This window comes from Atractosteus spatula, chromosome 1 (genome assembly GCF_055471065.1).
Source record: "Atractosteus spatula isolate fAtrSpa1 chromosome 1, fAtrSpa1.hap1, whole genome shotgun sequence".
In the NCBI taxonomy this organism is placed as follows: Eukaryota; Metazoa; Chordata; class Actinopteri; order Semionotiformes; family Lepisosteidae; genus Atractosteus; species Atractosteus spatula.
In genome coordinates, this window is record NC_142706.1 from 55,188,293 (window position 1) to 55,308,956 (window position 120,664).

The window sequence follows — 120,664 nt, forward strand, 5'->3', positions numbered from 1 at the left end:
TTCACTAAGGTGCTATATTACTGAAATTTTAAATGTACAGCAACTGAAGCAATGAAGAACACTTACAATTATAGTACACTTTATAAACTAGAATTGAATTATTTACAGAGGTTGGTCTAGCTTCATACCTGGAAGGTTGTTCTTTTTGAAACTTTGGGACTTTTAGAATATGCTAACGTTGTGCTGAAATGATCTTCAGACATTTCTGTGAGGGGGGAGAAAAAAGTGAAGCGGGCACATAAATACAAAAAAAAATACAAGGACAAAACGCTGTAAAGCCAAGGTACAATTTCTGGATTTATCAGACAGCGTGATACTAACATTACACCTCACGTAGGAAAAGAAGAACGCCAAACACCGATTAATTACAGTACATCTTTAAGATTTTACTTCCTGGAATTGTATAAAAATATATTCTATCTAATCAAAGCGCACTTAATGTGGATACTACTAACCTTACACAAACCACGGAGATACTAATGGCTGTTGTATATTAAAATCTATGAAATATCTATCGGATCAATTTCAAGTACACCATTTAGAAAAGAATCAGAATATATTTAACTACTTATTATTTAGCCTGGTATAATGTAACTTTAAGAACATACATTAACATTATGTATGTGCCTAATGTTTCTTTACTCATACTTACCAGATTTGCGCTCAAGGTATATTATTATTCAAAAATGAAATTTACATTTTTCCGCAAAACGAATAAAAAGTTTAGCAAATTAAAAAAGTTGTAATTCATCTGGTTAGAGATGTAACATTGCACAATATGCAGCAATATGAGACGGTCTGTTTCTAGGAGACAGAAAACAACGGAAATTGTCATGAATCTGAAAGTCATTTCCGGGATCTACAGCGTATTTCTTCCCCGGTTTCCAACAATTCTATTATTTGTTGGTATTGGAAGCAAGAGATATTTTTCAGTATTCTAAATATTTATGACAAAACACAATAAGACATGACAAAGACCTATAGTACTAATTTTTCCGGATTATTTCTGACACATCAGGAAAATAAGTAATTCATTAAAAAACACGATGCCATTAATACTACACTCACATAGATTTACACGTTTTACCTGTAACATCCTTATTATCGCTGTTAACTACACTTATAGCCAAAATGGATTTGAATTTAGTCTTTCATAATATGTAATTTTCCTTCATCAGAATGTACAGCTACGTCTCTGAAAAACATCCTTGCGCGGATCTGATAACAGAACGCGTTTAGTGCAGATGTAAGTACAAAATATCTAATATTTCTGCAGTGGGAATTCATCATTTATAAAACCTAGTATTTTGATCATTTAAAACGCAATATAACTAAAAAGGAAAGGGGTTTATTCCATGCTGACAAGAAAAAAGATAACGTTTCGTCTGTGGAACCTTCTTCAGGTGTCCACAGCCGAAAAGCGGTGTCGCTTTTCTTTTCAGCATGGACCTTTGCCTGTTCCTTTGTAGCCTTCGCATGCATTACTAATTTAAAAAAAAAAGAAAACGTACAGAATGCAAAAAAAGTCACATGGTAAACTACTGTGCACAGGGCAGAACGTCATGTGCATTATGTCAAGTGAGTACATTTGGAATCATGTTTTTTATTAGCTATAAAACTAAATATATTGTAACGAATTCGGGTTCGGCGAGGAATGGAGCAGGCATGGGACTCAGGGAATGGTTTTATTAACATTTATTAACTCGAACCGGGGAAAGGTACACACACACAGGGACAGGGGTTACAGCGCTGCACCTACACTAACACACACACACGAAGAGAAGAGGCTGTCTCTCAGCTTCTGCCTCACTATATACAGTCCCGTAGTCCCGTCCTGCGTGGCGCTAAAATATTAACAGTCATGAAAGAATCCCTTCTAACGGATGTTTTAGAGTAACTTGATGCAGGCTTAATAAAATGGTGAAATCCTTTATCCCATACTAAAATTATTCCATAAGTGAGTTCACAATAAAGGAGTAATGTTTTATGAGCAAGTACAATCAGTTAGATTATGTGCTAAAATAAAGGGGTAATGTGTAATTATAGAGGGTTAGTGTAATTGTCTGGGAAGTAAATTTGAAGTTTCTGGTGTAGTTGTGTGGATTCCTGTAGGAGTGGTGTGAAATGATTTGTACTTTGCATTTTTTGTAAGTTTCTCTGTGTGTATAACATACAGTAACTGCTTTGATACTAGATACATTTCTGAGAAATCAGAAATAAAATATTATTGTATCATCATCATATTTTAAATACAAAGTACTTCAATACCTGAGCATTTCTGTTTTGTCCACAGTTCCATATTTTGGATGTACAGTATTTGGCAGATAATATCACAGATAGTGACCCATCAGTGAGGGATAATGTTAGCTTTTGTAGCCACCTAGCAATTTTAGGGTAGGGACCCTTTTCTCCCACAACAGATTCTTTTTATCTCCCAGAACCAACAGTGCACCCAGAGACCTGACAAGACAGTCAGGTTTTCATTTCATTTTATTAAAGTCTCTCAATATACACTTCACACAAAAGTGTCCTAATATCACAACAATTTCTATAACTGTCCACTGGACACACAGAATTGCATGAGAAAAATTATTCACAAGGACACACACTCACAAACCAGCACAAGAACCCCATGGATCCCAGTTACCAAAACCAATGTCCGAAAGGAAAAAGTGCAGCATCTCTGTTCTGTAAAACCAGCTTCACTCAGTGACCTGGTGTGCCCCCTTCGACTACAGTGAAGAAGCTCTGTGCGTTTTAAGGTATCCTCCTCGGTCTCAGCCCTCCTGTGGGCCTTTTATGTGCTGCATTCTTTTGGTGCTTCCCTACCACCCTAACACACTTCCTGTCCCCAGGACCATTAACGACAACTTTTCCATCTTACAGGATGATACCTCAATCGGTACCCTCTTTTCTGACGGCCCTATCATCTCATATCGCTGACCACCTAATCTGTGTAATCTTCTTGTTCACAGCTCCCTTGACCGCCCTCAGCAATCATCAACACCAGGCACTTTTTCCTGCAACAAAACTTGCTGCATTATCTGCCAATATATATCTAACACCACGCTCATTCAAGGCCCTCAGGACAATTCTGGAGTACTCAGATGATATCTTGTACCTCCAGCAACCTTATGTATTGCACCTTTTGCAGAAAATGTCCAGATATCTACATTGGGGAAACAGAAAGGAGACTCGGGGACCGCTTCAGAGAACATGTTAGGGCTGTGAGGATCAAAGATTTCTCCAAGCCCATAGTTTCTCATTTCACCTCAAACGGCCATGATCACACTAGTCTCTCCGTCTGTGTTCTCAAAGAAGGGTTTCTTAACTCCTATTGCAGAAAGACATCCGAAACTAAAATTATCCTGAAACTTGGTTCACACCTTACCCCTTCTCTCAACAACAGACTTGTTTCCTTCTAATCCTCTCTATTCAATTGCAGGTTTCAACTTCACACCTCTCTTCACCTCTCTCGACTTCGCACCACCTGTGTCCTCCCTGCTCCCGCCTCCTTCACACTCCCGGCTTTTGTTCTCCTATGCTATATCAGCTGCTAACTTCCCTGTCTTTCTCACACCCGAACAAGGCTCCACAGCCGAAACGTTGTTTCCTCTGTTTTCAGCATGGAATAAACCTTTACTTGTTCCTTTGCAGCCTACGCATGCTGATGCAGATACCTACTTGAAATAATATTCTAAAGTGTCAGAAATTGCTTTAGAGTACAAAGCATTAATGTAAAAAAATCATTTTCCAAAATTAATTAAATTACACAGTAAAAACATAATATTGTATGAGGCTAACACGTGTACTGATGCTCTCATGCATCTTTAAATTGTATTTGACAATTACCATTGATAATGTAGATGTATCTACTTTGTCTCAATTTGTTATTGTTGTTTCAGTAGTCCACTGTAAGCAACTCATCCAAATTGTCAGTGGATACCCTGGTTTCTTAGCTGAATTCACTGGATGAAATCATTTAGTTACTTTGTACCTTCAAGACAAATTGAGAGCTTATCCTCAGTCCAGTTTGTTTTACCCAGTTGAGACTAACGTACAGTAGGACCAGCTTTTAATTTTGGCTGACTGCTCAGTAAATTTATAGAAAATCAGAGCTTAAAATTAGCCTTGGAATAATGCCTAACATGAAACGAAAGAACTTAAGGGTTGGATCTGTACATCCATGAATATGTACCCAAACACGTTCAAATTTCATAGAACAATAGTTTTTTTCTACTAGTAAGATTGTAACATGGCATGCTAACATTAATACAGCTGCAATACTGAGAACAGCCACACAGATGGCAATGTTGTGCTTCTTGTGATGAGACTATAATGTATAATTATTTTAATACAGAAGAAATGCTGTTGATTCTAAATGTCATTTGTTATTAAGTCTCAGTATATATTTTTGTCCCCAGTAATATGAAAATATTATTACTATTTGCAAACGGTGAATAGTATTCAAATTATTACTGTTAATGATCATATAGTAACTGCAAGATGAAAAATCAGCTTTTCAACATTTTTCATTCTGCACATCTACAGAAAATTGGATTTTAAATAATACTTAACAAGACCTGTTAGTAACAATAATGTATGTGCAAGTACAACATCAGATCTCAGAAGTTAAGCTAGTTTGGGCCTTGTCAGTATTGGGATGGGAGACCCTTAAGGAAAACCAGGTTTCTATTATTAGTGGTATTGGTGGACCAGTAAGTGATGGTTTTCCCACTAGGCCAGATTTTCCAATCCCAATATGCAGACCGGAGACAGTGGACTGTCTTTCAGATGGGAAGTTAAAACTGAGGTGCTGATTATTTCTGAGTTCTGATGAGGTCATTAAATATCATAAGAGGAGGGGTATTAACACTTCTGTCCTCGCTAAATTCCATCTGGCTTTGTAGAGCCTGTCCTCTCTAAAGTTATGCTCAGTACAAATGTAAGCAATTAACATCATTTTAAATAATACACAGAACTCTACACCATGCTGTATATTAAGTTACAAAATTATATTGTGCCAAAGAAAAACATAAGAAAATAATTATCAGTTTACAGTATACCTTTTATGTATGAAAGTGTACAAATAATCTTCTACCTGTAACATTATGACTCTCATTTGGGTCTGCATTGCATATTTTTCAAGTATTTATTATTTTTTCAAATTTTTGATCAAATTTATTGATCAAATTAATTATCAACAAAGCTATACATTATATATAACGCAAACACAATGAGGAGATCAACATGACGATACTGTTGAAATTGAGCTAAATTAGTGTTTGTCTCAAAAGAAAATATGAAGTTTTCTATTATGAAGTTTCCCCCCATTGGCTATCACAAACTCACATTTGAAGTTCATTTCGTTCTATATCCATTCTAACCAATTAGTCATCAGTCATGAATTTATCTTCAGCCTTATATTAGACCACTTCTGCCACCTCCCTGTCCAGCTACACAATATCTTAAGCAAACTATCTTTTTATTTTTCTGTGAATTGGTCAAATCAACATCTACTTCATTGTGCTCTTTGTGTTTGTTTATTATTGATAGGTAATATGTAATGCATGCATTCTTACATGTATTTTGTATTTAATTGTTATAATAAAAAGAGAAAGGGTTTGTGTGGCAAAAACTACACACTGCCTTCCAACAGAAGAATTTCATCCTGGCTATCAAGCAGGATGGTGGGAACATCATGGTTTGGGGTTTCTTTGCTGTCTTAGGACCTGGATTCCTTACCATCATTGACTGAACCATGAATATGGCATTGTAATCATTGTACATTTTGGATAAAAATGTCATGACAGCTGAGCCAAAAGTGGGTCATGCAGTAACACAATCCTAAACATATAAGCAGATCTACAACCGAATGGCCAAATAAGAACCTTTCACATTTTGGACTGTCCAAGTCAAAGCCTGGGCCTAAACCCCTCAGATGTCTCCGACTAGAAGCAATTTTGAAAGGAAGATTGGGCCCAAATTCTTAGAAGCTAAGACGAGAGACTGATATACAGTTATAGGAAACCTCTAGCTGAAGGCATTTCTGTTAAAAAAAGTGCCTCCATTTACTGAATCTAAGGTTTCACAAATGTATTCTAATGTGTTGGTATATTTAGTGTTGGATCATTTTTTTTAATTGAATAATCCAAAAAATATCTTATGACTTTGTATTATAAATGTAATATGTTTATTTTCGCCTTTTGTTGAAACTTTCATTTGATCACGCTATGTTTTATGTCTCAAATATATGATAATACGGACCAATCTGGGAAGTTTACAAATGCTTCTCTTGAACGTATTTCAGTGAGTGTAGTGTGTTGGGATAACATCACTTCCAAGCTGTTCTGTGCACTTGGCTCACAACCTTTAGATCAGTCATCCTGGACATGACAGGATCCCAGTACAACAATCCCCCTCTCAAGCATTATTCCTCTGTTTACCATTCTGTGATAATGGGATGCTTCTAAAGGCATGCTTTTATTTGGACTCTAAGCACCTGAGCCCCAACTGTTTATGAGATAAGCATAACAAATGTGATTTTTTTAGCCATTCTTATAATACTGAGTGAGTGCAAATTGAGTGTCATTTCATTCTACTATGTAATAAATTAAGAGTTTTATTAAAGGTTTGGCATACACATGTTCCTGTGACCTTTCATTCAAAGTTCATGTTTAGTGTCCAAAAGTTTCTAAAAGCAATGGTTTGTGAGATACACCTAAAAATGAAAATGTGTCCACTTCAGAGAAAAAAAACATTTCCATTTGTTGCTTTATTTTGCAACGGATTATTTTCAAAGATAGCTTTCTAAAAAACTGTGATGGTGGTGATTCAGTTTTATTTTTAGTATGGAGCTGGGATTAGTTATGATGCATAAGTAAAAAAAGACAAACCAAATCAGTCACAGTAGTCATTTCCCCTGACTACATGCAAAGTCATTTCAGGAAAGATTCATTATCTTTAACTTTTATACAGCTTAAAAACTTTCAGTGGAAATACATGTTTTTTTATGTCTAACACTATTATTGTTTTAACAATAGCTCCGAATGTACAATGTAAACTAACAAATTAACAACTTTTACTGTTTTGGAATTTCGAGATTAGAATATTTACAATATTCTTGATGTCTATGGGAAATTTCCATCTTCAGGACTTTATTTCTAAAAAAGAAAATTTAATTAGTCATTATAAATATTCAGTGGTGGTGTAAAAGGACTTTCCAGAACATGGAAGACCACAGCCAGTAATCATGGAATAATAATCCTGGAATCTAGGATTATTTGTTGATTTTAGGAATTATAAGAGATTTATTTTAAGATTCTGAAGTTTTTTAGAAGCACAAATAATTGTTAAAATACTGTATGTGACAAAAACACCCCAAGAGAAATATATGTACAACACAATAGAAATGAACCATGCCAACCTAATGTTTCTCCCTTGAGAAACGGTTTGTGACTGTGATGTGAAACAGTGTAACTGGAAACTTCAGAAACTTTTTGTTATGAAAAAATAAAGATAATTTTTCTTTTATAGTGTCTGGTGGTTAAGGCAGCAACATTTTAGAACTGGCTAATGAATTGGCAAAAATATTGTTTCTATTGATGAACTGAAAGCCTAATTTTCTTTGCTTTACCATTGCTAATCCACATTCAATGTGAAAGCACTGTGCTAGATAAAAAGCTAAATAAAAAGCTAAAAAAGAACTTAAAGTACATAGATCATACCCTCAAAGACATTACAACAAATATATCCTTTTGTGGCTGCATGGTGGTGCACTAGTTAGCATTGATTTACATTTAATCAAACTATTGATTTATTACAATATTACAATGAAAACAAGAGGGGATTTCCTTGAAGAACTAATTCTGGGAAGAACTCATCTGGAAAGTTCATGAAGGAAATGTGGAAGCTATCAATGTACCCAGCAATAAACCAGCAATTGTACTTCTGGTAAAAGTGTGATTTGCCTGGGTGTCAGTTTTATAATAAGACTGGCTCAATAACTACATTATGTGGGAGTTAAATAAATAATAAACTCCTACTACCAATCTTTCATGGGATTTGTGAGACAAATTAATTATAAAAATATTTTATGTGCATTTTGCTGCCTTGCAGCCTATGCTTCTGAGTTGGATCCAGTCTATCAGGATTCAGTGGATTAATCTATTATCAGATCTTTCTAATAATAGATGAATTGATGTGTATTTTGTCAAACGTATGTAGATTATCTACTGTACATATTGGGTTTTGCATATATCCAACATGGAAAATCATTATACTGTGTTTTTCAAAAAGAAAAAATCAGTCCAATCCATCCTTTTCCCTCTCCAAAATATACGTGCTGCAGGGAAATCCTCATCACAACATTCAGCTTTAATTCATGTTCTATTGTTTTTATACTGTGTGTGGTCTTTAACTAAGTAAGTTTAATGTTTTTTGGGATCCAGCTCAGTATTTCCTTGGTTTAAGAATAATCCATTCTTGTTGCTGTGTGTCTGGCTTAACCTGTTCACTCTTGCTTTGATAATACGATGATATGATCATCTGTTAAACAGATATTACAAAGGGCATTCTACATCAAAATAATAAAAAGAGCATTCTAACCTATTTTATCCATTCATCCAGTTGCTGTGAATGTAGCAACTCAGTGTAGTATAGGGTGTAGAGTGGGACTGATTGCTGGTGCCCTTGAAAGGATGCCAGTCAATTGCAGAGCCATGGAGAAACGGACAATTTAGATAAGTTTATCAAATCTAGCCAGCCTGTCTTTGGGAGGAGTTTGAAAGAAACCAGAATCTCCAGATTCAATACACTTGAATATGGGAGAAAATGAGTACTACATACAGATAGTACCCCAATCTGGAACTGATCCCAGGATACAAAAATAGCAAGGCACAGACTTCTGCTGCCCTTATAATGAAACATGTATGCATATATGTTTTTGGAATCAAATAATTGCCAAACTGACAACATACAACAAACATCATCAACAAACATAAAGACTGAAACAGTCAGTACCTTATTTTCATGTCACTTCTTGTTTTGCAATGTATTAGGAGCTACAGTATGTGAAGCAACATGCCAGGTTATTCCTGGCTACAAATGAACTCAGGACCCAAGATCTGTGAGGCAGCAGTATTACCTACCATTCTACCATGCCACACGATTTTGTTTTCAATTGATATTAATTAACCCAAATACATGTAAATGTTGACCTCTTTTAGCTCACTGCCGTGCCCTTTGATTCCCTCAGGAAGTAAGTGTTAAGCATCGCTTCAGTTTTCTTTTAATTATATTTTCAGACCTGCTGTGACACTAGCATCATGTAGGTTTTTAACCTCTAATTCATTCCTTGATTGTTAGCAGAAAAATGATGATATAACTATCAGTGTTTTTCTTTTTTTTATTTCAATGCCTGGGAAAGTTTTTTTTTAATCTGATTTTCTTATGTCCTTGTGCAGTGCAACTGACAACGTTGCGGTCTTGTGAATTATCAAGGTCAAAGTAAATATTTTAATGCCCTGGTTCTTTAGAGAACATTCTAAAAATGTTTTTTCACATATTTTCAAAATGTTTATCATAACTAATAAAAATGGCATCGGGAAAGAGCAACCCAAAAGTAGTCAAAGAATCTGGCTGTTCTTAGTTGAAAGGTGAGGTATACATCAAAACAATTTCAAAATATCTAAATACAGAATCCCAACAAGTTAATAATTTTCATTAAATCGCCAATGTATTTTGTAACATGTCAGAACAACTGCCAGTGTTTGCAGCTAAAATATATTGCCCAGCTTGAATTGAATAGAAAAAACAGTACATATTGTATAAAAATTCATAAAATCGTCCTCTTCTGTAAAAAATGTGCTTTGCATTGTATGTGTGTATTGCACATATGTTTACATTTGTCCGCCTTGACATAAATGCTACAAATTGTAATAATTTCGGGGTAAATAGTGAACATAAGCAGCAAAATCTTTTGTATAAATCATCAGTTGGTCCTTTTTCTAACCACTTTATCCAATACAGGCGAGCATGGGCATGGAGTAGGATACATCCTGGGAAGGACACCTGTCCATCGCAGGGCACACACGGGCACAAACATGCACACACTCACACCTTTTCCTGGAAGCCATTCAGTATATCTTTGGACTTTGATAGGAAACCCACCCCAAAAACGACGGAGAACACAGATTGCACCCCAGGTACAGAATTAAACTCATGGATCCAGTGCTGTGAGGCAGCAGTGCTAATCACTGCACCACAGTGTTGCCCTGCAGTAAATCAGATCAACCTAAACGTGACCTACAAGCAAAAGGTTCTGAAGGTTTACATTGGTATGGAGTGACTCTGCAAAAGCAAAATTTATATTCCCCGAAAGGATAATAATAATGTTTGAATTTGAATTTAATATCAAAATTTAACAGGCAGAATTTCACGTATTATTAAACCTTGTTTCTTTCTTTCATAGAATTCGATGACGCCATTGTTTTACATAGTGTATTTTGATCATATGTGTCATGAAATTCTGCTGTTTATATTTCTCTTCTGATTGAAGATCCACTTGGATCAAAACAAGCTTTAGTAATTACCCACTATATTAATTAATGAGATGATTAAATACTTTGAGCAATTCTCTGCTTTTGTTTTCTCTTTTTACATAATAGCCTATTAAGCAGCCCTTTTTTATCACAAGAACATAATAATGTTTGCAAATGAGACCAGGGCATTCTGCCCATCTAGATCATTTGGTGGTTAGTAGCTAATTGATCCAAGGATCTCATCCAGCCATTTCCTTTTTCTTTTGTGGACCATTTTTCTTGGTTTATTTTTTTAAACCACAACAACACCTACCAAACATGCCAATTCCCAGCCCCCATCAACAACCATGGATCTGAGTGACAGAAAGCTCCATACAAATTAACAAATGATATGAAGATGGGAAAGGATCCACTGATGCCTGGGGAAGAAATGACATTTTTTAGATGTCAACCTTGAGTGTTGAGTGAGATAGAACAGAATTACATAGGACGAATATAGGATCTTTAGAGCTTCTGCTTGAGGCACAGAATAGACACATCCAAAGAGCAAGTAAATCACAGGCTAGACATCAGGGACCCAAATGCTTTAATAAATCAATTAGGAAAATGTAATGAGAAAGAAAGCACTTTATAAAATGATTAAAAATGAACAGGATCCAATTAAAGAAAAGGAGTTTAATGAGCTCCAAAGATGGGTAAAAGGGATATTAGAAGGGCCAGCAGACAAATAGAAAAAAATATTTCACTGAAGCTTAAAATTAATGAGGTTTACTGTAATATAGCTGTAAACAAAAAAACAGTAGAGGGTGTAGCAACGTGTCTCAAAAATAGAAAGCAAACATTTTGATCATGAAAGGGAATGGTTGATTGATTGTATTTAATAAATATTTCATTCAAGTATTCACCAAGGAAGAAAACAACAATACAGTACGTTTCAGGCTGAGGAATGAAAGCTCTAAATCAAAAACATTTCTGAAGAGCTACTAGAAGTGTTTAAAATAAAATCTCTCAATATCACTCAAGATTAATAACTGAAAAATGTTTAATTTCACAACCATCTGTAAAACCTGTATATGGTTATGGAAACAGTAATTAAATCTAGACAATTAACTTTAGGATTCTAGGATAGGATTCTAGGAGACAGGCCATGTGCATTTGGAAAAGGATATTCTTTACTTTCTTATACGAAGTAATGTAAGTTGCAGCAACATAAGATATCTTCATTCTATTATTTCATGATTATATACAGGTACCTAGGTTTAAAAATGTACACTAAATGTCTTTTTGTGTCTAGACTTCATTTCCTTTTCAATGATTAATGTCAGAAATTCAGGGTGGTAAGTGATAGATATGCATACCACAACCAAATGATTTAAATAAACATCAGTTGGAGGTACTGTATAGACCTACACACATTAAGCTTTGTCTTAGTTCTGATAACTGCCAAAGACATTGTAAAATACTGGAATCAGGCATGACCCCACTGTAGGTAACCACAGAACGTGGAGTTAACTATTCAACAGTTTGTTGACTGACCTAATGTTTTTATCGATGTTCATCCAGAAGTAAAATTTCAGTAACAAATGTAGTTTACATTTAACTAGAAAAGTGTACAATCACATACCCAGTCACCGGCTGGCACGGTGTTATAGTGGTTAGAATTGCTGCCTCACTGTGCTGGAGCTCTGGGTTGAATTCAGGGGAAATTATGTGTGTTTTTCTGTGTGTGTGTGTGCTCTGCGATGGACTGGCAGCGTGTATCCTCCTTGCGCCTGTTGCTTGCCAGGTTTGGCTTTGGCACCCCCCCCCACCACAACCCTGAATTGGAAGAAGCAGTTAGTAGATGGATGCCCAAGCACCAACTAACACTGTGGAAGCCTTTTATTTCCCACTCTGCTACAGTATGTCTGTCTGTTGATCTAACAGCATCAGCATGTCTGTCTGGATGAGAATTTCATATAACAACTTACTAAAACAAGTGTGATATTTCTGCAGATTGGTTTTGATACGTAGAAAATCATTCTCCATATCAATTATTTTCAGAAACATGGCGCAAATATGATACTCAGAAACTGTGGGTATAATTAAAACACAATACTCCATTCTCTTTGAAAAGGACTTGCCACAAATATTTCGTATCTCTCAACATTTCACATCACTCATTTAGTACCCAGGTTACATGTAATGTATTGTTATTTTTCACAAATGCTTCTGATATGTGTTTTATAGGTGTGACAGTTTTCTTTAAAATACCCCAATAACAATATAGGGTTACTATTGATAATACGCCCTGTTCAGTATGATATTTATTTCTTACAGTAGGAATTTTGAATTGTGTCATACACTATTTAAAATAAATTTGGAAATAAGTGAAAACCTGTAAAGCAAGAGTTAATTAATGGAAATTTGGGTCAGACATGACTAAAGGGATAATCTTGTTTGCCATTGATTAATGGGGATGACATTTCCTTGCCACTAGCTCACTTAGGCACTGCAAATTTTTGTGCCAGTAGCCAAAAACTCTTAAAGATTGATTGAGACAAACACCATCTAATTAATGTGGCATCAGCTCACCAAGCTTTGTCACCAGATTTAACGCTTCACTCTATAAAATAGCTGCAAAAATAAAATTACTGTATCTATTTTTCTGCTTGCTATTCAAGATAACTTACTGTAGCACAACAACGCAGCACTGTGTCATAATGGCTATTTCAGTGTCCTTTTGGAAAAGATTTACTCTTTGCTAGTGTAGCGGCAATGCTTGTTAATAAGACAGAATTAAGTGTTGCTGTGCTTTCCTAAATGAGGCCCCATCTCTCTCTTCATCTCTGTGGTGCAGCCACAGAGAAACTATTCATGCAGGCTGATTTAAGGTTTCCTTTGATAAGGGACAGCTCCCAAATGGGGATGCACTTAGCTAAGCCTGGCTATCATGATCAATGGTCATCCATTGGCGCCTATCTGTCTAGGGAGTGCCCGATGGACATCTGGACTGCATTCCTAAGTGTCAGGAGTAAGTGACTCATATCTCACCTTGATCAACCAATCAGGGACTGGTAGGGCCGAGTAACCCACGTGGGACTCTGATGCCCATGGAACTTTCAGCCAATGAATGAGCTGAAGTTCCTCCAGGCAAAAACAGGCAACACAGAGCTCCGAGACTATTTGAAATACTATTCTAAAGGGGAAGAAGAATTCCAGGGCAGGACGGCCCAGGAGCAGAAAGGCTCCCAAGGGCAGGACATTCTCGCAGCGCGCCTCCTGACCATCCTGAGACTCAGCCCGGACAACCACGGAACGGCCAGTGTGTCCGAGTGCCAGAACTTTCCTCTGTTCTAAGAGTCTAGAGTGGAGGTTGCCAGAGAGTAACCCGAGGATCCACCCGAGGTTAGCATCAGCAGCAAGCCTCGTGAACAGGTCGGAACTGTGGACAACTGAATCACTATTCAGAACAAGCGCTTCATCAGGAACGAACCGGTCCTCTTCCTGACCTGCTGGGACCCACAGTTATCTTTTCTCCTGTGCACAAACTTTGCTAGTTAAAGCCAACACTAACTAGCCAGTCAGTGAGCATCAGCAGCGCACCGTCGCAAGCCGCAGAGCACAGCCTGGCACCGAGCCAGAGAGCGCGGATTGGACAGCAACAGCCTGCAACTGTTTCTTTGTGCCCGCAGGAGATCTGAATCCCCAGAGATTGGATGAGTATTCAACTTCAATGCATTACAGCTCGAGAATTCAATTGTTATCCCAACCAGTTGATATCAATTTAATTCCTAAGAGTTATGTACTTGTTTTGAGTATCTAATGTAGAAGTCGTAACCAAGTTCAATTACGAAACGGTCTAAATGAATGATATACTGAACGTATGTTCTCTTGATATATGTAACTCTTCGTAACTGATTGAATATATACCTTTTGTATTCTGATAACCCTCTCGATAAGATCTGTTAGGTTTACATGCATATTCTATGTATTAATAAATGTATTCTCGTGTATTAGTACCTGTGTGTGTGTGTTGTTTGAGTTATATCGCATGGTTGGATTCTAAAGCCATTAAAAGAATCATTTTGTGATTTACGGCTACAATTAATAATTGTCCCCGTAAATGCCCAAACCCTACTGAACTGGTGCCTTGTGAGAGCACACTAGACTAGTTTCATGAGAAAGGAATATTTGTGCACAGGTAATGTCAGTAATCTGCAAAGCTCTGATTTAATGTATATGAGCACTGACACATCTATTAACTATTATATACTATTACTATATACTCCCTAACATACGTATCTATTGATTAGTCTATACTTGTGTTCGGCTGGTCAACAGCTCACTAAAAAGGGAATGGACCCTATGCGGGTTCCAAGGTCACAAAGATCAGAAACAGTGAATGAGGGGAATTCAAGGCTAGATTCAAAAGCCAAGCTGCAGTTCAAAGCCAGAAGAAGTCTAGAATCAAGGTCCAGAAACACGATCCAAAAGAGTCCTAATCCCAGTCCTAAATAGTTGGATTTAAGAGAGCTGTAGATGAGGCTTGCAAGTGTTTGTTTGTTTAGGGGTGGATTTAACTAGTGTTTGACACAAACAGAGGACATTTAGATTTTTTTTAGTATCTGCTAGTCGAGTAACAGGCCAAATTCCAACAACCAGGTTAGGAGTGCAGGAGGGAAACAAACGATCAAGGGCTGAGAACACCAAAACTGAAGGAAACCAATCGAGGAAGCTACAAGCAGAAGAACTCAAGAATAATGACAAGGTGAACGATGAACAGGGGAGAAAACAGGAGAAGGAGACAAAAGCAGGAATATACCAAAGGCAAGAACTAGAGGTAATGGCAACAATACTGAGCACTGTTTGAACCATGAGTAGGGTTAAAGTAGGTTGAAGGAGGGAAGGGGTTGTGAGCTAGGGACAATAGGCGAACATGGATTGGCTACTCACGTCTGTTTGGTCTGCGCCTGGGCTGCGCAGTCGGAGCAGGTGATAGAAGTTGGGGTGCCCTCTGGTGGCAAGACGGTGGAACCGTAACAACTTGTTGATCACAATATCAGTAACACCCACTGGGTCTCAGCAAACAGTGAGAAGAGCCTCAGCAGGATGTAATGTGTTTCACAAGGTCTTAAAATAGTTTTTGCCCGACCCTTTCCCATTCTTTTTTTAGGATCGCCTGTTGATCCAACCTGTTGAGGTTGTAGTGAGAGCATCTGAGCATTGAAGGGAACTATACATCCCACTGGCTACACCAGTAGTCTGGTGATCTGAGGATTGTTCTGGCCAAGGGGGTGTTAGAAGTTTGACTTCAAGATATTTTCAGCTAAAACAATGAAAAAAATAATCTGATAAAAACTTCCAGCTAGTGGAACAGAGATGAATCGTTTGAGTGCATGTTCCTGAAGTTGATAGAGCCTGAGGAGATGTTAATAATACATGAACTATTGTCATGGGGGCAACAGGTGAGGGATTCTATTGCATAGGAAACAAAGATGGCATTTTTACAGCAAATGTATTGAATTTACAATTTGTAGTGTGCAAAAATATCTCCTAAGTGTATGTGTGTATATGACATGCGAAATAAAACATTTTACTTAGGTTACGTTCTGTAGCTACTGCTAACTGCTACTACTGCTGTTGAAAAAAATAAATACAAGATTTTAATATTAATTTAAATTTTAACAAAACATTCCTTAAATTAAATTAAATTCTACCTCAAATTTTAAATATACATTTCAATAATAAAAATAAAAATGCACACATTAAATATCAATGTTTCCAATACCATCTTCTTGCTATAGTGTATTAACCCACTTGCATGTATTAGGAATATAAAACAGAGGGATCTAATTAGACTCTACAGGCAGAGAATGTCTCTTACTCTTTGGTAATCTTCACAGATTTTAAAGAAATCTTAAATAATATTTCTAACACATCAGACTTCAGCATAGATTTTATGTTCATGCATACTTTTTAAAATTCTAAAGTTTTGTTTTAGTTAAGTTGCAGAACTGAAAATACAAGACTGTAGGATTGAAGACAATGGCTTTGTGCATAAGGCAGATTATGTTTCTGACTCTTGTTCCCTAGTTTGTGACACTTTCATGGCTTTAAATGTGGACACCGTGACAAAATACCAGTCACCTGTAGGTTTTAGGAAACTTGACTAGAGTTAGAGATGTAAGTTGAATCCTGATGCTAGCAACACTTTGGGACTCCTGCATAGACATGTTATATGCATATTGTAGAAAACATTGGCTTTCTCTGTGGATCTTGGTTGTCTGAAACAAAAGGTTCCAGTCCGTTCCTTAGTCCTCCAATGCAAAGCATTTATAATAATGCCCCTAACAGGGTGCACTTTGCACCATGTGTTCCTGTCTACAATGTCTATATCAGTGTCCTGTCTGTCCTGTCGGTATTTGCACTGTGGACCAGGAGGAATGATATTTGGTTCCACTGTATACTTGTATATGGCTGGAATGACAAATAAACATGAACTTGAACTTGAACAGGCCAGTCAGTCCTAGCTCTGCCTCATCCCACAGAGGATAAAGGGCTGACAATGATGGACTGAAAAGTTTAATTTTAGAGTATCATACTAATTTACTGAATAGAAATTAAAATTGTGCTTACATTAATCAACTAAGAATTGTCTCTCTGTTTTTTCATTCTGATTTAAACGTGCTGTATTTTTCTTTGAGAACCATCCTTGGGCATTCTACTGCACTGGTTTATGAGATCTGTTGACTACAGTAGGTGTGTGATGTTCCACTGAATTAGTATTCTAGACTAAGGTAAGATTGAGTTGCTGTTTCCTAGACAGATACAGTTACTGACTGACTTCTGCTTCATGATCAGTGGTTTGAGTTCAGTGCCTTTATTCTGTTTCGGTTTTGAACAAAACTTACAAGCTAAAACCCAGCAAGGGATTCTGAATCAAATTATTATAACCACTGTAAACCAAGTGATCTGTGCACACAACAAACCAGCCTTATCCAGGCAATAGAATCTGGAAAAGGTGTGCATAGCAACCAAGCTGGCCACAGTAGACAGACACCCTGAAATAGGTAGAAGTGATTTACTGCTGCTTTTATATCACTTATATCTAGCAAATATTGTTGTGTATCAAGGTTTACTGGTAAAAAGATATTAATTAAAATACATAATTGCATCAAAAAATTGTATAAATGAAGCAGAAATATCTTTACAGCTATACATGACTACAGAGGTGTCTCTAAGAATCCAGATAAAGTGTGTAACATCTGACAGTGTAAACATTTCTGGCTTCAAAGCAAAGTGGATGCTTGCTGAGATGTGGGGAAAAGATTCAGTGATCAAAGGAATTGTAAAGTTTACCTAGATAATTAAGTTCTTGTAAATGATTGTGTCAGCAGTCCAAAAAGACGCCATTGAAGAAGATGAAGGATAAGACAGGTAGAACAGACAGTTGATGTAAGAGACTTTCCAAACAATTTTCTTTTCTACAGAACACAGATTTATGTAGAGTACAATAAACACAGCTATGATATTTTGAATAATTACTTTTAAAAACATCTGATAATAAGATGGGACTGAGTAGGTGTTCTTAAATTGGCATCTAGTGAAGGTGACAATAATGGTAATGACTGCTAATTTCAAAAGGGAGTTATGTCATTGTAAAATAAACCTAGCCCACCACAGCAATTGAGTTTTACACTCCTGTGCTACAATAGGGGAGCACAAAGTAAATAGATGTGAGGAGCCTGGTGGTCCAATTATATAAGGAAGATGTACAACTAAGTGCACAGAGAATATGGAAGGTACACAGAATATAGAAAAGTGCACTGAGGCACATAGCAGTAGCCTTTCTACAAGTAATGTAATAATTTTATTTAAATTGCAGTCTCAGTTCCATGTATTTTGAAAGCACTCTGTATTTATTTTGTTGGTGGATTTGAAGTGTTAAGTGCTCTTCCACTGGCTGATTGATAGATTGTGCTAAAAAATATATAAAGATTTTTTTCAAGATCATTCTTAACTGGCTTGTACAGAGAGTGTCATTGCCTATCAGTTATGATAACAAAATTCATTTGAATTATAATATTATGATGCATGATGCACACAATAATTTAAAGAACTGAAAAATGAAATTAAGCAAAAATAATATAATATAATAACTGCACAATGTGCACTATGCTGATGTTTCATACTGTTAGAGGATTAACACAAAAATCAGCTATTCATAAAACCATCGCAAACTATAATAGCAAAGTACACCTACTTACTGTAAAGTTTCAACAGGACTGCTTATGTATAAAAGATTATATTTTATGAGGCCCTTGATATTTGCACATGATAATACCCTTCAAACAAAGCTGTAGAGTTATCCAATGTGCCTTCCTGTGAGAAGCAGATGGAGGTAGAGAGGAGAAGGTGGACTAGAATACAAATTTCCCTCTCAGTATCCCAGATGTCTGTTTTAATAACTTCATTTCCCAAATGGTCCTAGCTGATTGCCACATTACTGGCATCCACAGTATGATAAGGCTACTGAACATAATTCCTGGGCTGAACTGCAGTTAGTCTTTATTAAAAAACCAAATAATTTTCATGGCCTATTCAAAGCATGTATAAAATGGAAACTGAAGACCAGTTTATTTACATGCCTTTTCAAATCCCTTAAAAGTACAACACTTACTCTGTAAATATACTGGAAAAAAATTCATATTTTCAGATGGTAATGCCCTATTTTCTTTAGCAGCTTTAATTTTTAAACTACAGTACTTTGTCATGCTTAGACTACCACGGGGAAACACTTAAGGCAGTTTACTTTTAACATAATATTCTCTATGTTTTACTAAATAAATAAGCATGCAGCATGTCTTTCAATTAAAAGGTTACCTTGAAAATGTTAGTCATTTATTCATTTTCCAGCCGATCACTCCTGATTTAGGGTGATGGTGGTAACAGGCTGAGCAGGGTAGACCAGACTTCCATTCCCCAGCTACAGTCTGCAGCTCCTCCTGGGGATTCCCAGGTCCTTCTCAGCCAACTGAGATATAACCCCTGCAGCTTGTCCTGAGTTTGCCCTGGTGTCCCTAGTACACCTCCAGTGGGAGGCACGCAGGTGGCTCCTCTAGACACAGAGAAACAGCGACTCTTCTCCAAGGCTCTCCCAGATTGCCAAGCTCCTCACCCTGTCACGGAGAGTTAATCCAGCAGCCCTGCAAAAAGGTATGAGTGGGACGTATCTGGACAGATTAGACCTTGTCAGCAGAAAGATGAAAAAGTTACATATTTTTGACTGCCATATTTAGGGGCAGAGTTTGACTGAGTCAAAAGATTCTAAGTATTTGTAACTCTCATTTAGAGTACATCTAAAGTGCAGCTCAAATTATGAACCACGTAATTGGATGAGATCAGGATTGCTTCAGAAGGACTGCAGATGACAAAGCTCTTGGTACTGTACCTAGTCATTGCAGAAGCTTTCTGCTTTAAGATACAGAAGATACATGGGCATGAAATGAAGAATTTATTTTAGTTCAGACCTGATTAATTCCTGGAAGATCTGTTATTACAGATTTTGTACATCTCTTTCAATATAGACAGAGCAACTTCAGAAAATGCTGACCTTTTTATTTACTTTTTCTTTGAGAACATATTAATGAGAAAAAAGATCTCTGGGTGCCGGATTCTTGGAAAGGTTTCTGTTTATGAAGAGCATACTTCCCAAACATTGTCATCAGCAGCCCAGGGTTCAGGAAATCATCAATCTATTAAACTGTCTAAATAATGCAAGTTCTCTGATTGGTTCTGTTACCTCTTTGTACAAAGACTGTGACAGTTCTAGTTTTTATATGCACACCATACATACTGTCCAGTAAACAATGTGGAGGGATAGTGAAGTTTGACTCTACTTTTGTTATATGGATTTTTTACTGGAAGAGTGGAAAATGTAGACTTCAACACTAAACTAAGAAGTAATAACTTTGCATCCAAAAATACTGCTATATGCCACTGAATGATTAATTCTCTCAAATGTGCTACTTCCTCATTTGGATGGTTTCAATAGCAAAAACTAAAGCATCCTCCTACATCCCATATGGTAAGCCAACATCTTGATGAGACACAACAGCAAGAAACCAGCAAAACAGTTCTTAATCAACACATGCAGTGATTCAACAACCTTGCAAACTTTGTTTCCATGACAGACCAATGAAATGAGCTTCCATATTGAGCTTTAACATATGAATTATTTATACTTTATAAATCTATGTACATGTTCCTTTTAGTTTACAGAAGAAAGCGTTAATACAGTACTTGTCAGTACTGAGTATAAATCTCGTCCCTTGTCCTGAAATGACATGGTCAATCAATATACTTTGATTATAACGATAATGAAACATTCACTGTAAGGAGCAATGGGAAATTAAGTGGTGGGCATCTAAAAACACACAAAGGACAGTGGTAATCTGGAGCAAGCCACCCAGCAAAATTGTTTAAGTGAATTCTTTGGGATTCTGCAAGAAGAGACCAGATGAAATGCTTTAATCAACTAACCACTTGAATCCAAACATACCAGATGGGTTTAATGGCCTTCTGTCATCTGTAATTCTTCCTGTGTTCATATACAGTATGTGCATTTACTGCAGCACTGCTCTGAGTACATCTGAATCACAAGAGGTTATAAATTTCTTGACATTAGTGTCTTTTCAAATAATATATACTTAATCATTCAATTTGCAAAGTTATATATATCTTTCTCTTTGAAATGTGCCTGAAATAATTTGAATTATTTATTAATATTGAAATACAATTATTTAAAAAACAATTGTTTTTCTCATATATTTTTATTTTTGTATTTTTTAAAAATCATTTACTGTTATTTACAGCATCTGTTTCTGATATTCACAGTATGGCTAGATAGTTTATTCAAGAAACAGAACTTAAACTTAATATTGCTCCAAAGAACTCTACCAGACTTGAAAAATAGATTTGTGGTTTCTCATAAAATGCAAAATCTAAGGTGTTGCAGCATTTGTTAATGCTATATTTAGTGTATTTCATAGAGAACATTCATTCTTATGTATGTTTTACACAACCTGATTTAAAACTGCAGAACAGGACAAAACTGGGAGGAAGCATGGTTCCTCTCTATTGGCTTTGGATGGTGCTCCGTTCAAGAAGCACTTAATTCTCTTTACTCTGGTATAGTCAAATGTACTTCTTTTCAAATCAACCAACAAATCTGCCATCTTTCTACAACTCGAAAGACAGCTGTGCAAATAAAGGAACTTAAACTTACCACAGCCTTTTTATGTTTGCAGGCATTAAGTTCCTACTGCCATTTACGGTAGGTACTTGGTCTTCAATGTTTCCACATTCTGCTGTAAACTTCTGTGTAAATAAATCATATCACACTTGGACTGAAGCACTTTTGCTGAAAGAAACCCACTGTGGGAATTTCTGTATTTATTTAATCCTTTCTACTTACCTGCTTAACAATGACATTTCAAAGATAAGCAAGGAAGCAAAGTGGTATGATTAAGTACTTTACTAAGTTCAATAGCATGGGAACGTATTGGATTATTATTTAAATATTGCAAAACAAATACCAATGAGGAAGAGACAATATCTGTTTTTTAAAAAAGACAATTCTTTTCTGCAATTGAACAATCCAGTCTTGGATAGGCTGCTACTCCCTTAGCTATGATAGCCTAGCAAAATGTTATATACATATTCTTTCTCACGCATTCATTATGATCTAACCACTAAAACAGCATTTTTAAATTGACCAGAGAGAGTTGATGTTCAGGACACTTTGCTCCAGAGAACAGTGTTTGAACAAGAATGAAGAATATGAACAAATGAGAATCCTATAACACTGAAGCAGGTTCCTTTATCATGGAACGTGGTGAACATGCTTAATATAGACTGGGTCTGATATGATATAAACTTTGTAACTTCAGAGAAGCAGCACTCCGAAGGACATGTAAAAGATGTAAAGATGCATGTAAAAGATGCAAGACTGAAGGCTGATTCAGTTTCTGGAAATGCTGAGAACAAATTGTTAAGGCTGGATAGGGCTAGCAAGAGCCTAGTGTGGTGACACAACTACTGAGTAACCTGCACGAAAGTAGTAGTTTCAGGTTGGGTTTGGTCTTACTTTGAAATCAATGGGTGATCCATTGCTTACTGAGTTGATGCAAATGCAAGAGTTTTATGGTTTCCTAAGAGCAAATATAAGAAAATGCCATGGAGCCATGGTGGGTAGCACAATACAGTCTATCGCTGGAGAAAGCAAATCCCAAATGTGAAAATGTAACATAAGAGTGAAAAGAAAAAAAGTGTGACATTTATGCACACTTAGGCTGACATGGGTGAGAACTTTTGCTTTAAATTCCATATGCAGATTCGGTATCTAGTGGTTACCTTCTCCACTGCCATTGATTTGTCCCGGCATTATCACAGAAAATCTTTAAAACTGGAAATAAAAGAAAATGCTAATAAAATACTAATTTTCAAAAGTCTACATGCATGCACAGATAACAAGCAAAGAAGGAAAGAGCAATAGTTTGCATTGTGAAATGAAGAGGGGGAAACTGCAACCATGATGAAAAGAAAAGACTTTTGGTTGCACAACCTTCTTTGGCAGTGTGAAGTAGAGATGGATAACACAAGAGGGAAACTGGTGGGACATGAAAAGCAAAAAAACCCAAATAGTGTGAATGGCTGGAGGCTAACGTAAAGTAAGAAACAATTCGTAATTACAATTGAACAATTGTAGTCATGATTACAGTGTCAGGTAAAATATTGATTTTAGACTTTGGTGTCTTTGCTTAGAATCCTGATGTCAAGGAGCCTTTGAATCTCTGTGTAAGGACGAAACCAGTGCAGTGTAGTCATGATTAGGGTAAGTTAAATGGTGGATGATGAATGACAAATCCTAAAAAGTTCCAATTATTTTGCTCACAATTGTATGCACATAGCAGGTTTTAAGCCGAAAAAAGAGAAAAATGATTGTAGATCACAGTTAAAAATGACATTCCTACAAGTGTGTAATGCTACTTTTTTATCAGATTTAAAGTGCTACCATAATCTTACTTTCTCTTCATATAAACAACATCTATATGTAAAAATATGCAGAGATTTCATTGATATGGTAGATGATATATTTTAAGTCCAGCAAGAAAGGCAAAAGGTCTGAGAGAAGGCACGCTGATGAATGGGAGTCTTAAATGCAGTTACTTTTGTACAGTCACATGTTAAGTGTAAGCAAGTATGAATCAGTCAATCTCACATGGGAATGAATGTAAACTGTCAGACTGGCAGGTATAGGCTTTTAAACTAATGGGCTTTTAAATAAGACAGATAAATGACCATTCTAAAAATGCAGATGAAATTGAAAATTCTGTACAGAATGGAAGAGCTTTCAAATTTTAGTCTCAGAGGTAGCTGATGATATAGATTTACAGATGACAAGAAACTTGTAAAACACGTTTTAAAAAACGTGTAATATGCTAGCAGTTGTCACATGACTTTCAAAACAAGAAAATGTGGGTCTAAACAACTGACAACAATTTCAAACTTTTCACAACATTTTCAAAACTTTGTTCTGACTAGAATAGATGTGTTAGTAAGCGCTCCTTGATAAGCTTGCAGCAACCACAGCTGCAAGGTACTACTACAATCATCACAATTTTTATTTAGTTCTACCAATCTACATAAAGAATATTTTTTAAAGATGAAGTGTAGTCACTTAGATTTTAAAGGCTTTTTTAAATTGAAGTCTGTCTTGATTTGTTAATCCCTTTAAAGGAAGATTTTAGATTTTGCTTAGACTTATGTCTGCATACACTATATTTATTTAATATTCTTTGAGACCTAAATGTCAAGGGATATTTAAGATTGAAAAGGCTTAGTCCCAACATGTCTATTATTTAAGGACCCAGAGATAAATCTGTTGTTTTTGCTTATGTATTACATCCTCAAATATTTATGACTAAGACTGACTTATCCTTCCAGAACATTACAAAATTATGCTTACTGTAAATGCAGACAACACACAAGTATTTGTGTCTTTAGTTAAAAGCTGTCATTACTTCACTCATTTAATTTTTCAGTCTACCTTGTTTACTTAATCCAATCAACAGACTAAAAGCAGAAAACTATTTGCATCCCCTCACCTGCATTCAACATTTGTCATCCTTGAGAATATTCAGGACATGCTTTACTTAATGAATTAAACACAATGTTTTTGTGTTTGAATATTTGTCATGGAAAATTACAGATTAGCGTTTCATAATTTAACCTTTCATTTGATGTACAGTATTATGGGTATTTGACCACTGGAGCTTCTGCTGTCCTAGAATCCATGATGAAATTAAAGTTTCCATCTCACCAGGGTATCATGGTGAAGAGGGTTTAAATAAATAAAGCTTAATAGAGTGCTGCAGTAAAGAATTTATTGTTTACAAAGTTGGATCTGTACCGAGATCTGAACATATTTCATTATTATCTCTGTTAACAAAGTATTCAACTTAACCAACTCAACAAAAAATAACACAATTTTCATCTATTCTCTTATTAGTGTTCAATTTTTTTTGGACTATGGAGTTAGTGTTTAATCACACACAGCTAATATCGTGACCCCCAGGAGTGGTGTGCCCGAGCAGTGATCTTTGAATAGACAAATTGCAGAAAGAGACACAAACAGAACCCATCATCCACATCTCAACATGGTCTTGATTTTATATTCTAATGAAAGTTCCAGGTTCTGTGTTGGCAGCGAGGGGAGTGACAGGCTGGAGATGACTTTATAGTCTCTCTGTTTTATTGCCTGTTTCAACTACAGTGCATTGTGCACTAAAGTGCTCTTTATTTTACAGTGCAGGAAAAATAATAATAATATACAAACCAAAACCCTAAGCTTGACACTGAGTTACTAACTTGGCTTCTTGAAGTGCCCTTCTCTATAAACAAATGGGTGGCTGAGCTTATCACTAGCTTTATAAACAATCTCTCTCTGAGACTCTTCTAAAAGTGCTCTGCTCAATAGCAAAGTCACTCTCCAAGTCTCACACTTCTCACAACCCATGGCTCATTGGTCAGTGAATTCATTGCTGTCTTTTTCCCTGCTCCACAATGTAACAGAGATTCTGTTGCCATCAAGTGTGAGTTCTTTTGAAAGAGACTTACAAAGAGACTTCCATTTTCAGAAAAGCACTTTTGGGAGAAGAGTTTCGGAGAGCCATCCAGTTATTTTTGGAGAGAGACACTTCATGAAGACAAGCTAGTAATTCAGTGTCAACTAACATAAATAAATTCCCACCTGGAAGCCTCAGCTTTCTGGTTTTAAATGTCACCTGACCAATTGTCTTCCTCCTTTTTGTCAGTCAATTGTGGGAAGCAGGTCATCCCCCATTGTATCCTGGAGAATGTTTTTCAGACAAGAACCTCCAGCTTTTCTTCTCCTACCACCCTCGCACATTATGCAATTAGCAGAATGAGAAACAGAAAAAGTAAACTAACCATCTATACTTTGTGGAGCTTTTTTTCTTAATACAGTCTTGACATTTGTGAATTTAACTTTCATTAATTCACTGAGTCTTGGCTAGAAGAAGAGCATAGTAGGATAGAACTCAGTTGAAGGTTGTTAGCAACAGCTTTCAAATTAGAGGCACAACAGACTAGGATTGTGAGATGAATCTAGCTCATGAGTGAGCCTCTCCCTGCGGCCTGCACAAGTACCCACTACCCAGCATCCTCATCTCAATGTGGTCTTGATTTTATATTGTAATGAAAGCTCCAGTTTTTCCGGCTCTGACTTCCTGACTTGGATTTCTGGACAATGCCTCCTGGCTCATAATTGCTGTTTTGGGTAATATACACTGGCTTTTGGATACCCCTTTCTGGTTTTGTTTGCAAATCTTCATTACCTCCTTAAACTCTGCACAGGGTCCATTAAACTAAAATTTGCACCGAATACGCACCAGTGTAACACTCACAACCAGTTCCAGTATAACAATCATTGTCAAGTCCTCTCCACAGCATGATATCAAGCATAGACTTTGTATCTGAGTTATCTATGCCTCTTCTGTTGTTCTCTGATATTATGTTTTTTTTTATCTTGTAACATTTGTTTTTTTAATTTTAGCATTAGCTGGATGGGATAAATTCTTAAGATTTCAACTCCTCTAAAATTTCTTTTAATTGAAAGTGGAGATGCATTTTCAAAGAAATGGCTGGGGTATAAAATAAAATGGGGATGATGGTAATAGAAACAGTTATGATTAACATTTCATTATTTTGTCAACAAGAGCTGAGTCTGGAGGAAAGTGGAAATGGAAATACCTTCCCCTAGGGACTATCTTTTTTCAATTGTGTTGCTATGGTGTTCATACAATCACATACTTACAGGAGTACATCACTGGATGTCTGAAGCATTGCTATATTAATAAAGTGCCTTGCATATGAAATGGTAAATCTGTGTCTAATTTAATGTACATATGCTCATTACTTTACTTATGCAATACATTAACCTCATTTTATGTCTTCCTTTAATAATAAACAATAAATAATCTTATTTTTTCGGAATTCTTATTCTAATATCTTATTCCTTCAATTTCGTATTTAAAATATTTTATATCACAAATTTAAATATTACTGTAAATATACCAAAACATATTTAAAGAAAGAGATGTTTAACTTGATTGTTGTTTAGCTATTATCTATCTGAGAGAGGCACAGGGGCACAGTAGTTAGCATTGCTGCCACACATCGCTCGGGCCCTGGGTTCAATTACTGAGGTGCTCTCTGTGAGGAGTATGTATGTTCCCATGGATGGATTTCCTCCTTGTTCCCAGGTTTCCTCCCACAGTCCAAAGACATACTGGTAGATTAATTGGTTTATGGGAAAATTGGTCCCTTTTGTGAGATTGTGTGTGTTTGTGTCTGTGTGTTTTCCCTGTGATAGACTGGTGTCTTGTCAAGGGTTTATCCTGCATTGTGCTCCTTGCTTGCTGGGATAGGCTCCGGCACCCCCCGCTACCCTGCACTGGAAGAAGAGTTTAGAAAATGGATGGATTATTTAATCGAGGGGTGTCCACTCCTGGCCCTAGAGGGCCACTGTGTCTATGGATAATCATTTCAATTTATCTGTCAATGAGCAAAACAAGCTATTTACTGGCTTAATTGGACAAATTTAACATCCTCTCACAGTTCTGTAGGGATTGTTACTTTTAAGAGACCTTGCAATCCTGCAGACACACTGGCTGTCCAGGATCAGGTTTTGATGTCTCTGATTTAACTCATTCATATGTCACCAAATAACATTTAAATAGAATGACTAGGGGACGTAGGTGTTTACTCCATGAATTGTTCTGAATAATTATATTTATATAATCATATATAACATTTCCTATGTCTTAGGTTCTGTGAGACAAATGACAATGTTTCTAATCACTAAGAATATTAAAGGTAAAGCCAAAAGCAGCATCTTCTATATTGTGAGTCTGTGATCCTTCTAATGCTTGATCTGTGCCATTAAAGTATCATGATGTTTAAATGCTCTCCCAGCTCAAAAAGTATTAGCAAGAATGGCTTTGACTATTGATGATTTTTTTCTCATTTTTAAAATGCCAACAACTGCATATACTGTAGATTATAGAAAATATTCTAACTGAAGAAAACATATTCTTTTCTTTGCCTAAAGTGCACTTTCTTTCTCTTAGATTCTAAATGTTGAAAAAAGTGTAAAGCATTTTTGTCAAACCCATTGGAGAGAAGTCAGTAATAATCTTGTAAGTGAAGCTCAGTGAGCACACCTCAATTTGTGGGCTGTCTATTTAATGAATGAAGAAATGAATGATAATTAAATGTCCTGGTATAGATTTCTTGTTAAATATGTAGATGGCTGATTATTATATACTGTAATTTGTTTGTTATGGTAGAATGCTTACAGTATGTGTAGACTAAAAATCTAGCACCCTTCAGGGAATCTTCAAATAAGGAAATAAAAAACACGTGGCTATTGGATTTCCCACCACATTACAAAGTCTATGTCTAAACTTCCTTATCTGAAATCATTTATTTTCTTCACTAAATAGGCCTTCAGATCAATCAGACCAATAATTTGGCATTCTTTGTACGAAGTTTACCATCTGTCAAAAAGAAAACATGTATTACAAACAAATAATAAAGATCTAAAACATGCATCTTGTTTGAAAAAAAGTTTTTACTGTAATTTATATACTGCTAACACTCACTGCTGTTATTCTGCCAGCTTTAACCCATTGAGTCATCATCTACATATTATGTATCCAGGTCAGACACACATTCCACACTGTCTAACTTCACACAATCTTTCAGGAAAGGAGGATATCTGGAACAGACAAATTAAAATTCAATTCCAAATCATTTAAATTATGCACTGTTTATGTAAAGTGCAATTTTATAATAGATATTCTGGCGTGCTAAAGGCTCACTTCTGTAGTCAACATTAATTATAGATTTCATCAGTTTTCTGAAATTTTGCCAGTGTTTGTCCCTGCCTTTTTATTTCTTGAGAAAGTCAGCCATTGCTCTATCTATATTGGTACCAAATACAGTTATTCTCACAAATGTAGATTTTCTGGTACTGTTGTTTTAAAAGTGATGTATGCAAAGGCATAGAACAAACTACCCAATTCTTAGAGTTTTTTTAAGTATAAGTATTTACTGTAAGTATTATTTAAGTTAGTATTCTAAATCCTTGTGCACACTTAGCTGGCTAGGCTAACTGGTGTATCTACAGTAAGTTCTCCATGTAAGTGTGTGTGCCCTGTGACTAACAGGTACTTTATCCAGGTTGTAGCCCCACCTTGCCCCTGTACTTCTGGTACTATATGTGTTCCAAGTTGCAACAACCTTGACCACAATTAAGCAGCTTTCTCATAATGCATGGATGGATAGAATGTCACAGGAAATTTACACTTGAACTAGGGATACACAGTACATCACAAACCAGTTAGATGGACCAAATGGCCTTCATTTGTGTGTTACCTTTCTGGTGTTCTATAGCTAGATTTTCTAGGAAAACATCTGAACTCCTTAGCCTCCAGATTTTAAACAATTCTGATTTGGGTGCAAATTCAGTGTGCCTTTTGGTAATACTGGAAGAGAAAGATAGAAATAAATATTTAGCTAGATGTTTTTCCTAGTAGTGTTTTGTGTTGTGTATTGTAGTTCCATAGGGGAAATGACTACATCAATAAAAAGCTCGATCAATGATTAATATCAGAGGCAGTTCTAGTCACATCAGTTCACAGCAAATAGTTATGATTTTGGAGACTCTGCAAAGTTTTTCTTCACCACATGGGTAAACAAATGTTGTCTATTGTCCTACTGTATATGCACTGCCAAGGCTATTATTATCATTATTATTTTCATGCTGTTGCTTAACCAGCATCTGCTGATATACCCTGGACTAGCTGGCCAAAATCCATCATGATGTTTTGTACTATAAATATGCCTGGGAATTAGCTGAGTGATGTCCAATCTTTTGCAGCAATTGTTTTTGGAATATAATGATTCGGAAACATGTTTTAAATTTCAACTGAAATGATAGAGAAAGTTGTCAGAATTTATAAATACACCCTCATTAATTGCTGTTAAACTAAGTTTGAATGTCATCTGTTAGCTCAGAATTCACTGAAATAAAGGATTTATTAAATAATGAAAAAAATTATGTATCCTTATACCATCTAAAACAATAAAAACATAAATGATATTTAATAGATTATTAGTGACTTTTGTGTCTTAATAACTAGTTTATCATTTTGACTGTTGAATATGGAATACATTTCTGTAACTGGACATTTAAGAGTTCTCTTATCAAAGTCAAATCTGTCAATATATTTATTTTACAGTATTGTATTTGGCAAAAGTGCTCCATTATTTTACGCAACATGTTTGATTTAGGGTGGCACAGTGGTTATCATTGCTGCCTCATGGCACAGGGTCCTTTGATTCAATTCCTCAGATGGTATCTGCATGTTTGTATGTTCTCCCCATGTTCGTGTGGGTTTCCTCTGGGTACTCTGGTTTCCTCCCGCAGTCCAAAGTCATGCTGATAGGTTAATTGGTGCTGGGAAAAAGTGGCGCTAGTGTGAGTATGTGTGTGTTTGTGTCTGTGTGTGCCCCACATAGACTGGCATCTTGTCTAGGGCTCCCCTGTGACCTTGAACTGGATGAAGCAGTTAAAGTTTATTTATTTCATTTCTAGCTCTCTAGTTTCCTGAAACCCCCCAATTTGTAACAAATATGACATTTTAAGGCTAAATTTATTTTACATTTCTTCTTTATTATACCACAATTTAAACAAATTTATTAAATCAAGCATAAACAGTAAGTCATTGTGTAATGCAATCTTTCTTTTTGTTTAAACCAGTAGCCTCATCTAGCATTAGCCAGTTTTTGGAACATGCTATTCTGTCTTTTCAAACAATTTTCTCCTCATTTCTAAGGAAATGTGTTGTTGAACATCCCATATCCTGATAATTTTGAGCTCCTGGATTTGATTGATAAGCATATTGATGATCTGCACATACTCCAATCATATTTCAATCCTGCTAATTGGTGCATAAGTGCTAAGAATGTTCAGGTTGGGCAAATCTAGATTATTTTTTAAATCAGTGGTATTTTTAAAGGACTGTTTCGAATCAAACTGCCTTTATCTTTCCAGCGTTTTTCTATTAATGTTTTTTGACTCAGGAGATATGGTGTTGTGGACTGTGCAATTCCGTTGGCAGCAAGTGAATATTCTCTACTTCCCATGACATTGAAGAGAGCGTGACCAGGGTCTCAATCCCATGGAGAAGAGAAGTAGCACAAAGGACACCAAAGTGTTGACCTCAAGCTCTGAGATACGAGGAGCATGTCCAATTGTTTTTAAATTATTCCAGTCAGTCTGCTTTAACAACAAGGCTCAGCAGTTTGTTCCGGATCCCTACAAACATTGTAATTTAACTCATTTATTTCTGGAATATGTAGGTCCAGAAAACTACCATCCAGAAAGTCAGTTAATTTACGGTTTTACTTTAGGTTATAGTATACAGCTGTGATCTCAGTACCAATAAGAAAAATATACAGAAACGTGGTGCCTCAAAAAGCATTTTGTTAACTTGCACTGCAGATGTAAACCAGTATCTTGTTCTGCTGTTAAAGTAGTTTCAATAATGTTTTAGAATACATCTAACTAACATCAGGAACTAACACACTGTCTGGCTTACCATACTTTGAACATTCTGTTTGCATTTTCTTGTGTTTCACTTTATATATTTGTGCCACAAAATCAGCAGTACAGTACATTGCAGTGAATATTTATTGATATGGATGACAAGATGAACATAACTGTCCTGCCTAGTTTTCTTACTGTACTTTGTACATGTTTTCAAATGTGTAGAGAAATGTTCATGCTTGTTATGCTTGTATAAAAATGTAATTTGGTAAGGAATAATTCATTGACTGAAAAGTGTTCTCAATTCTTTGTAAGGCATGAAATCTGGGATCTCTTCATACAATACTAATACTGGGTTAAGCAGTAAAAGTAACATAAATTTAGAAAAGCTATTCTTTTATAAACACTTTTGTGGAGGACTTAACCCAAGATGGATTAACAGTTTTGTGACTTGCACTCTCCCAATCAAAATTAACATTTTCTTTCAACAGATATATTTTCATTCTGTGGAATTAGGAAGAGGACCGGATGTGTAATACACTCTAACACCCCCACTCCCTCTGCTAAAATGAAATTTAAAAACAATGTCTAGCCAAACACAGTCCAAATCATAAATTTTGGCACAAAAGCTCCAAGGAAATTATGCCTTATGGCTGTCTTAATTTCATTTAAAAATTAACATTCTAGATATTGATATTATACTGTATATAAGAACATTATAAATATCAAGGCTTGCCACTCATTTATGGTTGTTTGTGGATACAGATGTTAAAACTGACTAAAATGTGTATTTCACTACAGATCAATTTTTTTCACAAATATTAATAATAATTACTTACAGTATAATGCACTTTTCTGGACACTCCACTGAAAGCACTTCACAGGTAATGGGGACTCCCCTCCACCACCACCAATGTGCAGTATCCTGTACCTGGATGATACAACGGCAGCCATAGTGCACCAGAATGCCCACTACACATCAGCTATCAGTGGGGAGGAGAACAGAGTAATGAAGTAATGGATTATTATGAGGCCATGATTGGTAACAGTCAATGGGAAATTTGGCTGGGACACTAGGGGTTACCCTGAGATTTTTAATTACCACAGAGAGAATTACCTCCATTTTGTGTTTCATCCAAAGGACGGTGCCTTTTTACAGTATAGTGTCCCCATCACTATAGTGGTGCATTAGGACCCACATAGACTGCAGGGTGAGCACCCCCTGCTGGCCCCATTAACATTTCTTCCAGCAGCAACCTTAGATTTTCCCAAGAGGTCTCCCATCCAGGTAATGACCAGGCTCACACCTACTTAGCTTCAGTGGGTTGCCAGTTGTGAGTTGTGAGTTGCAGGATGATACGGCTGCTGTTAATTGAAGCAAGTCACATTAGATATTAGTTTCATTCCTTACTTAAATCTTTACTGACAATCATGCATATTGACAAACTTTCTTTAAAATAAAATCCTTCTATCGACTGTAGTTGAATATTAAAATTCTGGGTTTATAAACTTAAAATAATTTGGATTGTTGAGACATGACATTCTCACAAATGCATGCAGTTTTGCACAAGAGAACAGGAGAAAAATAGGATTTGTACTACCTAGGTGGTATGCAAATAATAGCAGACATTTTTTTCAAATAGCACTAGGGGAATTAGATTTTTTCCTATGTTAAAATGACTAAGATAGGTTTGCAGCAATAATGGTAACAGTAAAACTCCTACACAAAGCCATAAAAATTTAGAAATGGCGAAAAAAGCACAGAGATCATACAAAACAGATGAGCTGAATATTCTCCTCTCATTTGTAACCTTTCTTATAATCCTGTTGAACCTTTTTCTTGTAACTAATCCACTTCTTTCCTGTCTGCAATCAATGGGGATTTTAAGCTCCTTTAAACAAGCACGGCTATTTTTTAGGTGAATTTTAGTATTTTCCCATTTCTGTCAAGGTTAAGTATCATATGAATACAAAATCACAGATTTATCCTTTTTGCTATATGTTTCATTTTTAGAAAATAATTATAATGCTGATTAATGTGTATAATGAGCACTATACATGATTTACAGTACATGGGTAAGGTTTGGTAATAAACTTTTTACTTTTTATTACTTTTAAAGAGCTTTTCCACATTATTTAAATCACTTTAGATTGTGTCTTTTCAGTTCAACTTTGCTTTGATTAATAATTGTGCATTTGATGATTATGCAAACTTTGTTTATTTAAGCACTTATTAAAGTAGTAAGATTGCTTGGATAACTCAAATACTGTATGTTAACTTAATTTCTTGTATTATTAATGCTACCAAACTAACTAAACTCTGTATACAGGGTGTTTATAGTATATTGTAACAACCGCGGGGTTCGGTACTGAATGGAGCAGATGTAGGACTCAGCAAAAGGGGTTGAACAACACATTTATTAGCCAGAACCAGGGAAAGGTACACACAGGGACAGGGGTTACAGCGCTGCACCTAGACTAATACATGCACGGAAGGGAAGAGGCCGCCTCACAGTCCCCGCCCCCTTATATACAGTCCGGTTCCCCCAAGTCCTGCCCCTCAGGCGCTGTTCCCAGACTGCCTTGCATGCGCATGGCCAAAGGGGATGGAGCAGCTGTTAAGCTCCCCACGTGGGCACTACAATATATTACTAATTGCTGTATTCAGTGATGAGATAACCACGCATTGTAGAAAATGAAATATTACACAGATGCATTCAAACACAAAGAAACATGACACAAATACAAATAGAATCATGTTCCTATGAACTGTGACAGTATAGCTACATGTGATTAGCATATGTGCTGGCTTGCATCCAAAGGACATGGTGAACAAATATATATGTTTAGTTTTCAAGCAGGCAATATGCTGACATAAAGCAGTTTTTAGAGCAATCAGCTTAGAAGGTATTTGTTGATGGTATGTTATCTGGAAATTATGATGGTCTGGCATAGATTTACTGTCAGAAAATGATGCACAATAAAATGCATGAAACGGCAGAGTTTTTTCAACTGCATCATGTGTAATCTTAGCCATCCTTCACAAAGTTGCATGCTGTAATCCACTGTGCTGTTGAAATGCCGTAATGACCAGTTTCCAACATGCACCAACAGCTGTCCCTGTTTGCTGTTAGAGAAGATCAGTAACCTTGGACTCCACAAAAATGTGTGCTATTCAACAGCTCTTTCATAATGCACACCACAATGTTTTTGTTGCATCATTCAGTGGTTGTCCAACCCAACCATATGGATTTGGGTAACACACTTGTGATTGCTGACGTGGACATGAGGTGGACCTTATTCACTCACAAAATTTTGTACAACAAAGTGTCATAAACCTTCACCCTCCTGTTTTAAATGTTACTTCAGCTGTAATGTCAAGTCTTAATGTGACAGTCAGTACTGCAGCTACTGCACCATCCTCTTCAGGTGGAGGTGCAGTTCCAGGAGCAAAATATTTGTAATAATCTCCAGCACTATGGATGCTGGGTGTTCTTTTTGTTTCATACTTCTTGCATTTCAGTACAAATGCCACTTTAGCATGTCTGACTTTAGTGCCAATATTCACAGGTAGCACTGCTGTTTTGTCTTCACCAGTACACATCTCATGTCAAACAGTAAGAAATACATCTGCAATTTTGATCTTGTTACTCTGATGTGTACTGCTACCGCCCTTGGGAACATGTTCCTTGTTAATCTGCTTGTTCATGTTTCACAGTGCAGTTTTCATGATAGAGGTAGGTAGGTCCCTTTTCAGGCCATAAAGGCCCATGGAGAATGGGGAGCAAGGGCCACCTTTTTTCTTGACCGTCCAACATCTGGTCAGCATCACGCTCCGGCCGGCCTATTACCCCTGGAAGGATTAACCCCCAGTACTCATGTGGAAAGCAGGCTGAGTGGACCTGGGAGCCATTTGGAAGGAATCAGAGTTTTCATGATATAGCTGATTAAAAACCTGTTACAGTCACCATCCTCTCCTACAGAGGGCGCTCAACCTTCTCATGTTAGTCTTTTTAGTTATTACCTGCATTATGTTTTGGTGTGACTTGCTTTAGCTTCCCTATTTAAGTTTACTTCTTCCTGCCATCGAGGCTCAGCTTTGGAAACATGGTAGCCCAATGGCCCACCTACCACCAGGCTTCGGGAGGAAGCCTAAGGACACAGGCCTGTTTACACTCCCCGACCCACTGAGCCCGGGGCTTGGAAGAGAGCCCTGTATTTCCTCGATTCTTGTCTCGTCATGTGTTCCTGTTTGTCTGCGTCTCCTGGTGGATCTTCTGGCAATAGACTTATGGACTGCTTCCTGACTTTAAACCTGCTTGGATATGTTTGCTTCTGCACAAACGTCCCTACTTCACTGTGAGCACCAATAAATCCTGTGTGTCTCTCTTGAACCCTGTCTATGGTCCTTTTTCCGGATTCGCCGCCTCGCATAGGGTCTAAACACCATCAGACAAAACCATCTGACTTTCTGTACTGTGTATATTCATGTTATTCTGAGTATAAGTCTCCCCATGTTTTTAGGTCATTTTTCCACCCATGTTTTAATAAAGGCAACACACATTGTTTAAAAAGTGTCGTAACAGGAAATTGCACCAAGCTTCTGTGTTATTTCTTATGATGCCTGGCTGGTAGCAAAAAGTATTGCTGTTTTGGATTATTTGACTTGCAGGCACAAGTAATCTACATCGACATGTTTCCAAATCATGCACTTCTATTATGGTTTGCCTTCTTGTTTTCTTGCGTGTAGGAATGATTTCAAGTACTTTATCTGCAAAACATGAGGGCTGAAAGTGCACCTTGATTGGTGGATGAAATGGATCTGATTAATTATTTATCATGCTTGTCTTTGAAGGTTCTTCGTGTGTGCATACCCTCAAAGGTGCCTTCAAGACACTCTTGAAATATGCCAGGATCTTCACTGAGGACTCAAGTTTCATTTCTCTTTGTTCTGAGCTGAAAAGTGTTTGTGTATGCTCCTTTCAGGATCTTAACACCATTCCTTACTAATGCAGATTAAACAATATTTGATACCTAAACAAAGTGGTCAATAGGGCATATGTGCATGCGTGCTTTAATAAAAGGTTTACCGTCCATTGACTCCAATAACAAATGCTAAACATTTTATTTAAAAAGAGTTGCCAGCATCTGATTTTTTCTCTATTCTGTGATGTTACTTCCTTTGATTGCACTAGAACTAGAGGGTTCTGGCAGGCATGACTTATTTCAGACCTACTGTAACCTCATTCAATGAATGTTAAGACCTGCTAAGTAAGTGCAATTGGTCAAAGAAGCACTTGTCTTTTCTCTTCTTTAGAAATTTGTTTGTTGAGTTGGCTGTGTTTTATGTCTAATTTTCTTTATGAAATATGACAGTATATCATATTTGTCATTCAATGTGCAATTAATTTTTCTTTCACCTTTAGGTTCCTGAATTTCAGAGGCTGAAGAGAGAAGAATAAGATAACAGACATCAAGTCAAAACAAACAGAGCAAAATGAAATACACGATGCCCTCCAAAAGTACTAGATTATTGAAAAACTGCAAATTAATGAAGAACTGCGAAAAACTGAGATTTTCACCACGAACCCTAAAATAACCATTTCTCTTAAAATACATAACATAACAGTACAATTCAGAACTGTTTTATTTTTTATTAAGTCAATTCACTTCTTCTGTTGTCTTGGGTCTGTTATAACAAATTGATAATTGAAATTGAAAATTATTGTGTCAATTTAACTGACAAGTGACAAGGTTATCAGGCAATTAGGCACTCATAAAAGAGCTGAACATCCTATCAAATCATCCTATGTTTTTGTCTGACTAAGTGTTTGAAGTCCAAAGATGAAAGTTAAAATACACATACACTTTATGTTAAGGAAAGCCAGCCAATTTTGAAACTAACAGAAATTCAACCAGAACAATGGTACCAACATTTGGAATATCAAAACTGACACTTTGGAGTATAAAGAAACAAGATAGAAGCCAGGTGTACAAATTATTACCTATGAGCTAAGACCAGATTGTCAAAAAAATGGAAAAGTAAGATTAGAAAGTGCTTGGAAGCACAAACATGAGCCAGGAGAGTTTTGGAACAAAGTTTTATTGACTTATGACAACCAAGATTACTTTACCAAAGTGAAGGAAAAGTTAAATGTGTGGAGTAAGAAAGAAAGAAAGGATGCTCAAAAGAGCACCATCTCTTCTGTGATGTGTCATTTACAGCAGGTTCTAGAAAAACAGGTTCAACAGAAGATGTGTTACTGTAGCTCTGTGTAATAAAAAAATATCTTCTGGCACAGGAATGTAAACTAGAAGCATCAAATGTCTCAGAACGTATACTGTATGTGTCACACTCATAAAGAAGAACTTAAAAGGTCTAGTAGCAGGAATATAGTATAGACCACCAAAGTCAAATACCAGAACATTAAATTATGCAATTAAATCAAGAATGTGTGTAATAAGGCAGATATTATTATCATTGAAGACTTACACATCAGAAAGTATACAGAAAGCCTAAGGGAAGATGAAAACTGAAATTGAACTCTATTGTGTTATGCTTTATATAGTGTAACGCATACAGCCGACATTAGAGGTTGTGAGAACCAGCTTGCCAGCGCAGTGCCGTCACCGCCCTTCACTGTGAATAGCAGGGACCTCAGCCAGCAGGCTGAGGGGAGATCTGCCTTTAGCTCAGCTGGCAGGTTCCTTGTAGAGTGACACCACAGGCCTGGGTTTGACCCCCAGTGATGGAGGACCATCCTAAGGCAGGAGCGGCGAGGGCACATACCCACACGAAACTGAAAGTGCTACACTATTTTTATATTTTCATTTTTTTTCCTTAAAAATAATGGAGATGCAATTCTAAAGTTAGTTTAAGAAGAATAAGGAAAACAGAAAGAGGTAACACTTTTTAATATTCACAAAGTGAAAATGGTCTGTTTGGAATGTAAAGTTTTCACCCTCTTCCATCCTAACAACTTCAACACACTAAGTTTCTACTATGTCTAGAAGGAAGTGAGCCAGACGATTTGGTTGAATTCTGGTAGAAAAAAATAACTCCTGTGTGCTTTCCAGATCTGATACTGACAGACTTGGCAGTGGAATGGGCACACAGAATTTATGGCATCTACTTTTTTGCAGGCTGTGGCAACCTCAAGTGCTGTTTTTTCGACTTCTTTATACACCAACAGACATCTGCTCTGAAGGAAAAGCTTTTTGGACAAAATTTACTATGTGAAAAGATTTTTTCCACAACATTACCTAGATTATAGCTCAGTATTTTATAACAGGTTGTAGCAAGTTTTTTTACTGCTTTTCTTATTATGCTTGACTTCTAGTTGCATGGGGTGATGTCAAATAACAGTTTTTCCAGTAATAATTTTGGAAAAGAGTTCTTATTGTCCTTATTTCTTGTACCTTTAGTTCTTATTGTTTAGTTATTAATTTAGTTTATATCTGTTATAGAGGTGGTTTATATAAGTGTCATGGATTCAATAAGGGGAGAAAATTGGATAAAGAGGGTTCCCTTGGAACCTCTCCTTTGGGAAGAAGGATTCCTGTATTGATACTTAGGATTGGGGGTGAGGAGGTGATGGGGGAATGGAGGAACTCTGTTAAGGGTATGATTCCTTTCTTTGTTACTCTGTCTTATTCTGTATCATTTAGTATCTACTTATATGAGCATATATTCTTAGATGAGGATTGAATTTGCTGATTCCAAGACTTGAATGTCAGTATCAGCTACTGTTACGTCCCAGTGTGTGTTCTGTGTGTGTTTTTTCTGTTATGTCCACACTGCTGACCCTTGATTGTTCTCCCTTCCCCATTGGCCCACCATTACACCACACTTTCAGTATGACATCATCATCAATTAGCTCTCAGCCAATCAGAACACATCTTATTCAGCATATAACATGGAGGTTTTCAGCAAGAAGAGGCCTTTCGTTTGACTTTGGTCCCGTTTGGTTTTGGTTATCGCTTCGCTTCTGGTTATTGCTTCGGCTTCGTTTGTTGGTTTGTTTTGCTTTGTGTGTGTGTATTTTCATATAGCTTTGGCTTTGTTGTTTTGTTGGTTTTCTGTTAGTTTCTTTGTACTTTCATTTGTTTGTGTGTTCATCCTTGTTTTGTCATTACCTTGCCCTAACGTGTTACATGTTCAACCTTTGTGTTCTTTTGTCGCCGAAGACCGTGTGTTTCGGGTTTTCTTTTGTAGTCAGATTAGCTTTCCCTCACTGTCCTAGCCAGCTCCATTTTGTTTGTTATTTTCTTTTCTTTGGCACCACTCTAGTTCATTACCTTTGTTATCACGCTTCCTAGTCCCTCACCAAAACCCACCTGCTTTCAAAAGAATTATCCTAAATGTTACACCCCTTTACCCCTAGACACTTGGGGTCGTAACAGCTACCTTTTTTCAATGCATCTCCATTCAGCAATAAGTGCTCTGGTGGGGGTGAAGCTGTCTGCACACACAGTGAACAATCTGCAATATTTCAGGGGGAAAAAAGGATTTGCTTCCTCTATTTATGTTTTGTTTTTCTTTCAGGACTTATACAAACCCCAGCATTTGCTGATGTTTACAGCAGGGATCTGTGGTGTTATAAATTCCCCAATATAAGAAAATATCCCATAATTCAGTAAATTCAATAAAAACCGAATAGTTTACCTCAGGTTTATGCTACTTGACTTCTTATGGATGTAATCTGTCAAACCTGACCCTAGTATCCTGTGCATACTCTGTCCACAATGTACCTTTTTATAACACACATTTTAACATAGGTATCTTGAAACCAGTTTCTTCTTCCTTGTCCACTATTCTCAACAAGAATAACCCTTGCTTCCACCTGCTGTTCCTGCTCCTTGATGAATCCACTCTTGGTTTCTTATGGCAGCACAATGGATCTGATTGGCTGGCCACAGTGAGACCGAAAAAAAACCCATTAAAACTTTATATGAAACCCCATGTACAGTACCTGCAGCGGCAATGCTTATTAATAAGATGGAATTAGGCATTGCTGTGCTTTCCTAAATGAGGCCCCATCTCTCTTCCTCAGTCATGTATTTTCTGATTTAAAGCATTTTCTCTCCAATAAGGAGCAACTCCCAAATGGGGATGTGCCCAGCCATGCCTGGCTATCACAATCAATGGTTATTCCTGGCACCTATCTGTCTATGAGATTCTTGGGAACATCTGTCTTGCAGTCCTAGGGGTCAGAGGCCATTGTTACTCATCTCTCACCTGGATCAACCAATCAGGAACCTGCAGGGCGTGGTTACCCCGCGTGGGTTCTGAACACCTGCTAAACATTTGACCAATCATCACTTGTCTTGGTTCCGCTGCGACAGAGTCTGTAACAGAGCCTGCCAGCTGGTCTTTTGTGTCTGTGCCCCGGGAAATACGAATCCATATCTAGATAAGTAACCCAATATTCTGCATTGCATCTCGAGAATTCAATTGTTACCTCAACAAAAATTGATATCAATTTAATTCATATGAGTAATGTATTTACTTCTGAGTATCTAATGTAGAAGTTGTATTAATGAGACTGAGTAACTTTATAGTATAGCCGAGAGGAATACTGAAGTATATTCTTTGTTTTGTATCCCTTTGTGTTTTGCATCTCTTCGTGATTATATACCTTGCATTTTGATAACACACACAGTAAGATCTGCCATCTGTATCCAAACAGACTGTTACAGTATGTATTTTATATGCACAATTTATGTATTAATAAATGTATCTTGTGTATTGAATTCGTGAATGTTCCTGACGATTGATTGCCATAAAAGGTAATCACCTCATGGTTTACTGCTACAATTAAAAAATTGTCCCAGTAAATTCACAGAACTCCTACATACCCTTCCATGGCTTCATCTTGAATTTTGTCTCGTCGTGTTTGGTCTCAACTGGATTTTTTCTGCCCTGAACATCTATTCCATTGGCAGGAACCCTGGAAAGGGTAACACTGACAGGGTAGGAGTTGGGGTAAAGATGTGTTAATTTCTTATGTTCAAATAAAAAAAATAATCACTCATCAGAAACAACAATAAATGGATATGCTCTTGAAAAATTCTTATATCATTGTGCTGGTATCCGCAAGAAATTAATATTTTTTCTTTGTAATGTTAAAAGATAATAGCTCCATTATTCAAACATTTTTCTCTTTAATTTAAATTAGAAATGGTTCAGAATAAATAGCTGTGTTTCTGCTCATTATTCTGAGAAGGATGTAATAGCTTTAATATTTCAGTGCATCAATAAGAATGCTGTTAGGTTTTGTCTGAACTCCCATTGTGATAATTTGCAGATATTTATCCATTGATCCAGAACAAAGAAGCTCAAAGCAATATATTTATTAAAAGATGACCTATATTTGCATAGGTAGTTACAACTCTCCAGGAGAAACAGATTTCAGCCTTGGCTTTATAAATGTTTATGATTGAAGCTTAGACTTACACAATATTAGTAATTATATATTAAATACTTGTTATGACAGACACTGGCTGAGTCAGTCTTTTTAACAACATCTCTGACCTGAAATTACAACATTAAATGTTCACAACCTAGATAACACACGTAACAGATGCTTTTGAATTATTATTAGATGTTAAAAGATAATGTTTTCTTTCCTTTTGTACATCTATTGTGACCTATAAGATGAAAATAAATCAACATTTAATGGATTTTTGACATGTATTGTAATTATTTTTTTCCTCCACAATTATTAAATAGCTCAAGAGGGACTAGAAGGGATCTTAAAAAATAAGTAGCCTAAACCATTTTATCTCTCTCATTATGTACAGTACAGGAAATCATATTGATCATCACAATAATTTTCTTCATTCAACCTAAAATGAATTTTTCTCTAGGCAACAACATCCAATAATCAGAAAGAAAATGAAAGGTTCAAACATTTGGAAAAATACTAGTAAGCAGAAAGGGCAGGAATCAATGAAATATGTAGGCAGACTTATTTGATTTGATTTTGAAATGTGTTCTGAGGATGACAAACATATTTTGAAGAACAAGCAGTATACTTTTTTTAATTTGAAGGTTAATGTTAGAATAACCAAACTATGTAACCTCTCTCTTTTACATAACCTGTGAAAATAGGGTAAATATTATTCTTATGAGTTTCTGTGTGGATTAATGTCTACAGTTATACATCATTAAATGTTGTGATAAACTTTAATATAACACACAATTTGTTAAGAGAACTAAAGTAAACATGTTATTTCCCACCAGCCTAAGGTCATCATTAGTCTATGACAGTAATTTCCAAATGGTTTATTTAACCAAGAAGGGCACATTCTGGGGTTATTTTCCTGGAAAAGTGAAAAGGGTGAAACTTTTTGACACAGTATCTTATTTACTGGAGTCTAATGCAAAATATTCTGTGTATCAAATATACCTTTCCACAATACTTTCTCTACAATGGGTTAAAGCATTTTAACTTTCAATTTATATAATTTAAGTTCATGTCCATTATAGTATTGCCAAAGCATAATAACTTTTAAATAAACAAAATAAATGGTGTCATTGCAAATTAAAATGCAATTAAAATTGGTGTTCATAATATTTTTGTATTTTGTTTTGTTATGTTCTGATGTGTAAGATACTGTATATGATTCTGAGTAAGCTCTTTTTTTATCTTCTTGTGTTGTATATTTAAAGTAAAATGTTTGACTAGGTGGTCTTCAAAACTGTGAGAGACTTGTTTAATTTTCTTCACTGACCAAATTCACAGCCTGGGGTCCATTTTGTAAGGACATTGCTGTAGCTAGAAGATTTATTAAACAGACAGGTTCCAAATCCTTATTGTTTAAAGGTTTGGCTTTCAGTCTTGTCCTCTCTTTGTTCACACACCACTCACATACAATACCACTAATCAGAGCTGTTCTGGTTTAATGTGTAAAGGTCAAATACAAATTAAAAAATGAATCTATTTTGTAACATTCTTTGAAAAGACTGTTGAATAATGAACAACAGTAAAATGGCCTGTATCTCTGTGTGACTCAACAACTACTGTAAACATAATCTTTTTGGAATTTCTTCTTAATTCTATACTAATCATGAGATTGTTACTCATCTTAGCAACAAACTCTAAATACACTTCTTTCCAAAGATGAAGTACTTGTAAAACATTGAACTTTGTTTTTCTTGATATTATAAGGTTTTCTATATAAAGAGTGTACAGTACCTCTAATGGAACCATTTTAAGCCCATTATTTGGACAAAACTGGAAAACATTTTAAGCAAATCATCTGGACAGGAAACCACAGATAAATCAGTCTAACTTCTGACCCAGGTAAAGTTATGGAAAAAAAACATTGAGAGCTTAACTAGCAGAATGGTTACAATGTTGTTTTATGAGATAGTCAACATAAATATAGAAATTGAAGAAATGGACCTTAATAGAATTCTATGATAAAAAAAGATAACACTAAAATGCATGACATGACTGATTTATTTTTTGGAAAAGCTTTTGATAACATCTCTTATTGATGGCTAATTCCCAAATTTAAAGGTATAGGAATGTAATGTAATACATACACATGCATGAAGATCTGATACATGAACAAGAGCTGCATGCCACCTTAAGGGACATAACCTTTAATTGAGCAGATGTACAGTGCATAGTGGTATACCACAATAATCAATTTTTTGCCTGTTGTTCCTGAGATATGTCAATGTTTTAGATTCTGGTATAGCTAGTACACTAGTGAAATTTGTATAAAAAAAATAAAAATAGGAGCCAGCAGCCATATCACCCTGCAGCTCTCAACTGGCTACCCACTGAAGCTAAGTAGGGTTGAGCCTGGTCAGTACCTGTATGGCAGACCTCCTGGGAAGCTATGGTTGCTGCTGGAAGTGGTGTTAGTGGGACCAGCGGGGGGCACCCACTCTGCGATCTGTGTGGGTCCTAATGCCCCGGTATAGTGGTGGGGACACTATACTGTGGTGGGCACCATCTTTTGGATGAGACCTTACACCGAGGTCCTGTCTCTCAGTGGTCATTAAAGATCCCCGGGCATTTCTGGATAACAGTTGGGAGTTATCCTGGTGTCTGGGCCAAATTTCCCCCCTCAGCCTTTACTGTGGCCTCCATGATTGGTTTACACTTGCCCTGCGATAGACTGGAGTCCCGTCCAGGGTGTACTCTGCCTTGCGCTCGTTGCTTGCTGGGTAGGCTCCGGCTTCCCGTGACACCATATGGTGTAAAGCTGTTTGGCAAATGTCATGACATAAAAATAGGATGAGCGGAAAACATAGAAGCAGCAGAAAAGTAATTCCAAAGATAATTACATAAAACCATATATATGGAAGGGTCTTGGCAAATACATTTATTGTTGATACCTGTAAGTGTAAAGAAAAGTGTAAAGAGCTGTTGACAGGCGGTAGGAATATTATACTATGGAACTACAGGAAAATGCATGGAAAGGGTTCAGTATTGAAACAGATTCCTCTATGTCCTCACCAAGACACCAAGACATACAGAACTGTACTTGAATATACTGTATAAAAGAAAGTGTGGAATTTAAATTAAATAAAGTCATACTTAAGCTTTATAATAGGCAAGGATTAACTCAGTTAGGATATTGTATTTACTTAAAGGCTGGTGGTGAAAAAAACACTAAGTGTCTGGAAGCACTCCAAGATGCAGGACTTGGAGGGGATGCAGGCCCTCTAAGAACAGAGACAAAAACTCTCCGTTCTGTGGTCAGATGAACACGCAAAAGAGCTGAATGTCAGAGTGCTTCCATAGTGGAGATTTGGGAATAAAGAGGGACCTTGTCAGTGAGATGATTGGATATCTGACTCATAGGAGGTGGGCTGAACTGAGAGGTGTCCAGTTGGCATCCTCATCTCCATGGAAGACCAGCGATCCCTCGTGGGAATGTTATGGTTTCCCAGGGCAATTGAGAGCTGTCAGCCACTTCCCAGGCATAACTGCTGTCCCTCCACTTTATCCAGTACAGGACTTGGGGGCAGAGGCTTTCCAGGCAAGCAAAGAACTCAAGGCAAGATACACCCTAGTTGGGATGCCAGTCCATCACTTGGCACACGAAGACAGAAACACAGACATGCACACACTGCCAGGGCTAGTTTTCCCAGAAGCCAATTAACCTGCCAGCATGTCGTTGGACTGTGAGAGGAAACTGGAGCACCTGGAGGAAACCCACATGAGCAGTAGGAGAACATACAAATTCCACACAGATGGCAACTCAGGTTCGCAATTAAACCCAGGGCCCTGGCGCTGTGATGCAGCAATGCCAACCACTGCACCATCACATCATCCCCGAGATTTTAAATATCATATTTATATGGTAATTGGATAGGAGTGTTTAACATCACTTCTGATAGAACTGACAGGAATGATTACGGTATGGCCTCTTTCTTTTTCTTGGACAGATAGTTTATTGATTCTCTTGCAAAGGATGAAATAACTCCCTGTGTCATATCACTGTCTAGATGAAAAGTGTTCTCACATCACTTTTGTGTAGAAATGGAGGGTTTCTCTTATACAGTATAATTGTTTTCTATACTGTACATGAAAATCACACTTTCAGGTACTTTGCTTTTAAAACAGCACAACTGCTTTTACTTAGCACTGTGCATCAGAGATTTAAAATTTCAACTCTTGCCTTTCACTTCACTTGCCTGAGAAAATGGGAGTGTTCATTTTTACTGAAGAACCAAGATTAGTATGAGAAAAAATGAAACCAGTTTATCTGCATCCATTAAGATGTAAAATGTATATATTTAAAATGCATTGTGTCATTTTTTAATCAGACTGAAACATGCTGTCCATCTAGTGTCACAATGCCTAAAAATAACTAGCATTCTATTACATGCAGGGTAATGAAAATGAAAATATGCAGTAAACTAGAGGATCTCCTACAGTATATATAAATAATATCCTGCGGATTAGTCAATAAGGATTTAGAAAAGGAAGGTCTTTCCTAATCAATTTGTTCTAGTTCTTTTAACAAGCATCAACAGCAATGGATCAACTGGATAAAAGTGATAAAGGGCATCATATGTTTTGTATTGGTTTTCAGTAGTCTTTTGATTAAGTTCCTCAAAAACAATTATTTCTCAAATTGCAGGCAGTCAGGAAATGTGAGTGTTTGTCTTGAGAATTGTTTATTAAATAACAAATAGAGGATAGAGATAAGGGTGAGTACTCAAACTGGGGTGATGTAAATACTGGAGTACCACTGAGTAATTAAATATTAAATTAATTAACATTTTTGTTGATTTCTATTAATTTATATCAATGATCTAATCAATGAAATCAATGATTAATCAATGATTCTCAAACACTTTAGAAGAAAACTCAAAAGCAAACACTTGACAGACAACATTTAATGTAGAATTGTACAGGGTTTTGCATGCAGGTAGTGAAAACAAACTATAAATTCAAAATGGGAAACACTTAGCTGAAAGAGGCTGCTTATGGAAAAGACTTAGGTAATTATTACATCTTCTAGACAATGTGGGAAAGAGTTCAAGACAAATTAAATACTAGGATATGTAGTTAAAGGTGTCAAATTTAAATGTTAACAATATACTAGCAAGGCATCATTTGGAATTAAGTCACCGCTCTATACAAAAGACATTGCTACTCTAAAATCATTTCAGAGAAGAGCTACCAAATGCATTTGGGGCTTAATGTCTGACACTGATACACTGAAGAAAATGAACTTTTGTAGTCTTGAATAGAGAAGAATATGAGGAGACCTAATGCAAATATTCAAAATTGTTAAAGGCTTTGATAAAGAGAACCCAGCAGATTCCTTTAACAGTGAACCAAAGGGTTGTTGGAGAATGGCACGAGCTAGCCAGCCATGTTGTTAAATCCGACACCCTGGCTTCTTTCAAGAAACACCTAAATGAGACCCTTGGATCAATTAGCTACAAACTGGCAAATAGGCTAGTTAGGCCAAAACCTTTTTTGTTTGTTACCTTTCATATGCTCTTATGTTTTAGACTTGAATGTTGAATTTTTTTATGAGAAAAAGTATATACAAATACCACTAAGAAGAAAAGAACAAGTGATTATTGATATTCTATTAGCAAGACTGTCTGTCCATGCACGTCCAGGGCAAAGGCACAATTTGGTTTATTTAATGCTGTTTTATTTTTCCGAGCTACTCATCTTTATGGAGGATATCAAAGTTTCTATGAAGATCAGCAATTCCGTAATGTATAGTTAGTCTCGTTAATTCTTGTGAAAAGGAAAAACACACACTCAATATAAAATCATGAGCTTAAATTCTAAAGGGCCAAAATGAAATTGTCCCAAATCTTCTATTTCTCTCAGCTTTGCTGAAGAAAGTAGCAAGAAGAGTAACTGTAGTAAAACTGTTATGTACTGTAAATAGCAGGCTGGAACAATCTGAAGCCTAAATTTATGGAAAACATTTTTTTGCAATTTCTTACACATTTCTCTAAATGAGAAAAAATATTAAGTCTTATTAGCTAACAGAAAAGGTTGTTTTCTAAATATCCTGCTTCCAGAGTAAAATGCAAGTGAATTCATATATATATATACTGTATAAGCGTTAGGAGAATGTACTGTAATACTATCATTGGAATTCTGCGAGATTTATAGCTTCCAAAGGGCACGTGGCTTTATTTTCATGCATACTTGAAAAATAAATCCTTCAAAACCGGGGCTTGGATATCACGAAAATGCACACCACCATGATGATAAATACCTGAGAATATTTCAATGTTCTCAATTACTTTTCATGCAAGCATGTATTTATATGTTAACTTCGGAAGTATACAGTACACGTAGAAAATAAATGGTCAGCCTTAGTAGAACACGCTAGAGACGAAGGTATATTGAGTGAGCTGTTAACCGCGTTGATGAGGTGGAGTGAACCTGTCATTACCATTGCCATACCTGAGACTGCTGTTTGTAAGTACACCATTTGGTATATGGATTTTCATATATATATACACTAGAAAAAAAGGCTAGGCTTCATCTGGTAGCCGACTACTAATTGCAGGTTTTCAGCAATTACAAGCGTAACTGTTTCACAGTGCTCAACAGTCCCAATACTTCTTTCGGTTCATCGCTTTCTTTCTACTGCTTGTTTTATTTCAGAAAAGGCCAAACCCACCCGTTCATTGATTGGCCCAAACGAGTATCTCCTGTCGCATTTCATTGGCTAATGCTGATAGCTTTTTATATACCTATCGCTTGCCCTTGTAACTTTCTATGAATATTATATTTGGATGTTGGCGCTGATGTTCTTCACATGAAATAGAGGAAAGGAAGGCTTTACAGCAACCTTTTACTTTTCTTTCCCGTAACTGTGTTTCATTGGACATGATTTCATTAAAGAATTCGCTTTGCTGCACATGGGAGCAGAATGTTTCTTGGACAATAAAGACATTTGTATTTTAGAAAGTGGGAAAGGAATCTCACAGTGTTACCAGGATGTTCTGTGCAAAATTAAAAGACCTAAACATTTCTGGAGAGTGTCCATTCTCCATGTTGGTGAAAAACGAAGGACCTGGTGATTTTGAAGAATGCACTGGTGCTAAACAGGCAGATGTTGCATTACCAATATCAAAAGAGATGTGTGGGACTGTGCCCAGGATACAACCCCAGCGCAAGACGAGCAAGAGCAAAGTTAATCTGCATACACTAGGTGAAAGCATTCGCAAATTAGTGTGTCCAGAGGTAAATAAGTACAATGCACTATGTAATCTTATTATCGTGCTTATATTTGTCAACCTTACGTGTAGTGAGCTACCATTTTTTAAGTATAAATATAAATGATCCGCAATTACATATGATTTTCTTTCCAGATAACCGCTTTCAGTAAAATGCATATGATTGTTTTTCCTTAATTTTATTTTAAAATGATCTCATTATATAAACAGATTAATGTTATTATAAATTCTTAGAGGGTACTGATAATGACCTGCTGACAAGTGTTTTTGTTTTCATTGATGCAGTAGTTGATCTAATTATTGCAGGGGTGTTCTAAACTTGCATTAGTATGGAAATGTGTTATTGATCAGTTTGTTTTTTGCCTTATTCTTTATTTGATTTTAGTGTATATGAGGCTTGTGATTTCCATTTATTTCACTTAAATAGCTGTAAATATTTTTCTCGTGCACAGTGATGGAGCAGAATTTTGATTAACCTTCTTCAATTTCTTACCATTTTATAGAACCAGAGACTGCAAACTGCCTTTCTGAGGATGATTAAACGGCATACATTAGACTTAATGTGGTAAGAAAACAAAAATAATATAAATAACATAACATTTAGTCTGGTTGGGTTTAATAGAATATTTGTATCTATGCTTTTTAACAGTTTTTTTATCCTAAAACAAAATCAACACTAGCATTAGAACAAAGAACCTGATAATAATCTAGAATATGGTTTTAGTACTACTGTTAACCAGAATTAAGAACAGTAATGTTAATTAATGTACAGTCGTAACAGAAAAAATCTAAATTGATCTAACCCCTTTCATTACAAAGACATTTTATATGTAAGTTCTGAATTGCGAAATGAACATTTTACTGAATGAGAGTAAATTATTTTTAAAAAAATGGTAATTTTTTTCAATATTTTTATGCATTTTCTTTACAGGGTTATTCTTGTATTATGTGTAAATTTCCCACATTGTTCACTATAAAATTATAGTGGCCCAGCAATTTGTAAAGAGAAAGTGTAAAATAATTTTGAGCAAAATGTGTTCCAGTCCAGTAACTCCTACACTGATGGTAATATTAGATATCAATTAGAAAAGTATCTGACATTTTTTATCTAAAAATAAAATATTTTATCATCCTTGACATAACATTCATTTAACAAGATACAATGACAGTAATTTTGATTTGCACATGTAAAGGCTAATTTGTAGTTTATGGATTTTAATTTTTGTGCATTGTTGCATAATATACTGTACATATGTTTAATAGAAAAAAGTGTATCTGTGTACCAAAACTGATGTAGGCCCAACTTAAATGTAAAAATTGAATTACAGACCCATCACAAATTTAAAAACTATAATTTAATAGTTATTTCTTTTAGAAAGGTTTTTTGTTCTAATTAATAGCGCTGATGAATCTCATAATTTTGCAGCCAAATTTGCTGCTGGCTTGTGGGTCAAAAGAGTCTTTAGTGAAGTAGACTATAATCATAAGATTTTCAGAACTTCTGTTTTGTAAGATGAACAATAATTGTTTTTTTCTTAAAGGATAGACATTAGTAGTGTGCTTTGTTCATTATTAGCTGCTTTAAATTGTTACCTTTGTTTCTGTAGCCCAACTACTGTTTATTCAGATATGTGCCAAGGTGCTCTCAGGAACTTTGGAAATACAGAGGTCTTCATAGAGACAATTAAGAGCTACTCAATGAAATCAGGTATATTATACTATCTTTTTTAAACTTACTATTGAAGCATGTTATTATTGTTATTATATTTCCTTATATTATTTTTCTTTTACAATTTAACTCTCATATAAATCTTTTCAGGTATACCCATGGATACAATAAAAGTTTCATTCGGCATAGAGGTGTTTAAAACATGCTACGAGGAAGATGAGCATATTTTAGGTGTTGTTGGGGGAGCTCTTCATGACTTTCTGAACAGTTTTAATGTCCTGCTGAAGCAAAGTACATTTCAAAATGCAGAAACTGCAGCAAATGCCTCAATACTGTGCTTGGACAAAGACCCAGGACTTTTGACTGTGTACTATTTTCATCCTAACAAAGCAACTGAATTATTCTTCCCAGGAATAATTAAAGCAGCTGCCAGTTTGCTGTATAAAATGGATGTGGAAATTGTCATGGATCAGCACTGCAGCAGAGAGAGCGCTCTTGAGGTTCACCATCAGCCCTATTTACTTTATACTGTTGCTGTCAAAAACACAAAGAGTTTAACTCCTAGTCCAATGAAGACATCCTCAGTGGATGTACCTATGTCACTGTTCTGTCAGACATTTCCATTTCATGTTTTGTTTGATCAAGACATGATTTTATTACAAATTGGAGATGGCCTGAGGAGATGTTTAAACAAAAAAGATGTCCAAAAGAAGGCAAAATTTGATGAGTATTTCATCATTGCGTCTCCGCTTATAAGTTGCACTTTCCAGGGAATTTTAACCATGTTAAACACCCAATTCATTGTAAGAATTAAACAAGGAACCACGAGTGCTGACAGCACACCCAAGGTAATGCATTTATTTTACTTTATGAAGTTTTCGGATTCAAATCTTTGTGTGTTCGGCTTTGCATTTGTAAAGCCCATTTAAAATAGACAGTTAGCACAAGATGGCTGCGGTATTCATCTGTTAGTAACAACTAAAATGTGTACAGCTCAGATAAAAAAACAAATTAGAAACCATTGCTGTTACCTCTGTGAATTGCATTTTAGATTAAGTTTTGGACATGTGGAATTTTTCATAAAAACCATTGTATACATTCAGTAGTAACCAACATGTTTGGTTGGTCAAAGGCAATATCTCAGACTTAGATAGGATCTGTGGCAGCTGTCAAAAAGTGTCCTCTCCTTCCCAGACTTCTGAGCTTTTGATTAAGGAAAATACTTCTTGAAAACTTCATAATGATAACAATGTCTTATGAATGCAACAAGAACTTAACACACTCCTTCTATCAACAATTCTTCTACAATTATTTTACAATTCTAAAGTAATTTTAGCTAATTACTTCATTTTGAACACATTTTGATTATGGAACATCAAGAACCCTTGCAACATAAAATTGGAAAACTTGGCATCAGGGTGTTTATAATAGTGTACATACTGTAATATAGTAGTGTATGCAGGCAGTGCATACCTTAGTGTTTCTCATCCTGGGGAGTATGGAAGACACAAAGAAGCATATGCAAACTATTTTAACATTTTTTATAGCTAATACTACACAAGCTCTGTATGTAGTGTTTGGAGTTAGTTCAATCCCAGATGGGTTCTGAGTATTTCTGTGTGTTTCAGTTATTGATGTACTGTACATTTCAGGATCTCATTTGTCAGTGTAAACTTCCCCATAAAAAGAGGCATTGTATTGAGCTGAAACACAGTTAGGTACCACACTTCAGTAAAAATACAAGGAAAGAAAATCTCCTTTTGCAGAGATGAGAGCATCACTCTTCAGTAAAAGTTAACATAAAAAGCAACTGCTTGTTTTTTTAAAAAATGTACTGTAAAATACAGCCCAATATGTCAAAACCATTACAAATGATGGCCCCCATAACAGAGTTTTAATGTGGGATACTGCTGGCAATGTAGTGAACAGATGGGGCCCTTGTCCTGTTACACTATGAAATGCAAAAACTCCTATGTAACACAACATAAAATTACTTTTAATTTATTAACAAATATAATAAAGAAACATTTACCTACACTTCAGAGAGGAATGTAGGACCCAGAACATATTTATTCATATGTATTAGTTCACACAATTCTATACATAACTTACATTCCTTATTTTTGATAAAGACAGTGCTGTCAAACACATTTGGCTCTAGAAATGATTGTCAGATTACCAGGATGACCACTGGAACAATAAGCAAGAAATGGTTAGTTGTCTTCTGTCTTCTGTTTTAAACCTTGACCTTAATCTTAAGATGATAAAAATTATTTAATGGTTCTGCACCACGCATTGTATTAAAATACAGTATTATATTCAGCGATACAATGTGCATTATTCATTCATGTTAGCAAAAGAATCTAGTAAGTGAATATTCTTATCTGGAACAGATAAGACTTATCTTGTTTGTTTTGATACAAGGTTCAAAATGTTTGGTTTATACATTTTTTTCTAAACTGCCGTCTATAAAAGCAATTCCATTAAAAAAAATATTATATTTCTCTAACTATTATATATCTACTTTATATATTGTCTATAAAACTGGCATTTTGTCTTTTGAATTCATAGTGGTATGATAATCGCTGTTTAGCAAAAATTATTTTATTAGTTCCAATTCAAAAATACTATTAAACCCTAATTGTGATATTGAAGACATTGAAAGCTTATCCATCAGCTTAACAATAAATGACATATAAACATGAACTCCTTGGCCGGTTGCCAACATAACGTTGCTTATATAATATGTCTTGTATATAATGTATTTTATAATTAGATAATTTTTGTTTGTATTATCTGTAATTTTTAGATTTTATTATCAGTCATAGACATAGAGCTCATGTTTTAGTGTTTTGTAAATGGTAATGGCAACTAATTATTATCATTTGTTTTCTGTTTACCTCTTTGAAGCTTATGGCAATGGATCTTAAAGGTCAGATGATCTACATTACTGAGTCAAATATCATTTTGTTTTTGGGTTCCCCCTGTGTGGACAAACTAGAAGAGCTCACTGGCCGTGGATTATACCTTTCTGACATTCCGATCCATAATGCACTGAGGGATGTGGTTCTGGTGGGTGAACAAGCAAAAGCCCAGGATGGCTTGAAGAAAAGACTGGGAAAGGCGAAGGCAGCCCTTGAGCAGGCTCACCACGCATTAGAGGAAGAGAAGAAGAAGACGGTCGATCTGCTGTTTACAATATTTCCAGGAGCAGTTGCCCAGCAGCTGTGGCAAGGGCAGCAAGTCCAAGCCAAGAAATTTGACAATGTCACCATCCTTTTCTCAGACATTGTGGGTTTCACAGCGACCTGCTCCAAATGCACACCTATGCAGGTTGTGACGATGCTGAATGAACTTTATACCAGATTTGATTTCTACTGTGGAGAGCTGGATATCTACAAGGTGTGGTAACTTTGGTCCCCAGTATTGTTAACTGAGTTTCTTCTCTGAGGGAAAGTGCTACACCATACTGTACAGAATTTTACTTAGAAGTAAAAGAGTTACCAAATGTTAGGAAAGGAACGGTAGTGTTTTAAAAGCTTTCTTCAATTACTGAAATGTCATGCTTTCTTAGCCAAGTATAGTGTACCAATGAAACACAAACTTTGAAAAAGAGAATTATTATGCTAAATAAATTAGAATATGATGGTTATATTCTTCAAGTGAATCTTTAAAAATGATACATAGTGTAAACAAAGTAAGAGCAGGAATGTTGCACATTGTTTTGTTTAGTTCTTTATTTGGACTAAAAAAAGTTCCAAATATATTTCTTTTCAATATATAGGCCTTCTATACTGACATAATTTAAAGAATGTCCTGTGGTACACAATGTTTGATAAAAGTTCATGGTGGCAAGAAATTGAAAAGTGGAAATTAACAGAAAAATGATACTCATACTGAACTTTGATAAATTTAAACAACACAATTGACTGATTAATGCTGCACTCTTATACAATACCGTGTATATGTGGTAAAATATGTGAGTAAACAGAACAATATACTTTTTAAATCAGCACTTTAATGTTCTTGATAATTACTAAAAATATTAACAAATAAACATAATAATTCCAAAGGAATTAGCTGAGCAAGATCACCCTCTTCAGACAGATTTGAGCTTTTTCCTTGCTAATCCTGGTGTGTTCTTTGTAGTTCCTTGTGCAAAAGGCCACAGAGCATAAAAATAAACTCGAAAAAAAGTGAAAAAAATCCAGATCTGCAAAATGTTCTTGGAAAAAAGCCTAATCTTTCACAATAGACGTGACTGCAAGTGTGCATTTCTAGCTGACCTGAAAATGTACTGCATGTACAGTATAACGTAGTAGGTTAGGCAAAATCATAAATGTTGCATAACACAAAATTAAAATCATGAGTCAAAACAACAGATTTTTCAATCACTGATTGTTAGAAGATAGAATACAGAGGTCACAGAAGTAATCTTAAGAGAAATGCTGAACTTTACAATCGTGCGTGTCCAGTCTCAATGTTATCAGTTCACTGAGTTTAATGGAACAAGCAAAGGTTAATTCTATGATGAAAAGTAGAAAGAATTTCAGCTGTGGAGCGTTCTCCAGGCATGTGTAATGTTGAATCATCTAGGGCAACAACTGTATTTAAATTCTTGTATGAAGAGGTTTGAATAAATTTTGTCTGATACAATAAGAGAAGGAAGAGGAAAATTACACATAGGCAATGCTTTTAAATTTAAATAATATTATTTACTTAATGTTGAGTTACTCTAAATAGAAGTTGATTTCTCATAACAGTAGTTTGTTGGGCAACAACTCTATTATCTAATATTATTTTAATATTTATTCAGTTGCATTGGTTTATGTGGACTGCATCTGTTTCTGTGCTTGTGACTTAACAACCATTACTCTGTGTCTGAAAAAAAATCATAATGTTACACCTTTTAGCTTCATGTACTGTAGTCAAAACAATGTTAAAACATAAAAAATTCCGCAGATAACAGCGTAACATAGACAATTCATTAAGTGGTGATTTGGGGTTTTCTATTAACACAGTAAATGGAATTTTAAACAAATAATCAGGAGGAGGTCAAACCTTAATCTCACCCCTTTTTTTCCTTCCTTATTAATAAATATAATAATAAATATCACATCCCTGCCTCCATCGCCTCTTTGCTCTTGCACCTTCTTTGAAAAGGGGGGGGGGTGGAGGTGGTTAAGTCAACTACTGTACATCTTTACAGTCATATTATAGTTTTCTTCAACCAATTTATCCCAGTAAAGCTCACAACAGTATGTGAATCATGCCTCTTCTCCACTTTAAATTGTGTTTGACTGAACTACTGTAAAAAAGTTTAGGGGTAAGAAGGAGGGAGGGTTGAATGAATTATCTGGATTACTTAAAGAACCAAAGTATGGGAAGTCATCTCAGGAGAATGATTGTCCTTAGATCAGAACAGGGATATTCTTCATGATTTAAAAGAAGTAATAATATAATCTAGAACTGTCTAGTACAGTTGCTCTCAGAATTAGAATCAAAGCATTTTTATTTTATAGCATTCTAAGCTTCTGTTTGTGAAAAAAAGTTAAAGGATTCCACTGAAGTGTTTGCCATTTGATAATAATAAAGTTTTCACACTTCAAAAACTGTGTTTTCCATTAATTTTAGGTAGAAACTATTGGGGATGCTTACTGTGTGGCTGGTGGACTGCATAAAGAAAGCCAGACTCATGCTGTTCAGATTGCACTAATGGCACTGAAGATGATGGAGCTATCAGATGAGGTACTGACTCCCACTGGGGAGCCCATCAAGGTCAGTGTAAGAAATCATTTCTTTAAAATGCACAACAACTACTGTATGGTGTTTCTCGTAATATAATATTTTGTCAGAAACATTAATTTGCAGTTGATCTGTTTGGAAGGGTAGAAGCTTTAATCGTGCTTATCAGTGTTTTTATCATTTTGGAAGTCATTTTTTATGTCCATATCGCGATTGCCATTTTTGATGTGTATGGTACATGTACAGTATTCTTTCCCTGAAAAAAAAATGCTTTAAAAAAAATATATAGTTAAGATAATCACCTGGAGGCATTTTGTTTTTTGTGACAAGTAGCACACTCAGCGTTTGTGCCTTAGTACATGCCGCTGTATTGTGTGAAGTATGTACATAAAACAGCTGATAGATGCATTAAACCAGTAGCTCACTATTTTGTGGACTATAACTATAATTTCTGCAACTGATGGAAAAATAATTTGCCTTACAATTTAAAAGCTGAACAAGAATATTACATCTGGGATCTCTTGATCACTGATTTAAAATATTAAAACAAATCAAGCATTTATTTTATTGTTTCATAAACATAAAAAACAATAATATATATCAATAAACTTATGAAAGTAATATAATTAATGCATTAATGCAGTCCAGTAAAGGTCAGAGCATTATGAAGCTATATTTTTTTGTATTTCATTAGAATGGAATACAAAAATTAGTTCTTCATCATAGGCTTGTTTTTTAACATACAAAAATCATACAAAATCAGAATAGAATATACTATAGATTTGTTGCTTGATATCACAAACTAATAAACACCTTCATAAGAAAGAAAACTGCATCTGAATTTGTTGTTAAAGAAGAATATTTCTTCAATCTCTTTAACATACTACACATGTGGGAAGTGTTTCACTAGAAGGTCACTTTGTAACCTACAAGATTATTGGAAACCCCAAAACTAAACTAAAATACTGTAGTAGTAAACTAAACTGAAATTAGACTATAACAAGCAGTTTCCATTCTATTTCTACTAGAGTGATATCTTCTATGTTTGGAGCTAACTAGTTAAACAGTCTTTAACTGGAAGAGTTTGCATTATAGGCCACAATTCACATGTAATGCAAAGAAGCTGATGACCCAGTGTTAGCAAGAAAATTGTTACAGCAACGTGTGAGGTGCAAATCAAAAAGCTGTTGTTGTTAGTGATTAACTTTGCCAAGTTTCAAGTCAATGAGTAGATGTCAGAACAAAATGTACATCCATTGGTTTGCATAACAACAATTGTGCATCAGCTGATACTTGTATGATAACTATAATGTTTGCCAGGTTTGGAGTTAGTTGGTCAGAAGTTTTAAATGGCTGTTAGAGACATCTTGGTTCATGCGAGACTCCTGCTTTTACATGTATTCATAGTGTTTATATTACAATTATACCAATTATAATTAAAGACTTGAGTTTATTTGAGTTTATTACCATATTCAAAAGTGGTAAAACTATCTTTGAAATCTTTATAGTCTTCCACTATATTAGCAGCAGAGGGAAAAAGAAGAATACTGTACATGCAGCACAAAATATACTGTAGTGGATGACAATAACTGAGCAGGCAATAATGGGTAGTGGTGCAATTGTTGTGTGACATAATGGTCAGAGTATTTGAAGGAGTGATGTGAAAGCTTTTCAGTAAATTTGTAGCAAAAACATTTGATGTGAATGTATAAAAATATGAATTAATAAAGTATCAGTAGTTTATTATATTTCTTCCTGTCTTTGTTGCATTTCTTCATGACTGTCCAGGTAAACCACTTAAGTTTGATACTACAAAAGATAAACTCAAGCATCCATCAGATTTCATTTTTTTCATTCCCCAGCCAAAGTGCATGTGTTTGTGTTTTCAGATGCGAATAGGACTACATTCTGGCTCTGTTCTTGCTGGAGTGGTTGGAGTCAAGATGCCTCGTTACTGTCTATTTGGTAACAATGTCACATTGGCAAATAAATTTGAATCCTGCAGTCTTCCCAGACGAATTAATGTTAGCCCAACAACATACAGGTATAGAATTTTAAATATTGTATCTGCAGTCCACAAACAGATACAAATATGATTCTGCACTCTTAACAGTTTATATCAAGTTTTGATGATCTTGGTGCACAAGTAATGATAAAAGCCAGCTATTGTGTGCTTATGTTTGCACACAAAATGTGCTCTTATGGAATCTGTCCAGAATACAAAGGCCTCTTCTCATTTACAGTAAGCCTTTAAAACTTCATAACAGTGAAAAAATGTCTGGTTTGGTGGTGCTGAAAATAAATCCACCAGCCTCTGGATTTCTTCAATTATTCAGCATCTGTTCCATTTTGACTTAGGCCATATTCAAATGGTGCAAGTATTTTCCAGTTTGCTGAAAAGATTATAGTGGCCGAATTACAAAATGACAAAATGTGTCTGCACAGTTCTAAAGTTTTGTAATAGAAAGTCAGACTCCTGTATCCCAGGTGTTCAGAACTGAATTAAGTTGTGATGATCCAGCTCATTAATAAAGAATCTGTCACACCTTGCAGCACTAGACTTGGATAAAGCAAGTACCAGATCCACTCATAGTTCATTATCACTTAATTCATAGTTAAAATGTCAGATGTGGTTCATTACATTGACATTTTAATTGCTAATTTGTAGGCTGGAAAATAGAAGTGATACATTCAGTACTAGTCATCTGACCAGAAAAAACCATGAATCTTCGCACAGCCTTTGTCTTGTGAAGCATGAATGAAGTATCCTTTGCTGCTTTGCTAAATATTACTAACATTTTTAATTTTTCTTTCAGGCTGTTAAAAGACCACCCCGGTTTCATCTTCATACCCAGGACAAGGCAGGATCTGCCACCAAACTTTCCTTCTGATGTTCCTGGTATTTGTTACTTCTTAGAGGCATTTAAAGAATCTAATAGAAGCACTTTTCACTCTGAAAGTGAAGGACATGCTTACAGCAATTCAAACTTCATGGGTGAAAAAATGTAAACGTATCCATCAATTTAACACAAAATAAATGTATGATCATCTGGGTGTCAGAACTTAGAGCATATAAATGATGAATAGATGGGAATTAAATGTAACTTTTATTATGTGAGCACTGGCAGCATTATTCTCGTACCCAAGTTGTAAGTGATACATTTGTAAAATGATCAGAAAAGTTGAACAAAATATTTTTATTCTTTCAATATATATCACTCAATTTCAAGAGAATGTTTTGAGTAATATTGCACATTATATTTTTCAGATGCATATATCATCTTCAAATTGTCTCTAAAGATAGATCACGATGAATTATATTATTTCAGTATTTTTTTATTTTTCGCTTCTTAAAAGAAAATAAACTGACTTAAGCTTGTGAAAAAAATATTTGTAATTATTTAACTATGATCTTCTACATGTTTATGGCTGAGGGAAAAATATTTTTCAGTCACCATTATTTATGCAAAATATGGAGAATACAGAATAATAAGGATACAATCACATACAGTATTAACATCAAGTTTAAAAAACCTACAATAAAATGGTATTATACAGTACAGTATGTTAACAGTGACTTATGTATATATTATTATGTTGGTTGATTGATTTCTAAATGAAATGTAAAGTTATGTTTTAACTTAATTATACTGCATTATTTTCTATGATATATGTATTAGAGACATATTTTGATAAATATGATGATACGAAAATGTGAAAAGATAGCCAAAATACATTTACTATTATTTCTTTTTAGTAGCTAGATTTCTCAGGACATTTGATCTCAGAGTCAGAAGACAGGTACAGGCTTGAAGATGAAAGCTGAGACAGGGTGCCGTGGGCGTCAGATACATCTGGCAATTTGTCAGTGTCAGTGAGAAAAAGTTTTATTCACTGATGAAACTTCAAGATTGCCAAACACAGGTATAGAAGCTCCATAGTTCCTCCAATGTCCCAGAAAGAGACAAACACAGCATGATGAAAACAATGTCGTCCTACTAGTAGGAATGTCCCATAGTATTGAAACAGAATGTATTCAGCCTTTTAATAATGAGCTCAAGGGAGCTCAGCAACATGATCAGCTTTGTCATATTCTAATTTTACATATATTGTTGTCTGTATTTCTTCTTTATAGATCACAGCACAAAACAAATGGGGTGAACATCATCTAAGATGGGCCCCAGACTTTTAGAGTACCTTGGCTTGACACAGCAGCAATCTCTAGAAACGAACCTAAGCAAGCACCTATGAGATTAGATTGGAAGACACATAACATGAAACAATACAGTATGACTTTTGATGAGCTACTAATGTTTCTACTCACGTTTTAGAAACATAGAAAGCAGGAATCCAAGACCATTTTGACATTGTGAACAGTATAACATGTCATTGTCAGTATTGTGGTTTCATCCATTACTGTATAGTATGTTCAGTGTTCTCTATTTTGGTGAGGACTGTAGCCTTGTGCATTGTAATTTAAGCATCATTGTTGTGAAATGTCTCAATTTTGGGAAGGGTCTCTGTTAATAAAACATTTGTATTTGTAAGATGTTGTTATGTGTTAACTTACATAAAGTAGATTGTAAAAATATTCAGATGGAAAAAAGCAAAGCAAAGGCAAACCTTCTTCAGTCTGCTTAAAAGCTAAAGCTGGGACAGAAACTAATCTTTCAGCAGGCCAATGACTGTAACAAAACAGTTCTTTCCGGACCCTATGCGGACGACACAATCCGGGGAAAAGTGAGGAAACACTGGGGAAAAAGTCATGCAGGAGACGGGAATGAGGACAGGGGGGCGTGTCCATGGTGCGCTGGTGCACGGGGGAGGTGTGGCCGAGACAAACAATCCAAAAGTAATCCAGACGGGGAATCCAAAAAACAGGCAAAGTCCAAAGCCAGGCAGTCGGGTCGGAACCGGCAGGGGCAACAGGAACGGAGACTTAAAAACATGATGGAGCCAGACGCATCAGGACCCGGGCCCGCATGATATGGGAATCAGATGCAGAGCCCGGAACTGACTGAGTGTCTGGCTTTTAAGGGGGGCAGGAAGGAGGCTGGAACAAGGGGCAGGTGCACAAAATTAGGTCCGATGTGAAAAGAGCCAGAGCGCCCTTAAGGAGGAGGGACTACAATCGTGACAATGACTCAGAGTATAAAGTCCAAGCTATCCTGTGGCTTAACAAATGAATGTTCTTGAGTGCCCCAGTCAAAGACCTGACTATTCTGTTAGAAAACACATGGTAATTCTGGAAAATTGCTGTCTATCAATGATCCCCAACCAATTTTTTTTTACTTTTGACCAGTTTTAGCTGTTATTGTTGACAAGATGCTTTCACCACATTTTGACTTGGGGGGGGGGGGGGGGATGAATACTTATGCAATCAATATATTTATTTTTAAATGTATTCTTAAACCACAATTAGTTTGTTTGTTTTTTTTACTGGCACTGAAAGTACTGTACATATAAGTAAATATCCCTTGATAAAGTAATTGTTTCTTTCCATGTTACATTTATTAATCTTTTTAGTAGTTTTCAGATATATCCGTTTGAGAAAAGCTTTTAAAACTGTAATATGTTTTGTGAGAGCAGAAAGACTGATCTGTCTAGAGGTACAGAGGTTGCACTTATAAAGGATGAAGTAATGGGGTGCATCATCAGAATTATTACCACTACTCTCTTATTACTCTTATTATTATACTACAGTTATAACAGCAAAGATTAAAACATGATATACAGTAACATGAACTGACAGAACTGAAAACTGAGCTATAACTCTATTATATTATTATATATTATATTACATTATATTATCATTATATCAAACATATCACTACTCTGCTCTCCTCCCCACTGATAGCTGATGTGTGGTGAGCTTTTCTGGCTTTTCAAAGGGGAGTCCCCTTTGAGTGGAGTGTCCAGAAAAGCGCTATATAAGTGTAAGCAATTATTATTATTATAATAACAAAAAGTGCCTCAGTAGCCCTTGGTACCACCTTGAGACAGTGAAAGATAAGAGACTCTGCAATTTTCCTTTCATAAATACAGTTATCATAATGCTCCCAATCAATTCTTACAGGAAAGACAAAAAAGAAAATGAAACAAATAATATTTCAAAGATTTTCAGTAGATTTGTGTATTGAACACAGCTAAACACAATGTAGATGGATATTGCAATAAAACATCAACAAACAAACTGATGTCACTCTTTTCATGTTTACATTTGCTTCAAATGAACTTATCATACTCATACCGTATGTAATGACTCACCTTTTACTCTTCATGTTTAAAATTCCTGGTATTTATAATTATTTGAAGAAGAAAGGAAAATTGGTTAAGAAACTAACGGCTAGAAGTGTAATATGAATCATAAAGGGAATCATTTTAAAATACACAAAATAAACTTATAAAAGTAATAGCTGCAGTTAGTGTATATGGACATTGCATTGAATTCAGATTTATATCCTGAACTAAAAGAGTTATGAGTACTGCTTTAATCAGCTTCTTATGAGTCATATATTTTTGACAAGTTGTTCTCATGTTGAACTGTTCAACAGTTATTACACATGCATTAAACTAAAGATAAACACAACTTTGGGGCTGGATATACTGTACAGTAGATACAATATTGGAATAATTTCTTTACTCCAAGAAAATAATGAATATCTAATACAAATTGTATTAATATTTTATGTACAATATGTAATAGTTTATGTGTGTTTGAATGAAACAAAATCAATGTCTAATCTATTAATGTGATTTACTGTGACAAGGTGATATACTTCTCAAAACCTGTGTCTGGAATGGAAAAGATTGTGCTTCACCAGCAATTATCTCATATCATCTATCATGACTTTGATTTGTTTGTGTATTTCAAAGCACAGGATCCAATTCTGTGGTAGATGCAGGGTATTTATGCCTAGAGAACTGATACTTGAACCATTTGAAAGGATTTTTGAATTGGGGTGTCTAATTCAATAGATACAGCAGATAGTCATAAAGACATCAGCAACATCTAATTCTATCATTTCATACTGTATACTGTGACCTTTTCCCCTTAAGGTTTGAACTACCCGTAATTATATAGCAGTATGACTATATAGTAATGTTCACTGTGCTATGTACTGCAAAGGAACAAGTAATAGGTTTATTCCATGCTGAAAAGAGAAGAGAGAAAATACAATATTTCTGCTGTGAAGCCTTCTTTGGGGTTTTCTTTTTAGCATGGAATAAACCTATTACTTGTTTCTTTGTAGACTACGCATGCTGATGCAGCTTCCCACCTGTGCTATGTACTGTATAACAGTGTATTAAAACCCAATCTTAATGCAGGGAAATCTTTTTTATCTGTTAATTAATTTTGTAGTTATATGCTGTATGCTCATTATACCAATATGGATAATGAAACATTCTGTACAACTTAACCAATACAAGCCAGTGTTAAACACAGATAACCTGCATAGGTCACTAGCTAAGTGGCTCTAGTACTAGACAGTTAAGCAGGTTGGAGAGTCCCACTGCTCTGGGAGAGCAGTTGTTTAATGTGCTTAATCAAAAGTTAGCTAAGCCATGCTGTAGCTGGAGCAGGGGTGGACTAAGGGGTCATTTGTAATGGGCTAGGAACAGAGTATTTGTGCTGATCATTCCAAACCATATATGCTGAAGTTTTTTCTTTAAAGTGGCAGATAGGAAACTTTAAAATGCCTCAAAAACATAAAAGGCAATAAACTAGGAAGCAAGTCCAGCACAGTCCTGCATATCAGAAGTAGCGTTTTCCTTAACTCTCTTATCCTCCAAAGAAGAAGATAGATGCTGTGAGGGAACAAGTAATCGGTTTATTCCATGCTGAAAAAAAGAAGAAAGAAAACACAACGTTTCAGCCGTGGAGCCTTCTTCAGATGTTCTCACACCTTCTTCAGGCCTTCTCACACCTGAAGAAGGCTCCACGGCTGAAACGTTGTGTTTTCTTTCTTCTTTTTTTCAGCATGGAATAAACCGATTACTTGTTCCTTTGCAGCCTACATATGCTGACGCAGCTACCCACCTGAACTACTAGATGCTGTGAGTTCTAACTTCCTATAGACAAAACACCAACCATTCAGCATACTCTTTGAGGACTGAACCTTAAAATGCATTTCTGAGAAATGAAGAGAACAGAAGTGATTTTAGAGATAGTTTTCTATATATGAGGGAAAAGTTACTTCCTTTTAGTACCCACAATGGGTGAACTTGTATGTCTGCAATGCACTAGTTTAGAGATACAATTCTCACAACTGCAGCAGTTTAGCCTGTCTTATCTTTAGGAACGACAAAAAGAAAGTGTTTTGTTATGCAAAAACCAGGGTTGTCTACCTAAAATGCTGTATCTCTGCTATTTTGCACCAAGGCTGCTTTGGACTATGGAAGGCTTGGAACTAAAAGTGTGGATAAATAGATGCGTTTTTGTGTTGTTTAAAGTAAATATTCATCTGCCTTTAAGGTCAATAATAATTATTATAATTAATAATTGCTTACACTTATATAACGCTTTTCTGGACACTCCACTTAAAGCACTTTACAGGTAATGGGGACTCCCCTCCACCACCACCAATGTGCAGCATCCACCTGGTTAAAAGTTATTAGGTTATATCTAAAGGTTAGAGCCTTCCTGTGTCATGGAAGCAGAAACAACACATCATCTGCAAGGTTAATTTTAATTCCTAGCAGATGATGGGGTGTTTAATCCTCTATTTTAAACGGGTGTTGCATCTTTACCATTTTACTTTTACATTAATAAAACACCTATCATATGCACCAGCTTAGCGAGTTTATAAAAAGAGACATCTCTCCTAATTTATTGCAATGTCATTAAGATACAATGTAGCTATAATTAAGGGTATTAGGTCAATAAGGCAACCAATTAATCTGCAAACACATTCTGAAATATCAACACATGTTCTACTTTTCAAAGAAAATTGCTGGGTGAAAACGATTTTGTGGTTTCTTTCAACGTAAAGGAATCCCTTCTTTCTGCACATTTTTTACTCTTTACTAAGGAGTGTACATGAAGTGTTCACTGCAGTTTCATACTGTAACTACATACAGTACTACCAGTCACCTCTATGCAAAATATTATAGCCAATCAGATTAAATGATAAAAAATATAGAGGTTTTCAAAACAATACCTAAATCAGGTTCTGATGGCAGCTTGCTATACAAGAAAATGTTATGAGTTTAAATATTTCATGGGCTGCACAGTGACACAGTGGTTAGCATTACCGCCTTGTAGTGCTGGGACACTAGTTTAATACCTGGGGTGCTATCGGTGTGTAGTTACAGTGTTCAGTCCCTGTAACTCTGGTTTCATTCCAGGTACTCCAGTTTCCCCCAGCAATCCAAAGACCTACTGGTATGTTTATAGACTTCTGAGAAAATCGGTCCAGGTTTGAGTTTGTGTATGTGTGTACCCTGCCATGGACTGGCTTCCTGACAAGGGAATATCCTTCCTTGTGCTTCTTGCTTGCCGGAATAGTGACCCTAAATTCCTAGAGTGCTCCCATGTGACCCTAAATTGAATGATGTGGTTAAAAAATAGATATATGGATGGAATTATTTCACTCCCTTACATGGCATTTGTGTTCTCTTATTCTCTAGCACAGCTTAATAATAAAGTAACGACCTAAATTTAAACAAATGTTTATTAAGCGAACAAATGCCACTATCCTATATGCAGTATTGCACAACATACAATGGTTACAGTATGAATGGATATGTACAATTCAGTTAGTTTAAGAGCCCTATCTTCTGTAGATTTGAAAGTGCAGAATTATATTCTTAGAATCTGAAGACAGCAAAACTTTAATAGAACAAAGAGAAAAAACCTGTATCCCAATAAACAAAACAATCTCTTGTAATCTCTTATTCTAACCAGATGCTCACATATACTGTACAGTAGATGGAAACCAATTTCCCTCTTCCAACAAAGGCATAATTAAAACAGGAGAGACATTTTTAGCCTGTGCGTTCCGCAAAAAAAGAAATCAGACTATTCAAATCAATAAGACAATACTTTCTATTACTGTACATAATAAAGCTCAGTACTCAAAATTCAGATTAATTTAAATTTCAGTTCAATACTTTATTGTCCTGACAACAAAGTTGATTGGAATTTGCTCCAGTGCAACCCAGATAAAAAAATGGCAAAACATCCAACATCCAAGATCATATTGAGGTGCATATTGAGGTGCCTAGTTTCCACTAGATAGCTGCTATTTCGGAACCGAGTAGTACTGCATTTGATGCCTTGAAACCTCCTCCCCAAAGGGAGAAATTTTAAAAAAGGGGCTGGTAGGATGGAGGGGGACTGTGGTCACCTTCTTGGCTTTTTGTTTGATGCGTCTGTCGTAAATTAAAGGCAAGAGAGGGAGGATTACATCCAGCAATCTTGAATGTTGTGCATCCGACTCTTTCTGGTTGTTTCCTCTCTTGGGCGGTTCTAATGCCGTTAACAAGAAGGTGACCACACTCCCAATCACTCTCAGTCATTGCTTCCTGATTCCAAACTTTCTCAATTGTCGTAGAGAAAATGAGATCCCTCACTACAAACTAACCAACTTAAAATATTAGGCATTGTGTCCTGAATAAACACTGGATATCCAAAATTGTTTAAAACATTTTTTTTTAACTTGCCACTTACCGGTACAGTTTTTAGATTCAGTAAACTGTGATACAATTGTTTCTAATGTGACTGTAGAGGGAAAACAAAGGACAGAGAAGGGTAATTCCGTCATAGTATTTGCATACAGTATTGTCACACCTGAAGAAGGCTCCACGGCTGAAATGTGGTGTTCTCTTTCTTCTTTTTTTCAGCATGGAATAGACCTATTACTTGTTCCTTTGCAGCCTACGCATGCTGACTCAGCTACCCACCTGAACTACTTTGCATACGGTAGTTTGCTTAGTATTTCCTTTTGCTTAGTATTTCCTTTTATTTTATTAAATAGCACATTTAGATTCTGGAATGAAAAATAATACAAATAAAACTGATTGTATAATGTTCTTGCTGAAAAGAACAAACAAGACATTTTCTCAGAATGTTGTGTATTTCAGTCTCTCCTATTTTCTTTTCATGTTGAAATTAAGCTTTGCATGTTCCTTTTGCAGGGCAGGTTTGATGATGTGGTGGTTAGTGCTGTTGTCACAGGGCTCCAGGGCCCTGAATTCAATTCACAATGTGCTTTCTGTGTGTAGGCTATTTGCTCTCCCTGTGTTTGTGTGGATTGTTTCTGTTTTCCTTCCAGAAACATGCTAGGTAGGTTAATAAAATAGTAACCCTGGTCCTTGAGTGCTGAGTTTCTGTTGCCACATTTCAATTAGCACCTACTGGTTTCTAAATAACAAAAGATCTTCTCACAGAACAGTTTGCTCCCTAAAATAATGGGAACCATTTTTCTGAGCCAGATAATGCAGAGATAATCTGCCTCATGGGTACTAAAAGAAAATAAAACATGCTTGAAATAAAAAACTCAGGATTTTGCCTCTAAATTTAGTTTAACTCTTCTGTGATCAAAGATACTTACAATGTGTGCCTATCTGCAAAGAGTAGGCCAGAATGTTTTGGATATTATAGAGCCTTGGATTCGAAGAAAGGTGTAACTCACTCACAGTGCCCTGCTTTTTCTTGCGCAAGAGGATATAGGAAAGTGACTGTTTTGACACTGCTTCTTAAATACGCAGCTGGAACAGTTATCCTATTGATGGATATTTCCCACCTTCCACCTTGACCAGTAAACCAGTAAACCAGTAAACCAACTTGACATAGGACTCTGCAAACAAAATGTGAAAATTCATCTAAGACAGTGGCTGTTTTTAGTAAGAAAAATGTTTTTTTTTTCAAAATGAAGCTTTTTCCAAAAGCAAAGACGGAGAATGATAGAAAATGGCCAAATATGATTTTGAGCAGGTTGTGAGGAGAGCTAAGGCTAATTACAAGTATAAGCTGGAGAACAGGTTCCATGCCAGGGATAGATGAGGGGTGTGGCAGGGTCTCCAGCTAATCACTGGCTTTAGGATCAAACACACAGAATATCACAACAATCCTAATTCCTGATTACCTCACTGAATTTTTTTGTAGATTTGACAGACTGACAACTAATCAACCGAGTCTACCTACAGTTGTGGAGCCCCTGAAGCCACCCTTTGAGAGTTGGGAGCATGAGGTGTCTGCTACACAAATCTGCTACACAAAGAACACAGCAGGAAGGCAGCATGACCTGATCTGGTGTCCAAAACAACTCTTAAGTGCTGTGCCTATCACTCGTTACTGCCCTTACTGCCATTTTTAATATGTCATGAGCTGTGTAAAGTTCTTGCATTGTTATGATGCATTGGTCAGGACCCTATGCAGACGGTATAATCCAGAAGTATTATGGACACGGGGTGGAGACGACGAGGAACTGGGCAGGTAGACAAGGTTTAAAAACCGGAGCAGGATCCGGTGCAGGGACGGGGAATAAACCCAGATGGTCAGGACGCCGTGGTGAAGCCAATGCTGTCGGGTCTCTCCTGGACCCGCTGGTAGGCGGGCTTCTGGGCGTCCATCAAAGTTGAGCCCAGAATGGTAGGAGTGTCTGTCTTAAATAGGGAGGGGCTGGATAGGATGGCAGCTCCTCCTCACAAAATCAAAACTTAAATGAGAAAGAGCTGGAGCGCCCTTAAGAGGAGGGACTTACGATCGTGACATGCATGTTTTAAATCTGCAGTGATGACTCCAGTGCCAAAAAAGCTAATGTCAGTTGGCTGAATGATTATAGGCCCATGGCGCTGACCTCAGTTATTATGAAAGTTTTTGAGTGACTGTAATAAATGATCACCAGTAATAAATTCTAGTCATCTTAGGAGGTGAACAATTGAAAGCATATTAAATAATGATGGTGATGTTGTGGTTTGGGTGACCCCTAAATGCAGGAACTGCTTTTCCTTTGTCACTGACTATGCCATGTAGCAATTGTAATGTGTACTAGGACCATTTTCCCCTTGTCGCAAGTTCTTTTGCCCCCCCGAACCACCAGTACATCCAGACAAGACAGTTATTGTATATAATAACCCATTTTATTCCGATGTTCTTATAACATAAACATAACCAGATAAAACAGCCATGACTGCTCACCACATGCACAGAACACAGGACACAATTACTCATAAAAACCCTAGTCCTCGAACTCCAGTTACCAGTATCAAATGACCCAAAAGAACAGTCCGATATTGCCCTTCTCCAGAATCAACTTCAGTCAATAACCTGGTTTCCCTTCTTACACCATAGTGAAGAATCAGTGAAGTTCCAGGCATCCTCCTCAGTCCTGGGTGTCCTGAACAATGTGCCCCTGCTGTTCCCCCCACTACCCTGTTAGTCACGACTCACAAGCCACTGAAGCTAAGCAGATGTGAGCCTGGTCAGTACATGGATGAAGACCTCCTGGGAAAAACGAGGTTGATGCTGGAAGTAGTGTTGTGGAACCAGTAGGGGGCACTCACCCTATGGTCTGTGTGGGTCCTAACGTGTCAGTATAGTGATATGGACACTATACAGTAAAATGCACCATCCTTTGAAAGATACTCTGTGGTCACTAAAAATCCCAGGGCGTTTCTCGAAAAGAGTAGGGGTGTTACCCTGGCGTCCTTGCCTTTACCAGTCATGGCCTCCTAATAATCCCCATCCATAAATTGGCTTCCTCACTCTGTTCTCCTTCCCACTGATAGCTGGTGTGCAGTGAGCATACTGGCGCACAATGGCTGCCGTCACATCATCCAGGTGGGTCCCCATTACCTGTGAAGTGCTTTGGGTGGAGTGTCCACCCTATGTAAGTGTAAGGAATTATTTATGAATTAAATAATAATCATAATATTATTCATAATAATAATCATCATCTCTAAGTCCAGTTTTGGGTAAAGGGGGAGAAAGATGATGCTGGGGTTTTCCTCCACTGCTCCCCGTCCCTGGTCTCTCAGGTGCTCTGAGTCCCTGGGCCCAACTGCAGCAATCTCTCGCAATTCTTCCTTCTCCAAAAGTCCTGAGCTCTCTCCTCACTGGGGCTATTTGAAGCACCCCTAAACAGGCTCATGACTCACACCCCAGGTGTGGGGTGGGCGTGTCACAATATGGTCTTGCGTGTGGCCTGAGGTGATCAACTGGCTTCATGTAGATGGTCAGGTGTAACGATGCAGTGTGTATTCACACACTGTCCCAGATCCCCCTTCACTGACAAAGGAAAGCTTAAGAACCTGAGGCAATGAAATACAGATGCACAACCCTTACAGAGATAACTACACATTCAATGCCCACTTAAGATCCAACAGCCCCAGTCACCTTTCTTCTCACTCCCATTATTTTGACTCTGTGACAGTGACAGTGTCAAAGACATCTTTTATGGAGGAAAAAGTAAGGTAATCAAAAGTGTCATGGTGCAAAAAATAAAACTGCTCCTTTTCAGATTTTTAGGGTTAATTTTGTAGGATTAAGAGATGTTCAATGGGCATTGACATTGAATTAAAGTTGAGCTATTTCTGAAAAAAAAACAGTTAATGAGGTAATTTCTAAACAAAGCTGCGCATCCTGCGCATCCTCTTTCGTATAAATTCGAAAATTACCATATGATAAAGAAATACAAAAAGGTTTGGCAATGAAAACCTTTCTAACTAGTGTTCGTTTTTTGCCTTACACAAACAACAGTACAGGAACCTGTTCTGCCTTCATAATATGAACCTCATGTTGATAGACGCTCCGATAGCAAACATAGAAAGAAACAAATAGAATATGTGACTTTATGTTACATAAAAATCAATAACTACAATTTCGTCCAGCATTTCTAAACTCACTAACCATAAGAGAGTAGGAATATTCGACACAAATCCTCTTACAAGCCACCAATTAATCTCAAACGTTGTCCTGTACAACATTGTCCCTCCCCGTTTCTCTCAGTGGGCTGTGGCAGTCTGGTGCGTTGAACTATCCTCGAACAATAATTGGAGCTGGCTGATGCCAGTCGGAAGGAAAGAATTTGCAGTTGGGAATGTTTCTTCGTGTAGAAGGTAGACGCTGAAATTGTGATAACATTAACACATCACCTTTTTGAAGAAGGGATCAAGAACTGTAATTCGTTTCAAAATGGTATGTAAAATATTTGCTTATAACATATGCAACGCAGTTTACAAGTGCATCCTGAGCAGAACGGTGTTTCTGTTTGAGAAACGTACATTTATATAGTTGAATATGGACGTTGCCTATATTTCTTTACAAAAATATTTACTTGTACATTTTTATTTCATTTTCAATGAGTGCGAAAATACATTGTCGTATGAACAGTTAGCAGTGTATCAAAGTCATGGTTTCACCGAAGTGCAAAAGGCTTATCTATGCCTGTTTTATAATAATAATACCATTTACAGCAACGCGACTTGGTATGACATCCAAGTAAAAACAATGGTTCGTAAAATATTCCCCCAGGTTCAGATGACTCTTTTTTTGCTTTTCTGAACATTTCAGTATGGCTTTGTCAATCACGCCCTGGAACTCCTGGTGTTAAGAAATTACGGCCCTGAAGTGTGGGAAGACATCAAGTGAGTTACGAATTTAATTAAATTCAAAATCCACTGAGTGCAGAAAGCAAATTAGACGTTCGTATAGTTATTTTGGAGTGTCAGTTTTTTAAAAATACTTAAAACCACTTCAATATGCATTAACTTTATTTCATTTTAATGTATCCCGTCTTTATGTGTTAAGTGGTGTAACTACAGTACTAAATTGTACTACTTACGCTCCTTCTACACGTTTTACTACATCTGCTACAGTGCTTTCCCATTTTTACAACAGCTTTAAAGTATTGACACTACTGCTTCTAACAATAAGAATCTTGATAATTATTGGAATTAGGAGAAACTTACTGTAAATATAGAACAGTCTTTCCACATTGCATCACAAAAAGGCCCTTTAGCTGAGTTTATAAACAATAACTCTTCAAGAGCATGGGCAACCATTTAATTCTGTTTATTTTACATTATTTGCCTTTTGAATGCAAAGACCTATACTCTTGAGTTTATCTCAATCTCTTAAGAACGTAAACACAGCTGTTTAAGCATTTAGAATTCCTAATATAGCCCTACCATATGAAAAATAATAAAGGCAGTTGTCAACTGTTAAAATTCAAAGAATTGAGGTAATAAAGTAAACTCACATGATAATGCAATTTCTGCAGTTCTTTCAGTTGGCAGTGAAACTTTGGGAATGAAAGTAGCTGCTAACTGTCTCATCAAACCATTTGTCCCAAATTAGTTCCAGTTATCAGATACAAGAAACAAAAATTGTACAAGTTATATAAATCACCTAAGGAGGAGACCTGCACATAGGAAGTCTTAATTTTAATTAATGTAAAATATAGTTTTGTGCCTGATTTGTTTTTATCTAAAGTGATGAATAGGATGCTCATTAATTTAACGTCAAATTGGAACAGCTTGATGTGGTATCCTGTTTAATTCCCTCAACTCTCTTATTCCCAGCACTAGCATAGCCAATTTCCCAATATAGTAACTAATAGAAGAGAACTCTGTAAATTGAAGAGGCCCTGTTCATCTCATAAGGGAATATCCAAGCGTTTATTATGACAACAATTCTTGCTTTTTTGAGTGCAGATGTTGTCCACTCTGCACTTCATGTTTCATTTTGGCAGAAATTTCATGTGTTTACTTATTTCTGGAAGTTAAATTTATGACTTTAAAAGAATTTTAATTTTAGAAACTTAGAAGTTTGACGTTTTTGGGCCATTTCTCTAGCAACTTATCCTGGAGAAAAAAGACTGAGTCTGAGATAACCATTTTTGGCAACTTTCTTATGCAATCATTCTTTAGTTAAATGCTGTTGAAGGTTCATAAAGGACTTCAAAAAGCAGTAACTGACTTTTTGTAAAAAGAGAACCTCTGGATTTTGCTGCAAACAAGATTGTAATGTCTGTGAATATTTTCTCAGGAAGGAAGCTCAACTTGATGTCGAAGGCCAGTTTCTGGTCAGATTAATTTATGAAGATGCCAAAACCTATGATCTCGTTGCTGCTGCAAGCAAAGTTCTGAGTAAGTGTAACGCCGGAAACATTGAAATATAATGAATTCCTTATGTCAAAAATCATGTCAATCTCTTAATTCTTAATCATGGTAGTATGTTGCTTACCCCAAGAACTGTTTTAACTGAAATCACTCTGACTTTCACTATGATGTGGCTGCTACTCAGTGTTTTGCTTCCTCTTTAACCTGCCTTTACTGTTTATGGCCTGAATTTTTGTTTTTAGTGTAAAAAAAGTAAGAAGTGCCAATCTATTGTGGGAATGCTACATTTAACAAGTAAGAGGTTTTCATTGTTGTACAACAGTATTTACAGGCAGCGGGACTTACTTGTCCCAAAAATTCTCTTTGCACCTATGTTAAATGTACAGTACCCATGCTGAATATTATAATGTTATCAGGTTGCCTTATGATTGTTTTATATGAGGTGTGTATACCTCCTTTTATTAGGTACATAAATGTATCCATTTGACGTTTTTTTTAAAGCTGATGAGTGAGAAGATACTTTCACAGAATTTTGATTTAGCTGCAAGAAATAACTTAAGAGTTCAGTGAAAAAACATTTCACATGTAGTGAACTTCAAAAAGCAGTTCATGTTTTTCATTCACATAAGGGAAAACTTTGCAGAGTTTGCATCTTAAAAGAGGCTGACGTTCAATTTTCTGGAAGCACATAATTCACATCTAGCTCTTTGGGAGAAAAACCCTGGCCAATGTCCACCTCTGTTCTGCAATCCAATGTCTTTTGGTATTGCAATGCAGTATTGCGAGGCCAAAGGTTCAGATTTAAAGTTTATAGAATTGTTTTACCAGCAAAACTCTGAAGGCTCAATGGGTCATCAAGATCACTTAATTCTCTGTGGTTGTGTATAGTAACCAGATAGCTAAAAGACATAAAAGCATTTTCAACATACTGTATTAAGAAGGGGATTAATAAATCTGAACATTGTGTATTTATAAATGTATGTAATTAGGTTTTACTGCTATATCATTGATATATTGAGTCCACCTTTTCATACAATTCTATCTTATTTTAGTGTTGAAAAATCTTGATGTACACTTCTGTTTCTTATGTTAAATCAACCTTTAGTTACAGCTCATCAAGAATATGAATACATTTGGTGGCTACTGTACATTTTAGAATGTGGAAATATGTTTTTCCCTAAAACTTTTAGTGCTAGTTTAACAGGGACTTGCATTACCCATAGAGCAGTTATAGCTGTTGCCTCTCAGCTCTAGGGTTCTGAGTTTGATTTCTACCCTGGGTGCAATCTTTGTGGAGTTTCTTTATCCCTATTTTATCTTATTTTTGGAGGGGCAGTCTAGTTTTCTCCTGCCTCATTATTCCCAGACCTGTGGATTAAATTTGACTTGTGCAAGACAATTAGTGTTTATTTCTTTGTCCCCATGAGGAGGAGATCTGAGCAGCTCTACCCTGACAATGGCTCTGCTGCCTCTCTGTCTCATGCTCTGTATTAAATATGGGTTGCATTGGAAGTCACCTCTGTTTTATATTTTGATTTATCTTGTCATACTTTGATTAGTTTGATTAAACTCCTCATGTGATAGTGGACCAAAAATATATGAACTCAGTTTTTCCTGTGTTGGATTACTTTTGCAGAGTACCTTTACTTTCTTTTTTATGTAAGAAGTTATATCAAAACTTTACATAAGTTCTACTTGGTGAAATTTATTTAATCATGTTTTATAGAGTAACTTCATTGTGATACCCATTTAAAGAGATCTTTCTGGAAAACAAAGTAAAGGTGCTGTGTATATACTTGCTTCAAGATGACAGGACCACCCCAAATACAAATTGGAGAGTGCATGTTTTAGTCCTGTACACATCCAGGACTGTTGTATGAAGAGGGCACACCTGACTGGTATAAATTGATTAGTGCAAAATGTATGATGTACAAGCAATTTTAATGATGAAGTGAACAGGGTGACTTGGGATCATAAAAAGATGAGAACAGCAGAGTGCGAAATGCAAATGTTATGTGGGATTTACATCTTTTTTTGAACAGATGGTGGATTTGATTGATTGTAGTTCCCTCTGCTCATTTGTTCCCTGAAAGATGATAATTTCAGTGTATGGTATAGTAATGCCAAACAGTTTTGACATCCTTTATGGTATAAATAATAATTGTACAAATAATATTGAACATGTTTTTTAAATAAAACTAACATGGTTTTGAACTTAAAACATGCCTTTTAAAATATATAAATGAAAAGAGAGTCTTTCAGTTCTTCTTTTTGTTTGTGTTGTCTCTCTGTATCTCTATGCCATTTCCCTATTAGGAATTGATGCTGGGGAGATTCTGCAGATGTTTGGAAAGATGTTTTTTGAATTTTGTCAAGAATCAGGTTATGATACAATTCTGCGGGTATTGGGATCCAACGTTCGAGAATTTTTACAGGTAAGATTGTGCTTACTTTAGTAAACCATAAGAAGAGAGTAGAATGTGATTTACTCATGGCAAGCTTGGAGAGTGATACAGTATGATGGCTATATTTGTTATATTGTAGATTGATACATTTAATAAAAACAAGTCACTGTGTCAGTGTAACAGTGTAGAATTCTTTCAATATAATGTCCATTTATACGCAAAAACTAGTGTCAATAATGAAAAATCATTTCTTCCTGAAGATCCCTGTTTATTCTATTTCTCAGGGTTTAGGTAAAAGTGTCACAGTGGAGTTGTTGTTAGTGCTGCTGCCTTTTGGGTCATGGGTTCAGTTCTAAACTGGGGTGCCTTCTGTGTGGAGTTTGCAAGGTGTCCCTGTTTTTGTGTGAATTTTCTCAGTGGTTTCCTCTAACCTTACAAATTCACACTGATGAGGTTCAAAGCTGTCCCCAGACTGTAAGTCATGTGATGGACTGACATCCTTTCCAGGGTTTAATCCTGTTTTGTGCCCTGTGTTTCTGGGATACAGGTTGCTGTAACCCTTACATGTATTAAATACCTTTCTGATAATGGATATATAGATCTCCTTTAAGGAAAATTATTTCCTTTAAATTTTGTAGGCAGCATGTTAATGATAACACTAAAATTATCCAAATATTGAATTTTAATATATTAACATTAGTATGCACATCATCACATATTCACTTTCATTTTTTGTTACTGTGCTTAGGCCAAACTCGGCAAGTATTCTGTGTTCTTGAGGGTGAAACCAGCTACTGTTAAACAGAATCTTTTAATCATCACATGTAGATCATAATCATGAAAACAGGCTATATACCATTACTAATACTACCTCACCCGTGAGCTCAGTTTTTATGCCCCTTTATTATCATGGTAAATTATCTGTTGTTCAGTTTTGTCAGTTTGAAATACGAATGCACACCAGTGTGTCCTCTTCTGTATTGTAAACCACAATGTTTCAGCTGTGGAGCCTTCTCCAGCTGTGTGGAAGAGAGGAAATAGATCAATATTCATCCCTGGGGGAGGGCAGTTTAACCAGGGAGTGATAAAACATACAACATATAATAAGTAAAACAACTTTATAAAAAATAAATTAAATTACAGAAAGGTGGAAGTGTCATCTTGTAAGATAGGGAAGTTATCATTGATGGTCTCAGGAATAAAAAGGAAGTTAAGGGTGGTAGAGAAGCACCATTAGAATGTAGTTCTGAATCAGGGAATTCCTGTTAGTGTTGATGAGCCGGTGACTGTTTTTGGCCCTTTAAATGACATGTACAGGGTATTGTCCATCAAAAAAGAGTGCATTTTTAGGGCTTGGTTGTAGAAGGCTATGTTGTCACTACCTAGTCATCAGAGTCTGTGTAACTGTGAGAAAGGGAGAGAGTTTTTAGTATGTATGGGGTGGAAGCAGCTGTACAGAAATAGCAGTGTGAGTCACTGGGTTTGTGATAGAAGCTGAGAGTTGTGGATGGTAAATGGAGAGGCAAGTAGTGGAAGAGAAGAGTAGTGGAAGATATGTTAACTGTAAATGGAAGGTATGGGTGAAAGTTGGTGAAGTGATGCGGGAAATGCTCTAGTTGGTCATTAGAGCATATGGCAGCACCGACGCAACGCAGTCATCAGTGTATCACTTATAGATGTCGGGGACAAAGCCAGGGTATGAAGATACTTTCTTATTAAAAAAAGCAGTTGCCAGCAACTTCTGCAAGCTCCACTTTGTTCTTCTTAAATTGTCAACAGATCAAGTGTGTTCAACCAACTGATCAGGTGATGACAGGTGGTAAATTATTCCCCATAGCCATATGGTGAATGTAGGTGAGGCATGGACCTCTGTCTTGCCTTTGCTACAGCCTTTCTACAATGGTATTTGCAAAAACTTCCTAACCATTGTGTAAACCATAAATGCATAAGTTTGCACCGTAGGGGCGAAGAGCTGAGATCCATGTTGGAAAAAGCTGCGTGCAAAAGGAGTGTTTTCTCATTGTGGAGGCACTTCATTCCAATAGGGAAAAACACTATTAAAAGCACCATAGAGGAAGCTTTCAGAAAGTAAAGGATATTGGTACCCTTATATTATAGAGCAAGGCAAATTTTACTAATTTTGTTAGATGACAAAATTCGCACCAGATGAAGATTAAGCAAAAATTCAGTTCTAGTTGTGTCTTCTGAATCTTTAATAGCTTTGGCATTTCTCCCAGCTTTTAGCATGTGAAGGATCACCAGATTCTGACTTTTCAGAGTACTGTAAAACAGGATTTGCTTTTCTGAGACAACTTAATTTTGTTAATCCTCCAAGATCCATTTTTGCAGCATCAAAGGTTTTTCCTTTATTCTTTAATGTACAGCACCTCAGTTTCAGGACACCTTAATTTTGACACGTTTTTAAAAAGCTCGACAAAAAATTCTTGCTTATGGTAAATAAATCTTGTTTCAGCTTTCTGTATTCTCCAAAACAATAACCTCTAATCTCTGTCTCCTATACACGTACCCATATTTCCTTAATCTCTGCTTCTTCCTCTACAGTCAGTGGTCCCTATGTATCTAATTTCCCTAAGACGCACCTTATCTACACGTACACCTTGTGCTCAGGTACTCCTTATCATGACAGCTGCACTTCTTTTTAACACAGTTTTTAGATAAGGTACCTCTTGTTGCACTAATGGAATGCTAAGTATTTGCCATAGCACCTGCCTTAATAAGGGGCAGTCATGAATGCAAAATTACTTATAATTGGACTTTTCTTAAAGGGTTGAGTCTACATGTGTCTTATATTGATTTTTAAGAATCTTTAGTGAATAAAGCCAAGCATTTACTTTAAACCAGTAAAGCTATATAGAACTAATTAATTTGTGCTTTATCATGTGGTACAGGTTTTGGTAATGTTTAATACAAGTAGAACTGCTTGCTGTGCTTGAAGAAATGTATTTGGAATTGACAGAAGTTGATTACAAGATAAGATCACTTTATTAGCCATATACAATTTCTTGCATTAGGAATTCGTCTTTTCGCATACCCCAGCTTACTCTCCATGTGACACACAGACAGGAAGAGAAGCAGGGTCAGCCATTGTACAGCGCCCCTGGAGCAGTTGGGATTAAGGGCCTTGCTCAGGGGCCCAACAGAGTAGGATTCCTCTGCCGGCCGCGGCAACCTTCCAGCCACAGGCACAGATCCTTAGCCACAGAGCCACCGCACTGTGGAAATAAGTGATTTTTAAGATAAATGTTCATATGTAGAGCTGGATCTTTAATTAATTTCTATCTTTATACTTTCAATAACTTAAAGGATTAACTCAGTTCTATAGTCTGTTCTTTAGTAATTTATTTCAGATCATTTGAGTTCATACCAGGGAAGTACATAAGAATCATATGAATTCATAGCAGTTTGATCCATTTTAGTGTTAGCTGGGGGGACTGCCAGTGCTTGTATAAGGAAACACTATTTGAATGGCAGTGTAGTACATGAAGGGGTAAAATGCTGTTATATATTTTTTTCTTTTTCAAAATGACACAGTATTAAACATGGCAGGGTGTAATTTTACAGGCTGTTGTGGTTATGTAGTACCATTATTGTTTACCTCAAAAAGTCTGTTTTTATTGCATGTAAACAATATTTTATCAAAATTTCAGTAAGCATATGACTAAGAAATGGTTTAGTAAGTAACTGATAAAATGAAAATGGATTTTGATAAGAACTTTGCTTGCAAATTATTTGCTCCAGCTGTTGATCCGGTTCATTGACAGCTAATTTCTAATGCCATTGATAAGTGTTCTTGAAAGCTGTTATTTGATTATTGATTAATGACTTAAGAATTTTTTCATTTGATCATAAATATTTCTAGCACTGAAATATTCTTTTAAGTTCCTTCGCCATAAAAAAAAGATTTTGTGAAAAGAGCCTCATTAGGGTATTATAATTAAAATGAGCTCTGAGCTAATGTGTAATTTCATTTGTACACAGTATTCACTAAAAGCCAGCAAGTACTGTAAGGTGTTTTGCACTTCTGATTATTACTGAATATTCTGAACATTTTCATCAGTGTGAACCAATGTGAATTTAAGCAGCTCAGTCTTTTAATGAAATTTGAAATGAATTGAAAGCTAAATTATAAAGCTCTATGCAATAAGTGTACAGAGTAAACCTATTTCAAGACACTAGCGCTAGGCCTATATAAATAAATAAATCAAAAGAGACCTTTTTTGCTTTGAAAAGGTGAAGATAAGGGCTGTAATAAAATACACTTGATTAAAAAAATTATCTTAAAGGTCATTTTTCTCTTTATGCTCTTAGAACCTTGATGCCCTGCATGACCACCTGGGTACTATCTATCCAGGGATGAGGGCTCCATCCTTCAGATGCACCGATGCAGAAAAAGGAAACAATCTTATCTTGCACTACTACTCAGAAAGGGAAGGATTGCAAGATATAGTTATCGGGATCATTAAAACGGTGGCACAACAGATTCATGGAACTGAAATAGAAATGAAGGTGAGTTTTCAAATGATTTTGGTTTATTTTTAATGTGTTTATGTCTTCTAGTTTCAGTGATTCCAGTGGGTACAGCTTCATGGTACAATGAGATCTAACTACACTCTTAATTAGGATGTGCTTATTAAGATGTTCTTTCACTGTCACCACGTGGACTAAATCACAAGTCCAGTTTAATAATTGAAGGTAATTTGAATTTGGCATGGGCAAGAAATATGACCTACTGTATCTAGCAAAGGAATAACGTAGGTGGTTTTGCAGAGCCACTCATAAAGTAAACTCACAAGATGAAAAAAATCTGGTGGGGTTTCCATATGTGTTTTGATTTTACTCCAGACATGTTGCTGGAACTAAATGGAAATTTTATCACATCACTGTCCAGCCCTGCAGCTAGAGGGGTAGGTTTCTTGAGTATCTTAAAGCAGCTGCACCTGGAGAACTGAAAGAATCTGGTAAATTAGTAGAATTAAGCCAGTAACCTGCTGGATTATTTTAGGATCTGAGTGTTAGGATAAAAAAAATCTGCAGACTCACTGGCCCTTCAGGACCAGGATTGGACATACTCGCTCTAGTGGCTGTTGAGGTCTCATTTTATCAGTTTTAATTGTGAAGACTTACTTTTTGACCAATATCATACAGATGAAAGGCAGATGCATGGGCTAATAAGCAAATTAGCCACGAAAACATTTTCACTGGGAGTTGGAAAAATATGGTTTCCATGCACAGAAAACATGTATTCAAGAAAATCATGCTTAGAAATGCATTGATGAAGTAATAATCCAGATGTAAAGGCCCTACTGCTTGCCAGGCCTTTTAATTTTTGTGTTACCTTTCTCATCTTTCTAATTGCGTATGAACACTATTATTGAGATAATAAGGACTTGTTGAAAAGATTTTCAAGTAGGTAGCTGCATCAGCATGCGTAGAATGCAAAGGGACAAGTAAAGTTTTATTCCATGCTGAAAAGAGAAGAAAAGAAACACAACGTTTTGGCGTTTTGACGTTTTGGAGCCTTTTTTGGGTGGGCTCTTCTCTCACTAGCTCTCACCAGCATTCCATCTCTTCACAGCGATCTTTTTCAAGACCAAGCTTTCTAGCCACGTCCTATTCCTTTACAGATGCCATCGTTTTAATATCATTCCTAAAGAAATTTCGCCTGAAATTTAACACTTTTTCCATTGACTCTGACACCACCCTGAGTAACACCCACACCCAAAGAAGGCTCTACAGCTGAAAAGTTGTGTTTCTTTTCTTCTCTTTTCAGCACGGAATAAACCTTTACTTTTTCCTTTGTTGAAAAGATGTTGTCACTCATTGTGTTAGCTCTTCTGGAGGAGCCAAAGTAAGAGCAGACACAGTCTTAAATGTTCTGATGCCATCTGCTCAGCAAATGGTCTCAAAACTGGGAGAATTGGATGTTTTCTCCCATCTCAGCCACTATGCCTCAGTATCTGTTTCAAAGTTGGTGTTGGCCTCACAATGGAATTCCTAACCAGTTTCTTTCTTGTCTGGCTGCTCATTTGAGAGACACAGTCAGATGTAGATTGTCTGGGTGTCTTCCACTTCTTAATGATCCAACTTCACTGTGCTTGAAGAGATATCAAGGGGCTTTGACATGTTTGTATACCCTTTTTCTGATCTGTGCCTTTGTACAACTTTATCTCTAAGCTTCTTTTTTAACCTCTTTAGTCTCCATGGTTTAACCTTTACTTGAAATTCACTATCTGGCTGAGGGAACTTACAGAGACAGTTCTGTGTATTTATTCTGAAATCATGTGAATCACATTTATTGCACACAGAGCACACTCAACTGATTGTATGACTCATTTAGGTAAGTTTGTGTACTTCAATAAATTAAGGTTTGCTAAAGTAAACCTAATATGAAATCATAACTTCTTATTTTTTCTTTCATATCTATTTACTACTTTGTTTTTTTTCCTTTCCATATGTGGTGAAGGTTGTATATATAAAACAAATATATTTGGTATACAAATACAAATAATTGAAGTGTTATGACTGGCCTGAATACTTTACAAGGCACTGTATGTTGTATCTATTGTTTTAAATTTATGCAATGTAAATCTGAAAATAATTTTCAGAAAACCTGAAAATAGTTTTCTTTTAGTTTCTGGCATTAAAAAATTAAAATAATTGTCTATTTTCTGGGTTTAATGTTTCAAATATAAGACCGAATTCTGGCTTAATTACCTAGTTTTTCACAATGCTTTTTGCTACAAATATTAAGAACAAAATAATCTATTATACTGAAAATAGTGATCATAGTTCATAATATTAATGCTTTCATTACAATTACATCTTTAAGCATGATTCTATTCTTCAAATAGCATATTCTTAAGCATAGTGATTCTTTTGTGATCATAAGCACTTCCAGAAAGCTGTCTACAAATCAGGTGGATATGTTTTATTTTTGCTTATGACAATGAAGAAGAGGTAAACCTCGCTTTGATGTAATGGTATATTGTATGTTTAAAAATGTCTGTAATTATTTTCTGCTATTAATGTGTTTTGAAATTTTTAACACAGATAAGCTTCAAAGCTTTTTTGCTCCACAGTTTGTTTAATATGTATATATGTATGTTTAATAACATAGTTCCTTTTTTCAAATTCAGTAGGTGTGAATTAAAGATTTTCAAAAGAAAAACCTTAATGTAGAAATTTAGATATTTTATATACTGTATGTATAATTTTCTAATAGTTTTAGAATATACAGATTTTAAAGATAAAATAAAATTTAAAAATAATGGCAGAGGAAAAAAAAAACTAACAGGAACTATATATTTAAAAATGACTCTTGAGACCTAAACACTAAAGAATATGGGTTCACCGCACACCCTTGTCAATGTGTAAGTGTATTATAAATATTTCAAGTAGGTAGCTGCGTCAGCATGCGTAGGCTGCAAAGGAACAAGTAAAGATTTATTCCATACTGGAAAGCATAGAAAAAAACAACGTTTTGGCAGTGGAGCCTTCTTTGGGTGTCATCCGAATTGTTTGCGTTCTTCGGATGTCATTTGGGCACACCTGAAGAAGACTCCAAAGTTGACTTGAAATATATTTTCAATAGCTGTATTGCTGTAACATTAATGAGAAATTACCCATTTACTTAAAATACAAATATGATTCTAGTGTGAATTAGGTATAACTATTTTTAACACATACTGTAATACCGGCATATTTGACCTTTAAGACATCAGCTCAAAGCACATTATTTCCATGAGAGATGTGTTGAGGCTATTTAGTTCCTACAGATCAGACACTGAATCCAGTAACATTTCTCTGCTTGTATACCAAAGCTTCCAAATGAATCAGTTTAATATTCAAGTCAGAGTTCTTCCCATGAAGGATTACTGTTAACAATTTAGTCTTACTTAACTGAAGAGTTGCCTTCCGTGTTTCAAATGGCTGCATTTCTATGGGGTTATAAGTCTCCACAAATCCCAAAGATGATCAATTATAGATACTTTTCTCAGTTTTAAATAATCTGCATGTCGTATTTAATTTTGACAGTACAGTGCTCTATGCTGAGAATGTCATTGTAAGTTGGAAAATTAAATAATGTGCAGTAGTTTCTCACAAAAAATAATTTTTGTGCTTTAATTGAATATGCATTTGTAACTACTATTTATATTTTATTACATTATTCTAACTGTAAATGACAAAGGTCAGGCATTATGTAAACTGTTCTTTTGGAAATTTCTAGACTTAAACATTTAAACAGCAAGGTTGCAATTTGGAATGTTTAATTCAACACTGTTAAGCTTTATCTTGTCCTTAAATTGCAGTGTATTTTTTCTCTGAGCATAGAGTGGAAGAGTAGGTTTGACATCCAGTCTAAATCCGACTAGACATTTATCTAGATGTTAACTGGGGTTGCTATGGAAACTGTGTTTTCAGACACAGTAGGCTGACGTCACTAGCAAAAGGCCTCAGCACAGTTACCCAGTGGACATTAGGCCTGATTAGCCACATTTGTCACTGCCAGTATTATTTTTTCTCTGACCTTGACATTTGGCATTTAACAGTTCTTGCTTATATTGTTTTTTATATTATATATTTCAATTTATGTCTTCTGGGAACAGTAAACCAAAATAATAGTTATTCTCTAAAACATTAGTGTTTTCACAGTGTAAACACTGCACTGTTTTATATCTAGAGTATTTATCACAGTTCTTATCCCTTATTCCTGTGCAGTACAGTATGTGATTTTTTCCCAACAAATTATTTGCTTTTTTGAATGATTATTTGAAATTTTTCTGTTTTCTGATTTTGAAATCTGAAGAGATGTTTTTCAAATATTATTTATTTAGTTACTAATTTTAAAAATGTTTAAAGTACAACAAAAATGTCAAATAAAATGTACATATAACTGCAAAACATAGAGTAAAATGTTAAAAATGTTTCTCAAACCACATTAATGGAGCAATTAGGTAGATTAAAAGCAGTGGAAATGGAATTAAGAATGTATAGTGAAAAGATCAGTATTGGGACAGTGCAGTGAAATCATCATTTTTGCTGTGTATTATTGAAATTTGTATTTCACATCCAAAGATAAATATGAGGCAAACATACAGAATGTCACCTCTTGTGTTTTGAGGGTTACTAGTTAATAAAAATGAATGTATTTATTAATTAGAGGTTCACCTGTTCTTTATTTGCATTTTCATGCTTTAGGTCATCCAGCAAAAAAGTGAGGAGTGCGATCACATCAAATTTCTTATTGAAGAAAAAGACTCGGAAGAGGAGGCCTTTTATGAGGATTTGGATGGCTTTGAAGAGAATGGTACCCAGGAAACCAGAATCAGTCCATACACTTTCTGCAAGGCCTTCCCTTTTCACATAATGTTTGACAGAGACTTAGTGCTCACACAGTGTGGAAATGCTATCTTTCGAGTACTTCCACAGGTAAAACATCTTCTCCGTGTGCTTGTGTGCTGTAGTACAAAATGTTACAAAATAGTAAAACACCTTATTGATACATTGAATTGTTGTTATAGGCATCCCAATCCTAGTGGAATTGTCAACGTCGCACTTCCTTCAGTGTCTGCATCAGGCACCGTGTGAATTTGAGGATAGTGTTTGTGCTACCTCTGCTTTATGCCTGTTATGTATTTGGGTGCCAGGTCTGGTTTTGGCCCTGAAATTACAATTTTGTTTTAAATGATGGATCTCTTGGTGCTGTTTGTAATTGGGGATGTTGCGCCTAAAGGCAGCAATGCTATGATTACGTAATTAACAAGACTATTACCTCCTTCTGCACTTTCTGCATTTTGAATTTAGTAAACATATCTCAGAAGAAAAACACATCTTCATCTTAGCTTTCAGCCCAGTAAGACACAACCAATTGGACTTCAGTATTCAAAATATGTGACCTCATATATTTTCAGATTTCTAAATAGAAAGTAAATATTTGCTGCTCTGTCAAGGTTGTATATTTACCTGTTTAATAACTTGAAGCTGCATTCTAATTGAAACAACAATCTAATGGGAGATTAAATATACCAAATATCCATTTGGACTGGTAACAGCTATAAGGAAGAAACATTTTCAGTCATCTTCCCATTCACTTTTGTAATATATCTTATTAGTAGACCCTTGCTGTCATTGATTTAGAACAGAATCCCCAAAAACCGAAACTTGCTTCTGCATAGTTTTCCGGATAATACTGATGCAGACTACCTGAATTTGAAGTAATCTGGTCAAAGATTTTAAGCTTCTGTGTTTTTTGTTGGGCAGAGAGTTGTGGGCCTGATGACTTGAGTTGTGGCAGGAGTGACTGAGCTCCAGGATGTTGCTAATTCCCTCTTCTAGGGATTTGATGTGGAAATGAGGCAAACTTGTTTGAGTTATGGTAACAGATTCCAGTGTCCAGGCACATGCCTGCTTTCTCATGACTTAGAAATACTTAACATTTATGTTTACATTAAATTTGTTTTGTACGTATTTGTACGTAGGTTTACATTAGTGTAGTGTACTTTTCCATTTTCATCTTCCAACAAAAATGGATTTGATAATGGTAGTCTTATTATATGTATTCCTTTCATCTAGCCTTGACAAAGTTGTTTTTGATATGTATATGATCTATAATCGAAAAGAGCTCTTTATAAGCTCTAAACAATATCTTCGTATTAGATTTATTTTCATTAGATTATTCACTTACATATTCATTTAGAGCTAAATTAGGGGCGAAGTGGTGGCTCTGTGGCTCAGGATTTGCGCCTGTGGCTGGAAGGTTGCCGGTTCAAAACGTGGCCAGCAGAGGAATCCTATTCCGTTGGGCCCCTGAGCAAGGCCCTTAATCCCAATTTCTCCAGGGGCACTGTACAATGGCTGACCCTGCGCTCTGACCCCAAGCTTCTCTCCCTGTCTGTGTGTCTCATGGAGAGTAAGCTGGGATATGTGAAAAGACAAATTCCTAATGCAAGAAATTGTATATGGCTAATAAAGTGATCTTTTATCTTAAATAGGAAGAAGAATTCTACTCAAAATGAAATCATGTAGTAGTTTTGAAGTACTCAGTAGAACAATTTAACAGAGCATGAGTTATATGTTTAATCTGTAATGTGACATTTTGTTTCTTCACAAAAGCTAATGCATTTTTAGTTTTCAGTTGTTGGTAAAATAAAGCAGTAAAAATCAAGATAAATAATATCGATTAATTTTTTGGATTCTAAGTACATAATTGAAATATGCTTTGTGGGGGCACAGTAAAGTTTTTGATAAAGCTATTGTCAAAATAAAATTTTACTAGTACAGTTATTTCATTTTAAAGCTGTTAATTGATGCCTTCTATACTTTGCGTTACCTCCTCCACTGATCTTTATTAATACCAGAAAGATCAGGAAACATTCATTCTTTCAGAAGGCAGCTTGTAAGAGATGCAGTTTTTCAGCATATTGACAATATACAAACTGTACTATCCACGTATTGAAACATGCAATTTAATCGTGCTATCTCACAATATTAACATATCGTCACATATTGTGTGGTCAGAGATGAAGTACATCAAGCAATATTCTGTGAGACTTACAACAACAAGAGTCTGTCCTATCGATATTGTGGAAGTGAAAGTCTCATTTGCATGAATTCATTTGTGCTTTTTCATTCTTGTTGTTTTATACTATAGCTCCAGCCTGGAAGCTGTAACCTGCCATCAGTTTTTTCTCTGGTTCGCCCCCACATTGACTTCAGTTTCCATGGAATCCTCTCTCACATCAACACTGTTTTTGTGTTGCGAAGCAAGGTAATAAGTAACAGCTTTCAAACAGAATAGCAAAACTTTTGTTTTAAATTTTAAGAATTATATAATTTTATCATATGCACTGAGCTTCAGAAGAAATGTATTGCTCTGTTTATGCATCTGTGATTTTAGAAAAATAAAATATAAGTATTTTAGCTATTGATTAAATGTTTTTTAATCATTTTGTGTTGCACACTTTACTGAGCCTGCTACACCTGAGTGATTTTGACTGTTGCATAAGAACTTAATAACCTCACTATTGCAAAAATTGATGGAGAATAAGTGTGGGCTAATTTATGCTTTTTAATGTCAAACCTGCTTTAATATAAGAGAAAAGACAGATTACTTATCACAAGAGTAATGTCTTTGTGCCATCAGTATATTGGAGGCTGGACTGAGTGCACTGTCACTTGCCATCTTGAGTTTCTAAAGTCTTAAAGTTTGCATTTTGTGTATATATTGTGATTTTAACCTTGTGTGTTTCTGAATTAAAAATTCTATGCATCTGCAAAGTTGTGATATTCACTTTGTAATAGATTTTTTTTTCATTGCAGCACAGGATTTGGGTTCCTTATGAATAGTAATATAATCTTAGCAAGATTCATGCTTATTTATTTCTGCAAACATTAATTGTATAATTGATGAGTAGTCATTGATATAGACTTACTCTTCTATGAATTGTTATATCATTGTAATAATATTAAAGATATTTAATGAAAATTTAGAAAATTAGCTCTTAAGGAATGAGAAATCTTTATTTAAGGAAGCTAAAAAGCAGCAGATTGCTTCGACAAAATGCTGACTAAATCATACCCAGTGTTTATAAATATAAAAGTTGGTAGAATTACCTAACCTACAGTAAATCCTATTGAATTGATTTGCGTAATCTGAAGGAAGTTCAATTATTGCTGCTAAGAAACCCATCAATCTGATTACACATACTGTTGAAGTACCTACATAGAAAAATATCACAAGACCTTTACATTTCCCAATAAGATTTACACAGGAAATATGTGAATAGCCCAATGCACAGATACAAAAACACATTTACTGTATGTGTTTTCATTTATGTGTTAGATATCTTAAATGTTGCTAGATAAGCCAAAGAGAAACACAGTAGTACTGCCATTGAATGTGCAAATTATGAAAAAATATATCAATTATAATGGAGGCTGAATACTTCATATTTGGACTGGCTGCATTAATTAATTCTTACTTATATGCAACTTGAGTTTTCACTGTGTTTTATTTCTAAGGAGGGTTTGCTGAATGTTGAGAAGTCCGAGTGTGAAGATGAACTGACTGGTGCTGAGACCAGTTGTTTGAGGCTCAAGGGCCAAATGATTTATTTGCCTGAGGCTGACAACATCCTCTTTCTTTGTTCCCCAAGGTAGGCAGTATTCTGCGTTAAGAAGTATCTTACTTGGTTGTACTGTACAACTAAACCAGGAGTGTCAAACATTGGCCCGTGGGCCAGAACTGGCCTCTAAACCCATTTCCGATTTGTTCCACTAAAAATGTTTGCAATGCACAACTTCAAATAATTGAAATTTAATTCCCATTGTTTTACATGTAAAAGTATGGCCCATTCCTGAGGTCTAAAAAAACAATCAAGTATTACTCAGTTACTGCCTTAAGATGCTGAATTTTCAAAATAATAACACTATTGTGCATTTTTAATAACTGGCATGTTTAACTAAGTACAGTAATTGATAAGGAAAAATGACACATTTTATGGTATGTACTGCCTACTTGAAATACATTTAAATCAAATAAGCCATCGCAAATGAGTTTCACACCCCTGCTCTAAACACTGTTAGACAAGACCTATCGGCATTTCCTTTTCTGATATATCATATGACCTTGTTACTTTTCTTATTTCTTGCATGCTGAAGAACTGTAAAACTGCGGGATATCCCATTTGTTTGAGGCCCTACAGTGTCTATGTGGAAGAAAAGTATTTTCTTTGTTTCTTACAGCCTGAGTCAACCTTAGCAAAATGGATTTCATTGTATTCCTGTCAATTTTTATATTGTATGCTCCATCTCATGTGAATGGTAACTCAAGTGCCTTACAGCAGGTACTAATTCTTTTAGTAAAGCTAATGGAATTCTAACAGAACCTACTTCAACATTTAACTTGTATCTAAAAAAACCTCACCAAAGTTAGAACTTCCAGCACTAATATCTTGATGCATTGTAGTAAAGCAATGTGCTAAATTGGTTTGGTTAGTTTTCTTTTAAACTTGAACTGTGCCATCCCATTATATATTCCATTGACTTTTATTTTATCCTGTGATACTGTATACTTGGATGCATTAGAAATGCAACAATGTTATTACTTGCTATACCAATATATGTTAATGTTACCTTATATATATACAGTATATTTGGTGTTACCTGTTAGAACAACAGTCTTTTTGTTCCCAGTTTTCTTCTACCAAGCAATCAGAAACAAATATTTACCTTTCACTTTTCTAGAGTTTTAATGGACTAAGGATGAGTACCAGCAAAATGAAACAAATTATTCAGTTTAAAATTCCTTGGGAAAACAAGTTTTATATTGTAATGTGGCTTCTTGCTTCTTAAAATATACCGTACATTAGTTTTTAATCAGATTACTAGCAATAATTAAAGTTTACTACCAATAAAAAGCTTTGGGATTCTGATACTACAACCTTTGACCTGCATCTGTATCTGTGTTTTTTTACATGGAGATAAAAAAGATTGGGGTGGCACACTGCTTGCCAGGATAGGCTCTGGCTCCCCAACTATCCTGAACTGGAAAAAGAGGTTAGACAATGGATGGATAAAAAAGATTGACATGAATTGTGTGATGTGTCTCAGCGTGATGAACCTTGATGATCTGACCAGGAGGGGATTGTATCTGAGTGACATCCCCCTTCACGACGCCACGAGGGATCTAGTGCTGTTGGGGGAGCAGTTCAGGGAGGAATACAAACTGACGCAGGAGCTGGAGATCCTGACAGACCGACTGCAGCACACCCTCCGGGCCCTGGAGGACGAGAAAAAGAAGACTGACAGGTTGTAATCACATCTGAATTTCAGTTTTTCTTACTCTCCATAATGAATTAATTTAACAATTGTGAGTTCCTTTTTTCTGGATGCACCAGAAGAGTTAGTCAGGGGTACTGTTAAAGCCAATTCACATTGTACTTTGTACTTTAACATATTCTGATTTAAATTAACTGAAATAAATTACTAAAGTTGAAACTGTCTAGTGGTTGAATGATGCACAGAGCATAGTAATTATCAAGAGATAAAATTAAAAGTTGTTTAGTTTTCCATGTTTCTAAATTGGATAAGCCGTGGTTATAACTTTTGGTTATCAGTCCTGTCAGAAAGCTTTCAGTGCATTTACACATCCATATAGAAATCTTTCTCAAAATATAGATCTAGTCGTAAGAAAATGCATTCAAAAATCAACATACATCCATAAGCTTGAACATAAGTTGTACATTTGTTGTACACTGTTGTTTTAAAGCTATAGTATATTTAATTAAGTGAATGATCAAAAATAATGATTTATTAAAAAGATTTTGATAATTTAATCCATAAAACATTAACAAATGATAAACTGTTTTGTCCTCAGTTTGCACTTTCACTGTCTTCATGGAGAATGTGTTCTGTGTTAAATAATTTAATGGCTCAAAACATCCATTAAGTGAAATCCAAATAGTTTGTGAAGAGATAAGAGAGATACCTGGGAAGTGAGATAATAATATAATTTCTTGTTTTTGTATTTTTGCAAACTATGCAGTCTAGTGGCTTGAAGTTAGCTTTGCGCCCAAATATATAAAGATGCTGCCTGTCCTTGGTCAGTAAGATAAAGGGCATGTATTTGGTAAGCTGGCTGTACACCCAGAACATGAAAAGAACTAACTGTCGTCTAGTTTGCAACTTACAGATGCAGCCATTCAAAATGCGCGGGCGATACCGCATTATTTTCCGGTACGCTGTACGCAGTCTACCGCGAGTTACCGGTAAATACCGCGAGTTACCGGTAAATACCGCTAACAAAATAATAGTATCCGGAATTTCCGCAAGGTGGAGCTAATAAAGCTCAACCTCTCATGTTTGAGCTGTAGCCATCAAAGTCTTTAACGAAGATATTACTAATAGTATTAATAATAAATGACCTTGGACAAGCTGTAAACTCAAAGTATTGCCCTGGTCCACATTATTTTTTTCATTGACCGTCTTTGTAAAAGTAACACCACAGCATTTCGCAATCATGCATTTTTTTCCAATCATGCAAAGTACAGTAATTTTTGAGAATCGATTCACCATGCCTTTCACATGCTCATAAAAGAGATTGATTTAGGAACATAAACATATTACCGTATGCAAACTGTACTGTATACAGTATGTATATGTATATTTAATGTCTTAACTGTGCCCTTTTAAGTATTGAATATTTATATGGAATTTTACCACTGAAGGGAAATCTTAGTGCCTGAGCATAAAAAGAATAGGAGCATACTGCAACGCGTGTGAAGGCCATAAACGATATTAATTTTGGAACATAAACATACAGTATATGGCTGGTCTCGGTACTTTAAAGAAAACATACGCGAAACATGGTTTCATTATGACCAGAATCGGTCTTGAGATATTTTTAACTTGATTTACAATATTTGAGAGGTATGTCTTGACACCGATACTAAGTAAATACTGCTCACGTATATGTTTCTAGGTTTATATTATGCATTTTATACGGTCAAATTACTTTTTAGCAACTGATAAGAAGCGCGAAACGGTATGCCCAGGGCGTTTTAGTTTCGTTTTGTGCGGGGACTGCTTTAACTATATCGCCGTGGATTGATTAGAGATATCAAGTACATACAAGTCATTTTTTAAATGTTGTAGTTCGTCTTGTAAAAATGTTACGAGTACATCATCTGTCAACAATTACACAGGTTCTGTTTCCATATTGCGGATTTTGGTTACGTAATATTATTTTCTAATTTCACGTTGTGAATATATGATTTGGGCAAACAGAGTCGCAAAGAAGTACATTATGGGTTGTTGTTTTTGTCCAAGCCCTACTACGAAAATTATTTAAACTGCGACACTTATCATTCAACTTTAAATAAACTTTATTTTATATAGCGTTTTAAGCGAATAGGTAATTAGATTGCTCATAAACCTAATCGCTTTTTCTACATAAACACAGCGTGATTGCTCTCTGAAAATGCTTTTCCTTTATATTTAGGCTCAGATTTCAACTATAGATCGTATTATTATAAACTTTCTTGGAAAAATGTCTTTTATGTAAACCACGTTTGCTATTAATTCATTTAGGGCTAAAATACGTTCATTGTCTTCCAATCGAGTCGAGTTGACATTGGAAGCTTGCCACGCCCGGACTGTTACACCAACGCATTAGCATATTAAAGCGATTTCATTGAGGAGCCTAGCTACTAGTTAACACTGTACTTCCTACTTTGAAAATACCTGTGAAACCGGTTTAATTCGTCACAGCCAGCACTCCTGCAGAGAGGGGGGTTGTACTCGTTAATGTCCGATGACATACAAGTGGAAAGATTACAGATTTTAATCGTCTTTTTTCTGAACCAGGGAAAATCTGATCATGTTTCTCTATAACAATAATAAAAAACTTTATTTTACATATCACCTTTAAAAGTGGCATCTCAAAACAATACAGTAGATGTAAACCACAGATTACAAGGTAAATACCCAGACAAACGCAAACGCGTTTTTAATAAAATGCTTTCATTCATTCAACAGAGAGCGTAAAACCTGGGTGTAACAGCTGTTCCTTTTTCTGATCACTCGCTCTCTGAGATACATGAGAATCCAGGCTTTTTTATCAACGCTGTCTTTTCTGTATACCAAGTATTATGGAACCACTTCAGAAGGGTGTCAGCCAGTCAGATTCCAGGAATCGGTACTTTAAAGGAAAAATACACACCGGTATTCCATTTCTCCCTAAACATTTTAAGTATTTAACTAACATGTGAAATAGCGTGTGAAAAAGTGGAAGTTTTAAGCTTTTCTGCTAATATAATATGGAATCGCGTATCTAAAGAATTTAATAACGATATGATTATATTCGTGTACTGCGACAGGGCTGTGTAGGGCTGTTTCGCCTCTCTCTTCATGCGACTGTACCAGGAAGAGGATTTCTTTCTATTCGAAACGTGTATTTTAAAAGTTTAAGAAGTAAAAACCTTACAGCGTACACAGATTTCTAAACTGATCAGGATCGTTATCTTTGTCTTATGCATAATAATGTTCACCGCTCTGTCCAGCAAATTAATAATAAACTTTATTTTATATAGCGTTTTAAACGAATAAGTAATTAGATTGCTCATAAACCTAATCACTTGCTTTTTCTTTTTATTTAGGCTCAGATTTCAACTATAGATCGTATTATTAATAACCATAATAACAACCAACCAACAAAAACAACCATATAAACATAATACCAACCAAAAACATAGAAAACAACCACAATACAAAATCAAATATATCAAACCATTATACTCTCGCAAATTCCTCCAATTATCATAATCCCGCCCCTTATGCAAAACCAAACCCTCCTCCCATCCCAGTTTATCCTCTTTATCACAAACAAAATCCACCTCAATTTCCAACATAAAGCATTACACAAAATCAATACCTCAACACTCCATACTCAACAACGATAATTCACAAACAGCCAGAACATGTAACTCCACATTCCCAAAAAGACCTTATTTCCATAGCCCCGCCCCTTATGCAAAACCAACATCCCTCCCCTGTTCTCTCTCTCCCCTGGCGTTTGTAATCGTTTTTATTTTCAAATAAATTTTAGCAAAGTCATGTATTTTAAAAATCTTAAGATTTTTATATTTATGTCTTTATTTTGTGGTTTCATTAGTGACAAAGGCTAAGCTTTCTTGGAAAAATGTCTTTTATGTAAACCATGTTTGCTATTAATTCATTCAGGGCTAAAATATGTTCATTGTCTTCAAATGAAAGAAGGGTTCCTTTCGCCGTGGTCGGGTTGAAATTAGAAGCTTGCCACGCCCGGACTGTTACACCAACGTATTAGCATGTTAAAGCGATTTCATTGAGGAGCCTAGCCTTTCTTAACTAGCACTGTACTTACTGGGTTTTTGAGGGGGGGGAGGTGTCTTTCGCTGTGAAACCAGTTCAGAAAAAAGACGATTAAATTTAATAAACGATTAAGGGTATTTACCTTGTAATGTGTGGTTTACATCTACTGTATTGTTTTGAGATGCCACTTTTAAAGGTGATATGTAAAATAAAGTTTTTTATTATTGTTATAGAGAAACATGATCAGATTTTCCCTGGTTCAGAAAAAAGACGATTAAAATCTGTAATCTTTGCACTTGTACAGTATGTCATCGGAAAATACGATCAGTTTCTGCTTTTTGTAAGGATGGTGTCAAAAAGTAATCTAAGTGGTGAGAAAGCTGTGCTCCTCAAAGCGCTTTACAGGATAAAAACAATAACAACAATAGTGGCTGGGTAAACGATTTTTTTATAGAAATACAAAATGAGATACTGTATAATGATGTGCATGAACAAAGTTATACTGCTATTTTCCTTAGATACGCGATTAAAAAAAATAATTTTTTTGAATCCCCAGCAGAACACATTCCATAAGAATCAGCGCTTTTATATATCGCCTTTAAACACATATATTTAAACACGCGTTTACGATTTAAATCAAAATGCAATTCAAATCAATATAAATGTTTATTTTGTAACGCATAGGTGACTATTCATTGTTATTAAAAAGACTTAAATCCGATCATGTTGTGATATTTATTGGTGCGAGTGAGGTTTTATTTAATCTCTGACCAAGGGAAACGTTTCATTTTTTCAAAGAAATGTTTGTTAAAAAATAAAGTCATAGTTCCATGTGACATGGGAGTCAGGACCCTAACCCACAGCGCCACCGGCGCAGTCACATGCAGAGTGCTGAAAAAGCACTACAGAAACATTATCGACAGACAATGTACAGCGTGTACTATTCTTGTGTTGCGGTACATGAATATAATTATATCGTTATTAATTTCGTTAGATACGCGATTCCATATTATATTCCCTTTTAATCAAATTCTAAAAGTATGCTTGTTGACTCCGGTATCTCTTTAGTTAAAGACTTCGATGCTTAAAATGTTTAGGGAGAAATGGAATACTGGTGTGTATTTTTTCTTTAAAGTACCGAGACCAGCCATATACTGTATGTTTATGTTCCAAAATTAATATAGTTTATGGCCTTCACACGCGTTACAGTATGCTCCTATTCTTTTTATGCTCAGCTACTAAGATTTCCCTTCAGTGGTAAAATTCAATATCTACAACGGGCACAGCAAAGACGTTTACTGTAAGTCTTTCTACGACAGACCAACGGACCACGAGTGCCCCTGTCGGTCAACCAATCACGTACCGCAGTACCGAGCGTCATCTTGCGTCACAATGCGCGACGCCACCTGCGGTACGTGTCTGTAACGCGCACTTTGAATGGCTGCATCTGTAGATATAATTAATTGCAATGTGTTGCTGTCTTATCATTTGTGTAGAATGTGTCATAGTAACTCTTTTTGTTTTAAGGTACAGTGGTGTGAAAAAGTGTTTGCCTCCTTCCTGATTTCTTATTTTTTTGCATGTTTGTCACACTGAAATGTTTCAGATCATCAAACAAATTGAAATATTAGACAAAGATAACACAAGTAAACACAAAATGCAGTTTTTAAATGAAGGTTTTTATTATTAAGGGGAAAAAAAATCCAAACCTACATTGCCCTGTGTGAAAAAGTGATTGCCCCCCCTGTTAAAACATAAATTAACTGTGGTTTATCACATCCTTGGAAAGCTGAGTTCAATTTCTCTAGCCACACCCAGGCCTGATTACTGCCACACCTGTTCTCAATCAAGAAATCACTTAAATAGGACCTGCCTGACAAAGTGAAGTAGACCAAAAGATGCTCAAAAGCTAGTCATCATGCTGCGATCCAAAGAAATTCAGGAACAAATGAGAAACAGAGTAATTGAGATTTATCAGTCTGGAAAAGGTTATAAAGCCATTTCTAAAGCTTTGGGACTCCAGCGAACCACAGTGAGAGCCATTATCCACAAATGGCGAAAACATGTAACAGTGGTGAACCTTCCCAGGAGTGGCCGGCCAACCAAAATTACCCCAAGAGCGCAGCGACGACTCATCCAAGAGGTCAGAAAAAAACCCACAACAACATCCAAAGAACTGCAGGCTTCACTTGCCTCAGTTAAGGTCAGTGTTCATGACTCCACCATAAGAAAGAGACTGGGCAAAAATGGCCTGCATGGCAGAGTTCCAAGACGAAAACCACTGCTGAGCAAAAAGAACATAAAGGCTCGTCTCAGTTTTGCCAGAAAACATCTTGATGATCCCCAAGACTTTTGGGAAAATACTCTGTGGACTGACGAGACAAAAGTTGAACTTTTTGGAAGGTGTGTGTCCCATTACATCTGGCGTAAAAGTAACACAGCATTTCAGAAAAGGAACATCATACCAACAGTAAAATATGGTGGTGGTAGTGTGATGGTCTGGGGCTGTTTTGCTGCTTCAGGACCTGGAAGACTTGCTGTGGTAAATGGAACCATGAATTCTGCTGTCTACCAAAAAATCCTGAAGGAGAATGTCCGGCCATCTGTTCGTGACCTCAAGCTGAAGCGCACTTGGGTTCTGCAGCAGGACAATGATCCAAAACACACTAGCAAGTCCACCTCTGAATGGCTTAAGAAAAACAAAATGAAGACTTTGGAGTGGCCTAGTCAAAGTCCTGACCTGAATCCGATTGAGATGTTGTGACATGACCTTAAAAAAGCGGTTAAGGTTCGAAAACCCTCCAATGTGGCTGAATTACAACAATTCTGCAGAGATGAGTGGGCCAAAATTCCTCCACAGCGCTGTAAAAGACTCATTGCCAGTTATCGCAAATGCTTGATTGCAGTTGTTGCTGCTAAGGGTGGCCCAACCAGTTATTAGGTTTAGGGGGCTATCACTTTTTCACACAGGGCCATGTAGGTTTGGATTTTTTTTTTCCCTTAATAATAAAAACCTTCATTTAAAAACTGCATTTTGTGTTTACTTGTGTTATCTTTGTCTAATATTTCAATTTGTTTGATGATCTGAAACATTTCAGTGTGACAAAAATGCAAAAAAATAAGAAATCAGGAAGGGGGCAAACACTTTTTCACACCACTGTATAAAGGACCATCTTCAGCTACTTATTTTTTAAGTCTGGTGGTTGCAAGCCGGACTTCCATATGCATATGAAATAGAGACTTCTGCTTCACAGACACCTGAACTTTGTCATTTGTTTGACACAACATTTGGTTCTTTGATTTAGACCTTCAGTGAGCCACATGTTTAAACTTGCTCTGACAGATTATATTGGATGTAAAAATTTCATGAATATTTAATGCTCACCTTCAAGGTGATTTAATATAGCTACTTCTTGACTCTGCTTCAGCGCACCGAGAAAGTCAGTTTGCTGGTGTTAGCAACCAAACATAATTTCCAGATGCTTTTTGCATGCTGAAAAATATTGCAGTCTTCTATAAAAGAGGTTTAGCCATTTAGTGCAAAGTGCATTTTGATATATGTGATGCATGAAGTCCTCCAGGACAGATTAACATACTGTGGGCTGATTAAACATGTGTCCCTGTTCAATATGAATCCATGTTTCTGTTTATGAAACTTATTACATGATAATACACTAGGGAATATGGCTTTGTAAATCACAGTTTATATTATTAAGAGCATGATGCCTAAAAGTATTACAGTACGTATTGTGTATTTAGCACCAAGACAAAAGTTAGTTTTTGTGTTTGCTTTTAATATTGTCTTATTTAGAGCATTAAACCTAATTTACACTCTTTGAGTCTACAGCAGGAATGTATTAAATATGTTCAGGTGGGTCCACACCTGAAGAAGGCTCCACGGCCGAAACGTTGTGTTCTCTTTCTTCTTTTTTTTCAGCATGGAATAAATCTATTACTTGTTCCCATGTATTAAATATTATGAAGTTAAAATAAATAGCTTTTTCTATGACTTCGTGTACATTAAATGTTTACATTGAAATTCAATCAGTTAAAATTGTTTTTAAAGAAACCTAATAGCAAGCAAAAACATGCTCAAATGTTGTATCGTTTAGGAATCAATGACATACAGGACTTATTTATACACAGTAGCCAAGGAAGTGATATCTATGTTAGAAAAGTAGATGTCCAACATTTACTGAGAAGATTCTAAGAATCTGTAGCAGTGGCTGAAATTTAATAGATATCCTTAACCTCTCACTCACCCTTTGAAGTCATCTCTAGTGACACTGGCTATGACAATGCTTGCCAAGTTCTAGGTTTATTCAGGTTTTATAAGGGTTTTTATGTCTGTGCTGGATAGACATAGAAGAAGGTGGTACATTTTCGGCAAATAAAGATCAGACAACCCTAAGACACTAATGTTTCTTCACAGGCTTTGAAGTTAGCATATTATATCTTATAACATTTTCTTTAATCTGTTATTTGTCAAAGTAGTGCATTAGGTGTGTGGATTAGAGTGTACAATGGACTCTCGAGAATAAAAAACATGACATTTTATGTAGTGTGCTAATCAGGAATGCAGTATACTAAGAAAATCCTAGCTCGTGAAGGTCTTTATCTTGCAGTGCAACTTTTACATGCTGGACTATTGTGAAATCATAGTAAGCATGTAACACTAATATCTTTGATTTAGTGTTTTTTCATTCACACCATTTAGTTTTCATATTTGTGCCAGCTCATTATAGCATTATAAGCAACAGTTTTTAAGCATTCATATTAGGTTTGCATATGAATGTTAATTTTAATGTAAACCACATTTGATGGTGACCTGTTTTTTGCATTTTTTTAGAAAATGTCAAGAGAAATGTTTAAGGCAGATTAAGGCATACTATGACATTTAAAATGGTAATCTTTGAAAACATCTAATAGGAAATGAATATGTAGCAACTATGTAGTATTACTCAAACATGTATATTTTCAGACTGATTAAAAATGAAAAGTTCTTACCATTGCATTCTCCGTGATTTCTTTGTTCTAGATTGCTGTATTCTGTTCTTCCACCATCTGTAGCCAATGAGTTGAGGCACAAACGTCCAGTTCCAGCAAAGCGCTATGACAATGTGACCATACTCTTCAGTGGCATTGTTGGGTTTAATACCTTTTGCAGCAAACATGCTTCAGCTGAGGGAGCTATTAAGATAGTCAACCTGCTAAATGACCTGTACACAAGGTTTGACATTCTGACAGATTCACGGAAGAACCCATATGTTTACAAGGTAAGACAAAACTACTTTTATCACACGCTTAACTTCATTTATCCTAGACAGTTAAATGGGAAATTAACTTTCTGAGCAGAAGCAGTAGAATTAAAAATACTGTATGTAACTGATTTAACTTTCTTTTCATTTTTACATGTTCAAAAAGTTATTTATTGTGTAGAATTGTCAAGAAATTTTCTTTTTTTATGAACCCTAAAATTAACATTAGGTTAAAATTATGAAGCAAGAAATACTGGAGATAACTCCAAGGTTGAAAAGCATTGATTATGTGCTTTTACACCTTTTAAACCTGACTAAAACTCTTTTAAAAAATTCCAGCAAATCAAGCATTCACATTTCACAATGAATAATCCATTGCTGTTTGTTAACTCCTAAACGTTTGTTCATGAGCAATTATCATCAGAAGACTACCATATGATACTTTAAAAGGCAGCTGAGGTTATGTGATAATAAAATTAGTCAAGCATCAGAATTTGCAATGCAATCAAATCCTTCCAGCTGGCTCATTGCTGCCTGAATTTATTCCATTTAATTTATTCTCACAGCTGGATAACTGTGGGTTTACAGGATAAGGAACAGTAAAGGTTCGAACTGGATCAATTAATCAAACAAGTCATCTTGGAAGTCAAGCAACCATCTTAGTTTATGCTGGAACCCAATTTTTACATATTTTCATCCTGCTGGTACTAGAATTTTGTATTTGTAAGTTGACTTGCCAAACAGTTTTTCATCGGGAGAAGTTTTTGCAATGGGCCAGGTTTTCGCAAAATGGTTCATGAGACATTGTGAGTGTAAAAATTATCAAAGCAACTTTTCAGGAGCCATTTCCAGAATGCTTAGAATTTAGTTTTATTTCAGTCAGTACAGCAGTTCTTCAAAAAGAAGATTTTTTAAAAGGTTTTAGAATATGCATGTCACACCATCATTTTTAAAACAAATTGAATCTGCCCCCAATATATGTGACTAGTATGAGACTACCTAGTCTTTGAAATTACCAGTCTTTTTGTTGCAGAACTAGTAAGGAAAATGATCCTTACAATTATAATAGGCTTCCACACCTTGAAAACCAAAATCCTTCCACTAACTCTAGACTTCTACTACATGGAAGACTAATTACTAGATTATACCAAGTTAAAGCCCAATTCTTTATATTTGAAAAATGTGTAATTATAGTTGACAAATATACTTATAGGGTGGGTTGAGACAGTTCATGTATTGTATGAATAAATTTTATGTCTAAATGAAAAAGGTATAATGTTTTCCAGCAGGATTTTAAATGCCCCAAGGCTGAACACCCCAGATGAACGTTTTTAACTCATACAAAGGCAGGTTCTTTTGTCTGAGAGATTATGTTCCAGTTTTTTTCAGTTGAACACTGCAGACACCCTTGGAAATCAGGATGTGTTCAAACTCAGCATTCTGAGTGTGTCAACAGTATTGGTTAAAAGGGCTACAGAAATTAAAATTTGTTTCTAACCTTAAAATAAACAAAAGGAAAAGATAATACTATATAGATAGTATTATATATATATAGATAGTAAGATATAGATAGTAGACTATAAAGACTATAAAGCTTTTGAGTCCAAAAGTAAAATAAAAATTATTGTTATTATACGCCCATTAGGTAAACTAAATTTGTGTTACTAGAGTTCAGTTTATCAAAGTAGATTCAAGTATCTCCTAATATACAGTACTGGTAGTATGGATCAGGAAATCTTGAGTTTCCAGACAAAACAGCATTCAAGGCTTCCTCTGCCTTCATTTGTTTGTATCATTGCTATAGACCAGGAAGACACTGAAGGCTTTGTAATCCATGTTTCATTGCAGCTCCAAGCTCTCTTATTCCATATGACATTTTTTGCCTGGCTGTGTAGCTTAGGAGACTACTGTATATTAGAGATAAAATTAGATATACAGAAATGTTTCTTTTTTGGATTTCTAATCAATCCCCATCTTGTAAAATTGATCTATAAACCTTAAAAACTTTTAGCACTCTGATAGATGGCAATTTAATACCACTTTACTCAGGAATGCAGAATTCCTAAAATACCTTAATGCCTAACTCAGAATATCAGTTTAATTCTAATTTGGCTGCTGACAATATTTAAAACAATGAAATGTTTTCTGCTTTTCCCTCTTGGGAAAAGTTGGGGAAAAAAGAATTATGGTGGCTGCATGAATGAAAATACCCATAAATTAATGTATTGTAGTTATGTACAGTATATTACTAATGATGACTAAGCAAATTGCTTTGTTGTAAAGCAAATTCCTATTGAAGGGCACTGTATAAATTTATTGCTTCCAAAAGGATACTCATAGTAATTGAATAAATTGAATTTCTTTGCAGTAGTTTTGTTTATTGCCAGAAGTTTTAAGTTTCAAGCTAAATAAAAAATTGTATTCCATTGACAGGTGGAAACTGTTGGGGACAAATACATGACTGTTAGTGGTCTCCCAGAGCCCTGCACTCACCATGCTCAATCTATCTGCCACTTGGCTTTGGATATGATGGAAATTGCTGGACAAGTCAAAGTTGATGGAGAACCAGTACAGGTATACAAACGAATCCCTTGTAGATACTAGGATAATTCAGAAAGTTCTGTGCCAAAAAGTACTTACAACAATTATGATCAAATTATTGTTGAACATAGTCACTCTTGAGCACTGTAATTGTTACTATTCCTGAAGCTTTCCCTTCCAGGAAGAACTTCCAAACAGCTTATTCAGGTACTCTACATGGCTATCCACTCTTCTGCTATCCATCATCCTCAAAACAGTCTTGACAGAAATATTTGTTTTCAGTTTCAGAAAATGGTGAAAGTCATTTTATACTATATTTGGAAGAAGGATGTGGAAAGTAAAAATAAAAGATTCTTTGAGAGTGTTTGTAAGACTTCCATTGTGGCCCAGTTCTTTGCATGGTATTTTCCTTTGAATTAAATTTGATGGAGAACATGGAACAGCTTATTTTGTATTATAGAGAATCAACAGTACCTGGTCTCCCTTCTGGTTTGTTTTCACACATACTTTTCTCTTGTAGTTTGCCGAGATATGGTCCTCTGCAACTCTGTATTGGATAAAGCATTTAGAAAATGGATGGATGATCTCGTGTAGCTGTACAGTAAACAAAAAGTTACTTTTAAACTATTGTTTATTTTTTTGACAACTCCTTAGGGATTAATACCTATTCCAGATGTATTTGGCCACATCTGGAAAATGTTATCAAGCATACTTTGAACACAACACCCAATTCCATTTCTAGAATATGTCTACTGTTTGTTTTTGATTTGATTACATACAGTATGTATTCACCCTCCAGAGTCAGTATTTGGTGAAAGCACCTTTGGCAGCAGTTAAAACAGTGAGTTTTTTTTTTACTCTCAAACAATTTTGTAATTTTCTGTCAAGATTGTTGTGGATTGCTCATGGACTTTTCAATAATTCCTACAGATTAGGTAAGTGAGGGCATTAATGTCCTTGAGCGGCCCAGTTCATCTTCTTCTTGTTAAGCATTGAGTCTTTGTCCTGTTGAAATGTGAAAAAAAAGTCTATAACAGGTTTTCCTCTAAGAAATGCCTTACTTTTACATCCCCATTCTCATTATTTACAACCTTCCCAGTTCCTGCTGATGAGAAGCACAGCCATAACATAATGTTGCTACCACCGTGTTTCACAGTAGGATGATACTGATTGTACTCTGCATTATGTTGGGTTTGCTTCAGATGTAATGCTTTGTATTTAGATCAGAAAGTTCAAATTTTGTCTTGTATGACTGCATGTTAACAGTATTACTTAGATGCTCTGTTACAAACTCCATGTGGGATTTGAGATGGGTGTGCTGTTCTGCCAGCTTTGTGAAGCAACCAGGGTATTGACAAACTTTTTCTCCCATCTAAGGCTCTCTGTGTAACTCTTTCAAAGTCCCTGTTGGCCTCATGATGGCAGCCCTGACAAGCCCTGAGCTGTTGCTCAGTCTGATCTAGACAGCTTCTGGGTGACATGTTTAACTTCTTGATTATCAATTTCACCATGCTCAAAGAAATTTTAAGTGACTTTGAATTTGTTATACCCTTCTCCTGAAATATGCTATTCTACAACTGAGAAGTACACCATAGAAAGAAAGATGTGAAGTCATGTGATCCACTGTTATTGTACTGTTCTTGAGTTCTTTAATTGTTGTTAAAGTAATTTTGTGGACCTGAACTAATTGGTTTGTCATAGCAAAGAGGGTGAATATTTGTGCATTATTATGTCAGTGACTTAAGAAATTTTAATAAGCCCTCTGATTGCAATCAACATTTTAGAAAACATTTAGTAGATAAACATTCTCTTCATCCTAGCGTTAATCCCGCATCGGCAGGGTCCGCTTGTCAGCACGCCCGTCTCCATTTGGCACGGTCATAGGTGTCTTCTGGGGCGACGTTCACTTTCCGCATGTCTTCAGTGATCCGATCCATCCACCGCTTCTTGGGCCGCCCTCGCAGCCGTCGACCCTGCGGGCTCAGTCGCATCGCTGTCCGTGCCACCGTGTGCTCACCACTTCTCATCACATGTCCATACCATCGCAGTCTTCCTTTTCGCATCTTCTCCGTTATTGGTGCCACTCCCATGCGTCGACGGACATCGTCATTGAGGACGTGGTCAAATCTTGTTAGGCCGATACACCACTGGATCATCCTCATTTCCATGAGGGCCTGCTCATGCCTGGAAGTTGCTGGCCAGCATTCCGATTCATACAAGGCGACAGGATGGACAATGGTCTTGTAAACTTTGGCCTTAAAATGGATTGGCATCCGGTGATCGCATAGAACGCCGGTGACCTGGCGCCACATCATCCACGCCACATTCACTCGGGCCCTGGCGTCTGGGAGGGTGTCGCCGTCGCTGCTGATAAAGGAGCAGAGGTATTTAAACTGCGTCACTTTCTTGAGATCTTCACCTCTGATGCTGATAGTTCCATCTGTTTGAGGGCCACACTCCAGGTACTCGGTCTTCTCGGTACTCTGGTGTTCAGCCGCATTCCATGCTCGTCCAGTCGGATCTTCCATCTCTGCATTTGGTGTTGGAGCTCATGGCGTTCTTCATCCGCCAAGAAGACATCGTCGGTGTAGAGCAGCAACCATGGGTGAAGTGCCTGGAGTTCGGCCGTCGCCATGTCCATGCAGAGCACAAAGAGCAGGGGCGAAAGGGCCGATCCTTGGTGAACGCCGACGTTGATGGCGAAAGGCGGTGAAGTGCCCACCGGGCCCTCGACGACGCTGGTGACGTTGCGATAAAGCAGCTAGACCCATTGGACGTAGGGTGCGTGCCAGATGAACTCATGTGGGATCCGATCGAATGCTTTCTCCAAATCCAGGAACGCCATGTGGATGGACTTGTGCAACCTGGCAGCGTGGATGGCGTCTGTCGTCCCACACCCTTTGACAAAGCCACATTGGTTCAATGTGACACTGACCGCCTTGTGGAGTCTGGTGTCGAGGGCCCGCTCAAAGATCTTCATCGCATGGCACAGAAGGCGAATTGGTTGGTAATTTGAGCACTCCATAACGTCACCTTTGCCCTTCCAGATGGGCACCGTGGTGCTGGTTGCCCAAATCGGTGGGACTGCACCTTCGTAGGTGATTCGGTTGAAGAGGCTCACTTCCGTTGTGGTGATAGGCGGGACAGGTCCAAGGATGGGGTTGGTGCTTTGAATTGGTGGGTGGGGAAATTCTTCATTGCAGATTCTCGAGAAGTAGTCACTCCAACAGCGAAGGATGGCGGGTGGGTCTCGCAGATAAACATTCTAACAAAAGTAGATAAACATTCTAACAACACAATCTCAAAACTCACTGGCAGTTTACAGTTTGACTTAAAAAGGTAAAAGTGTTAGTTTAATGCTGTGGTGTAACTAGGAACAGATGTAAACTGCTGGGCTTAATGAGCTTTCAACTGTTACATGCCTTAATGGTTTCTTTAAAGCAGTGGCAAATACAGATTATCTATTTTACTTTAACTTTGATACAGTATAAAGTAAAACATTCCTAGTGCCAAATGACCTACTACTTAAATTATTTTGTATTTGTTGCTTTTGTAAATGCGTGTGTACTTGTGCTCTTCTTTGTAATGTACAGAATACCCTACACCTATCAAAATAAATTAATCTCTTTAGTCCTGGAGAAGCAGAATATGGGAGTCTTGAGGAATTATTAGGAGTTCCCCAGAGGGAGCAGACACTGTGTTGCTTCCTGCAGAACACTAAACAAGTCCAGGAAATATAAATACATTAGCAAAACAGAGTACTCTGGAAATCAGTGCAGAGTTCATATAAGCCTCAGATGAGCAATGGACCCTGCTAAATACATGACAGGGGATTTGTCCAAAATAATAGATTGTCAGTGTTTATTTTTAGTTGATTTATTCATACTTGTGTCTTGATATCATGAGAGTCACTTCTGCTTTTGAATTGATTACTTTTTAACATTGATTACATTTCAGTCTGAATAATAAAAAAAACATTTTTCTAAAATGGCTAACCTCTTGTTTTATTATTTTATCAATTATGTGCAAAGTATGTTTAAATCTATTCAGTGATTAATGTCCCTGGCTTACTTCCACGGGAAGTTAATATGCAATAAAATGAATACAAATAATTTAACAATAGTGTTCAGATTCTTAATTTTCTTTGCAATGATAGGTCTCTGACAGAACTGTTAAAACTTGAATAAAGGTGTTTATTCTGTTGGTGTATCAAGAAACAAATGCTGTTGTGAATGACAGTTTTGTGACTGTCCTACATAAACAGAAAAAGAGTTTATGTACGAATAACATGATGGAGATCAAAATGAATTTGAAAAGACTTAAGTAAAATTGAAGCCTAAGTCTGTGACTGTTTTTCTCACATTTGTTTTTGTTGGATGATGCCTCATATATACTATTATTTTTCCAGATAACTATTGGCATACACACTGGAGAGGTTGTTACTGGTGTAATAGGGCAGAGAATGCCCCGTTACTGTCTTTTTGGAAATACAGTAAATCTTACAAGCCGAACAGAAACCACTGGAGAAAAGGGGAAGATAAATGTTTCAGAATATACTTACAGGTAAGGAAAAGCACCATCTTATTTGAATCATGTGAAATAATCAGTTGAAAGGACTGGTTAAGGCTGGGATCTGACATATAATGCTATCAAAGCCTCGCTAGCTCCACTACATAGTTCAGTTTAATAGGATTTCAGGTTTCAGGGATGTGATAGCAGATCATGGGATTTTTTTTATATTACTATATCATTACGTATCTCTATATCATAAAATAAATGAAAGCTTGATTATAAAAAAGAAACATTCAATAAATCACTGCTGTCAAAGCTCTCGGGTGCTAGGTTAGTACTGGATTAGGGTGCAGTCTGTGTGGAGTTTGCATGCTCTTGAGTTGCATTAATTCTCTTTATGTACCCTGGTTTCTTCCAGTCTCCTAAATAAAAGCTCTCTTGGGCAGTATGTGTCTCTAAATTGACCATGTGTGTGCCAGGTTCTTCTGGGTTAGGGTCTGGTTGCCATTTCCCTTATCAGTGTAAGCAGCTTTCTGATAATTGATAGACAGAGATACTGTGCATGACAAATTATTACTTCTACTGTATATTGTGCATCTAAATTATACTACTTATCTAACACAGTGATAATTGAAATTCATATGGAAAGATTAATATACTCTATATTCTTTTCAGATAAACATACTGTACAATGATATGGAAACTCTGAATGTACTGCATGTTATGTTGTAACCATAACTGAAACTTTTAGTGCAGCTCATATGACAGTTGTAGACTATTACAAATGTAGATGGTGAGACATCAAATCTCACCATCTCACCATCTCACCAACAAATCTTGAAGGAAAATAAAAGTTTTAAAAATTGCCATAATAATTTATGGTTAAATGTCATAGATATGAATAATCAATGTAAGCTTTTTAAATAACCTCTCAAATAAAAAAAATAGGCCAGTAGGAAAATGTCCTATAAAAAAACACTACAATCTAGCATGAGTCTGCTTACATTCCAAAACAATCTAATAATAAATATAATAAAATAATTGTGTCCTCTAGGTTTTAATAAAATCTAACCAACCATTTTATTCCAGGTGTCTTTTGTCAGCTGAAAATGCAGACCCCCAGTTTCAGTTGGAATACCGAGGACCTGTAGCTATGAAGGGCAAGAAGGAACCAATGAAAGTGTGGTTTTTATCCAGAAAATGTGCAGAAACTGACTAATCAAGAGGAAACTGTCATTCATACTAAATGCTGGGACAACAGCATCTCCTTTTACAGTGCAATTGCCATTATATTGTAAACATAACCAATACATGTTTTTGGCTTTAGCCAGTATTTTGAATAGACAAGGTAAATTATTTAAGATTCAAATCACATTTTGCCAAATCAAAGGGATTGAAAAACACCTAAGCATTTCTCTTTTGCACCATTATGTTATTACATTATTTGCACATATTTGTTTCTCCTGTGTAGTTTTGAAGCAAGTGTTTGATCTTCTTTTTGAAGTTTTTTTTAATTTCTATTTATATATGAGATGTATTCAGCTGTGCTTTTAAGGTTTGACCTTTTGATAAGGAAAGCATGCATGTTTTATATAATAATGCACAGCCATTTATACCTCCTGACTGTACTACTAATCCGTTCCGCAAGTCAGTGACTTTGATAACTATTATAACAAAGTTATAGATTTTATATTTTCACATTTCATTGTTAATATATAACCTGTAAGTTTTGTTCACTGAAAAGAACACTTTCAAATTGAAATTCACACAGGAAGATATTGTACCAGAAATTAGTTTCAAGGTACTGTATTTAAGGATTTCAATATACATGCACATTTTAAGAATGTTCTTAATGCAGCCATCTGTAGAGTGCAGTTGTGTACGTGATGTTCCATTTTAGACAGTGATGTATACCCCAGAAAGTCAAATGTATGTGTGCCAAATGCCTCACTGTGGAAAATGATGGATATATTTCTTCTGCAAGTGATTGCTGTTATTCATTTGGTCTTTAACTGTCGGCCTGTTGTTCATTGTGTGCTGCTAAAATGCTCCTTGCATTTAATCTGTGTAATAGTATGTCATGACTGTAAATTTAACATGGCTGACTGTTTCCAGTATTAATCCTACAAAGATGTTATTTAAAATTAATTTCACTAATAGTTTTGTACATTTAAAAGAGGAGACAAATGATCTAAAAAATAAAGAATTGTTTGTGCTTATTAAAACTAAGTATAAAGCAGAATATGTGATTATTCTTGTCGGACAAATAGACAGGCATCCTTTACCTCATTTTTAAATATGAAATGTTTTTAAGCAAGCAAAACAGATTCTGGACTACAATGTTGTCCAGAATCCTCATTCTTAGAAGTGAAATGTATTTCAGACCGCTCTTTAAAAGAAGCATCTGCTTATAATTAAATCACATTGGATGTCATAAATGTTACTGCAATTCAGCTTTTAAAGAAAATTATGCATCATTAATGTGGTCTTTAAGTGGAGATTCAGTTCCTCAGTGTGATTCCTATTGAAGTAATCCTATTATTGAGGTAGAAGGAAAAGTACATCAGTCGGAACAAAAAACATGATCTGGAAAATGATTGAAAATATTCTACTTACTGTATTTTGTTAAAGATTAGCTTGATGGAGGTAAAGGTAAAAACTAAAAAAAAAATCTTAGGTATTTACGCATCTTTAAACATCTTTTAGGCAATGTGGGGCAGCAATAAACATAGCAATGAAAATTAGAATACATACTGTTCACGAGGAATGACAGCAGCCAAAAGCTTGGGAGAAATTAGAATCGTTTATTGTGATGTGGAGATTTGGCGTAACCCGCTTGGCTGAGGGCCAACCTCCCGGCCGTTGGACGGGGAGGATAGGACCCCCCAAAAGAACCAAGCGGGACCCCCAGTCACCAGTGCAGAAAAACAAAAACGAAAGATTATTAGGCCAATTCAGCTGAGGAGAGAAAGTGCCTGCTTGAGGGTACCGGGGTTAGTTTTAATGTATGCATGGTAAGCTTCAGAGGATCGACGGCCAAGTTGCTTGATGAGATACTCGGGTATGCCTTAGCGAGCGGCGGAGGATGCGGCCCCTGATCCGGAGAATTGTTTAGGAGGGTATCATGATACGGCCCGTCTCGTTTGTGAACAGAGGGACAGTAGGCGAAGCTCCGGCGGAGGTGCAAAGATGTGCGTAATGGGATAGAGGCTCGTAAGGGCTCATGTAGGAACAGAGTTTGAAATAATAGATGAGAGTGGCGGATCTGAGTTGGTTGGTTTTGCTTTTCTTGAGATAGAAGGTCAGTGTCTCGGAAGATAAGATGGAGATGTTGGATAAGCAGGGTTGAGAAGAAGGATCAACGGATGTGGAATTAACGGTAATTTCGGAGCACCTTAGGAAGATAAAGAAGGCTAACAAGAATAAAGATTCGAGAGGGCGGTCGACCCAGGGTGAGTGGTAACCTGACCTGACAACGTAGATTCAGGATTCAAGGATGTCTGAGGTAAGTGGTGCGCGTAGGTTCGGAAGTGGTTTTTCAAGCCAGTGAAAGCCTTTAAGGAGAGTAATTTGAGGGTGGATAAGGGATGGACAGATTGTGCCGAAAAGGAGTGGATGCCGCACAGGTATACTTTGGTGGTGGATGCTCGTACCTTGAGTGAGTTTCTACGATAGCAAACGAAGGATGATACGGTGAGAATGTCGAAAGAACGGAATTTTATGTTCGCGGAGAGGTGGAAGGATTGGAAGCCCTTCCAGGCAGTGCAGTAAGAATTGAGAGTTCGAGGGGCGATCCCTAAGGGGATAGTTTGCTGGGCCAGCTGGAGATTGCGATGGAAAGGATGATTCAGAGGAACGCGAGTTCCGAATAGGGAGGTACTGTGCACGGGTTCGGTCTTGCATCTGGTGCCAAGTTCCTGAATTGGAAGCAAGAGGGAGAGTTAGCTATCTCATTAAGGAGGCCTGGAATGGGAGCAGCTGCGCGGATGAATTGATGTGCGAGAGAAATCCATTTAAAGGCGGCAGAGAAATTTCATGATGGATTGGGATGAAGACCTTCCGTTGTTGATTATATGAACTACTGCATGGATGGCCGAATGGATGGAGACGGTTTTTGTTTCCAATTGTGGCCCCAAAGAGAAGCAGTGACGACAATTGGAAATATTTCTTGCGAGGCCGATAACTGGTTGGCGAGAGGGATTGGAAAGAAATCAGGAGGCCAAGGGGCCGCAAACCATTGGCCTTTGTAATAGCCTCCGAAACCGACTGAGGGGGCTGCGTCTGTGAAAAGCTGGATATCCTCGGTGTCAGAGAGGTCAAAGAGAGATATGCCATTCCAGTTGGCCAAGAGAAGCTGCCAAAGCCTGAGCTCAGATTTACAGTTGGCTGAAGGGCTTACATGGTGGTAAAGAGAGGGCACGGAAGAGGCGAGGTCGAGAAGGTAGACCGTCCTTGAGGAATGATGTGCATGGCGTAATTGAGGTGGCCGAGCGGAGAGAGAAGTTCCCTCTTTGTGCGAAATTTGGCGGAAGAATAGATAGAGATATACATCTGGATCTTGTCGATTTGTTGCGAGGCAGGGAAGCGGAAAAATTGATGGAATTGAGGGTGATCCTGAGGAATTGGATTATATTAGAGGGGCCAGTTGTTTTGTCCATGGCAAGGGGTACCCCTAGTTTCCTAAAAAACGGAAATAAGTGTGGAGGAGGCTCTTGCAGGTGGGGTGTGAGGAAAGTCTATGGTAAGGAAATCGTTGAGGAGGTGGACGAGAAAAGGAAGCTTATAGTTATTCGACGGGATCCAGCCGAGAGCGTCGGCTAAGGTACCGAAAATGTTTTGGGCTACTCCTACGTCCGAAGGTAAGGCGGACTGCGAATAACTTGTTCCGCCAATGAACTCCGAAGAGGTGCCAGAGGTCTGGGTCAGGAGGCATAACTTTAACGGCACTGGAGATGTTGGCCTTAGCGAGCCAGGCGCCCAGACGGACCGCTATACCAATGCGATTGATGTGGTATGCAGGGAATGGGGAAGAATCAAGTGGGCCGATCATGAAACCATTCTCGACTTCGGATGCTAGCAAGGAATCAACGGACTGGGGATCGGCGGTGGCAGATTGCAAATTTTTGCAAAAGACGAAGGAAGAAGGAAGTGTGCACGGGCCTGGTGAGAATCCGAAGGAAAGGCCGTCGCGTAAGATGTGGGTGGAAGAGGGGTCTGGGTGACGGAGCAGGCCGAAAGCAAGAGTGGGGATGTCGATTGGGGTAGACGGAAAAGCCAGTAGTCTTTTGGGAATGCTGAAGGTGGAGCGAGCATGGAAGGGCCGGCAGGGGCAGGCAGAGTGAGCATGAGCTTCGCCACGGAAGCTGCAAATGTGAAGGAAGCGACGAAGGGGAGAGGTACGTGTAGAGGAATTGAAGATGTTGGAAATTTGTTGGCCTCTGATCGTCACGATGGGGCGACCGCGAACGTCTTTGGACCGGAAAGGTTTGAAGAAGACCTGGCGGGAGAATAGATGCTGTGGGGGAGAAGGGGCGGAGTCGGGGTTGGGCTTGCGGACGGTATCTGGGCAAAGATTTGATGAATGTGTCCAAGAGGAACAGAAGTCGCAGGAAAGAGCTTGGACACCGGTGAAAGTGCGGCAGTAAAGCTCAATGTCGAGGGCTCCCCAGTAGGCGCGCTGGTTCCGTTGGAGTAGGCGGGCAGCAGCCTCGGCCAAGAACTGCTTATGGTAATCGTAGAACAGGGAGCCCTCGAAAAGGACAGATAGATCGGGGATGCTGTGCGTGTAATCGTCGAGTTCCTGACGACGTTGGGGAAAGGCGGAGCACGTGATGTCGCGGAAAATGCTGAAAGCCAGGCAGAAGTCGAAAATTCAAAGGACTGAAGCAGAGTGAGGGTCAGAAGATTTGAGAGAAATCGAGCCGCGGTCGACTGTTCTAGAATCGGAGTTGTAAGTGGAGGAAGAGAGAAGGTGAGCTAGATTGACGTCCGCCTCGGAATTTGCTGCCGGAGTGAAAAGGGAATGGGAGGAGGACTAAACTTTAGTGCGTTAGGAGGAGCTGGGAGAGGAACGGCTGTTCGAAGAGGAAAGTCCTTAGTAAAGGGGAGATTGGAATCCAGGGCCGAAGGCATGGGATGACGGATGCCGTGTTGGACACCGGGGAAGGGAGAAAATGAGGAGGGAAGAAGAGCGGAAAGCAGATTGTGGTAGGAGGGGTTTGACGGATCTGGGGCCTGAAGCTCGGTGGCTTGGGATATGGAAGCCGAAGACTGTTGAGGAAATGAAGCAGGGGCGAAGGCTGCGTTAAGGACTGAGGAGGCTGCCGAGTCGTCTTGGACGCCAGGGGGTGGGGGAGGGTAAGGGCCGCCTGCTGGCTGAGCTGGGGGTCGTTTACTAGCTGGCCTTCGGGCCGTGGAGACAGCAGCGGGGGCCGAAAGAAAATAAACCGGGGCCGAAGGCACCAAGCTGGCGGAGCTTGAGCCATGTTGGACGCTGGAGGTAGAGACAGAGGAGAGTGCAGAAATTAGATTAAGCGGAGAAGGGGGGGGGGGGGGAGAGGCGTGAGCCTGGGGCCTTAGACTCGGCAGCAAGGAGATTAGGGCAGGAGGCTGGGTGGAAGAGGCTAGGTGCAGTTGTTCAGCAGAGGGATGGATTGCTTGGGGGAAGAGACAGACACGGACATATCGGGACAAGACAAGACAGAAGATGCGACAGGCAGAGGCGCGGGCGGCCTCGGGGTCCTCACGTTGGGATGAGTGGCGGCAGCACGGGTGATGTCATCAGAGGGCGCCGGGGGAGGCTGGGGAGTTGATGTTTCCTTGTGTAGACTGCGGTTAAGTACAGGGAAAACAAGCTTTTTTTTTTGGAAGCGTTTCTTTTAAAATGGACGCCATGTTTTCGAAGTATCCTCTGGAGGCTTGCTACGGTCCGGTTGGAAGTCGCGAGGGATGATCCAGGAGAAGGGGGAGCCGATGTGCGTGAAGCGCGGCGGCAGGGACATCCTCGAGAGAAGCGGGGGTTATTTGGAGATTTTGCCGTGGAGGAACGGGGAGGCTGGGTTTGTAATGAGAGAGGGACTACGACGGCGGAACGCAGTCTTCGGCGAGGAGTTGGATCTTGTGAGGACTGGCTGGGAGATGAGCGGCGCTGATGTGGCACGGCGGCTGAAGGAGGCGATGAGACGGAGGTGAGGGGAGCAGTGGGGGGAGGACTGGACGAGAGGGGTAGGAGAGTCTCCTGCGCTGCAAAAAAGGTCTTCATTGGAGCGGCGGATTTGTAGATCCATGAGAAGGGAGCACGGATTCGAGCTAGGCGAAAACAAACCATGCAGAAAACGAACGAGGAAGAGGAGAGAGTGACGTTTGATATTTATGGAGACCGGTTGCTTATGTCAGGATTAGTGAGAATTGCGGCAGCTGTGTCGAATGAGCGCGGCTGCCTTCATTCCTCCCGAACTTTCATTAAAAACTCCATTAGTAAAAAGAATAGAATTTAAGTTGTTAGAATTATGCAGTGCACTAGTAAGATCTCATTTGGAATACAGTGTAGAGTTTTAGTCACCACATGAAAATATATTGCTGTTGCTGCACTGAAATCCGTCTAGAGTAGGGCAACCAGACACATAGCAGACAAAAAGAATTGAAGTCCCAAACAAAAAAAGACCTGATCCAAGATTCAAAATTCTCAAAGGCATTGTCATTCCCTCAATATTCTAACAATGTGAAGTAACATTTTGAATTATATTCTCAAATCTACAGGAATCTGGTACAAGGAAATTAACACACATTCATGTTCATGCATTTTAAGTTTGGTTATGATTTGAGCAACTCGATGCTCTGAAGAGCATTCTGCTCCTTAAAAACATGTTTAGTTACAACAGAAAGTAATGCATTACAATAAGCCATGAAAACACAAAAGCATGCATTAGCTTTTTGCATCAGATAGGTAAACAATTGAATGGATACAAACCTTGTTAGAAATATTAAAAAAAGAACAGAATGATGACACCTGCACAACATGAGTTTCAAATGCAGTCTGAATTGAACGATGACAGATTCCTGACCGAAGTACTTGGGCTGTTTTTCAATAGTCAAACTAAAACAGACATATTTGAGTAGTTAATAAGGACAGTTAAATAGATAACAAAGATAGCATCGGCATTGTCAAAAGTTCAGATCTGAAATGTTTGTTGTATCTATCTTTAACACAATCTAAAGCAGAATGAAAAGACAATGCTTAATTAAACCTTCGTGTGGACATAGATTTTAGTGTCATCAGCATAGAATTGGAAGCTGATACCATTAATATGAAGAATCTCAGTGAGATGCAAAGGGTTTCTGTAAAAAAGGAAATTAAGGCAAATAACTTAGTTTTATAAAAAATGTTGTTTTGATGAAACATGGGAACTATGTTATGTTATGATCTGAAGACAATGGTCATCCAACTCCAATAGGAATGCCACATGAGGATACTATATACAGGTACTGTATAACTATAAAATGTCCAAGGTAACCTTGCATAAACTAGGGAAAAGTAATAAAATAAACCATGTATTCCATGTTACACTTGGAGGAAAAAGAAAAGCATCACACAACTGTATTGACAGAAGTTAGCCCTATAGTCCCTAAATGGTTAGATGAGTTAAAGTATTTGGAATGTCTATGAAGAAATGCTTCCATGAAGCATCAGTCACTGGGTGAATGCTGTGTGAAGATACCAAGAAGGAAGGAAAGGAATATGCAGCTCAGAGAGCTGGGAGAGGTCATTTTGTGTGGAATTGTATTCATTCGTTTTCATAGGTTTTCTCCTGTTACTCTGGTTTCCTCCCACATTCCACACATATGGTGGCTAGTATCAATTCTGACTTCTACATTATCCCTGTGTGTGTCCTTCAATGGACTGCTGTCTTACGCTCGGTTTTGTCCTGCCTTGCACCCTATGGTTCCAGCATAACCCTCATAACCATTAATCACAGATATCAGATAATACATGGATGGACTTTTAAATAATGGTAAATTTGACTCCCTTGGAATACGTGGATACCTCTGTACAATAGCTTTCTTTTGTGTCAAGTTATGTTATCATTCTAGTTTTACAGATTCTTGTGCCTTCTATCCAGCACAGTCTTTGCCTCTGGCAGTTTTGCATCCTTCTTGTTAATATTCCAGTTATTTACTTTACCTTTCACACTATCTTCTAGTACAGCAGCACACATTACATTAAGGGCACACACTCACTCTTACCTTTTAATAGATCCCCTATGCACACATAGATATGTTTCCATTTCTCCCTGACTGGTTGCATGTCAACATCCATTTAGTGATAGTGTGTTTAGTATTATAGAATATAATGTACTATCAATTCAGTATTATAATTGCAGATATTTGTGACACATGTGCAAACATGAATTAAAATGTATGTTTAAGAACAACCTGTAACCATGACAATTATGCAGCAAAAAAGTGAATATGAACATGAAAGTCTTGTACTATATGATACAGCATTTTTATATACCAGCTAGTATGAATTTAATTCTGGTATCTAAAAGTAAATACTGCGTAGGTCTGCATAGGTATGCAGTTTTAAACAGAATCAGAAGTCTTTTTGTCTTAAGGTGCAGAAGACATGATGAACTGAAATCACATTCAATAACTAAATCTCACATTCCCTGAATAGTCGCTAATTTAGGGAACCTTTATGTCTACATGAACAGACTTCAAAAGCAGAAGTTAGTACAGTGAATCAAATGCAGATTTAGGTGTTGCACGTTTGTGCTGTTATACAGTAGCAACTCAAATGTAATTGTTGCCAGCCACAGATTGTTACAAAGTTACAATAATGTTTTGCTTATACAAAGCATTTTAGTCCCGAATGTATCTTTAGTTTCAGTTAAATTCAGTTAAATTTGATGTACTCCTTTATTAATACTTGTATTCTTCTGAAAAAATCCAAAGAACCTTAGATACCTTTTCTCCACATGAATCCTGCTGAACAAACGCACAAATAAATGTAAAGAAACCTTAGCTCACACCTCCACCACTGCTACACATTAACGATATGGGCTGTGAATTCATGTAAATTTGTACATTAAGTGTATTACATAAGGTCTTAATGGTTGACAGCCTGAAAATGTTAATGAAATACATATAATGGAATTTTAGCAAGTGCTTGGGGCCTAGCCTAGTTGAGAGGAATGATAAGGGTGACTTGGAATATATCATTTCTCATCTCAAAAAAATGGTAGCTTTGAGTGAAGTGATTCTGAGTCTAGCATTTTATCTCTTTGTTATTCACACAAATCCATTTCAGAGGATGACTCACAAGCTATCAATAGCTATTTTCCTAATTTTTTACTTTGTAAATTACTGTAAATTATTACAAGGGAGGATTTTTAACTTCTATTATTGAAACACAATGTTGAAAAGTACCATTTAGAAAAATAATACAATGTTTATGTTTTTATATTCACAATTATACATCAATCACCTATATTGCTCTTATTCTTTTCATTGTTACATTGTTCAAAATATAATTTCAATTGACTAGGACCAAAAATATGATAAACATTTCTCACATACATTAGAGCATTTTGTTAAAAAGTGATTTAAGACACAATGCACTTCAGAGCACCAATTTATTCAGTGTACCATAACATTTCTTTTCGGGAATGAATGAAGAATGAAGTGTTGCTACCACAGGTATTGTTAGACCTTTAACATTATCAGAGAATATCCAAGAGGAACAATGCCCACTGGATATAAAGAGGTATGACCAGACATTCTTTAACATTTTCTTTGCAAATTGTGGCTAAGTTTTCCCTCTTGTGTGTTGCACATTTTATTGAAGATTTGCTGCTTGTGTTTTTTAATGCCAGGAATCAAGCAGTAGAAATATTATGATTATTAAATATGAATAATCAATCCATCTATCTAGCTATCCAGAGTTAGGGGGTGGGGGGGAGGAGCCTAAAGCCTAAAGCTAAGGGCACAAGGCAGGTTATACCCTAGATGGGACACCAGTTCGTCACAGGGCACACACAGCCAATTTTCCCAGGAGCCAATTAAGTTGCTATTAAGTCTATGGACTTGGGGAGGAAACCAGAAAATCCGTAGGAAACCCATGCGAACGGAGGAAGAACATAATAAGGCCATGCACCACAGGAATCGAACCCATTGCAAGGCAACAATTCTAACCTCTGTGTTATGCAGAACAAGTAAATAATCATCTACAGTAAATATAAAGATATTTACATTGCTCCTCTTTAGCTACGTTAAAGTTAGTGTAAATATAGAAACATTTAATGAAATGTTTGATGTTGCAGCCCCATCTAATGTTCAATATTTAGCATTGCATCAGGTAACGGAAGATGGGTATTCTTGAATTACCAACGTGTGCAACAGCAGTGTTTCACCTGGAATTTGAATCCACAGCCTTTCAGTTAGAAGTTCAGTTCTCCCACCTACACCATTGGCACACATTGTCAGTTCTAAATGTGTAATTTTATAGTTCCTTCTATGTTTCTGAAGGAACTGTGCCATTTAATTTGATTTCCATGCTTTTAATTTGGTGTTATGTGAAGGAACATATATCAGGACTTAACGTGTAAAAATGATTTGGAATTAACATGACATTTTGTTTCTTTGAAATCAATGCGCCACGGAATGTACTTTATGAAGCTCACTCAATGGTACAGCAGTACTTTGAGCATTGAACTGTTATGTACAATGCTAAGTGTTTGATTATGTAATTACTGTATATGATCACTTTTAATACACTTAATATATTTTTCAATACATCCTTGAAAAAGCACCTTACATCCCACACCTAATTAAATATGAAATTCAAGGAATATCAATTTAGCATTTGAAAGTTATTTTGTTATATAAATGCTTGTTGAGTGAATTTAAATGATATATCGAAGGGGACATAATTCAAATAAAATCTGCAAGGGGAATACTGTACATAAGAATAAAAAAGAGAATGCCAAAGGAAAAAATAAACACATAATTCATTACAGGACTAATGAATTATGTGTTTATATCTAAAAGCTATGAGTATTAGGAACACAATACAAGATCGATGCAGGTAACAGAAACATAAACTATAATTATACAATAGGAAACGCTGAGCTTTGACCCAGTATTTACAGTACATCTTTCAGGAATTGTGGGGCAACAATACTGTACAGTAAATAAACCTAACAGAATATTAGCGCATATACTACACCTAAAAGTGTAGAATTTAAATCTAAAGGATGTAATGTTAAAATTGTACAATGCACTTCTAAATACAACCTATTTAGAATAGTTTAGTCATCACTTTAAAAAAGGCATTATGAAATAAGTCCAAAGAAGACAACCCAGGCATTCCTTACAATCCGGAGGTGACAGAAATGGCCCACACTGAGAGGCTAAAAAAACTAAATCTTTTTAGTTGTGTGTAGAGAAGATTATGAGGAGACCCGATCTAAGTACTCAAAATCCTCAGTCCAAAGACCTTGAGGATAGTAGAACAAGTCATGTCATTGAAGCTGGTACCCTAGCTTTTTTAAAGACAGAGGTGGATTAGATCCTCTTCTCATGCTTTTTATGTTTCTAATATATTTCTTCATTTTCTCCTTGAAAGATGATGTTTTTTTAAAAAATAAAAGTAGTTGTTTTATAATGTTTAAATCCTTAATGAACTATAATAGTATAGTCGTATAGTATAATAATAATTATAGTTTTATTGTTGGACTCCATTTCCCATATAATAACCCATCATCTAGTCACAATTTGCCCTTTTGTAAATTAAACTACTAATTCCCTTATAATCTCACTATTTGTTTTTTAATTTTTCTAACGACACAGACATGAGATGTGAAGCCAATACTAGACACTATGGCCTGTGTTAGGGTTGTGGAGTGTATGAATAATTCAACATCATTTACACTGGTGAATTGTGAATCGTGTTGCACTGCCCTTGTTAAATGGCACAATACTGTAGGGCAGAGAACAGAAAAAGAGAGCAGGCAGACTCACCTCTCTTGTTTGCCTTCAAGACCCTTTTGCTTTAACACATCACAGAGGACTGCAGCCCCATACTGGAGGTTCAGTAGCAATTGGAGGAGAAGCACATTCCTCACTAATAGCACCACACACCTGTAAGTGTCTGGAAGCTGCAGGCACTGTTACTAGAACC

At 36.6% G+C, this 120,664-nt stretch overlaps 3 protein-coding genes across 3 annotated transcripts in view; 2 read left to right on the forward strand and 1 right to left on the reverse strand.

Annotated features, from left to right (window-relative positions):
- map9 (microtubule-associated protein 9) overlaps positions 1–807 on the reverse strand; it is an 18,368-nt gene extending 17,561 nt beyond the window's left edge. Inside the window, exons 1-2 of the mRNA XM_088910603.1 lie at positions 653–807; positions 129–205 (exon numbers count right to left, since the gene is read on the reverse strand). Of these exons, the coding sequence (XP_088766729.1) occupies positions 129–203 (75 nt within the window). The 5' untranslated portion in view covers positions 204–205; positions 653–807. The remainder of the gene's footprint in view (positions 1–128; positions 206–652) is intronic.
- A 48,161-nt stretch (positions 808–48,968) lies between these two features.
- On the forward strand, positions 48,969–61,367 carry gucy1a1 (guanylate cyclase 1 soluble subunit alpha 1). Its single transcript, XM_088911977.1, has 8 exons — positions 48,969–49,424; positions 49,921–49,982; positions 51,025–51,125; positions 51,237–51,934; positions 53,997–54,488; positions 56,721–56,864; positions 58,721–58,875; positions 59,648–61,367. Exons 1-8 carry the CDS (start codon positions 49,179–49,181, stop codon positions 59,838–59,840), a joined length of 2,091 nt encoding a protein of 696 aa, XP_088768103.1. The 5' UTR covers positions 48,969–49,178; the 3' UTR covers positions 59,841–61,367.
- A 10,406-nt stretch (positions 61,368–71,773) lies between these two features.
- gucy1b1 (guanylate cyclase 1 soluble subunit beta 1) lies at positions 71,774–109,710 on the forward strand. Its single transcript, XM_088911965.1, has 13 exons — positions 71,774–71,973; positions 72,349–72,422; positions 73,825–73,925; positions 76,215–76,333; positions 80,633–80,830; positions 85,523–85,753; positions 87,975–88,091; positions 89,345–89,478; positions 90,935–91,132; positions 100,212–100,449; positions 102,865–103,005; positions 107,381–107,535; positions 108,574–109,710. The coding sequence occupies exons 1-13, from the start codon at positions 71,971–71,973 to the stop codon at positions 108,701–108,703; spliced, it is 1,839 nt and encodes a 612-aa protein (XP_088768091.1). The 5' UTR covers positions 71,774–71,970; the 3' UTR covers positions 108,704–109,710.
- The last annotated feature ends 10,954 nt before the right edge of the window (positions 109,711–120,664 follow it).

What these genes read in the sequence shown, in the direction of transcription:
- gucy1a1 (XM_088911977.1), top strand. Translation starts at nt 49,179, where the DNA reads ATGTTCTGTGCAAAATTAAAAGACCTAAACATTTCTGGAGAGTGTCCA. An exon ending in GCAAATTAGTGTGTCCAGAG is followed by an intron (nt 49,425 to 49,920) that starts GTAAATAAGTAC and finishes ACCATTTTATAG; the next exon opens with AACCAGAGACTGCAAACTGC. An exon ending in GTTAGCCCAACAACATACAG is followed by an intron (nt 58,876 to 59,647) that starts GTATAGAATTTT and finishes TTTTTCTTTCAG; the next exon opens with GCTGTTAAAAGACCACCCCG.
- gucy1b1 (XM_088911965.1), top strand. An exon ending in TGCTGCAAGCAAAGTTCTGA is followed by an intron (nt 73,926 to 76,214) that starts GTAAGTGTAACG and finishes TTTCCCTATTAG; the next exon opens with GAATTGATGCTGGGGAGATT. An exon ending in AGAACCCATATGTTTACAAG is followed by an intron (nt 100,450 to 102,864) that starts GTAAGACAAAAC and finishes TTCCATTGACAG; the next exon opens with GTGGAAACTGTTGGGGACAA.